Here is a 144,179-nt window from a genome sequence, read left to right on the forward strand (position 1 = left end):
ATATATTGTGTTACAATATAGAAGAGGAAAAAACACAATATTTGAGATTACCGAGGAATGCAAATAAAGGGCGAAACCACAGTACTTGTCGAATGAAAATATTTCCATGGGACAAGTGCCAGACGACGACGATGTGTCTTGTTAAGTTTTGTAAAGGCCAATTCACAATATGGGTATGGAATAAAAAAGGTGAGAAACAAGAGTGGGTTCAGATTTTGAGGAAGACACTCTCGGATATTGGAATACTAGAGCATGTTGATGTTGTCGGTTTTACAGTAATGGATGGAAAGACGTTGGTTATTGTAATGGAAAACAAAAAGGTTTACTCTTACAATCTGGTGAGCGATGGTGCCGATCACAAAGTGAAAAAACAAAAGACGGCGACTCTTATAAGCAATAACCATGGATGCAATGGATGGAATTTTATAATGTATTCCTACTCTAACACCTTGGCTCAAATTCCAAATGCTGTGCCCATTTTCTACCAAGCCTAAGTTAAGTTAAGTTAGATATTTTTTTATTTATTGAATTATTAGATGAAAATTGTTTTGTTGAACCCAGAGAGAGACAGATACAGCAAGTTGATACTATGTTATTTGTTTTTCTGGAAGAGAGATAGAGAGAGGGGTATGTTTGACATTTGGTATTTTTCTTTTTCTGAAATCTAATTATTAGTTTATTTATTTATTTTCTTTTATTATTAAAAAAATATATTTTATTTAATTTTTTTAATTAATTTTTATTCCAGATAGATAAAAAGAAATTAAGAATATTTTGATGTTTAATCAAAAACAAAAAAAAAAACTAATTTTTTAAAAACTCTTATCAAACAGGTTTTTTAGGGAAAAAAACTTAAAAAATAACAGCTCTTTGATTATTATCGATTTCATTTATTTGGAAGGTTTGTTTGATACGGTCATTTGAGTTATTTTATAAAGTATGTTTTATCTCTCAAAATTTGTTTACTCAATGTTTAAGTATATTTTTCAACGAAACTTAAAGAGGGAAAAAAGTAATGATTTGTAATGATTTTGTGGAAGTGATGATTATTTTTGATAAAAAAGATTTAAGGATATTGATATATATGAATAAAGTAAAAAAATAATAATTTAAAATAGAAGGTATTTTAATATTTTGGTTAATGAAATGAGTGACGTGATTGTTAAGAAATGATTGATTGGAAAATTAATTGTGTGAGTTTTTTAAAAAATCCAATGAAAAAAAGGCCTTAATCTCTTAATAACCTGAAAATTAATTTATCATTTATTTATATTTAGATTATTATTATAGATTTCAATTTTCAGAACTTCAATAACCATTAAAAATAAACCAATTTTTGTCTTCCTAACATACTTGTAAGAGGAAGGTTAGAGCCTTCTCAGATGTCCGCAACATGTGGATACAGTCTGAAATAATATTATCACCGACGGAAACTCCTAACCACTGATTTCATTGCACTTTAATTCTTAATTTTCATTTGTCATCTTTTATCTCTTTTTTTATTTTATTCAGTTTATTTTTACTCTGATTTCCTTTTAACTCATGTAACTCCTTTGTCTTTTTATGCCTTTTATTATATTAACGCTAAGTCATCTTAAAAAAAAAAAAAATACTTGTAGACCTTCCAGGGCCGGCCCTGGGGTAAGGCAACATGAATACACTTGCATAGGGCCCCAATTTTTTTATATTTAATAATATTATATTATTAATATTATTTTTTTCTCTTTTTTCTCCTTTAATATTAAATATATATTATAAAAATAACTTTTTTATCTTCTTTTTATTATCATGATATAGTTATTATTTATATTTTATTTTATTAATTAAAATTTAAAAAAAATTACTATTTTAGGGGCCCCAAAATTTAAATTTGCATAGGGCCCCCAAATTTTAGGTCTTCGACCTTCTACCTGCATCCTTCGTAATGTAGGCTCATTCTCGTAACTGCCTTCGTTTCCTGAGAAGGCTGATGAGAAATTGATTAATTGTCGTTAGAATTGATATGATATGACTGAAGATTTGAAGAGAAGAAAAAAGAAGGAAGTCCGAACCTCTTTCGATTTCTTATCATCATCTTGCTTTTTCTATGTTAGAATTGATATGATATTTATGACTAGGTCGACTTTATTCTTTGTCTTGTGCTCGAGAAACTTCTTGTCAATGTCATGTTGTTCGAGTCCAAATCGGCTTTTACATATTCAATGCCTTCAACAATAGTTTTGCATAAATAAATCATCATCTCAGCATAGAACGTACGAATCATTGCGGTAAAGGAAGATTATAAATCGAACAGATTAAATTACATTGGAATTATAATTTTAATTCTAATTTTTAATATTACCTGATAAATATAAACTAACAGATTTAATGTGACCAAATCCAAGATCATAATGCATCTATAAACCTTAATTTCAAAACTCCATGAGAAAAATGAAAAAATGTATCAAATTAAAAACATCAATAGATCACTTTTGGGATAGTTGATATTTATGATTATATTAATATATAATTTAAAAATTATGTTAATACAATTTTGAAATTATATAGTAATATGATGTTTTGTATTATTAAAAATTAGTATGGTGTAGTTGGTTAAAAATGAGTGCAGTGTAGTTTGATAAATGATTGATTAATATTGTTTAACTAACATATTAAGCAATTTATTAACCTTAATGCGAAAACCGACATTAATTATTATAATTATATATAAATATATTCGAGTTGAAATAAGTGTCATTTATATTTGTAAAAATTATAATTTTTATTATATTATTTTTATAATGAGTAACAATATATTTTAAAATTTGTTTTTACAAGAAAAGATAATGTGTCATTTGATGAGAAGATTGAATGTAATAGTTTTTATTCCATAATTGGAATAACATAAAATCAAAATTCACATGTATGATTACTCTTATAATAAATAAAAATCTAAATATATTTGTTAAATCCTTATATATGTAATACATGTTATAAATTAAATTAGATTTTATGAATATATGTCTAATTCATGTTTATAAGGAAAATAACAAACATTAAAAGATATATATATATATATATTATATATTCATAAAATCTATTTTTTTATTATTAAAATATTACATATCCAAAAACAAATCTTACATAATTGTTAACTTATTAATTAAATTTGATTGAACTTCCCAACCAAAATATTGATAAAATCCGAACAAGAAAAATATAGTATTTTATTTAATGAGACTATATATTATGACAATTAATTATAATAATATTTTTACAATATACCAACTTAATTTTTGTTATGTTTAATAAAGAAATTTTTTAAATTTTTATTATGTTGACATTTTTTGTAATTGATATTATTTGATTAATTATTATTAAATTAGTTAACAAACACATTAAAATATGAATTATTAAAATTATGATGTAAAAACAATGGAATTTGATTTAAAATAATTAACATAAATTATATCAGTACAAATTATAATTTTATTATAATAAATAATAATAGTTTTTCAAATCTCTTTGAAGATTTGCTCAATCATTACGCATTAATAATAGTCAATAAAAAAATAAATTTTAGATTTTATGAATCATCCCCATTTCATGTCTATAAAATATTAAAATATTTCTTACAAAGTATAAAATCAAAACAAAATTGTATACTTATGTGTATCATGAGAAAGGGAACGATGAAGAAGAGTTATCTAGATTTAACTTTTATTCTTTACCTATTTCTATCAGGTTAATTTTTTATCCAACAAATATATTTCTTATATTTTATCGTGATTTTTATTTATATTTTTTTTTTGCTAGTGAATTTGAATATTTTGTTCTTAATATTTTTTTAGGTATGACTATACTGTCAATGGCAGAATCTAAAAAATCGACGACAAATTCACTGCATTTCTGGTGTATGGTAAAATGTTCCATAATGTGCGTAACTAATAAACCAGATTGTACTAACAACGTGTGTAGTTGCAAACCTGGATGGGGGTATGGGGATGTTGCAGGCTCACCTTTGTTGGATCTCCCTCATAATTTCCATTGATTACAAAGTAAAGATTGTGAAAGTAATTGAAAATTATTGTGGTATATAAATAAAAATCAATAAAATATTTAATTTTGTACCATTATTTAATTTTCTACTTATTATAATTCATCCATCAACATTAAAAAAAAATCAATCTTTTCTATACTAAAAGTGTTTTAGATCAAAGAAAGTGAACACAATTCCGATTTGTACTCTTTTTTCTAGGGGTGAGCAAACGGGTAAACTCAACCCGTATTATCCAATCCATATTCAATCCAAATTAAATTTACTCAACCCATAACCCAACCCATATTATTTACTAATATGGGTTGGGTAAGGATTAGGTTGGGTAACCCAATTTTTTTTTCATTTAATATGTATTTGACTCATTTAACACATTTTAATCTATTTAACACGTTTTCCAAACTTTTCACGTTTTTGGAATATTTAACACGTTTTTGACACGTTTAACACGTTTTTTTACGGTTTTGATACTTTTAACATGTTTTTGGCACGTTTAACACATTTTTGACACGTTTAACACGTTTTTCATGTTTTTGGTATGTTTAACACGATTAACACGTTTTGACACGTTTTTCACGATGGTAACACAATTAACATATTTTGACATGTTTTTCACGTTTTTAGCACGTTTAACGCGTTTTAACACGTTTAACATGTTTTTCACATTCTTGACACGTTTAACACGTTTTTAACATTTTTATCACATTTTCACACGTTTTTTTACGTTTTGTCACGTTTAACATGTTTTGACACGTTTAACACATTTTTAGCACGTTTTGACACATTTAACACGTTTTTGACACGTTTAACATGTTTTTCACATTTTTAACACATTTAATACATTTTTTACACATTTAATGTGCTAAACGTGAAAAACGCGTTAAACGTGCCAAAAATGTGAAAACTTGTCAAATGTGCCAAATACGTGTTAAAACTTGTCAAAACGTGTTAACGTGCAAAAACCATGTTAAACATGTCAAAAATATGTTTAATGTGCAAACACGTGTTAAACGTGTTAACATGTCAAAAACGTGTTAAACGTGCCAAAAACGTATTAAACATGCAAAAAAAAACGTGAAAACGTGCAAAAACGTGTTAAATGTAACAAAACATGTTAAATGTGCTAAAAATATGTTTTTTTTGGGGGGGGAAATGGGACAACGGATTAAGTATGTAGCCCGCAAACACACTTAATCATTTAACCAAGCGTAGAACTTGCCGCCCGACGGGCTCGAACCCAGGAACTTAGGGTTGGTATCCACCTCTTTTTTCCGCTAGACTAGAAGAGGGGATGAAATGGGACAAGGATTAAGTATGTAGCCCGCAAACACACTTAATCAATTTACCAGGCGCAGAACTTGCCGCCCGACGGGCTCGACCCCAGGAACTTAGGGTTGGTATCTACCTCTTTAAATGAGCCAAAAACGTGTTAAACGTGTTCAACATGTCAAAAACGTGTTAAACATGCCAAAAATGGGTAAAACGTGTTAACATGTGAAAAACATGTCAAATATGTCAAAATCGTGTTAATAATGTCAAAAACGTGAAAAACATGTTAAACGTGTGAAAAACGTGTTAAACATGTGAGAAACATGTTAAACGTGTGAAAAACGTGTTAAACATATCAAAAACGTGTTAAACGTGTTAAACGTGCCAAAAACGTGAAAATCGTGTTAACATGCCAAAAATGTGAAAATCATGTTAAACTTATCAAAAACGTGTTAACGTGTTAAATATGTCAAAAACGTGTTAAATGTGCCAAAACGTGAAAAACGTGTTAAACTTGTCAAAAACGTGTTAAACGTATTAAACATGTCAAAAACACGTTAAACGTGACAAAAACGTTAAAAACGTGTTGTTAGTGTGAAAACGTGTTAAACATGTCAAAAATGTGTTAAATGTGTCAAAAACGTGTTAAACATGTCAAAAACGTGTTAAACGTGCCAAAACGTGAAAACGTGCCAAAAACGTGAAACGTGTTAAACAAGTGAAAAACGTGTTATGAGTGTGAAAACGTGTTAAAAATATTAAAAACGTGTGAAAAACGTGTTAAACGTGTTCGACTTAAAGTTGTAAGATGATTAATTTATATTGGATTAATAAATGAGAATTAAATTAAATTTATATAATTTAGGTAACCCTAACCCAACCCAAATTAAATCTAACCCATACTCAATCCAACCCAAATTAACAAACCCTAAATAATATTTTAGGTTTTGGTTGGTTGAGTTTGGATAACCCCAAATTATGCTCACCTAGTTTTTAGTTTTTTCTATGAAAATATATATACAAAATGATGTCGACTTCTTAACTATGTATGTTTTCTAAATTAAAAAATAAAAATGAAGTGTTTTAGATTTTATATAGTCAAACTTAAAATGGTGTTCCATTTTGTTTGGGTGCATAATATATAGGCATTGACCTATCATTTGTTTGTTTAATTCAAGTCTTTCCATATTATTAAATACAAATATTTGATTTTGATTTTATAACTTTTTTAAATGTCACAATTGTATTAAATACTAAGCTGAAAAATCTGGATAACTCTTAAAAGAATTGACAGATTATGATTTTTCACTTTCTCATATTCCAAAATAAATATGTCAAACCCTAATAACAATTAGATATAAACAATAACTCAAATTGTTTATAAATGATATCATCATCCAAAAATTGTTTTTCTTAATTTTAAAAAAATATATCAAAGTATTTGAAATTTTAAATAATATATATGTAATAATTAAATTATTAATAACATCATTTCAAATATACCTTTTTTTACTCAAGTTAGGATAAAAAGTTTTATTATAATTTTTTCTTTTTTTTTGTATTTTTTTTAAATAAATTTGTAATGAATAATAAAATTCTTTATTGTTTAGCTCTTTAATTATTTAACATCGAAGGATGTCTTATTTATCTTTAAATCACGAAATAATGTAGTCAATACTATTTTAGTTGATTTATTCTATTTTAAGAATTTGTTTTACTACTATCTCCGTCTTGTTTGATTTTATAAAATTTTCGTGAAACACCATTTATACTATATTTATTGTAAGTAAAAATTTGTACTGTAAAATAATATATTGATGATGTTATATATTTAATTATATTTATTAGCGTTTATGACAAAATGGGATTATAACATGTTAACTTTATAGATTTAAAAATAAAAGATTGATTTGACATTTTAACTTACTAAATTTAAAAATAAAATATCGGTTAAACATATTAATTTCTTAAATTAAAAAATATATATATATCAGTTCAAAATGTTGACTTACTAAATTAAAAAAGAAAAAAGTCATAAAAACAATTATCGATTGAAACTTTATTCGTGTTTTAAATAATAAATAATAAGTTATTTTATTTAAAAAAACATTAAAAAAATGGAATTGAAAAATATAAAATTACACTCAATTAAATTACATTGAAATTCTAATTTTAATTCTAAAACCAGATAAACATAAAATTCAATTGACTAAATCCAAGATAATAATGCATCTATAAACAGGGGCGGAGCCACACATGGGCTAGGGCGAGGGCGGGCTCCAGCCCCACCTAAATTAAAATATTAAAATAAAACATTATATATATTTAATAAATGGCTCTTAGCCCAGTTGGTCATATGACTAAACTATGAAGATGAGGTCAAGATCAAACCCTGTCCTCACCTTCAATTTTTAAATATTATTTTTTTATCTAAAAATTAATTCATAATTATTTTATTTTATACCAACAATATTTTCTAATATACATAAAATTTAATTAATATATAAATAAGATTTATTTATATAAATAACTTTAATTTATTATATTTTAAAATATAATTTTTATCTATAAATTAATTCATAATTATTTTATTTTATACTAACAATATTTTCTAATATATAAATATATATAATAATTCATAAATTTTAATTAATATATAAATAAAATTTATTTATATAAATAAAGTATAAAAAAATGTATTTAAATAAAGAATTTGATATCCCTACTCAAAAACCTAACAAATCTTCTAGAATTGATGTTGATGTAAGTTCTTTTAAACTTGATCCAGCATTACGTATTTCGATATGGAAATATCCTTTTAATAAAATGGATGAAATTAGACGAGCTTATATAAGAACGGTTCCAAAGTCATTGGTTTAAGAAATTTACTTGGTTAGAATACTCTCCTTTGAAAGATGTTACTTTTTGTTTCTCATGTTTCTTATTTGAACATAAGCAACCCCAAAAACCTACATTTACAATAGATAAATTCAAATATCGAAAACGAGTTAATGATGGGGATATATGCTCTTTTGTTATGCATATAGGATGTAATATTTCACCACATAATAGGGCAGTTGAATATCTTGATAATCTAATGAATATCCTTGTCATATTGATAAAGTACTGAATGCATAGTATTCAGATGAAAACAAAATAACAGATTACGGCTTACAGCAACTATTGAAAGCACTCGGTGGCTCACTTTGCAAGCGTGTGCATTGAGAGGGCATGACGAGTCTCCATCTTTGAATAATCGTGAAAATTTTATTGAAAAAAAGCGGAGTATAGAAAGTTAAATCTGAGATGTAAGTTGGAGTCAGCCCCAGGTAATTTTTTATCCTGGCTCCGCCCCTGTCTATAAGTTTAATAACTTATTGTTAAAAACCTTAATTTCAAAACTCCATAAGAAAAATGAAATACTAGAAGAAATATCACCAAAATTGTATCAAATTAAAAACATAATAGATCACTTTGGGATAGTTAGAAGTATAATTTGATATTTATGGTTATATTAATATATAATTTAAAAATTATGTTAATATAATTTTGAAATTATATAGTAATATAATGTTTAATATTATTAAAAATTAGTATGGTGTAGTTGGTTAAGAATGAGTGTAATGTAGTTTGATATATGATTAATTAACATTGTTTGACTAACATATTAAGCGATTTATTAACAGTAATGCGAAAACCCGACATTACTTATAATTAATTATTATAAGTATATATATACTCGAGTGGAAATAAGTGTCATTTATATTTGTAAAAATTATAATTTTTATTATATTATTTTTATAATGAGTAATGATATATTTTGAAATTTGTTTTTACAAGACAAAATAATATGTCATCTGATGAGAAGATTGAATGTAATAGTTTTTATTCAATAATTGAATAACATAAAGGGTAGTAGCGGAATAATTGGAATAACATAAAGGGTAGTAGCGGGAGAGGAGGAAAGAAAATTAAATGGACTGCTCTCTGTATGCCAAAAGAGGAGGGAGGTATTGGCCTGAAGAACTGCATCGAGTGGAACAAGGTTCTAACCTTCAAGCATCTGTGGGCATTGGAACGCAACAAGTAATCATTATGGATCAAATGGGTACACACGCGATTAATGAAACTGGAAACCAGTATTTGGACGTGTAAAATCAATTAAGGTATGAGCTGGTTACTAAAGAAATGGAAAGAAATCAAAGAAGCAACACTACTCAAAGCCGAAGGAAACAGATTCACAACAAACGTATTCAATTGCGGCTTTGGAGCAGTAGTTTACAACATTTGGCAGGAATGTAATGCGAGAGTTTATGGCAGAACTCGTATAAGTGTTGAAGAATTATGTAGAAACATAGTCCCAGATTGTGGTGCACTTGCGGGAACGTGGAAAAAAGTTTCAAGTACGGAGTAAAATTGTCAGCAGAAATTTAAATTTACCGTTTACTAAAATTATTAGAATCGAAAACATTGTAATCAGATAGTTATGTTTTTGCTTTTATTCAGAATGATACGACTTCAAAATCATTCTAGGTCTGTCTAGAATGATTTCTTAAACTCGTTGTTTTTTTCTGTTTTGAAAATTTTTTAATGAAATGACGCTAGGTCGTTTATCAAAAAAAAAAAAAAAAAAATATATATATATATATATATATATATATATATATATATATATATATATATATATATATATATAATAGATCTATCTTTTTTTTTTTAATTCACATGCTTTCTGTTTGAGGAATTATGTCTCCTGTTTTTAAGGTTTATTATAATAATAATAATAATTAATAATATATATAATATATTGAGAAATAAAAATTGAAATTCAATTTCAAGAATAGGATGCATAACTCTTGGACGGTAAGAGGCCACATAAAACCTTTTTTTAAAATAAAAAATATGTTTCTCTTGCTTTGAATACTCATCATCTTACTAATTTATAGAACAAATAACTAATCAATAATCTATTCTTTTTATTAACTAAATGTAAAAAATATTATTAAATCTATATATTGTTTAAAAAATATATTAAAAAAAATAAAAAAGTGTATATGTTGTAACCATATGACGTTCACATTATTTATTACATTTTAAAACATAACCCACCTTACGAAATTAAATTTGATAGTCTTCAATGAATCGTTAAAGTATCTTTTAAGTGGAATTGAATGAAATGGTTTTCAATAGCTCATAAATACATCTCTAGATCTCCTCGTAACATTTGCCTATAATATTGTCGCAAAGAAAACCAACTAGTAGAAGTAAGTTTATAAGTTCCTAGCTAAATCTATTAGTAAGCAGCCGAACTAAGTGCTTAAATATTCAATTAATTATTATTTGTTTATAATATTTTGATGTAATATAAATAACCTAGTTATTCATGTTTAAAGGGAACGACGAAGAAGACTTGTCTAGATTTTACATTATTTCTTTATATAATTCTATCAGGTTAAATTGTTATATCACAAAAACAAAATATATATATATATATATACATATATATTCTATCATGATTGTTATTTTAATTTATTTTAGTTTATTTTATGAATATTTTGTTCTTAATATTTTGTAGGTATGGTTATATTGTCAACGGCAGCATATATCGAAATAATCGACGACAAATTCAAGCAAACATTTCTGGTGTATGGTAAAATGTACAATAATTTGGACCTAAAACTCCATATTGTTATAACTACAAATGTAGTTGTCATTCTAGAATTGGATATTGCATTACCTTTGTTTTACCGACAAATTTGATCAAGACATAAAGTCTCCATCATAATTTCCATTTGATTTCAAAATAAAGATATCGTGTTTATTTGTGGAAGTAATTGAAAATTATTGTGATCTCTAAAATAAGAATTAAAAAAAATATTTAATTTTGTAACAATATTTAATTTTTAGTTATTATTATTCATCTGTCAACATTAAAAAAATATTTTCTATATGAAAAGTGTTGAGATCAAAGAAAGTGAAACAAAATTTGGATTTGTACTTTTTTTTTTCTATGAAAAAACATATGCATAATGATGTCAACTATACTACTTAACCATTATGTTTTCTAAATTCAAAAAAACAAATTAAGTGTTTTAGATTTAATATAGTTTGTTTGGGTGCATAATATATAGGCATTGACCTATCATTTGTTAGTTTAATTCAAGGCTTTCCATATTATTAAATACAAATATTTGATATGTTTTATAAATTTATTTTTTAAAATGTCACAATTTTAATAAATACTATGCTGAAAATATTTCAATAGCTCTTAAAAGAATTGACACATCATGATTCTTCACTTTCTCATATTCCAAAAGAAATTAAATATGTCAAATCCTTATAACATTTAGATATAAAAAAAACTCTCAAATTGTTTACAAATGGTATCATTATCCTACAATTGTTTTTCTTAATTTAAAAATATATATATATACCAAAGTATTTGTAATTTTAAATAATATATATATGTAATAATTAAATTATTAATAACATCATTTCAAATATACCTTTTTTTTTTACTTAAGCTAGCACCAAAAAGAGTTTAATTTACAATTTTTGTTTCTTTTTGACTTTTTTTAAGAAAAATCTCTAATGAATAATAAAATGCATTATTGTTTAGCTCTTTAATTCTTTAACATCAAAGGAAAGTAGGACTTATTTATCTTTTCACCACTAAATAATGTAGTCAATACTATTTTAATTGATTTGTTTTATTTTGAGAATTTGTTTTACTACCATCTCCGTCTTGTTTGATTTCAGAAAATTTTCGTGGAACACCATTTATACAATATTTTTTAAAATAAATTTGTACATTAAAATGATATATTGGTGATGTTATATATTAAATTGTGTTTATTAGCATTTATGGCAAAATGAGATGATATCGGAATTGATGACACAAATATCATCTCGATCAAATAACGATCAAACCGGTTAAAAATATACATAAACTAGAAATTCAGATAAAAACTGCTGGTCAAATTATAATTCTCATCCTTAAACACACTAGCATCATGACTTAAAAGGGTTCCAAGTTAGAATTGAAGTTATACATTATTGTCCTAATTTGAATAAATAATTAAACTAGCTATAAAAAAGATGAGGAGGGATAAAGAGAAGGAAATTTCATGTTCTACCCACATTTCAAACAAAACTTTCTCAAACTAAACAAGTGTTTGGACAAGCAAAGTGAAAGTAGGTATGGGCGGGTCTCTAAAGAAGATTCTAAAACTAAAGACAACATCACATCGCTATTTGACATAAAACTGGGAAATGACCGAGGCACATTGTTTTGGCACGACTCATGGTTTGAAAACCGACCACTTATTCTTAAGGGAGATTTCTGAAATATACGTATTAGAAGGGATTGGTTGGTTGCCACGGTAAGAGACGTAAGAGATGGGGGAATGAGGTTCACTACTTAGGCGGGTTCCAGAAGGGAAGCAAGTTCATGAACATATCAAAAACATTCATTTTCAACAGAGACACGATATACATTCATGGGAAGTCGAGGAAAGCGGGAAGCTTATTTCCAGTAAGGTTTGGAACATTATTCGAGAGAGAGGGCAAGTTGTTGATGGGCTCCACTTGTTTGGTCTTCGAAGGTCATCCCATGCATGATTTCGTTCTTTGGTTAAATTTTAATGGGAGGCTTAATACATGGGACCATATTCGAAGATACATGGATATACCGGATGCTAACTGCCTATTATGCGAGGAGAACGAGGCGTCCATTGCTCACTTACTCGGGGGTTGCCCGTTTACTAAGCTAGTGTGGAGTAAATTTGTCTCAGCTATGGGTTTATTGAGTTTTCTGGGAGCGTGGAAGGATATCAAAGTTGTTGGTCTAACCAAAGCGAAAGGTAATAAATTTCCAGAAAGTGTACTTAAGTACGGATTTGCTTAAATAGTCTACCATCTATGGGTTGATAGAAACACGCGAATATTTGTAAGAGTCCGTAGAAGTGTAATCGATGTTCGGAGTGATAGCATGTTTGATTGTGGAGCGCTTATGAATACTTGGAGGAGAATTCCCGAGGGTGAGCAAGAATGGAGCCTATGTCTTCATGGAGAATTCCGTATGAAGAAGTCACTAGTTTCGAAAAAGTGAAAGTGAGATAAAAGATCAAGTGTTTGATTGTTTGTAATTAATTAGACTTGTTTCTTTGTACGTTTTTTTTATGTTTCTTTGATATTCCGAACATTTGTTTATTCTAGAATGTTAGAATAAAAGCACGGAACTATGTCCGTTTCTTCCCTTTGGGGATTTTTAATAAAATAGCAAATAAGTCGTTTTAAAAAAAAAAAAAAAAAGCCACATTTATAATCTTTTTTTCAAATTATTCATTTTCCCTCTCTAAATTATTAATTAACTCATTAATTAACCTCTTCTCTATCTTAACCCATTAATTAATCTCTTTCTTAATTATTAATTAATCTCCTCTCTCTCTTTAAACTATTAATTAACTCATTAATTAACCTCTCCCTCAATTAATTAAAATATATTATATAAATATAAAATCAAATAACATGGGACAATGTAAAATAAAATAACATGTGTAAAATAATTTGTGTAAATATTAAAATAAAATAACATGTGTAAAATAACATCTTTAGATCTTCTCCTCACATTTACCTATATATATATTGTCACAAAGGAAACCAATTAGTAGAAGTTTATAGGTTCCTGGCTAAATCTATTTGTAAGCGGCAGAACTGAGGGCTTAAATATTCAATTAATTATTATTTATTTATAATGTTTTGATCGAATATAATTAACCTAGCTATTCATGTTTAAATTGCACTTTTTTATTTTAAGAAAGAATCACAGTTTCAAATTCAAACACAATCCTTCAACATATGTTGTGAGAATGAAACACAATATTTTTTCTCTTTAATCTAGCATTAATTAGTAGAGTTTTATGTTTAAATCACTTTTAAAATTCAAATACATTTTTGGTTATTTTTATTTAACTCTTAACTATTTTTTCTATTATAATTAAAATTTTGTGACTTTTTTATGTCTTTGTTAGAGACCATCAATTTATTTGTAAATTAGTATTTTGTAACTATTACTATCACAATTATTTTTAAAATTGTCAAAACAAAAGTGAAAGTGATTTTGTATAAAAATTTGTGTTTAAATTATATACAACTTTTTCAAATAAAAAGTAGAGGAAAATAAATAAATTTTTGATAAATTTAAGATCAAGTTAAAACAAACAAAATTTAGTCAATTGTTTCTACCAAACATCATTGGTTTAGAGTGTTGTGGTAAGGTTTATTAAGCAATATATAAAAAACATATATTACAATATTTTTCAATTTGTTTTGAAATATGTAAAATTGTATTTTAAAGCCATATTATCTAATATGGAGAGAGTCCACGAAAAACATTATACATTCTATAAGGACTCATAATTTACTATTGTATAGGCTTATGAATTCACTACATTAAATTGTATTATAAATTTGATTCATATTTTCATTATATATTTTTCAGTCAAAATGTCTACAAACTCAATCCCAGTTAGAGATATTGTGATTCTTCTAAGTTTATGGGTTACAATTGTCATAAGTGACAATTTTAACGTAAACTTCGAACCTGGATGGGGATCTAATCATTTGACTGTGCTCGATCAAGGAAATACAGTAGAGCTTCTTATGGATCAATCATCTGGTATGAATATTATCTCTAGTATATGGTATATTATTAAAGTTGAATATAAAGACTAATGGTACATGATTCTAATATTTTTTGAATATATATATATATATATATATATATATATATATAAATAAATGATTAGGTGAGGGAATTTGGTAAGGGAATTTGGTGAGGGAATAACTTGGCATAATCTTATTCGCTGAAAAAATCAAATAATTTCTCTCTTTTATCTCTTTCCTCCCACTTTTACATTTTTCAACCAATGAAGGTGATGTCAAGTCATTCCCTCACCAAATTCTCTCACCAAATTCCCTCACTAAATTCCCTTTCTCTATCACTCCTCATATATATATATATATATATATATATATATATATATATATATATATATATATTAGAGAAATTAATATTTTATTTCAAAAATGTTTACGTATAGATAAAAAAAAAAAACTTATTATAAATTTAATTTCAACTAAGAACATTCTGATTTAAATGGGTAAATGAATGTAAATAATTTTGGAATGAAAATATATCAACCATGAAGTTACCTTAAAAAAATGTAATTAGATTACTAATTTTGTATTTAACAGATTTTGGGGGTAACATTAATATCATTCCACAAAAAAAATATTATAGACACCTTGTTGATTTTAATTTGTACTAATCTTTAAATTTATTTTAAGATGAGAAATTATGTATAAGTTTTTTTTTTATCAAATTTCAAGGACTTTATTGATTTTTGTTTTGGTTTGTAGGTGCTGGGTTTAGATCCAAACATGAGTATTACAATGGTGTATTTAGAATGAGAATGAAGCTACCACAATACAAAACCGGTGGAATTATTATCTCCTTTTATGTAAATATTTTTATATTAAACTTCATTTTATCCATTTTTTTGTTAAAATATTTATTAATAGAGTTTTGTGAAATATTCTAATTATTATAATATATATATGTTCACCTTGGTGTTAACTAATGATTTTTTAATTGTTTCATTGGATGAATATAATGAAATGGTTATACATTTTTAGAAAGTATAATCAATATATAATGTATAAAATTGTGAACATTTTACTTAATTCTGGTTCATTATTACTAAACAAATAATCTAAAAGGTGTCAATGAAGGAATTAATCAATCAATCATGTCAACTCATTGAATTGATTTAATTTGATTTTCTCTAAGTTAATTACATTTTTTTTGTTTCTTATGTTTAACAGTTGATATCAAAACAAGGTACTGGAAATCATGATGAACTTGACTTTGAGTTTATTGGCATAAGTGGATTATTACAAACAAATATCTTCACCAATGATGGAGGACATAGGGAAGAGAAAATTAAACTTTGGTTTGATCCCACTCAGGAATTTCACACTTATGAAATTGATTTGAATTGGAATAGAATTTTGTAAGTTTTCTTCTTTCCTATTAATGTTTAAAATACTAACTGGTAGAGGTTAATTTGTTTGAATTAAATTACTTATTTATCTTATGATAAGGATTGATCATATGTTGATGCCACTAAACTTATAAAGTGTTAAAATTAACTAAAAAGCTGCATAAAATCTCATACCGATATCTAGCTCTAAGAGTCGGACTGAGTTTAATCGATTTTGATTGGCATTGATAGGTTTATCGTAGACGGTAGACAAATAAGGGAGTTCAAGAACAGTGGAGGGAACTACATAACAAAACCATTGCATGTGGAGGCAAGCATTTGGAATGCAGCTTGGGCTGGGAATGTGGATTGGTCAAAAGGACCTTATAAAACCTATTATCAAGACTTCTATATTCAAGGCACTATAGCTAATTCAGGAAACATTCAAATGGATAGTAATTCTTCCAACATTCATAATAACTCCAAAGACAGTAATAATTCCAAAGGGATAATCAATTAACCCATATCATATGGAATAGGGAAGGAAGTTAATTTGTTGATTAGAGAAAAATAATATAAAGTTATTGAGAATAAGTATTTTACACGTAATCAAATATGGCAATCAAATAAGATTATTTATTTTATTTTATTTTTTTGACATTTTTCTCATTTATTCAGTCAAGTAGATAAGTTTGATCTAAATGGTTATATCTTCATGGTAGATTAATATTTGTGACCATATAATTTATAAAATTGAATGTTCCATGAGAATATTGAATATGAATTGTATCACATGCATAATTGAGAATAATTAAATTATTTTTTTAATTGATTAAAATATCTATCATTATTTCTCTAGTATAAAGGAGGACAAAATTCATTAGACATATTATTCATTTAATTTTTGAATTCATGTCTTAAGATTCTTAGTGATTTGGTGTTAGGGATGACTCTCCCTAGTAGATCTTCTTAAATATTGTTCAACTGGCATTGGTGTAGTTTTTTTTTTCAATTTGTTTAACCGATAGTTAACATCATCACCATCTCCTTCTTGAGTGTCAACTCCATACTCAAAACTCATGGCAGGTGGAGTTGCATCCAAACTAATAGGAATTTCGGTAAAGGAACTTGCTTCTTCAACATTATCACTATCACCTGTAACTTGGTCTACACAAACACATCTCTAATTCTCACGATTTTTTTCGTCATCAAATCGATTTCATAACCTATACCCGAACTGTTCATGATCGTACGTACCCATGAAGTTTTGACTTATCTTCAAGCTTTGACCTTTCATCGTTTGGGATATGAACGAACGCCCTATAACCAAACTCTCAAATGCTTGTAAGAGACATATCTTTCTGTTTAAACCTTAATCAGAACTTTATAGTTCAATGTTGTTGTAGGAGAAAGGTTTATCAAGTCAACTACGGTTTCTGTCGCCTCCCTTATAAAAACATGGGTAACTTCAAATGAGACAACATACACCTCAATCATTACAAGAATATTTTTCAATGTTTTTTCGAGATTTTCAGAGTTTAATTCCAGTTCTCTTTTTGGCATTTTAAATTTTTTGGTTTTTCTTACCAATAATGAGTTTCAAACCTCTCTTCCTTTAACAAAGGTAGCGACGAGGTTTCATTTCCCAATTTGGGGCCCTAGGCCTCGCTTTTATGGGATTTATTTTGGTTCTTTTTCTTCAAAAACATTCGATGGGGCTGCTCTCAGGATAATCATTTACAAACGAAAAATAGCTTGTGACCGATATCTTTTGAATTGTGTTTATTGTGAAATCGTCATTTTGTTTTTGAGAATATCACTCGAAAGGAAGCGATGCTCTTGGCTTTTGCCTCTACTTGTTTCCTAAATCCAAAATATCTGTTCTAGGATGGGATCGAGGTTTTCTTCCTTTCTCAAAAGATTTTCTTTTTCTTTTGAGGAAGGGACTGGGAGTTTTATTTATATATTTGAGACTGGGCCTACAAATATGCGGGTTGCCTACATATCTTCTCGATTTATTTTGTATAAGAGAAGAATCATGTCTCCGTAGTTTGGACATTGAGTCATTTGTCCATGTTGCAAGTTTTTTTTTAAATGACTTAACGTTATTTCATTAAAAAATCTCAAAAAGAGGAAAAAAACCAACAACATTGTTTGTATCATTCCAGATAGGCCTAGAAATGATTTTTAAAGGAAAAGAGGTCTACTGAATTATTACAAACACACAAACAGTTTTAAAGTTTTATCACACCTTAAAATTTTCAAGTTGAGTGACTTAATTGTATGAAATTTTCCAGATAAACTTCTTTTGAGATTAGATTATGTTATACAAAACTTCTTTTGAGGTCGAACTTTAAACCATTTTGTTAATGCTTGATACAAAATTATCTTTTAAGCGCAACGAGATTGCTTGACGCAGTGAACTCTCCTCCTTCATTCTTTGAGTTAAGTGTTTACTTTTTTAAACTGTTTTTAAAAGTTGGTTGGTTATCTGACTAACAGATTAATGGATTTGTTAACTTAACTTATTTATCTCAGGTAGGTAATGTTAGTTGATTGTGTTTAGAGGACCCCATTCTATAATAATCATTATATATATATATATATATATATATATATGTTTGATTTAAAATAAGTACCATATATTTGTAAAAATTATAATTTTTATCATATTACTTTTATAATGAGTAATGATACATGTATGTCTGACAATTATAAAAGAAAATATCTCTCATTCAAATAGTTGATTGAAAATCAAATTTCTTTCCCATTATGAAATAACACATCATCTCCTACAAACAAATTAATCATTATAATTATATATATATATATATATATATATATATATATATATATATATATATATGATTTTAAATAAATACCATTTATATTTGTAGAAATTATAATTTTTATCATATTACTTTTATAATGAGTAATGATACATGTCCGAGAATTATAAAAAAGTGATATCTCATTATAATAGTTGATTGAAAATTTCCAATTATGGAATAACACATCAACAAACAAATTCCCAACAGTTATCATTACTCTTTTATAATAAATAAAAATCTATATATATTTGATAAAACCTTATCTAATACAGGTTATAAATTAAATTAGATTTTGTGAATGTATCTCTAATTCATGTTTATCTTAAAAGGAAAACAATAAACATTAATAGAGATATATTTAAAAAATTAACAAATCTAAAATTTGATTTTTTTTAATCTGAATTATTAAATTATTACATATCCAAAAACAATCTTAAACAATTTTTTCCAATTATGGAATAACACATCAACAAACAAATTCCCAACAATTATCATTACTCTTTTATAATAAATAAAAATCTATATATATTTGATAAAACCTTATCTAATGCAGGTTATAAATTAAATTAGATTTTGTGAATGTATCTCTAATTCATGTTTATCTTAAAAGGAAAACAATAAACATTAATAGAGATATATTAAAAAAATTAACAAATCTAAAATTTGTTTTTTTAATCTGAATTATTAAATTATTACATATCCAAAAACAATCTTAAACAATTTTAAATTTATTAATAAAAATTGATTTAAAGTGTCCAACCAAAATATTGATCAAATCCTAATAAAAAAATATAATCTTATTTAATAATAGACTATATATATAATCAAATTAATCTAGTCCACAGTAAAAATATATTAATTAAAGTTATAATATACTGAATATTGTTATAGATCGACATATTACCTTAACTTTTTATGTTTAATAATGAAATTATTTGAATTTTTTATTATTTTATATTTTTGTAATTGATATTATTTGATTAATTATTATGAAATTAGTTTATAAAAATGTTAGAATATAATTTATTTTTTAAAGTTTAATATCAGATATCTACCCAATTATTATACTAACTTAATTTTTAATAGATACAGGATTGGAAGTAAGATAAAAAATAATTAATTTATTATCACTCATTAGTATAGACAGTCACTTTATTTTAATCAAAACATAATAAAACAATGTCATTAACTATATTAGTTGTATATGGAGGGATAGACAAATAAAATCCAAAAATGCTGAATTTTTAAATATAAATATTAATTTTTAATTCATCATATGACATTAATTTGGATTAAAATAATTAACATAAATTATAATTTTATCATATAATATGATAAATACTTTTTAAAAAAATCTCTTTGAAGATTTGCTCAATTCTTATACAGATATATTTTAGATTTTGTGAATCATCCCCATTTCATCTTTATAAAATATTGAATTATTTCTTAAAGTATAAAATCAAAACAAAATTGTAGGATATTGAATTTATGTGCATCATGAGAATGGGAAAGATGAAGAAGGGTTGTCTAGATTTGATTTTCGTTCTTTATATAATTCTATCAGGTTAACTATTTAACCCACAAATATTTCTATATTCTACCTTTTTCATCACTGATTTTGAATATTTTTGTTCTTAATAATTTTTTAGGTATAGCTATATTGTCAACTGCGGAATCTAAAGAATCGACAACATATTCAAGCAAAAATGTCTGGTGTTCAGCAAAATGTGCATTTATTTGCGGTACTTTATCTTCACATTGCTTTAATGGAGGAGAATGTAGTTGTGATGGTCCAGGCAGGCCCTTTGTTGAATCGGCCCGATTTGATCAAGAGATAAAGTCCCCCTCATAATTGCATTGATTCTAAAATAAAGAACTTGTGATGATGAAAATTATTGTGATCTATAAAATAAGAATCGTTAAAATATTTTATTTTGTAGCAATGTTTTATTTTCTAGTTATTATTATTCATCCGCCAACATTAAAAAATGTCGATCTTTTTTAAGAAAGTGAAACAGAATTTCGGTTTAAGCTTTGTTTTTTCTATGAAGAAATATATACCAAATGATGTCGACTTCTTATACATAACTACAACTTAAACTATACATGTTTAAAAAAAATATGTGTTGTGTTCTAGATTTTAAATAGTCAATCTTAATTGGGGCTCCATCTTGTTTGTGTGTATAATATACAGGGATTGACCTATCATTTGTTTGTTTCATTCAAGGCTTGCCATATTTTAAAATTAAATACAAATATTTAATATGTTTTATAAATTTTAATTTTTTAAATGTGAGATTTTCATTAAATACTATGCTGAAAAGAGCTGGATAACTCTAAAAATAATTGGCACTATAAAGACCATCAATCTCAAATAGTGTAATTATTATAAATAAAAAAATTAATATTTTAGTATTTTTTAATATTAATTTTTTTAGTGTATAATTATTATTTAAAATAATATATACATAAATTAATTAATTGATTAATGAATGACATCATTTGAAATGTACTTTTATATATGACTTAATTATTGCTAGAGTATATTTCACTCCACTAACAAATATTTACACCTAATTTTTCATGTAAAAATCAAGTTAACTTCTCTTAAATAATAAGCTCTTATTTTAAAAAAAATTGAATATCAATGACGTAAAATTTATTGCATCGAATACCAAACAAATTAACATGAGCTTGATAATTTTTTTAAAACTTAAAGATAGACTAACTCAAGCATATCTTGTGACCTTATGGTCAAATGATATATTTAAATATTATATTGTGTCTGCGATTTAAAATTAAAATGTGTTAATGTTTAACTCATTTAATAAAAATATGATGTAAAGTTAACAACATAACAAAATTGCTAGGATTAGGGCATTTATAGCAGAATCCTTAAAATGTGTTCTATCTCTATTATAAAGATACATAACATAAAAGTTATAAAAAAAATGCTTTATCAAATTCTCTATCCTTATAATTTTTTAGGGATGATGAACAGTGAATCCTTATATTTAGGGATTACTGTAGCATCCCTAAATAATAAAATAATATATTTTCTCTTTCATGGCTAACAATAAATATTTAAATATATATGAATAAGTAATTAAGTGGTTGAGGTAGTTGAAAAGTTAGTTGTTTTAATGAATATTTAAATGATATATGGATAAGGATAAGGAAGTTGATGTAGAATAAATATTTATATTTTGATTCTCTAAAATAAGGATATTATTATTTTATTTTAATTTTAGGGATACAAAATAGAGAAGCTGGTACAAATGCCCTTAGACACAACTTTTTTTTTCAAAAGTCACAAGTTTTTTAATATAAAAAGTTATGGTCATTTTAAGTGAGGATTTATTGTTCTAGGTATTAGATTCTCTTTAATGATTGTATTTCAATTTCATTAGTTCATACACAAATTATAACATCATTCTTAGCTTAGGAATTACATATTAAAGATTGATAAACTAAAAAGTATTGAATTTTAAAGTATAACTCTGGGTGAAAAGCGCTCTTCATTTCCGTTTAATAATAATTATATTAAATGATCATTTACTTAATAATATTTATATAAATAAATTTATTTTAAAAAAAATTATAAATAAATAACATTAAACATAAATAATATTATATACTAAATATATTTTATTTTGATACAATTAACATAATATAATATTATTTGTTTAAATTTTAAAAAAAATATGAAACAAATTTAACCAAATTATTATAATGAAATCATTATTTTAATACATTGTTTAATTTATAATTCATAAGTGAAAGATTCACTTCTGTTTACCCGGAAATCTTTTTTATTTTATTTTTAACCCCCGAATATAATTTAATAATAAAATATTAATGATGCCCTATCTAATGGGAAATGTCTTCAAAGACGAGGTTATTTGACTTGGTGGTAAATTATAAATTTAATTGCGTTCGTGGTCTTTTTATTTTTTTTTTACGAAATTATCCTTGTAGCGAAACGCTAAGTGAATTAGGTTTAGTATAAATACTCTAATTTTTTCATTTCTTTCATTTTCTTTCTCTCTCTTCTCTTGTTCTCTCTTTCACGGTGGCGGTGACGGAGGCAGAGGCGGCGAGGCGGCGGTCTAACCTAAATCGATTTGCACGGTCTTCATTTCTTTCAAACCCTAAACCAATTTACACGATCTTCATTTCTTTCAAACCCTAACCCTAAACCTATTTTGCATGCAGGTCAAGTGAAGGATGATTCTAAAGTGTCGAAGAAGATGTTCATTTCAAACATAATTCGATTTATATTCATGTTTCCATGATATTCTCAAACCCTTCTGTTCTTATTTGGTTCATATTATTTCATATTTGTTATTTGGTTCGTTCATATCATATTGGTTCATATTTCTGGTTCATATTTATGTCGTTGATGATATTTGCAGATAATCTCGGATCATATGTGTTCTGTTTCAGGAAAGTTTCGCTAAGTGCTTAACGTTTCGTTAAGTACTTAGCGTTTCGTTAAGTGCTTAGCGTTTCGCTAAGTGCTTATTTATGAGAATGGGTCAAAATATAATGTTACAATTGGGGAAATTTCTAACTCATTGAATGAGAATTCAAGGAAAACCCGTGCATCAAATACAACAACTTTTGACTCGAAACTAAGCAACTTTCGACTCGAAAAGAGGAAGACGACTTCTTTGATCAAATACAGGTATTCAAGTTTCAATCCTAACTGCATATTGTTCCCAACAATCAGATAATTTCTCAAGCCATGCATGTTTCATTCATAACCGCATGTATTTCTAATAAAAATATGTATTAATGCGGTATTGTTTGTTTAATTTTGGCAGAATCTAATGAAACTAGAAGAAGTGAAAACTAGACTCCACACACAGTTCGGCCGCGAACCAACACTTGTTGAATGGGCAGAGGCCACATCTAGGGAATTGAAGTCGCGGCTTAATTTCTATAACAGAAGTAGGGAGAGGCTAAAATTTGTCAATCTACGGATGGTGGTTCACATCGCTAAACAGTATCAGAATCATGGTCTCAAACTTCATGATTTGTTACAGTTACAAGCAAAACTTGAATAAATTATTTAGCTTATTTGAAAATTATTATTTTGTCTCCATCACGATCTAATTGAAAAATTGGAAAATCTTAAAATTGGAAGTGATTTTTTATTTTTTTGTTATAAGATATTCTTTGGAATCTAATACAAATTATAATGTAATTTTTTGCTTCAGTTTACTAAGATTATTTCAGGATCATAATCCAAATTTTTGTGATTTTGGGAAACATAACAAATGTAAACTTTAGACAAAAGTATACCAAAATTTCACAGACCCACACCACACACTCACATACATATGTGCATACATCTCAATAAGAAAAAAGAAGTTTGAAAGACATTTTTGCGTGGTCATTTTTGCCAATTTAAACTGAGTCTTTTGTTGCAGGAATGGAGCATGGGTCTTCTGAAAAGTGTTCAGAAATTCAAGCCTCAAGCTGGTTGCAGGTTTGCTACTTATGCATACTGGTGGATAAGGCAATCCATTAGGAAGGCGATTTTCCAGCACTCTAGAATGATCCGCCTTCTAATAAAATATTATTCCTTTCAAGAAGCTAAAGCAAAATGGGAGCAGCCAAGGACTTGATGCCTATGCTAACTTGGTCATATAGGAAAGGATTCTAGACTAATTGGAGAGACTATTTTTTACTTATTCCCATTTCAGTTACTGGGAAAAAATATAGTAATCTCTTCAAAAGTTTGTTTTTTAATTGGTAATAAATTTTGTATATATGAAAACATATAATATGTAGTTCACAGATGTAATTGTAATTTTTTAGTTCATGTGGTAAAAAAGAATAATATGTTTGATAAGACTATTTGTTCTTGGTACAATTTCATTTATGTAGAGCTCTTTTATTCATTGATAGAAGTGAAGTTCTAGTTCTTTATACTGTTAAGATAAAAACAAGATCTAAAGAGGCATTTCAAGATTCAAATTTATGTAAGTGAACGGTGTATTTTTTTTCAGATTTTGATTATACTCCATCACGTCTTAAATATGAATGTCTTAAATATGAAATCGAATCCAAGCCATCACGGACTTAAACCAAAGGATCAAAAGTTCAATTCAGATTGGATAGTTAGATAGCTCGGATCGGTTTGTATTCTTACCCAACCAAGGTCCATTCATCATAATTCATAAGATGTGTTACCAATATTTTGTTATAAAAATTGATTGAAAGTTTAAGATTTGGTTCTCTACAATAGTTGAAAGATTAAACAACACAAATAAGAAGAACCTCTCTATTCTATTCAACTAAGAAACTAATAATGAACAACATCATTAGCATGAAGATTCAACCATTCAAATAAAAATTTAATCACCCCCATGAAGACTTCCCACAAGTGAAGAATGCACTTAGCGAAATGCATTTAGCGAAATGCACTTAGCGAAATGCACTTAGAGAAATGCACTTAGCGAAACTTCCCTGAAACAGAACCGAGATTATCTGCAAATATCATCAATGACATAAATATGAACAAGAAATATGAACCAATATGATATGAACGAACCAAATAACAAATATGAAACAATATGAATCAAATAACAACAGAAGGGTTTGAGAATATAATGGAAACATGAACATAAATTGAATTAGGTTTGAAATGAACATCTTCTTCGACACCTTAGAATCATCCTTCACCTGACCTGCATGCAAAATAGGTTAGGGTTAGGGTTTGAAAGAAATGAAGATCGTGTAAATCGATTTAGGTTTAGGGTTTGAAAGAAATGAAGATCGTGCAAATCGATTTAGGTTAGACCACCGCCTCGCCGCCTCTGCCTTTGTCGCCGCCGCCGTGAAAAAGAGAATAAGAGAAGAGAGAGAAAGAAAAATGAAAGAAATGAAAAAATTAGAGTATTTATACTAAACCTAATTCACTTAGCGAAACGTTAAGTCCCTTAGCGTTTCGCTACAATGGTAATTTCGTCAAAAAAAAATAAAAAGACCACGAACGCAATTAAATTTATAATTTACCACCAGGTCAAATAACCTCATCTTTGAGGTCATTTCCTCAAATTTCCCCCTCTAATTGGTTCGGAATAGAGGCATGGAATAGATAAAAAAAATCTCAGGAAATATTTTATCATTATATTTAAACTTTTCTTATAATTCTCTAATATATATATAATATTTTCAAAAAAATATATATAATTATTAAATATTATATTGTGTCTTTACCATTCAAGTTAAAACAAGGTTAAGAGGACTTATTTTGAATAAAAGATAAGATAGAGTCAATACTATTCGATTTGTTTTACTTCTAGTTTGATTTCATTTTCGTGAAATATCATTTATACTATATTTTTTTTTTGAGTAAAAAATTGTACTGTAAAATAATTTTTTATATAATATATTAAAAATTCATATTCTTATAAAAAAAATAAAGTTAAAATTATAATAAAATATAAATAAATATATTTGTGATGTTATATATTTAATTGTGTATATTAGCGTTTATGACAAAATAAGGTGATATCGGGACGGATGACACAAATATCATCTCGATCAACTAACAATCAAATCGGTTGACAATTCAAATACGAAATTGCGGGTCAAATTATAATTGTCATCCTTAAACACACTACCATCACTTCGACTTAAAGTGTTCTAAGTAAGAATTGAACTCACTCTACCAAAGTAGTCCAGTGGTAAAAGTTGACTTAAGAAACCGAAAAGTCACGAATTTAATTTCATTTAGAGCACTTTAAGTTTAAGCGGGGCTCATGGATATGGGGTGTCACGCTAGTTATTCTTTTAATTCCAAAAAAAAAAATGGAAGTCGTGATCTTTGTTCTTTTAGACCCACCCTTACGCATTTCATTAATTCATTTAATTCCATTGTCACAACTAAATGGTAAAATTCGTTAGAAAAAAACAATTCAGTTCAAGTTATACATTATTGTCATAATTAGTGAATAAATAACTAAACTAGCTATAAAACAGATCATCAACCTTTCTATTAGAAAAACCTCAAAATCATAAAAATATATATATATCACAACACAAGAGGGGATTAGAAGACCAGTGATAAGGGGAGTCTCATCTTCCAAAAGAGGTGGATGATATAAAAAGAAATCTTCTCGGCCTAGTTTTAAGAATTATAGAGAAATCGCATTTCCAAAACACTTAAGTCAAGTACATTAACCAGATTGCCAACTTCGACATAGACAGTGAACCTTGGCAAGCGAAACCATATAATCGTCAGACCTGCAATGGCCATTGAATAATTGACTTGTATTTTGTTCACACTTGTTTTCCAACCCTTAAAAAAATCACAATCAAATGCTCAATTATTCAGTTTGTAATCCACAAGCCTAAGATTCAACTCTACACTTTTTTTACCAAAGGAATCGGGCTACAACCACAGCTTTCTAAAAAAAAATGTTTAGCAATGAGCATACCTTAAACCATATGGGCACTGGCAAGCAGCTAAAATAGATAGCTTAGCCAAGTCTGCATTGCCCTGCACAAATGGAATATTTTACAGAAGGGGTTCATGCACATTTCTAACTAACCTAAAACAAAAGGTTAATCAAATTCAAGTATATGGTAAAGAATAAAAGACTTATTGTGCCAAAGTGCAACTCAGAAATGACAGGAGTTAAAACAGACACATAGATTCTTGAAGGAAGTTGAATATTTGCTAAATGATAACCATTTAAGACTTGTAAACCAGTAAAATGTTTGCAGAAGCAATAGAAAGGGTGAATTCCCACAAGGGGAATTTTTGTGGGTACCAAAAAATAGCTGTACCTGAGTTAAGTAAACAAACCTGAGATTCATAGTATAGCCCTGCATATAAAGATGCATAAAAGTACTCACTTTCCTTGCCACTTGTAAATGCCGCAATAAGCTACACAGAGATACCAATTGCTTTAATCAACTGAAATAAAACAATCATCATTTTTGTCGGTCATAGCCCCCAACTTCAATTTAAGACATTTTTAGTAAAAATCGAACCTAAGACATTTGTTCTCTTGAACTACCTTATTGGGTTAAACTACCTAATTTTGATGTCTAAAATAAAATAAAAAAACCAGAATATCCTTTTTATTTATAGTATCATTAAACTAAATATTGATTCCTTTAAGATTTTATGTGACATACAGAGCTTGTGTGATGTAAGGTTTCTTCTTTGGAAAAAAAAACTTGTTTGATGAAAAAGTGGATTATTTAAGGTTATTTGGGTAAGATGACTAAAATATCCTTTGTATTTAGTATTATAAAATGTTAGAAACATAAAGGATATTTTAGTTTATGATTTGAATGATGAAGTGATTGATGATGGGATAAGGGGTTAATTGTATTAAAAGCCAAATAACCCTTCTTCAAACAAGGCCTGAATGTATTTATCACACTCAGAAGCTAAGTGTTCATGTCAAATACTCCACATTTCTTTAAACAATGTTATGAGAAGACAATCAAAAGAACCTTCTCTGGGTCACCACCATCTTTAAACATGTTATAGGCTTCTCGCATGACTGGACGAGGATCTATACCAACCTGCATTACTTTAAAAAACCATAAGAGTTCCAATTTATTATTTAATGCACAACAAAATGGATTCTTGTCCACAATCTTCTTCTTTTTTGCTAAGATGGGTCAAAATGATTGATTTTAAAATAAGTATTTCCACAGAGGATATCAAGAACCTATCTTATTGTTGCAAAAGAATATCGCAAAGTCTAACTTGACAAGAAAAATCAGAGATTCCGTGCAGGCGTTAACTATGATGGAAGAAAATCAAAAGAACCCAAGCACGAACATGATTGTCAGGAAGGACTCATGTATTTGCCTTTTCAAAAGACAAAAGAAAACATTCAACTTCCAATAAAAAGAACATGAAGAGACTATCTTATTGTTGTCTTAGCTAAAGTACTGAATTATTTAGCTCAATGGAAAATATGGAAGATTTAACAAATTCTCCCTTCAACAATTTACCTCAAGAAATCTTCTTCTTGCCTCATCAACCCCATATATCTGAGCTTCACACAGAAAACACCATATAGATTCTTCGGTATCATTTGGATTTTGAGCAACATCTATCCTAAACTGTTCAGCCCCTTCTTCATACCTAAAAGAATATCCCTGCACATTGAATCTCCTCCCATGGTTTTGTAGAATGAAAATCAACAGATCCTCATCCACTTACTAATATGAATAATGAATGAATTATACCTGTTAAGATAATACAATGACAACCCTCTCTGCCATAAATCTGCTCATTCAATTACAACAAAGTATGAAGAGTAAAGAAAACCAATGCATCATCATAGAAACTCATTCCAACAAGAAAATGATGAAGCAAATGTAAAGTTACATGCTTTTTGCCGAGGATCAAGTTCAATTGCTTTATCGAACTCTGCTAATGAATTCTTAACATCACCCTTTCAAATAAAAATGATTCATTTAATATAATCAGAATTACAATTAGTCTAAAGAGAAGTTTCATCTGCTAAACAATATAATGAACATGTCACCTGTCTGAAGAATGACATTCCCCGTCTAACAACGATTATAGCTTCGCGGGGAGAATTTCCTCCTGTTAGGGCATCCCAAATACTTGAAACAGATGGCGGATGGGTTTTTCGGGAGAGTGGAAGACGGAGATTCTCGCGGAGGGAAGTCCTTGAGAAAGCGTTTGAAGAAGTGAAGAAGTGAAAGTTGTTATTGTTGGATGATTTAAACGAAAATGGCGGCGTAGAAGAAGCGCATGAGATTGAGATTGTATATCCATGGAAGGAATTGAGATAAGTGGAAATGGTGGGATGGAAGGTTCGGATTGACGCCATTGATTTGAAGGAGAGAATTATAGAGTCTTACAGAGAGAGAAAAAAATTTAAGTTTTGGATCAGAAGTCTCTAACAAAGCGACTTGTTCAGTCACGTTTGGTTTAAATTTAACATATTTTTACAAGTTTCTATTATTTTTAAATATAAAAAAAAATTGTTAAAATTATAATTATGAAATTATGATTTTAGTTAAGATTATAATTATGGATCTCAAATATGGTCAAGTCAATTGGAATTTTTGACTTTTTCTCTTTACAATTTGGGAATTTGAGAAGAAGCCCTAAATGATAGGATTGGACAAAATTTGGAAAATAAAAAATCTCAAATTGTAAGGCTTGAAAGAAAAAGTTATGAAGAAATTTTGATTTTAATAAGGGCATGTTCAAGTTTAACCAATAAACACTTAATTTGAATTTTTTTTTTAGACATTGTAGATACTTAATTTTTATACTTTGAAATTAAAATAGGTTGTCCGGTTCAGTATGATTTTCATACTTGTTATTGAATCGGGAGAACAAAATTAAAAAATCACTTTGAGAAATTGGCTCGGAGGGACCTTTGAGTAGCGGTCCAAACGCCAATTTCCAAAAATACTCGAGCTTCATACGTTCAGAATGACCGTTTTGAAAAATAATGAACTTTTAGTGTAATATTGTTATTGGACAAAATGTGTCGAACAACCAGTTTGGGGCTCATTTGTGTGCCTAAACGTCAATTTTCAAAAGTCAGAAATCGGTAAACCTGAAAGGTTCAGATTGACCAATTCGAAAGATCTTGAATTTTAAGTATAATATTGCTGTTAGAAATTTTGTGTAGAAGACATTTAAAAAGGCAAAAATGTCAAAACCGAGTCAAAACGGGAGAGTCGGGATCAACGGAGGTCAACGCGCCAGACTTCGCGCCTAAAAGGATTCAAGAACGTGCTTTCTGACTTCATGCTGACACCAGGCGCGATTCATTTGAAAATCGGCCAAAACCATGGGTTTTGAGTTGTTTTTTCGCTGAAGAAAATATGGAGGCTCCTTCAAGTCGTTGTACTCAATAGATTTAGTTTTTGTTGGATGTTTTGGAAATTTTTAAAGAGTGCTCTACAAGTTCGTTTGTATCCAGAATAACGTCGACACTCTTAACCCTTTCAAATCGGCGGTTTAAGACGATGCGACCAAAATAGGATTGAACAAGACATGTCCTTGATGTTTAATTCATAACTAATGCTACATGGCTTCATTTTTGGATTGCGGCTTATGGTTGGAAAGAAATACATATCTCATTCGAATGGAACTGGTCTCGTGTCTCCATTCAATGGCTAAGGTAGTCAATTTAGTCCGACAACCTGATGCAAGTTCACTCACTTCGTTCCGAAGCAAATTAGAGCATGAGTGACTTTGAAAATTCATTTCTTTTGTTTGTCTCAACTAGTTTGAGCAACGAGATACCATTAGAAAGATGTTAGCTTTCATTTGATACCAAGTATCGCTTATGGTTCGACCTACAGCCCACGTGAGGTCGCCCATAAGCCAAGCTTTCCACTTCAAGACTCATGGTGTTCCATCAAGAATTGCATGAACATGCGGCCAATCTTGAAGATTTCTTCCAACACCAAAGTGGAAGCTAACCAAGCTCACCTTTTAAACGCATATTGGCTCAGTCTATATGGTGGCTTGAGTCAATAGTTATGACTGTCTGAAAATTCGGTTGATCCAGAATGGCATGAAATCGAAACCGGAAAAGGCATAACTTCAAAATTTCGTAATTCGGTCTACACTTGAGCAAGGGCTTGAAATGTAGATTGACCGGTTACCTACACACAAAAATAAGTCCAGGCGCGGCTGTGAAGGAGTTAAAGTCGGTTGAACTCAAAGAAGCAGTCGGTGGTTTTGCTAAATTCATAATTTCTAATTAGTTACCTTTGCCTAAGGAGTATATAAAGGATTTACCTCATTTAATTGAGGGATGATTATTCATTTGCTAAATTTGATACTTGAGAGAAAGAGATAGAGCCTTAGAGAGAAAGCAACCAATTGAAGAACAACTAGAAGTTGTTTCCGGCGAGTTCTTGAGGATTCCAGTGAAATCTTTAAACTGCGGTTCTTCTTTGATTCTTGTCTTCTTCATGTAGTTTTCTTTGCTCTCATGTTGTTGTAATCACATAGGAAGTCAGTTTTGTACACTGACGTCGGCGATTGTTGAACAACAGTTTGATTAATTATGTTTGATTTTAGTTAATTGAATGTTTGTCTGAATTCTGTCTGGATATTTGGTTCACCCTAGCTGATAGAGTCTTAGGGAGATTGAGTCTAGACTTAGGAAAAGGTTATGTCAAGGCTAGCCTTGTTTTTAAATTTTGTTAGTCGTCGGAATCTTCATGTTTTGGCCGCCGGAGGAAGAACTGTTGATTAGTTCTTCAGCGATGTTCCAGACGGTTTTTTCGGCGCAGCGAAGGTGCGTTTGTTTGAAGCTCTGAAGGACAAGGAAGGCTTATCAGCTTATGTGATGATTATGAAGTCATCGCAATGAAGTCATCGCGTAGTCGGATAAGAAGTCACCGACGGTAATTGTTGTCCATTTTGTTTTTCTAGATTTGTAGAGAACCTCTCTTCGTGTGTCGCATCTGCTTTGGCGAGCCTTTATCGTGTTGAGTCCCGGTCTTCCAGTGCGTTGGTGAAGTCTGGGCGGAGCTCACCGGAGAAGACAACGTTCCAAATTGGAAGAACATAGTGTCTTTTGTTCTTTGACTCAGGAATTCGTCAGGTCTCTCAAACAAACGACAAGGCAACAAACGGAGAGCTCGATTCCTAGGTGATTTTTGTGCTCGTTCTTTATCGGAGATTCCCTACATGGCCTCGGGAAACAGCGATGTAGATAGAGGCGGAAGACGACGAAGGTCGCTTGGCCTTAAAATGACTTTTTTTGGAATTTCTGAATTCCTGAAGTTCCAGGGCGCATTCAATTTGGCCTTTAAACTTCTCAAATGTTTAGTTTAAATCCGGAATTAATTCTTAAAATAGAATTAATTAGGCCCCTGAACTTTCCACCTTATTCAATTTCGACCTCAAACTTCTAAATTCGAATCATTTTCAAAGGATTCGAATTCATTAGGCCTCTGGACTTTTTTCAACATCCAATTCGACCCCTCGATTTTATAATTATCCAATTTTGGATATAAAGTTTTAATTTCCAACTTTTGGGAAATTTCTTAGGGCTCGTTTGGATTCCTTTTATGCCTAACAACCTTATTCTTCCAATTTGACATTTCAAACGATTTTATAAAAATTCCAAATTTCATGGATGGTCTAAAATATTATTTTCAACAAAAATAATATTTTCCATAATTTTTAGGGTCCGTTTGAAAAATGTCTTATTTTAGAATGCTCATTTCGGAAGCTCCATATCCCCAAAAATTATGACATTTTCGCAGTAGGTTCATAAATATATTGTTGACCTCCCTGGAAATTTTCAGAATTTTTGGAACACTTTCAGAAGAAAAATAGCTTGTTTTATTGGAGTCATATTTGGTGTCTCGTAACCCCGAAAAGTTCCGTAATCAAGAGTAAAGTGTTCCTAAACATATATTTGACATGCACAAGAACTCTCGTGATTTTCCAACTCTTTTGGGCAAATTCTCAATTTCAGTTGTTGCATACTTCGGGACTCCAATTCCTCTTCTTCGTTTCTTAATCCATATTCCCATAAACGGGTGAAGTCCTTCTTGTGCAAGGATTCATAGTCTTTCGACATAAAAACATTTAAGAAAATCAGCAAATGCGAAAGTTCACATTGTGGTTCATATGTGTGCTCAAGGAGCGCATTCGATGATCAATTTCATCGTCTTTAAGTCTAAGAATACATAACGAGAGTCCAGAATCAACTTTGGACTAAGCATAGGATATCCTGTTAAATAAACATAAAATATGATAAATGGACATTCAAAAATTCTAATGGCTTGGTGGCAACCTTCATTGAAATTTAATCAAGAGCTAGGATTACTCCTTTTAGATTAATGACAAGGTTATGGCACTCACAAGCAAAATAATTATGAACTCAAAATACAAATGTGTAACGTACCTTCACAAATAATGGCCAACTACATAGGAGTAGAGATTATCCCACAGGATAGGAGCATAGGTCATAGTTGTTGCAACCATTCCCTCATGTGTAACCAAGCACTAGACCCTTAATTAGTGAATATTATGTTTTCTTTCTTTAGTTTCTTTGTGAAGTAAACTAAAGTAACGACTCTTAAAGTCAACTGAATTATTACGTTTTTGAATACGTACTAATCTGAAACATGTACTGGCTAAGAATAGAAAGATCTATGATATAGAACTCCACTTTGGTTCCTCATCTAAAACATATAGGACAATATCCTATATGGATAGTTCTCTTATCTACTTTTGTGAGATTCGAGAGAAAGGTAAGTCACGGGGTTCTATAACATAGCTTTCATAGAACAATTTTTTTCTAAAAGTGCACAGGTCGTGTTAACATTTAAGTATTTCGATGCGTCCCCTTCATGGGCGGAGCACTCGAAAGGATAGATAAGGCATGAAACCGACCAACTTCAGATCGCACAACTCTTAAAGACTAAGCATTCAAATGAACAAATTAATCTTAGGATTAGATCCTTCATGCCCTAAAAATACAAGACGTTAGGTGTACTCCTAAAATTGGTAGACGCTTAGGATGAGAAATGGAGAGAATATTCTTGCGTAACGAAGAAAAGCATTTCTTTAGGTATGTGGCCGGAGGTAGCGAGCGAATTTAAACATGTACAAACATCGTTAACTTATTATATACGTGACATTTATAAATAAATAAATAAATAAATAAATAAAAGATTCATGTCACTAATTTAACTATCGAATTTTAACAAAATAAAAATTTTAACTATCGAATTTCAAAGAATCGATAGTCAAAATCTCAATTCACTAAAATTCGATAATTAAATTAGTGACATGAATTTTTTATTTATTTATTTATTTATTTATAAATGTCACGTATATAATAAGTTAAGGGCGTTTAAAATTGTTAAGTCGTGTTTTTACAACTTTAATGACAAGAAGCCCAAAATTATGACGGTTTGGCCAAATTTTTTTATTATTTTATTTTCTAAAGTTCTAAAGATTGGTCATTTTGGATAGAATATATTTGTTACATTTGAATTACATTATTTATTATATTGAAAATAGTTAATAACCATCCAATTTTATTTGAGTGCTTAATTTTAAAGTTATTATCATTAAAAATAGTTATTGTTTAATCATTAAGATAGTTAAAATGATAAAAATTATATATAAGAGATAATTTCTACTTAAGAAATATAATTTAAGATCCTGCTTGGAAACGTCCAGTTGGGTTTGGGCGATTTTTTTTTAATTTAATTAAAATTTATTTTTTAAAATATTTTATTATGTGTTAATTTAGATGAAATAATATTATAGATTTTAATTGTGAATATATTAACGAATTTACTAATATTTATGAGTTCAAATTTAGCTTTACTCCACTTAATGTGTTTCTAAATTGAATGACTTCTTTTCAATTGTATGTACTATTTTTATTTAATTTATTTTCAAAAATTTGAAATTCTTAAGATTTTTTATCATTTAATAAATTAATTATTGGTTAAACTTAAGATCCAATATTTTAAAAGTGACTATTAAAATAATATTGCACTTTTTTAATTAATTATAATATAAGGTTTTCTAAAATATTATGAAAATGTAGAATAATTTTCATTAACTCAATATTGTGAAATGAAACAATATTGTGATAATGATTATCATCTTAAAAAGTAATTGACTCATTTAAAACAATATCAACAATAACAAAATCATAACAGCTCAAAAAATTAAGAGAATTAGGATCCTTATATATTTTGATTCTTTTACAAGGGTCATAATTTATATTACTCAGTATCTTAAATATTTCTATTCAAAATTGAGATTTCGTTGTTGTCTGGTATTTTTTCTCAACTCTTCTACGATGTACTCGTAGTTTTCATAATCCTCGAAAACAATATTAATGTAATACTTAATATAGTGTTTTTTCATGACTAATTCTAGTTTAACATGTTTCATTATCATCCATTTATTCTCAAATAGTAATATTCTATCAACTCACTCTACTCTAAAATAGAACTTTCATAGACAATAGCAAAAAAAATTACAGATGATTAGTTTTCTTTTGAAAAACTAAATAATTTTTTACCATTAACAAAATAGCACAACAACTAGGTATGATAGTAAGCCGGATCAAAAGGGGAGTGCATTTATTCTACTAATTTGATGATATTTTTTTATTACCATCAGTGTCTAGTTCAGTTTCAAAAAATATATATTTAGTAGAGCATCATTTATACCCTATTTATTTTAAAATAAATTTTTTTATTATAAAATGAATTTTTAATATAATATATTAAAAATTCATTTTATTATAAAAAAATAAACTTAAAAACACTTATAAAATATGAATAGTAAATAAATAAATATATTAGTGATATTGTATATTTAATTGTATTTATTTGATTTTCATTCTATGCTAGCAATTCGATTCGGCAATTCATTTTAATTAATATCTTAAACATTTCTATTCAAAATTGAGGCTTCCTAGCTAATTTTTTTCCGACTACATACTCGTAGTCTTCATCATCCTCCAAATCAATATTGGAATAGTACTTGATATAGCATTGTTTTCATGACTAATTATAGTTTTTTAACATGTTACATTGCCATCAATTTATTCTCAAGAGTAACATTCTATCAACTCATTCTAACTCTAAAATAGAACCTTCATGGACAATAGCAAAACATACTTGTACATTTGTGCAAGCTTTCCGACAAACCTAATTTTATTATAACTCCTTCCTTTTAACTCGGATCGTGACAATTTCAATGATTTTTTTTTGGAGCTCTTTAAAATGAACTGTCTTAAAATAATAATAAAAGAAGTCAAATCTTCCTCTCAATAAAAGAAGAATCACATTTCTTACATAGAATTGAACTTAATGAATTTTCTAGAGTCAATATTTCTTAAACTCATAATTTCAATTATTGGGTATGTCAAAAATGAGTTTATAAAATTCCATTGTTTTATAATTGTAGGGTAATTAATTTTGTTAGGTTAGGAATAAAGCATGGATAGTCCCTTAAATCTCTCTTTTTCTCTATTTGTTGAACCTCAAATTTGTTGAACCTCAAATTTGTTTAACTGTCATAACTAACATATGCATGATCATATATGGTTCAGCTACCATTCCTCTCCTGCAGCCAATCTTCCCATCTGTCAGGCCACTCTGTGCAGGGGCTTCAAGAGCTTCTTCAAGCAGATGGCCTTTTGGTTTATATCTTTAATTAATTTATCTTCTTTCTCTTTCCCTTTTTCTCTCTAACCCTAAAACCAAAAAATAAATAAAAATTTATCCTCCACCAATAATTTAGTTTAAAAAATAAGTCATGGAAAGCAATGACAATAGTGGGAAGAAAAGAATCATCATCCTCACCGTCTCTTCCTTGCTCCTAGTAGCTATGGTGATCGCGGTCACCGTCGGTATAAGTCAAACCGACGATGACGCCAGCAAGAGATACGATCACCAAGAACTAACCGCCCATGCAAAGGCTGTCCAAAGTATATGTCAACCAACCGATTATAAAGAGGCATGCATGCAAAGTTTGGCACACGCGAATTCGACCGACCCGAAGGAATTGATTCGCGCCGCATTCGATTCCACGAAGAAAAATATTAGAGAGGCAGCCAATAACTCTACATTGCTCAAGGAGCTGGCGAAGGATCCTAGGACGAAAGATGCCCTAGCCGGTTGTAAAGAGATGGCGGATATAGCGGTTAAGGATCTCGAGAGATCGTTGGATCAAATAGCAAATATGGATGTTATACATTTCGATTCTGTCTTAGCTAACTTGAAGGTATGGCTAAGCGGAGCCCTAACTTACCAAGGGACGTGCCTTGAGGGGTTTGATAACACGACGGGAGAAGCGGGGGAGAAAATGCAAGAGTATTTGAAACTCGGCATGCAATTGACTAGCAATGGTCTTGCCATGGTTAATGAGATAGCGCACGCTCTTTCGTCCCTCAATCTCGACGAGCTTCAAGGGATGAACCGTCGGTTGTTATTCGATCAGGATCTAACGGTCGGTCACGACGAAATACCTTTTTGGGTCGATGGCGGTAAGAGGAGACTCCTTAGCTCAAAACTTATCGACAATCTTAAACCTAATATGGTTGTGGCCAAAGATGGGAGCGGAAAGTACACCAACATAACCGCCGCGCTACTCGATATTCCTCGTAATAGCGACGACACGTTTGTTTTATACATAAAAGAGGGTATCTACGACGAGAAAATTCAAGTCGATCGGAACTTGACTCATTTGGTCATGTATGGAGACGGTCCGACCAAGACTAGGGTCCGAGGTCGATTAAATTGGATCGACGGGGTGTCAACTTTCCATACCGCGACGGTCGGTATGTACAAATCCATTTAATTTTATTTAGACAAGTCATTCTTTAAATATACTATATATTATTAGGTTAAAAAAATCAAAACAAACCTTTAATTCACATTGATGCATGATGCAGTTATTTTGGGTGATCATTTCATTGGGAAGGACATTGGATTCGATAACTACGCGGGTCCCGAGAAACATCAAGCGGTCGCACTACGAGTCGGTTCCGACATGTCGATTTTCTACAATTGCCAAATAGACGGTTACCAAGATACCTTATACGCCCATACATACCGACAATACTATCGTAATTGCGTAATCTCGGGGACAATCGATTTCATCTTCGGCGATAGCGCCGCGCTCTTCCAAAACTGCACGATGTTGGTGAGGAGGCCATTGGATAACCAAGCCAACATCATCACAGCCCACGGTCGAAAGGAGCCTCGTCAGCCCACGGGCCTCGTCTTGCAGAACTGCAACCTAGTAGCCGATCCGGCTTACTACCCCGATAGATTCACAATCAAGACTTATATGGCTAGGCCATGGAAGGAATTTTCTAGGACGATTATTATGGAAAGTTTTATCGACGATTTAATATCTCCCGACGGTTTCATGCCATGGGAAGGTGAATTCGGGCTAGATACTTGCTACTATACCGAGTACAACAATAGGGGTCCCGGATCTATTAAGTTTAACCGAACTACTTGGCGGGGGATTAAGGAGGTAAGCAAAAGCCTAATCAAAGAGCATTTCACTGCGAACAAGTTCTTGGATGCAAAATCTTGGTTATCGAAAACCGGGGTGCCCTATTATCCCGGTCTCATATACCCAACACCTCTCGATAGACCAAATGCTGCAAAAGATGACGACTTGTTGGACTTGGAACGAGATAACTCAAATAAGCACAACTTTGATAACGCCACCAACAGTGTTCTTGCAGCCGGTAACATTACTGATAACTCCACCGCCGTTGCTAACGCGACTGCATTCGTCGCGAGTATACTTGCCCCAACTCCATCCTCAAGCCCGGTCCCTGGCCAAGCTAACGAGACCAAGTCCGATAAGGAAGAGGAGAAGGAGAAGAAAAAAGATGAAAAAGACAAGAAAAAAGAAAAGAAAAAGGAGGAGAAGGCAAAGGATAAGGAAGAAAAGAAGGAGAAAAAGGATAAGGAAGAGGATGAAGACAAGGCAAAGGAAGAAAAAGATAAACAAAAGGATAAGAAGGAAGACGAAGACAAGGCAAAGGAAAAGAAAAAATCAGAAGATGCGTCGGCACCAAGTAGCAATCAAAAAAAGCCGCTTACTAGTCTTACCTACGGTATTAATAACTAAAGAGGTTTAGTTACCATTTTCGTCGCTTTAATTTACTTATGTATTTATGTGTTATTTTATTTTTGTTTTGTTTTGATTGATTTGAAGAATGGGGTTTCACAATCTTGTGATTCTCTAGTTATTGTCATTTGTATCGTTACCGCATGTAGGTGCAATCAGACAATTGTCGATCAACAAGGCACATTCTCTTTTCGACACAACAAACATTTATGTGTCTTGAGAAAAAAAACAGCTGAAAAGAAGGGTTGAATGTCTAATAATTTAGCCATCATTATAAAATATTTTGTATAAGATTGTGACCCAAATAGTTTTGCCAAATTGGGATTTTTTTTTTTAAAAGAAGTCTCTTCTCACATTTATGTACTGTGTTTTGTAAGTTTGTATTGTATATTATAACATGTAACATCTTTATATTATAAGAATCAATTTTAAATCTTGAAGCCCGAAGACTTATTTGTTGATTAAAACAATAAACACCCTGATTAGCAATTCAATTCGTTGCTAAATTTGCATTTCGTAATCTACAAAAGTGATCATGTTCATTTGTATGAAGATTTTCACAAATATCATTCAAATTTGGACAAGAACCTTTTGCTATTTTTCATATATTTCCTTATGGAATAGCCTCAACTTTAATCAGTCATATATCATTGATTCATCAAGAAACACCAAATCACTAAATGTTTTGTTAGGAAGAGCATTAACCTAACCATTCACATTCATTTTGAGAGGAACTCCCATTTTTTTTTGTCAACATTAAGTTTCGCGTATAGAAGGTGGATACCCCAGGTTTCGAGCATCTCTGAGGTCCTGGGTTAGAGTCCGTAAGACGGCAAGGTCCGCTCGTCTGGTTAAATTGGTTGAGTAAATTTACGGGTTATGTGTTTAACCCACGAGGAAAAAAAATCGCGTATAAAAATCTGATTTTAAGTTTAATTGTTTGATCTTAATTATTTAATAATTGAATATATAAAATTTATCTAAATTATAAAAATTTTGTATGTTTCTATTTAATATATTTATAGGGTTTTAAATTGTTAATATTTGTATATTAATAATAAAATAAATGTTAATTGTAAAGTCAAACGTCGGTAAATGGTAACACCGTCGCAATTAGTGAACTTGTTTCTGGCGCAAAATCTCTTTTACCGACGTATTCCATAATGCGACGCAATATTTACCGACACATATTTCAACTTAGCTTATAAGCGCCGGTAAAAATATTTTCCGAAGTATACTACTTATTTGAATATTTTTACTAATAAATATGTTTTATACAACGTTTTTAAGGTTACTTAGCTCAGATATGAAAAACAATTATTATTTTGAATAAGGCTTAAAATCAAAACTATAAATTTATGGATTGGGATTTTTCATGACATTTTTAAAAACTAAAAATTTAATAATAAGTATTTTTAAAATAATGAATATATTATTGCATAATAACTTATAATAATCACATAAGCAACATTTATCTATTTTACATATAAATTTATATTTTTTAATAATTATTACAATATAAAAAATTAAGAAATAGTGTGTAAAAATATGTATACAAGCTTTTCCAACTAATGTATATATATTATTATAAAATCTTTTATAAACTAGTTTTAATTTATTTTAAATAACTTATAACTTATTTGAATTTTACCTACATAATTTTATTTTTGTAAAACTAAAAAAAAAAGTGTAAACAAGTCCAATAATAATATGATAAATTTTAAAGTCACACAAAATTAATTAATTAATATTACTTAAGAAATTTAAATCGTATAATTGTAAAACTGACCATGTTTAATAAAAAAAATATAGGGGGAGCGATGTTGGGAGCAACGATGTTGGGAGCAACGATGTTGGGAGCAACGATGTTGGGGAAAGCGACTCCACCTAATAGTCATAGTGGGAAAAAAATTATCATGTAAAAAGTTAAGGAGATAAAGACATTTTGGGAAGGAATTGTCCTGAACATTGTCATATTCGAGACAGAATGATCCCGAACATTGCCATGTTTGGAACGGAATGGTTTCGAACATGGTTTTCTTTCTCTAACTTTTTAGATTTATATTTTCTCTATCTAATTTTTTATATGATAATTACTTTTTTATTATTCTACTATGACTTATTTTTTCTACGTGATGAGAATCGCTATATGGAGTTGTCTAGCGTCATTCTCTTTATCATGACTCATACTAAAATTAATATTTACAAGAATTTGAAATATTTAATAATAAAAAAATTAAATTAATAAATAAAAATATCTAAATTTAAAGGACTCAATATTTAAATTAATTTAATAATATTTAAAACTAATACCACAACAAATATATCACTATTATAACCTTATATATTAATAATTATATTTATTAATAAACTTAATATATTAAATATAAATATTAAAAATATATATAAATATTTTTTAATTTATATATTTAATTATAATTTATTCAAATAGTATATTATTTTATTAAATAAATTTATATTAAATAAGTAAATAATATATAATAAATCAAATTATACAAATATTAATTTATTTTTAATAAATATAAACCGGGTTGGGCCGGAGTGACCCGACCCGGAAATACTCGATGGATGGATCTAAACCGGGTAGCATCTTTCTGGCTGGCTTTTCTGCTACGCGATCCATTTGTACTGAAAATCAAACCCTAAAAAAGTTGTAGGAAGAAGACGAAGAAAATGTTTAAGAAGTAAGTTCTCTCTTTAGATAATCTCGTATTAATCTACTTTCCAGTTTATTTGCACGTCATTTGCCTATTCTTTGTCTCTAAAAGTGAGATTTTTTGAAATATCGATGGTCTTCGATTTCCTTAAGACGAAGAAAGTGATCATTTCTTCTATTTTTCTCCGCCATCATCGCTGTATGTGTTTTGTTGTATTGATAACTCTTATATTTTACACTGATAAAAGAAGTTAATGAATGAGATCAATGTCTAATAGCCTTATTGCAAGCTTAATAATGGTGTCTGCTATTAAATTATGCATGTTAATTGGGAAAAAGAAAATCTAGCTCTTTTGTCTTTTAGTTTGTTGGTAGAAATTTTATTCATGGCCATTGTTTATGAACCATTTACTCATTCAGTCTTGATTACTTAGAACATAGTAATTAGGGTAAATCATTAATGTATGTCTTATATAGTTGTCAATGAACCCATTAGGCTAGCCACCAAGTCTCTTGCTCCTATTAAGTCCAGCCTTAGTAGAAGTGGGTAGTGGCACTGGGTGGACAGTCTACCCGCCCTTAAGCCTAAGCATCCGCTTCTTTTCTGGATGGGGTGGTGCTTGCCACACATGCTCCGCTCGCTTAACCAAAACTGGAAAAGCAGCTCTTTTTATCCTCATTGGATTGGACTTCTCAAAAGAGGAGCTAACCCTACTCCCGGCGCGGGAGACAGGGAAAAAGAGAAGGGTCGGGTCAGTCTTATTAGTACCCTTCAGAAGTAGAACAGACCAAACGTTTCAGGTTCGATTCCACTTAGAATACCTTAAGTTGAAGTGGGGCCATGACGGTGGGAGGTTGTGTTAACTTCTTTTAGATAATAAACTCTGGTTTTAATAGGTGTCAATGAAAATGTTTCAGGTTTGATTCTCATTAAGAACGTCTTAAGTTGAAGTGGGGAAGTCTGGTTCTTTTAGATAATAAACTCTGCTTTCAATAGGTTTCAATGAAAAGTTAGCTGATTGATTTGTGTTGCATTCATATTATATAGGTTTGTTTTGTCTGTCCTCTTTTGTTATATTTTCTCATTTGTTTCTCTTTTTATTTTATTTTCTGTGGTGGCATTTTTTTCGAAAGTTAGGTTTTCTTGAAATTTAAGCAGTAACTGAAAATTAAGCAAAATAGTAGTAGAAGATTTGAACGCAACTATTGGAAACCTATTCTGATAACTTTGACCTGTGTTTGGCGTATGCAACAAAAGAATAGAATGATAAAATAAACCTTACCAACCTCAATTGTCTTTCCTTTAAATATGCATATTTTGTCCTTTTTATAGTTTTGATATCTGATTAATTAGTTTAGTGAATATTTTGTAGATTCTCCACTGAAGAAGTTTCTGGACAAAATCAAGTTAAGGCATCTGTTCAACGCAGGATCCGACAAAGTATTGCTGAAGAGGTTTGTGTCTCTTTAACTTATAGATTTTGTTTTTAGCTTAACTTAACTGTTCTTTCGCTTTCAATGCAGTATCCAGGCCTTGAACCCGTATTGGAGGACTTGCTTCCCAAAAAGTCCCCTCTTATTGTTACTAAATGGTAAGCTTCAATTTTTTTCCTTTCCTTTAGATGATCACATCCATCCATTTCCACATGTTATCTTTTATAATTTATTACTTTGATATTTGTTCTATTTCCTCCCAGCCAAAATCATCTGAATCTGGTCGTTGTCAATAATGTGCCACTGTTTTTCAACATACGCGATGGACCCTATATGCCTACTCTGCGACTTCTCCATCAATGTAAAATATCCACTCTCTTTAGATCTATCTGGTTTGCTTAATCGTTATTTTAAGCGCAAGCCACGTGTAACTGCTCTATAATTGAGATCTAAACATGAACTTAATTAGATTCCTCTTAAAAGGGTAGAAAGAGATATGTTTGATTGGAATTATATCAATTGAAATCTTAAATACTATGTTTTCTATGTTATGTGGGCAGTGGGCTTTATTGTGTGACATGCACCAAATTTTTATCTTCTCTTTTGTCGGTTTTGATTACTGGAATAAGACATGTAGCTTTTGTTGTTAGGGTTATACTGTAGAAGTGCATTTTGAAGCTTCTAATAGGTGTTGTGTCCACGCGGAAATTTTTTTTGCATATGGATTGAGTTATAAACAAGGAAAGAAGCTCATTTTGCTTCCTAAACTTTTACAAATGGCTAAAAATACTTGTTGTCGTCTATCTCTTGTGTAACAACTCCACGTTAAGTTCTTGCTATGCACTTTAGAAAGAGAATAATTACCCATTTGGAAACACTTTTGAAATCTGTTTCAGATACAAAAAATATGGAATCTGTACTAAGTTTAGTTTCCAAACATGTTTGTACGAAAAGAGAAAAAAAAATGTTTTCAAATTGGGCAAATATCTCAGTTTATGATTGGAATAAGGAACTGCAACATTTGTATAAAGATTATTTAAGAACATAACGAAGTTTGTCAAGATATAATGCACATAAGTAAATTGAGGAATTCCGTAAGCAAAACAAGTCCGACTCAAGTTGAGGAAGTAAAACGTGTCTTTGATGCAAATTTTTGAAGCAAGATGAGCTTCTTTCTTATTATAATCAACTCCAAAACGTTCTCACATTATGGGGCAAGACCATTTTAGAATCTGTCTACTAATTGAAATTATGATGTATTGCTCTACATATTCTTCCTACAGATCCAGACATAATGAAGAAGCTACAGGTTGATAGGGGTGCTATTAGATTTGTCCTTTCAGGAGCCAATATTATGTGTCCAGGACTTACATCTCCTGGTGGCGCTTTGGATGACAATGTCGAGGCAGAGACTCCTGTTGTAAGTAGCTTCGTCCTGTATTGATTTAAAATATATCCATCTCCGTGATCCAGAAAAATCGACGTCTGTAATGTTTTTTCCAAAATTCACAATGATCTAAAATAAAAAAATCATCATCGAGAACAAAATCTCTATATCAAACAAAGCAAAAAAAAATATCACTATAACTTGGATCATTTCTAGACAATGATTTATAGTTGATCTTTGTTTTGTATTCATTTTATCAGGCCATTATGGCTGAAGGAAAGCAGCATGCTCTTGCTATTGGATTTACAAAGCTATCGGCAAAAGATATGTAAGTTATGCAATATATCGTCATTTGCCAATTAGTTATTTCAGTACATTATGGTTTCAAAGATATTTCAGAATTAAAGTTTTTCTCTTTTTATGTTCATGGGAGAAAATACTGCTATTAAATGATGCACTAGAAAATTTGTTTCTTACCCACCTAGAGTAACTAAACCCCTTTCCATATCTGCTATTTTATTTTGTACTTCTTTCAGTTCAGATTTCATAAAACAATTGCAGGAGCATATGAATATGAAGATTCACTTAATACTACTGTTTTGCTTAGGCTTTTGTGTTCATATAGACTTATGAAAAGCTTTCTAATCACTGCAGAAGAAAAATCAACAAGGGAATTGGTGTGGACAACATGCATTATCTTAATGATGGTCTTTGGAAGGTAAGTTTTTAAGATTTTAAAGCTTTTCAGCTCTTAAAAGAGAAAAGGAAAATAAGAATTTTGTATAAATATGAACAATTTGTTGTTTAATGTTTATGCAGATGGAGCGAATGGATTGAGTTCGCGCAGTAACCGCAGATGGGTCGCTTTCCTTGGATTTATTTTATTTTGTTTTTGTGGCTAAAGCATCCTTCAGTTTAGTAGTCTGTAGGATAATTTTTTTAAGCTTTGCCTGCTGCATTAAAATGGGTTTATAATGAATTTTTTGTTTCTTCATACATAGAGGATGTGTTTCAATAACTTCAATTTTGTTCATGATATAGATTATAAAGAATGTCAGGTTTTGCTTAATTACCATTTTGGTCATTAGACATAAGTTTTATTATCAATGATTTAAAAAACGAGAAATAGTTGAAGAGCGAATTTTAAAGGGTATAATGTGGCGCAATCTGATTGGTCGTAAAAATAACAAAATTTTTCTTTATCTTCTTTCTCTACTTATTTTTTTTTACTAGTGACATATTATTCATTTTTTCATTCTCTCTCCTAAATTCTCTCTTTCGATTATAATTTACTATTTTACATTGACAAAATAAATTTATATTTATAAATTAAAAAACATTATTATTTAATCAAATAAATAAATATAATTTTATAAATATAATTTTTTATAATGTTATTGATTTATTATTATTTTTAATTAATTTTATAATTAAAATATATAATATAATATTTGATTAATGTATAAAATACTTAATTATATATATTATAAAGAGGAGTGATAGTGAGAGGGAATGACTTGACATCACTTTCACCGAATTAATTGATTTTTTCAGCGAATAAAGATTATGCCAGTTATTTCCTCACCTAATCATTTCTCATATATAAATAATAACATTTTTCTAAATAAAATTTTACAATTTTAAATAAACTCTCAAATTTATAAGTTACAAAATAATGATTTTAAAGTAAAACAAGTTACAAAATAATGATTTTAAAGTAAAACTCTCCCGATGATAGCTTGCTTTATGTAAGAAAAAACATCACCATCTAAAATGTTTACACCAATCTTGTTGACTACTAATTTGTTGATTTTTTATAGATTGAATGAAAAGATGGAATTTATGGTAATATGCCTAAACCTTGTATTGGTGTGGGATGAATTTGAACCACAAATAATTAATGATTTTCTCAATGACAGGGAAAAATCAGAGGATAGTAAAAAAATCACAGCATATACATATATATAAATCAAAAGAAATCCATGAAACATGAGAAATGAAATGAACATCAACACTTTGTTCAAAAGTAGTTTGTCTAAAGAGAACACATCCACCCAGTCTTGATAGAGTTAAATCAAGAATAGAACCAAAATGCCTCTTAAAACCGGCAAATCTGTTGTTCAATCCTCTCGTCTTCATTAACCGCGCCCACGTCCACCACCTACCAACAAATCCATCTCGAATCAAATTTCTATATTGCACAAGAAACCCATTTTATAGCTGCTAAATGGATTCTATAAAAAAAAGGATTTTACTAAAATACCTCTGCCACCAACACCACCACCAGGCTTGCTGCCGCCAGGACCTCCCCTGCCACGGCCACCACCTCGGCCACCATCATCCATGCCACGACCACCACCTCTGCCGCCAGGTCCTCCCCTACCACCACCACCAACAACACTATCCTCCCTACCTCTTCCCCTTCCACGTCCAACACCAGGTGGTTTTCTATCTGAAATCAAAAAAGTTCACACAATTATAGTAGTACTCATATATAATTGTATCTAGCCAAATTATACTTTATTATATTAACCATTACAAAATAGGATCAATAATAGCATGGCCATTCATTTGTTTTCAATTTTGGCAAAAATGGAGCAATTCTCTTTAATCACAACAGTTATAAATAGTAAAAAAGGTACAAATGTGTATAGATTGAGATTTCCACTTGATACACATTAGCCAGATCAAAACCCCATTTTTAATTGGACACTTTCCAGTAAAATGGATTTTAACAGGAATGTGTGTATCTTTCAGAGTTATTGTATCAGTATATAGAATTATATTTCAGTCATTTGGACAAAAGAACCATAGAAGTCAATAATAGAATTTGATGGCATATTATACCTGATCGACTTTTAGTTTCTTCTTGAACTTTGTCAATCACCTGAAAAAACAAATAAAGAGATGCATAGATTACTTTCAGAAGCAAGCACATAAAGTAGGAAATACAATAAGTTTTGACACCAAAAGACATATAGGTCTTCTAATATATAAACCAAAGCAACTGAGAAAATTTCAGTCTACTTCCCAAAAGAAACACAAAAACAATATCCAAATATGTGCCAGCAAACATAGAAGCAATTGAATAGATGTGTTAGAAAAATAGGAGGGGTAAGAGACATATTTCACTTGTAAATTCGGATCACATGAAATTTTGTGATAAATCTCAGATGAATGGATATCTCACATATTTGAACAAGTTATCAAATCATGTTGAGAATAAAATAAAGAAGCCAACAGCCTGGTCAGCAAAAACCCTCTCGTTTGATTCATCAGTGCAATGCGCTTCTCCAAAATAAATTATCCATTCAAAGTTTGACTAGCTACATAGAAGCAATCAGATCATGCCTCCAAATGTAGCAATAACTTAAACAGGGTGCTTCATTTTGCGAGCATATCATGTCTGATTTGGCTAAATTACATCATTCCAGGGAGATGATAGAGAGGCTTACATGATGAACGTTTGTAATGCAATACAGGAATCTTGATATATTATTATAAATAAAAACCATGTTAAATTGATAAATAAAAACTAATTGTGCTGAGTAAATCGAAAATTAAAATGAGGGTCTTCATCACACCTTTATTTATACAAACTTCAACATTTAAAAAAACAATAATAATCTTAATAGGTTTTGAAAGGTAAGTGTCTTCTAACAGATCATATATATACTAAGATGAATTATTGTTTCACATATTTGAGCCTGGTCAGCAAGAAACCCTCTCGATTTGATTCATCAATGCAATGCGCTTCACCAAAAAGAATATCCCTTTAAAGTTTGATTAGCAACATAGAAGCAATCAGATTATGCCTCCAAATGTAGCAATACATTAAACAGGATACTTCTGGGAGCACATCATGTCTGATTTGGCTAAATTACATCATTCCAGGGAGAACAAGAAATCTAGAGTTAAAATAACTAATAGTTTTTTTTGTGACCCGGGTTTATTCCCGGGAGTGGATAGCAAGACCCCCTCTACTCTGGTGGGTTAACTCGGTTTAAAGCAACAGATCAATTCAGAAAGAAAAAGAAAAAAAAAAGAGTAAAGTAAGCATGTTGAAACTCAGCCATTATAGCTTAACAAGTTAGTTGATCAGTTGAGGATAAAACCAGCAACAAAATAGTAATATAAAAACTAGCCCCTTCAATGTAAAACATAATACCAGCATGAATTGGTTAAAAACTTGCAACCAATGAAAAACAGCAACAAATCAGAAAAAGAGATAAACATAACCAAGTACCTCATCTGGAACTCGAAGATATTTTATTGTATTCCCTCGAATATAGCATTCAGGCATTCTCCAAAACTTATCTCCATCCTAAGAAAATCAACATTTTTAGTTTCACTAAATCACATCCATTAAACAAAAATGATGGAATGAATCAATCAATACCTTAGATGTACAAATAACTTCACGAAGATGAATATTCATCCAAGTATCACAGTTCACCAAATGCCCATTGTAAGTTTCCCCATTCTTCAGCTCAACCAACTATAATCAAAACAAAATCTAAACCATCAGAAACCCTAAACCCCATTCAGAAACATAAACAAGACAAACTAACTCTCACCATAGGATGCCCCTGAGCAGTCTTTAGTAGAGAAAGAGGAAGCTGAAAGAAGAAATAACAGAATAAGTATAAGATATCAAATGGGTTTTCACATAACAAAAGAATAAAGACCATATAACCCTAAACACAAGCTTTAATGTAATCTGTAACTCACCATCTTGTAAATACCCAACTAGTAGAATAGCAAGAATCAAGTATATGACCGATCTACTGGATGTGTAAACAGGATCTCTATTAGTTTTTCTTTTGACCTAGTGAAACCCTAAAAAAACGCGGAGTACAAACCGTCAACGCGAAGGATCGCGATCAACCGTGAGCGCGATGAAGAATGGTTTTGCGCAGAAAAGAAGCGAGCTTTTGCAGGAGAATGCGGCGCTCCGCTTGGCTCGATCGAAGAAGGTAAAACCCTTGGTTTTCAGGTTATTATAGGAAGAGGAGATGGTGTATAATAACCAGATGCAACTTCAAAACACTTTTTTGGGGGTTAAATAGAGATCTTAATATTTTATTATTGTATTTTAAATTTTTAATCACTCTTTTTTTTTATTAAAATTATTACTTAACATTTTATCTTTTAAATGTTTTAAAATATTGAATATTAAAAATATTTTTTATTAAAAAAAATAATAGTATGATTAAGGATTTTTCGTGTTATTTAAATAATTTAAGTTAATTAAATATTATTTAATTCACTTTTTTATCTATCACTTTTATTAGTTTAATTTATTAATTAAAATATTAATATAATTTTTATTTTATTATTATTATATATTAATAATTTTTAAATATTTTACTTAAATAAAATAAAATATAAAATAAAATCCTCAAAATTATGATGATTATTATTTATTAAATAGGTCAATTTATTTGAAAATTTTGAATCTGAAAAACCCTAAATTCTAGGACAAGTGGGAAAATTTTTAATTATTAAAAAAATGTTAAAGTTTGAGTTTCAGAATATAGAATATACCCAAATTGAAATATTAATTAGACAATTATATGAATATATATATTATCTATTTTTTACATTAAGATTTTGTAATTATATATTTGAATTAATTAATTAATTTTTATGTTTTTAACAGTAATAATGGGAATTAATAAATCGATAAATATATAAATTACATTTAATAAAAAAATATATATATAAGAGAAAATAAGAAGTTAAATATCAAAATTATTAATTATTTTTTAATTTAATTAATTATTATTTTCATATTATTAACCTTTTACAGTTAATAGTTAATTAATTTATTATGTGTTTTTAAAATTAGTAATAATAAGAAGAATTAATAAATTAAATTAATAAAATATATAAATGTATATTTGTAAAACATATATATTAAATTATAAATATATATATATATATATATTATAAATTATATATATATTTATTATTAAAATGTTATTTCTCTTTTTTTTTAAACAATCTTATTTTTCGTAAAAAAATCTCATATGTTTTTTTTATAAAATGTATTAAAAATTCAATTTTAATTAACACATAATATTATAATTTCTCTTTTATAATTGTTTTCTTTTATGAATTCTATTTATTTTGAATATTAGTTGTTTATAGTTTGAGTTGAATCTTTTTAATAATTATTTATCTTAAATGAATAATTTTATAAAAGAAATTAAAGAAAAAAATTTATTGAATAATAGAAAAATGAAAAGAAATTATTAAATGTTTTAGTGAGTGTAAATTTAAAATTATAGAAAGAAATTTATGCGAAGAAATAGTTAGAAATTGGATCAGTGGACAGGGACGAATCTATGTAAGGGCTCGGGTGAATTGAAGTCCACCCCGAAAAAGAAAAAAAAATTATTATTATTATTTTTTTACGATAAAAATATAAAATTATCCTTAATTTCTTGAAAAAATTTACGTTATTATTTTAAGCATACTCTAAATTTTTTTGAAACTCACCCTAATTCGAAATTTTGGGTCTTTCCTGTCAGTGATTTCCTTTGGTTTTGATGTATTATAAAAAATTGGGTATGCCTAATGTTATTGGAGGCTGATATCACATTTTCTAGATTTTGAGATTAAATGAATTGATAACTTTCGGTGGTTCAATCGATTTTGACATTTATTTAAAATTGTGTTAACTTTTTAAATTAAAATAAAACAAAATCGAAAAAACAAGTAAAATATATATTATTTAAAAGTATCTAGCTAACAATTGTATGCATAATCTACTTATTGGAATTGGAAGCTAATATCCCATTTTCTAAAATTATTTTCCCTATATTTCACCAACATGAATAATTAAATATCCTAAAAAATCTAATGCATTTTAGTTAGAAAATATTGATAATAAATACTATTAATATTTACTAAAAATCTTTTACTATAATATTTTTATAAAACACATAGCTTACATAGTTGGCTGATAAAGAACAAAAATGCTATAAGCTAACAAAAATTAAGTAACATTATTAATATATATATATATATATATGTTCGTCAAGAAACATAGTATAAATTGTAATGTTATAACTTAAAACAAGTAAAAAAAATAATATTCAATATTTTAAATTCTAAACAAATTTATTAGTTATAATCAAAATATTTTAATTGTATCTTCTTTCATGTTGCAATCAAATATCTTAATTTTTTAAGTAACAGATGCTTTATGTATTTGAAATGTGCATAATGGAAAGCAATAACAATATATTACTAAGAACATTAATCCTAAAAACATTAAAATTAAATTGCATAAATATTGAGGGTTATGTAAAAATTAATATTACTTTTAGAGAAATGTTTTTGTACAATAACGAATATCACGAATCTGACGTGGTCTGCCAGACTATTATATTTTTTTTTTCTAAAAAATGGCCAATATTCAGGAGGAGAAAGTATTTTTTTATTTGTCTATGGAAAAATTGTCATGTTGGAGAGTTCTTTTTTTTGTTGCGAATATGGTCAAATTTGGGAGTCCTTTGTCCTGAACATGGGAGAGAGAAAAATTTTAATATCTTTTTGAGAAAATGAACAATGTTCGAGAGATTTTTGTTAAATGTTCGGGAGAATTTTGTTCTAAATATGGCTGCCATGTGCAGGAGAAATATTTTTTATTTTTATTTATCTCTCCTGCAAAAGTGACATACCCACGTTAACATTGCTTTCGTTTTCAAATTCGTTCACCCTATCACAGCTCTTATTTTATTACTAAAATATAGCATCAAAACTCTATAAATTTTGTTATTTTTAATCATTCAACTTAAATTGTTATAAATGCAATGTGAACTTTATTATTTTAAAAATCAATCTTGAATTACATCATATTTATATTAATTGATAATTAATAAAGTTTACATTCACTTTACCTTTCATATATCTAAGATGTTTTACAAGTGAATTATAAAATTAACATTTACAAACTTCTTGTGCAGTTGAAGGATGTTCATCTCATCAACTTGAAGAGTCATAACTTCCACAATGTAATGGAAGATGTCATTTAGATGATAGTTCCTATGAATAAAACAAAAACAAAAAAACCAGAAAAACCAGAATTATCAATAATTATTATCTTACAAAGTCCAAAGAATAAAATAAAAGCAAGGTCCAATACTTTAACTAACCTTATGGATCTGAGAAAATTTTAAAAGAATTCAACAATCAGCAAATCACATAATATAACCAAATGTAAGATAACCTGAAAACATATCAATGGTTCATTTTGCACTAAGATAATCCAAATTACACCATAATTATTATTTAATGATGAAAAGATAAAGTACATGTATATATAAACATGTGTGAAAGTTACTCCATTTATATCATTTAGAATGATATAAATGGAGTAACTTTCATACAAGTTTATATATGTACATTTGTCTTTTCATCACTAAATGAAATTTTGATATAATTCGGATTATTACTAAAGCAGAAAATTCTTGTCTGAATGATTTAGATCTTCTTTACTCAATGCCTCCATTGATGTAGTAACGGCCTTTAAAATTGATATAGGTAGCGATTGTTCCACTTTTGATAAGTCGAAGCAATCTACAATGAACAAATCATATGAATGGAAACAATTGAGGATACACCATAGAGAAATAATAAATATCCTCATAAACTAGAATCAAGATTAATAGTTCGAATGTAAACTTAACGTGACAAATCATGGGAAATAACACATAATCTTACTTAAGTGACAAAAGATCACGGCGGCGTCTTCTGCTCCATTGCGCCTATCTCGAAATCACAACTTCTCATATTTACAAAGTTGTTGGATGCGGCGTCTCAGTATTTATAGGCCATTTATTTTAGGGTTTCGTTTATTTCTTTATTAAGAAATGGGTACATAATTGATATTAGATGATGTCGAGAATAAAACAATCTAGTAAATAACATTTTGGCCCATATGATATGGGCCATCTCATTTTTGAAGGTCTAGTAGATCAAATTAGCCCACACTAAATTTGTGGGTGCATTTTCGATATAACTATATTATCGAACATCCAAAAGTTTACAATTTCAATCCAACAATTGTCGCTCTATAGACATACCATGACATCAAACTACAAAATCGACTATTTATTCAATAATTATTCTTTTTAGGTTGAAATTTACTGTCAAGCTTGAACTTGGATGTGAAATTGAAAGTATCAATCTACGCCTATCTTATCTAAGGCACATTTTTACATTGTCTCGTCATTCATTCAAGTGATTGGAAATTGTTATATATTATCATACAAATTTAAAAAAGAAAAACTTGGAATAAAATGAGAAGACCTTGTTACTCCTTTTTCATACTGGCCAACAAAAAGATAGCAATTAATCTATTCAATACCAAGTGGTTCATCTTATCTCCTCTTTTATAAAAGATAAGGAAACATGAGAAAGAAATGAACAATGTATTAAAACAAAAAAATGGAATAAGAACAAGAATATATATACATTATATAAAGTGACAAGAATTTCATGAGGGCCTAAGGAATAGAAACCCATAATCATAAAGAAGGAGCTTTCTAGATATAAGATTGATTCTCAAGGGGAAAAAGTATATATTATATGCTTCTTATCTTTTCTAGTGTTTTTCCAATAACATCCAATGAAAGTCAAATTGGCATAACCCAATGAATTCAGACATCAATCCAAAACCTATCTAATCAAATTTTCATTTGGATTGATTGTAGAAAAGCTACATTGGTGAACCACAATGAAACTCGAACATCCTGATCATAAATAAGGAAAAAAAGGGAAGTGATGATGCATAATCATTTGCAAATCAACCTTACTAGAAACTTGTTAAATGTGGAATGCCCAATTACATAATTGTGCACCCATTGGGATCTTCATCGCTTAATAACTCAAATGAATACAATGATGATTTCGAGGGCGTCTCTAGGTCGGATGCCAATGACTCTTCTGCCCCTGAATTTTCGTACATGAAACCCTGATGCATATACATGTAAGATTGCGACGGTTGAGAGGCATAATGTGACGTCATCATTGTGATAGTGGGATGGGCTGTGCTACTAGCAACATACACTTGTGGTTGTGCATCAAAATAATTCATAGGCGGTAGGAATTGATGCCCTTGAAAATGTGGAGGGATCTGATTCATCTGAGGTGGGCCTAGGTTCAATGGCGGTGGCCCCGGGTTCGAAGGAGGTGGGCCCATTGAACCGGGTGGGGGCGCACCTAATAATTCTCCTTGTCCTCCGACCTTGTGACTCTTGCGTTTTTTCTTTTTCTTTTTTTTAGCTCCAGTGCCTTGTGGTGGCGGTTGGGTTGATCCATTCTCTGGGGGCTTCTTGGCTTCAAAACTTGGATCTTTAACTTCGAGAATATTATTATTAGCAGATTCTAGAACCGGGGGCTTTTCGTCTCGATCGGGTTCTTCGTCACTGCTTTCTGTTTCACTTTGTTTATCTGGGTTCTTTTCTTTCGGGGGTTTCTTCCCTTTTATCGGCCATAATTCAGCGTGTTTGCCTGCTTTCACTAACTTCTTGATCAAAGTGTCTGCATCTATGTTGCCTGTTACCACTACTTTTTGCTGCTTGGTGTCTACATCAACCTTATAGACACCTTTACAAAAAAGAAGTTCAATTGATAATAGCAGAAATGGAGATGTTTTAAGTATAAATATTTTTTTCCTCTGTTTGTACCTTCAATGCTGTTGAGTATTCTCTTGACCTTCCTTTTGCAGCCTTCACAGTGGATGGAGACTTTCAAGAACCATGTCTAGGTGAGAGATAGATAGAGAGGTTAAAAATATCACTGAGAAAAATAAAGAAATGCAAAGTTTAGAAGTTTAGTCACCTTGTATTGGAGGGGCTCCCCGATTGCTTCTACTACTTCTTCTGGACCTGGTGCTGTTATTGCCATATGAAAATTTCTTAGAGTTAACGGCAACAATCAAGAGAGAAGAAAAGACGTAAGAAGAGGCTCAAAGGAGCATCTTTAAGAAAGGATGATGTGAGGGAGCTCTTTTAAAGTTGCAAAACTGGGAAAAGAAATCTTTCTATTGGAAGATGATGGCCTACCAATATCATTGAGATTCTCTAGTAAAAGGGTTGGGTTACTTTCAGGATTTTATTTCTCAAGATAAAGGCCCAAAATACCAGATTCATGACTTATTGGACACAACCTAAATTTAATGCATAGCCAAATGGTTGTTTATCTCGTTTTGTTCGAGACGGAGGAGGTATAATATGACTTCATTTGTAAATTTAATTAGATGTAGTATAGGGGTAGTATGGTAATTAGTAGTATAGGGGGTAATATAGTAATTAGTAAAGTAAGTTAGTGGTTGTTAACTTATAAATTTTAAGATTAGGTATTATTTGGAGGAATGAATGGCATAGTATGAAACTGGATTGTCTCCTCTAAAGGCTTAGTCCACACTAGTCACATCTACAATTCTTCTATAAATCCTAGATCTCTAGGCTGGTATGTAAAAATAATCTGAAATATTTTTCTAATAAAATTTCAAATGGAATGATAAAGGAAAAAAAATGGGGGAAATGTACAATCTGGCTATCGATTTTGGAAATATAATCAACTCAGTGAATAATCCAAGTAGATTTAGTCATTTTTTTTGTTTACATTAGTTTGAAAACAAAACTAAATAAACACATAGTGCTGGAAATTTAAGCATAAATTTACTTGATATTCAGTGCTTAGACCTTTGAGCAAGTCCTGCACTGAAGAGTAACACTAACATCTCAAAATACAAAATATTCAATACTATTAAGTTTTATCACATGTTCAGATTCTGATTTCACTAGTTAGAAGGATTTACAGTCTTTATTTCCCCCCCCCTCCCCCCAAAAAAAAAAATGCTCAAGCTCAAAATTAGCCTGTTCTGATTTCGGAAAAAGTTTCACAAGCTGTTTTTGTTACAGAAGTTGGAGTTTGATGCATGCTTATTATTCCGCTTTCAAACAAGCTAATACAAATTAAACAAAATAATGTCACAGCCCCATTTTGCATTGATGTCTTCATGCTCAAACAAATCCAGAAGGAGATTTTCTCAAAAAAAATCCAGAAGAAGAGATAAAGGGGAAGAAGTACCTTGGGATGCAACTTTATCTGTTGACCCGTATAATTTGTCCCTTTGTGTATGGAAATTACAAATCTAGAAGATTGCCTACTACCATATAAAACCGACAAAGGTGGATGATCTTTAGCTGAAAGAAAACATGATTGCCTTAGGTGTGAATGAACAAATCTACTATAGTAAGCATGAAACTCTATATTAGATTAAGATAAAAAAAACACAGAAAAAGAGAGGCCAATTCTTTAGTTCTGCTTCCAATGTATTGGCCGGCCCCATTTGAAAACACTTTTTTTTTGTATCTAGGTCTGGATTAAAAAACGTTTGGAAACTAAACTTAGTCAGACATATTCAAAAAGTACAATAATGTAACACCACCATCTGAAAACCCAAAAAGAGGAAAACTTTTTTTGACCGGGGTTTATTCCCTTGGGAAGCTAACACGACCCCCACAACCTAAAGAGAAGGATTTTAAAATAGCAACACGTTGAGTTTTCTAAGAACATTTTGTATTTTCAACAAACAGAGGTGATGAAAAAGCACTAATTAAGGAGAGAAAAATCAAACCAGAAGAGAGTTTCTTAAGCATAGATACTGTCACTCAGTCAAAATTTTAACCAGGGTATAAATTACAAAAGATATATGGAAGTGATAAATGTTTACCTCTAATCTCATCCAATACCCAAAGGTAAAGAAGGGTGGTAATATAATTGAACACCCAATAACCGAGATTGTTTCCCTAAACAGTAGAAAAATTCCTTTAACTATTCTTTCCCTTTGTATAGCTTATCCAATAACCTCCTAACATCAACTTTTTTTCCAGGTTTAGCAAGTGCAGAACTAATACAATCAAGTGTAGTTTCACAAGGGACAAAGCCTTTCTCATGCATCTCCTTGATTAAGTTTTTTGCCTCAACTCTATACATTTTTCTCAATTTCTTCTCTAGCTCCACGTGTTTCGATAGCCTGCACCAACCGCTAATCAATATGTCATAAGTCGAAGAACTAATCAACACTCCTCTAGATTTCATCTCATTCATAAGCTCTCTAGCTTGTTTCATTTTTCCATCCGAAGCAAAATCATTGATTAAAGCATTATAAGTGCTAGTCCTGGGAAGAAAGCCATTGCTTATCATTTCACAGTAGTACTTAATAGATTCCTTCTTGTTTCCTAGTTTTGCATGTCCAGAAATCAAAATATCATACGTGTTAGCAGTAGGCAGAAACCCTTTTCCTTTCATTTCATCAATCAGTTTCAAAACCTCATCCTCCATACCAGAATTCAGTAGGGCACCAAGAAGAGAGTTATAGGTAGTAATATTAGGAGAAATTCCTTTAACTAACATATGAGAATAAGTTGCGAAAGCCCTCTTTATATGAGCGCTTTTACAATATCCACGTATAAGGGCATTGTAGGTATTGGTATCAACCTCCATACCTTCTCTTATCATCTTATCTAACATTAAAGTGGCCTTTCTTGTCATTCCTAGTTTACATAAGATTGACATTAGATTATTGTAAGTCATCTGACTCTGTTTAAGTCCCATACCCACAAGCTGCTCGTGAATCGACACAATTGTGTCCGCCCTTACCCTCTGTTCTACAGAGACTGCATTAAGGACAAGCCTATGAGTGGTTGGAGTTGGTTGAAAGCCCATTTTTGACATTTCACTCAACAAATCCATTGCTTTTTTGACATTACCTCCTACACAGAGCCCGCCGATCATAGAGTTACAAGTAATCGAATTAGGAATTAGCCCGTCATTCTTCATTCCATCCCAAAGATTGATAGCATCTTGCAGATTCCCTTCTCTACAATAAGCCCCGATCAAAGTGTTGTAAGTAGCCAAATCAGGAACCAAACCAGACTGTTTAATTCCATCGTAAAGAGTCTCGGTTCTATAGTTTCCCAGCTTTGATAAACCGTTTATAAGGACATTGTATGCAATAGTGTCGAGTCCTATATTTCTCGTAGACATTTCTTGAGCCATACTAAGTGCAGCTGACTCATTTCCTGCTTTGAAGAATACATCCATCATCGAAGTGTAGTTAGCACAATCGGGTGTTAATCCTTTTGATACTAAATCCCTGAACAATTCCTCAGCCTGTTCAAACTTCCCTTCTCGTTTTAAACAATTGATAAAAGAATCGAGAACAAAATGATTCTCATCTACCCCTTTTGACTTCATCTCTTCGTATAAGCTAAAGGCAACATCACGTTTTCCCAACTTGAAACAGCCGTCAATCAACGAAGCATAAGTGTAAGTATTTGGGAGGATATTTAGGGATGATGTCATCTTCGTAAGGATATTAACTGCAGAATCGAGCATTCCTTTCTTGATATGACCATTTATCACAGAGGAATATGTAATAACATCTGGATAAACATTATTTGCCTCCATTTCGTTCAGTAAGCTGTCTACACGTTTCATTTCTCCTAATTTACTGAAACCATCAATCATAACAGAATAAGTAATACAATCTGGAATCAAACTGAATTTCCAAAGAGTCTTGTACATTTCCTCAGCTTCTGCAGGTTTTCCTGCCTTAAACAACCCATCCATCAAAATGGTGCAAATGACAGCATCAAATGCATATCCTCGAACTACCATTTGTGCTTGAAGTGAAAAAGCACTCATTAGATCCCTTTTTTTGAAGGAGGAATCAATGAGTGTAGAGAAGGAAACATGATTAGGATCCACGCCCATTTTCCTCATCTCATCTAAAAGCCGTTTGGCTTCCTCTAACCTCCTGTTCTTGCAGAAAGCATTTATCATTGAGCTATAAGTTACAACATCAGGTACAAGACCACCCTCCAATATTTCCTCATAGATAGACAGCGCTTGCTCAAGCCCCGTCCACTTGCAGTACCCATTAATAAGCGATGTATACATGAACAAATTCTGGGTTGAATTTGATCCTTTTACATCCACTGATTCATTTATGAAGTAACTGGCACGGTTAAAATCTCCTGTTTTGCATAACCTATCGATTATAGTATTGTAAGTGACAATGTCAGGTAACAGCCCCTCTTTTGGCATACTCTCTATCAAGTCTTCAGCAGTATTAACCTCACCAGTTTTGCAGTACCCATCAATCAATGTATTCAATGTCACTGTATCAGGATAAGGCTCTGCTAAATCTACAATACTAATCATAAACAAGTGGGCATATTCTAACTGCCCGATGTCGCAAAAACCTTTAATCAAAATGTTGCAAGTGTAAGAATCAACAGGAACACCTTTCTTGACCATATCCGAAACCAATCCAAGACTCTGATGGACGAATCCCAGTCTGCAAAACCCCCAAATGATTGTATTATAAGTAACAGTATCAATTTCGGGGTAATGGGTTGTGTTTATCCTGAGCAAATCAAGTGCCAAGTTCAAGTTCCCAACTTTGCACAAAGAATGAATCACAATATTGCGTGTAGCTACATTTGGCACAAACCCACATGAAAGCATATCGCAATACACGAGCCATACCTGAGAGACCAAACCAGCGGAATTGAAATCGCGGAGAAAGCAATTCCAGTAGTATAAGTCAGGCGGAACGAAGTTGAAAATGAACCTCATTGCAGAGAATGCCTCACAGGCTCTTGAGAGTCTATTGCAGGTTAAGAACAGTTGAATGAGAGTGGAGAAAAGGAAAGCGTGAGACCTACAGTTCTTCCTGTCATTTGTTGGAGAAGAATTGGAGAAACCCATATTCGAGGATGGTGGGAGAATGATAGGATGAAGTGAAACCAGTGACCGTTGAGTGAGACGGAGAACGGAGAACAAGGAGCTCCATCGCGAGCGTATTATATAATGCTTCATCGGCGGCTGTGTGAGTGATTCCGGCGGCCGGCGGCGGTCGCCTTATTCCACGGTAGAGAAGGGCTAATTATACCAGTAGTCTCCCAAAATCCCCACCGACCGCCGACGGCACTTATATATAATGTTTTTTCTTTTCTTAAAATATTAACAGTTTATTTATATATATATATATATATATATATATATATATATATATATATATATATATATATATATAATATTTACTCATTTTTAGATAATTTGTTTTTAATATTTAATAAAAAAATAATTAAATTGTCAAATTAGCATTTATTGGTAGGTAGAGTTTGACTTTTTTTTAAATATTATCATTTAGAACTCTTTATTGTTAAAGTTATATAAAATAATATTTTATTTTAATGATTTTGAAGGTAGGTTAATTCACTAATTTAATTATTCAATTTTAACGAATTAAGAATAATTAAATTAGTTATGAATTTATGTAATTAAAACCCTCTATTGTTTGAGTAATTAAATTAGTGACATAAATTTTGCTAGTTAAATTTAAATTTTGTGGCTCCAAAATTAAAATAAATATAATAGTTGTACATTTTATTAATAACATATTAAATATATAACTAAATTTCAAAAATGAAAAAAATACATGTGGTCATGACTCGTAAGGATGACAATTTGAAACAGCCCCGCGAAAACCGAATTGAATTGTCCCGTTTGGGACGGTTTTTCCCCGAAACCGAACGAGGATGGCGCGGGGATGGTATTTGTGTCCCCCGCCCTGATTTCACCCCGTTTTCACACCGCCCCGAATATCATAAACATACTTAAATATATTAAATCACTAATATATTTATTTATTTACTATATTTTATAAGAGTATTAAAATTATTTCTTTATAATAATATAAAAATTTAATATATTACAATATATATTATATTAAAAAATTGTTTTATATAATTTTATTGTATAATATTTATTTATTTTTTAAAATAAAAATTATTAACGGTGTACCGCGGGATTCCCCGAAACTGAAAAAAATCGAACGGGACGGGGATGGTATTAAAAAAATTCCCGAAATTAAAACGGGGCGGGGATGGTAATTGCATTCCCCGCCCCAAACTGCTTCATTGCCATCCCTATGTGGTCGTATTGATATGTTTTTGGTCATTTTGAAGTCTCCTTTGATAATGTTTGTGATATATGTTGTATGATGTTTCTATAATAATAAAAAATATGATAGATAAGTTAAAATGAGTAGAGATTATAAAGATAAATATAAAAATAAGAATAAATAATTTTTTTTTAAAAGAATTAAAATGTAATCTCAAAGATCATTTTTACAATTAGATTATAGTTTGATTTATAATATATTTTTTTTTTAAATATTAAAGATGGAAAGACGACTACAATATAAATAATATAATTAGAGTTAGTAATATAAATGAGCTACAATAAGAAAGGATAAAAAATTAGCTTAATATTAATATTAAGGATAAAAAAGTGCTATAAAAAATAATAAAACAGGGTTTATGAATTATATTGAGAGAAAAAAATTAATATATTATATATAATAGAGAAAAAAAATTATTAATAATATAAAGAGAAAAAAATATATTATATATAATATAAAAAGAAAAAATTAACGTATTTTAAGGAAATAATAAAAGGATTATAATTTTTTTTATATTTTTAACCATAGAACCACTCTAAATTTTGATTTTTTAAAAAAAATTTAAAATAAAAGTTCCTTAAAAACCTAATTTCACCTTATTTTAAGATGAATTTTATCCTTCTATAATAAATTAATATAATTTACATTAAAAAAAACTAAAATATTTTATATGTATTTTCAAACATTATATTTTTATTATATACTTAATATATTTTATTTCAATAACTTAAAATAAAAAAAAAAACAATATTAAAAACAACCCTAGTTATTAAGCATTGATATAATAGGGTTCTCTCAAATAATTCAACCGATAAATTTCATTTTTTTTTGTATTTCAATAAACCCTCATCCCTGCAGCTTTCTTCTCCAAAAAACCCAAAACCATGGACCCTGAACTCGTGCTTGCTTCGTCGCCGTCAGACGCCGGAATAGTTTGCTGGGACGTACTTTCCGGCGCAGAGCTTCACCGCTTCCGTACTTGCGCTTCTCCTTCTCATGGCCTCAACTTTGTAGGATGCCGTTTCATAGCCTGTTCTCAAGTTCGCGATTCTTCTTCTTCCTCAGGCTCTGTCTTCTATTGGTCCTCAAATAAGGTTAGTTAGCCTCTCTCCATTCACATATTGTGTTATTTAACAGACCCATGTTCGATAATATGCATCTGAGAACTATCAATGTTGATGCCTAGGAAAAAAGCGATATTGATTGTTTTTTTTGTAATTTTCGTGCAGCCTCAAGTAGAAGTTAAGAGCTTTCCTTCTGAACCGATTAAACCCATAATTTCTCATAGGGAAGGGACTTATATTGTTGGAGGTGGTGTATCTGGTTACATATATTTTTGGGAGGTGAGTATACTAATTGCAATGTTTTCTTATAAGATAGTTATGATTGGTATTTGTTGATGATATTTTCTTTTTCTTGTTAGGTTGCCACTGGTATTCTGTTAAAGAAATGGCAAGGTCATTACAGGGCGGTTTCTCGACTAGTATTCTCTGATGATCAATCACTCTTGATTTCAGGGGCAGAAGATGGATCTATTCGAGTTTGGTCCCTTTTAGCGTAAGAAACGTAGATTTTCTTTGTTTCAATTGTTAGTGGTTTGAGTATTAATTGTTTTATATTTGATCAGGATGTTTGATGATACACAAAAGGAGCAAGGAAAGAACTTATATGAATATAGTTTCTATGATCACTCATTGGCCATCACTGATATTGTTGTGGGTCATGGAGGATGCAACTCAATCATTGTTTCAGCTTCTGAGGATAAAACGTGCAAGGTATGGTTCTCTCATTTGGATTTTAGAAAATAAGTTTGAAGAATAATTTGTTAAATGCAAATCTAGGCTATAAGACTTCAATGCTGAGACAGAGTAAATGGAGTATACACATTGTTCTTAGAGTACATTCTTTTATACCAACACAAAAGGAACCAGAGATGTATTATACTGGATATTGTAGTTTCTTGGTGTTATTTGGCTGATGTATCTATTAGGGTTTTCTGCATCATTTTCAATTTGAAATTTATGCAATGGTTCTATTAGGGTGGTAGTAGTTATAATTGTTCAGTCCATTTATATGCATCCATTCATTATCACCCTAATTTCTATCCAGATTCATTTAACTGCATGACATTTTAGGTCTGGAGCTTATTTAATGGCAAGCTATTAAGGGATATCATCTTCCCATCAGTAATTAATGCTGTTGTGATGGATCCTTGGGAACATGTTTTTTATGCTGGAAGTAAAGATGGGATGATATACATTGCTGCACTCAACGCTCCTGATACCAACAGCAGCCATGGGAAAAATATAATTGACTCAACATTTTTTCACAGGTTTGTTGACTGTTCTCAATGGTTACCTTAAAATTTCAATAATACAATTTCCATCCTTCCCTTTTGTAGTGTATTATCTTGGTAGTTATTCAATAGGAATTGCCAAAAAAAAAGTTTTGTAATTTGAAGATTATGATTTATTTTTTCATGAATATATGTTCATGTATTGTATTTATTTTCTCAATTTCCAATCTCTCTAAACTACGTTATCTATTAATCAGCGAGGCTGTCACCTGCTTAAAATTGGCATCAAATGGAAACCTATTGGTTTCTGGATCAATGGACGGCATGGTTCGTATATGGGATACTAAAACTCGTATGATAGTTCGAACTCTAAAGCTTTGTAAAGGTACTATCTTAATCTGCCAAATATTTTTCCTGTGTTAAAACAAGTGAACAGTTTTGGGCAAAAGCTTCCATAAAAGTTGTCTTATTTTGGAATAAAATCTCTTTTCATCTATATTTCCTTTCTTGATCTATGCAGGCAGTCCTGTCAACAATATACTTGTTGTTCGTCAATCGCAATTTCTACGACCTCATGGCTTGTCTTATTCTCAATCTTCATCCATAGTAAAGCATAAATCATCACTACCACCTCCTTTGGAAAAGTATTCAAATTCATCAAATGAGGTTGGAGAAGTTATAACATATTTAACTGGTAATGAACCTCAACCTAGGAGGTTCCCTTACATCAGTGGTCGAATCTTGACCAAGTATATGAAGGAGCTTCAGGTTCGTATCTTCTTCATTAACGTTATGTTCTTCCTTTTTCTGTTTTGAAAGTAAGCATATCAGTTAAATTGAGGCAATTGAAAATCTTAAAAATGAAATAGAGAAAGGATACCAGCTTATATAGATTAAGATTTGTAGAAGAAATGTAGATGAGAAGAGGTGTAAGCCTTTACATGAGAAAAACCCAAAATTCATCATTCATATAGCACATAGATATGGAAACACTTTTGTCTCTGGATCTGAATGAAAAACTGTTGGCCTTGTTTGGATTGGGGTTATTGAAGTTAAGATTGAAGTACCAAAATAAGGATTATTTGGGTAGAAAGACTTAAGGGTATTAATATATGAAATATTTTTAAAAAATGAAATAGAAGATATTTTGGTATTGTGGTTGATAATTTGATTGATGAGGGGATGGTGAGTTATATGAGATTATTCAAATAACCCAATCCAACGAAGCCTTGCTAAATTTCTGGTTAAACTTTCCTTAGATACACAAAGTTTTCAAATATGATCCCATCCAGATCAATCACAGATTGTTTTGGAGGCACAGATAACAACATTAACTTTATATTTATTTTTTACAATCAGCAACAAGGTTCGGCTGCAGCTTCTGAAATGGAGGTGGAAGGATTGAAGCTTGACTATGAAAAGTCCAAGCAGATGGTCCAGAAACAAAAGAAGATGTATGAAGATTTATACGAGTTTTGCGCAAATGAAGTTTTGAATAGAGACCAAGCTGGGAACTGTAATGGTAGTACTTAATGGGGGATTTGTTCTTTCTTACTTTACTAGCCTCATGATATTGTGTTGATTCATTCTATTTACAGCTAATTTATAATTGTATTCTATTAGAATCATCTTTTTTTTAATGTATTTTATGTCATTTTAATTTTTGACAAACACTCATTGGAATATCTTTTCTTATGATAAAGTTAAAGTATTTTGGTAGTTATTAATGTATATTCTTAATGCTTGTTGGCCATTTGTGATTGAAAATTTTGCAATCCTTCTGGCTTTTATTTCATTTGTGTGGTATATTAATTAACACAACATTGCTTTATAATACATCCACTTGAAAACTGCAATTTAATAATAATAATAATAAAAGTTTGCCCTTGGGTGATACCCATTTTCTTACCAAGGGTTAACACTGTTAAGAATCGAGGTTAAACTTCAAGAGCTACTTATTATATGCACCATTTCCATCACAAATTGGTATTATAATACCGATTAGTGTTTTAACCGATCAGTACTATGACCGATTGGTGTTCCCTAGGGCACATAAATAATAAGCTACCGGTTTCCGGCAGATAGCTTGAAGACTGTGCTAGCTAAAATTCAGATCCATGTAAGGTCTCTAAAGCTCATGTAATTTGATCCATAGATTAGAGTTTGTTTCTAAAGTTCCTGTAATTCCAATTTCAATCATGCTATGAATAAATGTTGAATATATGAAGCTCCAATTGTTCGTTTCTGAAATTCGTTTCAGATGTTTCATTAGGTAAATATGACCTGATGATGCATTGAATTAGAACTCCAAATGATAACTTGTTGAAATCGTCGCTCAATTCCGAATCTGCGGTCATATTGCTTCTTTCGAATTTCAGAAAATCAAAATACTGCTGGTGATGTTTCATATTATAGCTTCTTAGGTTTGAAAATTTAGAATTGCTTCAGTTGGATTAGGCTTGAAAACTCTTTTGAATGATCATTTTGACATGTAATGCTACAAAGTAATGTGATTGAAAAACATTTGGTGCAAAATTGTTGAGCAAAATGATTTCTATTCTCAAAACCAATCTGGTTCACTATTGGAATATCTAGTTTGATTAGGCTAGTTTTGACATAACTTCCGGAAGCCATAACTTGGCGACAAATGATTAATAAGTTTTAGCTGATGAATTTGCTGCCTTCTATTAATCTTCAATGTTGAAAACTGCATTCACATTGATCTTTGTTACTCATATATCTGGTGTTATCCATTTGCAGTCATATGAATTTCTTTTCATGTCGGTTTATTCTTCGTCTTCCCTGCAATTTTTTAGTGTTGAAACTAGCTCTGTTAATAAGGGTGGTTCATTGATTTATTACTTACAACTTTAAATTGAGGGGAAAAAAACTAGCTATTCAGGTTTATGTGCCATATTCAAGAACATGAATGAGGATTACGAGTTTCTCATCTTGTCTTCTTCCTTTTCTTCGTATTATTCCATCAAGGTAAGATTTACGATTATTCTGTAGCTGATGCAGTTGAACGAACTTAGATTTACACACTGTTATTAAGTGAATCATCCTGATCTTTCTTCTTTTGAGGCTTTAGTTGTTGGTCATTATTACTTAGGCTAGTTTGATCTGCATGATGACCAGTAAGATTAGTGGAAAGTTCATCAGGTGCATTCATGATCATCTGCAAATCAAAATAATGTTGTTGGTCAGATCATTAGTGATGAAATATGTGTGTAATATAATGATGAGCTTATAGATTCACGTGTAACTGAAGCAAAGCAGCAGCAGCTTTAGTTTAATTATAAGTTGCTACTTTTTTTATTTCTTTGCGAATAATTGTGCTTCTATTACTGATTACCAGCGTTACCAGAACCTGTTACATTCCCATTACTAATTGTGCGTCTATCACTAAATCAATCTAGTTAATGTGTGACAATTGTTTTCAGGCAATTTGAGTGAAACCATCTTTCAGGCAATTTGAGTGAAACCATCGGCAAATAGCTGTTTTATCCTTTCATCAGTTCCCATGTAAGTGTTATTTAGATTGATGTTCATTCTCGTTGCGTTTACAATAATATTGTTTCGATCCTAAGTATGCTGTGTCCCTTTCATGGTTCTTTCTCTTTGTTGCACTTTTTTCTTTGTATTTTAGTGCCTTTTATCGATGATTCTCCCAGAGTTATTTGAGTTCGGAGAATTTGATTTGAATTTTTGTCTGTTTATTCGTACTGCTTGCGTATTGGATTTTCTTAAGAAATTGTGGTTTTTGCGACAACTTATAAAAAAGATTAACGAAGTCTGAAGGGTCTTACAAAGGTTCGAGATTGTTTTTCATCTTGTCTTGAAACTAGTTAGGAAAAGGCAGAAAAATCAAATTTTAGTCCAACTTTTGGTGAAAACACAAGAATGACATAACTTTACATGAGATTATTCATGATTTCGACAAACAAGGAAAGATCTAGTAATTGAATTTGTGACTCCGGGCTCCCAATGCCAATTTAATGGAGTCTCAAGCATTTTATCAAATAATCCAATTTCTATTGAATTATAGAATAATTTGACTTTGATCTAATTTCAAATGTTTATTTGATGACTTCTTCCTATACCATTTTTTGGGTTTAATAAAATGCCATAAACTAGTTTTAGAAAAACAAAGAAGTAAATTAGTCCCATAATTATTATTGTTCATTTCAAAAACCAAACTTTAGTATTTAGAAGTGACCAACACGATTCATACCATCGTATACTCACATTTAAGTCTTACTATTTAAAGGAATCTTAAGATTGTAAATAATGTTTGAATAGTGTAAAATGAAACATATCGATCAAACTAAATGATCGTCGTCTTATAAAACTGTTAAATCAAACTCAAACTCAGTTTGTGGATTTTAGTGGCGATCGAACCGTCAAACCTACCAATAAATGGTTATAATTTAAAAATTATAAATAATTTGGTTAAAACTTATTGTAGAAGATTTTAGGGTCAAATACAAAATTAAATTTTGGATCCCAAAAATTTAGTAAATATATTTTTTAATAATATAAAATGAGATATAAATATTAATATATTATAATAGGAAAATAAGAGATTGAAAGGAGATAAAAAAAGTTATATATATTATATAATATATATTTAATATTAAATAAAACAAAAATAATATAATATATAATTAATAACAGTATTAAATATTAAAATGTGGGCCCACTCCGACATTGATTGATACATATGAATTCCTCTTAATAATTAAGTTTACAAATATTCAATTACAAATATACATAGTTGTGTATATTATTTGTTTTTCAATGCAAATATACATTGTTGGTTGATATAAAAATTTTAAAATAAATTTCAGGTATACTATTATTGTTTGATAACAATTTTTTTTGAAACAAATAAAATCAATTGAATCAATTTTTAATCGACCAATAAACCAAAACTTGACAATTTTTTTAACTGACTTCAACGATTTAGATTTAGTTATGCATTTCGGTGTACAGACTGACTAAATCGAACCGCGTACGTATTTTTACGGGCTCAGTTTTTTCACTGACGATTCGTGCGGCATTAGTTACGATTTTTGCAAGAACGAGTAACTAGTCAGCCTTACTCGACGCAACACTCGACGCTTAATAGAATTGACACAAAAATTTTAGAGAGAGAGTAAACTCTTACAAAGAATAATATTATATCACTTGAATATTTGGTGATTTACAATGTAATACCTCACGGGTATTTATAAGACTAATTCTAGCTATTACATTAATGACACACTAATTTAGGGCATTCCTTATAAGTCAATTAGTGATGCACTAATTTAGGGATTCCTTCTAATTGTCAATTAGTGATGCACTAATTAAGGACATTCCTTTTAACTATCAATTAGTGATGCACTAAAACATGCCTTTTAACTGTCAATTAGAGATGCGCTAATCAAGCACCTGTCTTCCAGCTAGAATATTCCTTGGGTTGAGTTTAAGCGGGCTTAAACCTCCTCCTCTTCTTGTGCCAGGAAGATTGGGCCGTAACATTCTCCTTAAGCCTCCTCCTCTTTTTAGGCCAGAAAGATTGGGCCGTGACAGTATGCATGTATACATTTTTATGTGACAATGACTATTGACTACAAATGAAATTATTTAATATTTTTCAAAAAAGAAAACAGGATATTGTTCAATTAATCAAACATCTATTTTGTCCATGTCTTCATGAATAATTGGAAGGTAACTTATTTTCTTACATTTTTGCGGTTAATTCGTTTAATTCGATATAGTTTTGTATTGTAATTAGTTATTTATTCTAACGAAGTTACCAAGCTCCTTTCTCTAGTGAATAACAATGTACACTTAACATCCAAACTTTTCTTTCGGAATTACATGATTAATAAAATGGTTTCACATTTTCAAAATCTTAGAGAATACTTCACAAATTATGCACAAAATTCTCTACGTGCAGAGTATTGAACAAACACATCAAAGGAATGCTTAAAAGTCCAAATGGAGACTTTCCTTATAATAGTCGAACTTAACTTCCAAAACAAAAAAAAAAGAAATGATTTCTGATCATAAATCTCTCTTCTCATAATAATAAGTGAAAAACTACTTTATTATTATTATTATTTTTTTTATTATTGGTCTTTTTAAGATCTTGAAAGTTCCCTTCTCTTCGGTTTCGATTTTGCCCTTTTTTAGTAAGACTATTTTCTAAGCACAAAACCAAAATACATTCTTGCCGACGGAAAATGGTCTCTCCAAACTTAACAAAGCGTCGCAAACTTGTACCGGCATTTATTTATGTGCTGAAAATATTGTCTATTTAAGATATTTTAATTTATTTTTTCGGCGCATGTGCGAGGGAAAGGTTTTTACCAGCGTATGTTAGCAAATTTTTAGTAATTATTATTTAACCTATCAGTAATATTAAAATTAAAAAGTAATTTGAAATTAATGAAAATTATAATTTTATTTACAAAATATAACTTTACAGCTTATTTTTATTCCTCAAAATCACTTCTGAATTGTGTATACGCAAGAGTTAAAATCCAAACAAAATTCACAAATATCTATGATTACTAACTATTAAGGCACTAGGGCTGGTAATCATAGAAAGGATCGAAAAACATTCAATATATAGAAAGCTAAAACATGTATTGATTATATTTCTATCTTTGTTTCATTTTCTTTAAGTTTCATTCTATGTTGAATTTGAAACCAATATGTCACCACTTAGTTTGTATTGATGAATATCTCCACCCCCCATTCTTGTGATATTCACGAGGCCGGAGATCAATGCAAAAATATCTTATGTTTTAGATCTCGAAAGTATATACAACAAATGTGTATATAAGCCCTATTAAAGGGTATTGTAATCTACGTCGAGTTCATACCACATTTTGTTGAAAGTGGTTTTTGAGTTGTGTTGTTTTGAAATGTTATGTCGCAAACCTATGATAATCCACGTCTTAAGTTAAAATTATTGTATTTATAATTTTTCACCACTTATTTTAAAAGAAATTAATGAAAATTGTTTTATATGTTTGAAACAAATATTATATCCATATTACAAATAATTGAGTCTGACCTCACACACAAATATTGACAAAATTAAAAGGTTAAGAGCTAATGATAGCGACACCACACCATTTTCAAAGTTTATCCTTCAACATCAATTTCTTTATTATCATATATACTTAATCTTACTATACATGTTCATCTCTATTCAACAAGTCTTGTTTTTGATAATTGATTATCATTCTCGGCTAACTTAGGTAAAACTCGCTAATAATTAAGATCAAGCCCTTGTCTATTCTAATTTCACTAATCTTGAAATAAAGTTTTGTTTTGATGATCGGTAATGTCAATATCATACAATATGTTTTCATCCAATGAATGATTAGTATAGCTAGCATAGAAACAAATCCAGCCATTTATTATGCAATATATTTTCATCCAAGGCATGATTAATATAGCATAAAATCAAATTCAAACATTTCAAAGGTAATCATAAGGTTGTCTATTTGTGTGTATTTAATTTGTATAATTAGTGAGTGTATTAAAGTAAATTTTTAGAACATACATGCTTGACACTAAAATGGTTCAAAAACAAGTCTATAAGCATAAAAAAAATAGTAATTAAACAACCTGCAACCAAGCATTAGAAGCAAAAGAAACAGAAATAAATAAATAGCAAGAAATACCGAGAGAAGATAGAAATTAAGTTACAACAATTGTCTTCACGTTCATTTATTATTCGTTTTTACAACTTTTCATTACTCATTTGTCAAGAAGGTCTCGACTTTGTGGATAAAGAGAGAACATAATGCAAACCCCAAATACGAGCAAGTTTGTGGGGAAAAGAAAAAAGAGAAACACCTACAACTACACAGATTTGAGATACTCTTCCCAAAATAAAACAATCTTTCGAAAAGAAAATCAAGCCACCCAAAAATCATAAAAGACAATCGCTTCCTTCGCTTCCTTGTTTAAATCTCACCCTTAACTTTAATTAGTCTATGTTATCCTAAAGTGCTGCTAAATGGATTCTTCAGATCCAAAATAGATCTTGTAGAATTTTCATTTTTTTTAATCAATTTTTTTTTTTTAATTTTGTGCTCTTTAATGACTAAAAAAATAAATATTTTCTAAATTTTAATTTATTTTTTCATTTCATAGATTTAGATTTCGGACCTATTAATTGGGATATTCTCCAAACTACGAAAAAAAGGAAGTGAGCAAAAAGAAAAGCAACTTGGACAAAAAGAATTAACCCTAGGTGCAAACTCGACTAAGTCATTTTGTAAGTACTTTGAGCCAATGCTCTTTTGTCATTCTTATAATGATGACAATTGTTTTTATTGAGAACTTTAAGCCTATGCCCAATATTTCCGCCTATTCCTCGTGCAAAATAGATGAAAAGAAATTTCTTTTTTTCTTTTTTTTTTCCGTATCCGATGACATAAAAGAAGTAGATGAGAGTTAATGTAAAACTGGTTAGTAAAAATATTCTTGGAGGCCAACAGGCCAATAGCGAACAAAGTAAAATGGGTTATATTTTGTTTTATCGATTTTATATTTATCACGTATATTGGGAATTGTATACTAAGTTATGCAAAGACTCGAGACTTAATAAGATATAGTTTACCAACAAATACATTCAGCTCATTGAATAATTACTTCAATATTTATAACATGAACAAAAAAATAAGAAAGAAAACACCATATATGTTTGTCATAGTAGATATAGTGGAGAAATGAATACTATATAACAATCTTTATTTGTACTTTCATATTCTGTTGTAGCTATATATATAATAAACTACAAAAGAGATTTGATTTGATATGATATTTTAGCATGCCTATTAATAGTATCTTAGATGATTGTTTGTGGGATATTTTATTTTTGCTAATTAGTTTGTTTGTGGGTTCACTTAATAATTTATCTTTTGATAATAACAAACCAAGATAGTTTGAGTAGTAGGTCAAATCAATAGAACTTCAATTAAATTTCAAACACTTCATTGGCTCAACTATGAGTGAGTTACTAATTAAGAGCTTGTAAGAGGTTAAATTATTTGGATTAATAGTCTAATCACATCATTTAATTTTTTTCAGCAATTAGATTTCTCAACTAAAAAACTGAATTACCCATTTATTTATTTTTTATAAAAAAAGTTAAATAATTGTTTTTAATACTTTAACACAAATAATCTATTTTTCTTTTATTAAACAAGATTTTAGATTTGTAACCCAAAACATTGTTTTCCAAATAACTCAACATCAAACAAGCTCTATTATATATATTCAATATATAGCAATAAATACTCTATATACATGAGGTTGGCAGATCCTAATTTTTTTATTTTGAGAATTTCAAAAACTAACTGATGATCAAACCTTGAAATAAAAAAAATGGATTTTAACACTAAGAAAGCTAAGATCAATATCGATTTTAGCTCTTATGACATTTATTTAATTATGAAGGTGGATTCCATGTTAGTTCTTTTTAATTCAAACAAAAAATAAAAATAAAAGACATTATTGATTTTTTCTTCTTTTGTTGTGAACTCAAATGTTTGTTTGATTATTTTATTTCACTGTAGTTTCATTTTATTGAACTTAATTTGTATTGGTGGATAATTGTCCTTGATTTTTGTGACCTTTGCTAGGTCAATGATCAATGAAAATCGTATTACTTAAAAAAAAAAAACTCATACTCTTGCACAAAACGTATTTCTTTAAATGTTATGTTTGTGACATTGTTCTTAAAGTCTCTAATATTGTAGATAGTCATAAAAAGAAATATTCGAAAATAATATTACAATTCTGACAATTCTCTCCTACTAAGTTTTTAATCCAACTATAAAAATGACACATCATTCCGTTAACTTTCTGGTAAATATTATTCACGTCCCTATCAATTTTCGTTCATAAATTACCAAACATATCACTTAGCAATTGTCACGGTCCCAACCAGGGTATTAATGTCAAGAGTACTACCAGTGAACTGATCAGTATAAATAATGGAGATGAGAGGAGAGGCTTATAATTTCAATCATCAGTTTGGTGTGTGATCAAGAGTAACAAGCTAGATACATGGCATCTGCAGCTAATTTCTTCGTTTGTTTATCATCATTTATGCTTCTTCTTATTCTGGTGGGTATTAATATTTCATATACATGTTTAAGATTGATATAAATATGATGAACTAATTAAGGAAAATATATGCAGCTTTCAAGGGGAAGCAATGGAGCAAGAATGGAGGCTGGAGGAGAAGAATACTGGAGAGATATGACTACCAAAGATGGACCATTTCCTCAAGCCCTTACAGGAAAAATTAGAAAGACCATGTTCACCAATGACTTTGAGCCGAGGCCTGACCTATCAACTTATCCCGAAAAATTGCAGATTGTTAAGGACTTTGAGCCGAGGCCAGACCTATCAGCTTATCCTGAAAAAAAGCAGTTTGTTAAGGAGTTTGAGCCGAGGCCAGACCTATCAACTTATCCCCAAAAAATGAAATTTGTTACAGACTTTGAGTCTAGGCCAGACCTATCAGGTTGTCCAGAAAAAATGCAGTTTGTTAAGGACTTTGAGCCAAGGCCAGACCTATCAGCCTATCCCGAAAAACTGCAGTTTGTTAAGGACTTTGAGCCGAGGACAGACCTATTAGCCTACCCTGAAAAAATGGAGTTTGTTAAGGAATTTGAGCCGAGGCCAGACCTATCAACTTATCCCTCTGCATCGGAGGTGTGAGAATGTTCTATAATTTCTCTCGATCACTCTATTTCTCTTCATCGTGTCCGTGTTCGTGTTTGTGTTGGTTGTTTTGTGTTTATTTATGTGTTTGTTCCCAAAATGAGTGAATGTTGTAATGTTTGCATGTGTGAGTTTGTTAACTTGTAAGTATATATATTTGATCATGCATGTCATGTCTTAAATAAAAAAGTACTCAAACATATATATATTTTATATTTTAGAAGTGTTACCTTTTAAAACCTTTCAATGCATTATATATCAAATAATGAAAAAAATAGATTCACAATCATATCACAAATAAAGTAGTTACAAGGTCTCAATTTTATAAAACAAAAATTAGAAGGAATTTATTTGGTTCCACGTACTACTATACTGATGAACAAAATCCAGCTAACAAACTGTTAGTCTACAATTTACTTAAGTTATAAAATCTTTTTTTTAAAATATATATAATATTATATATTAATTATTTTGTAATAAAAGTAATAAAATAATTTGAAATTATGATTTTTTAAAATAAGATTAGTAATTTTAATTTGTATATATTATTTATAATTATTAAAATTAATAATAATTTCAAATCAAATATATTTAAATAATGATTTTATTTTAACTTGTAATTTATACCAAATTTGTTTATAATATATTTTATTTTGAATAATTATTAAAAGATTTACTAAATAAATATACAATTTACTAAATTTACTTAGTAAATGATAATACAGATTTTTAGTTTTTATTCAGAATGTTACGACTTCAAAATTATTCTACTTCAAAATCATTCTAGGTTTAGAATGATCTCTTAAACTCGTGATTTTTCTTCTTCTCATTTTTAAGATTTTTTAATGAAATAACGCTTAGTCGTTTTTCCAAAAAAAATATATAATAATTTAGAATCAAATATTTTGACATAATAATTTTAATTATTTTAATAAGATTAATTATTTTAATAAATATTTATTTATAATACATTACTAAAATATATAATAAATAACAAAAAAAAATTATATTTTAAATAAAAATACATTATATATTAAAATAGTTAATCATATTATGAATTTCAAATTAAATTTTTATTCATAATATATTATTAAAATTATTAATGACTATTTTTTAATATTATGAAAATCATTTTTTTAAATTAATTTGTTTTAAAAATTAGAATAAGTTCATAATATTAAAAACAATGATTATATTTTTTAATGGGAAGAATGTCAATTTTACACACCAAGTTGTAGGAAGGTGTCAAATTTACTTATTAAGTATCAAAATTCTATTTATATGTATGAACTTGTCAAAAAGTGTCAAATACATTTAAAATAACAGATGTTAAACGGTGTTAAAATTTTTGCCACATGTAATATCCACATATTTTTTATTTTTTTAAATTGACATTATTTTAATTATTTTTCCATTTAAACAAAACTTATTTTTACTTTCTCTCTCATCCTTCCACAACTCTCCATTTTTTTTAAATTTTTCTCTCTTTGATTAACTAAAGTTCTTTTGGATTTTTACTTTCTTCTAACCTCCAAATGCTCCCTAACTAAACTTTAAATAATCATCATCGTTGGTGGAAGTTTTTGTTGGCCGATTCCTAAATCATAGACGTTATGGCCAAAATCTTCATTAGTCGAACCCTAAATCATTGTCGCCATTAGCGGACAATGTCGAATCAAGGTAATAAAATTAATAATAAAATTACTCATAGATGAAGAAATAAAGAGAGAAATATTTAAAGAAAATGGTAAGTTGTGAAGGTAAAGAAAGATAAAATAAATAAGAAAAGATTTTAATGTTTTGTTTGAATAAAAAATAATTAAAGTAATGTCAATTTAAAAAAATAAAAAATATGTGGATATTACATGTGACAAAAATTTTAACACCGTTTAACATTTCTGTTATTTTAAATATATTTGACATTGACAAGTTCATACATATAAATGGAATTTTGATAATTAATAAGTAAATTTGACACATTCTTACGTCTTGGTGTGTAAAAATTGGCATTCTTCCCATTTTTTAATAATATTATATATATATATATATATTAAAATTATTAATCTTTTTAACAAAATTTAAAATAAAATTATTATCTAAAATTATATAATTAAATTGTTATTATTTACTTTAGGTATTTATTTAGATATGGAAAATCGAAAAATAATTTTAACAAATAAATAATTTTTAATTTAGAGAAAATAAAGAAACTACAAGACTAAATAACCAGTCAGTCTCACAGACCTCATTCATGCCTTAGCGAGTAGTCCCAAGAAAAAAGTTTTGTTATTTGAAGATTATGATTTATTTTTCATGAATCTATGTTTATGTATTTGATTTATTTTCTCAATTTTCAATGTCTCTAAACTACTTTATCTATTAATCAGTGAGGCTGTCACCTGCTTAAAATTGGCATCAAATGGAAACCTATCAATGAAGTACTGCATGGTTAGTATATGGGATACTAGAACTCGTATGATAGTTCGAACTCTTAAGCTTTGTAAAGGTACTATCTTAATCTGCCAAATATTTTTCCTGTATTAAAACAAGTGGGGGACAGTTTTGGGCAAAAGCTTCCATAAAAGTTTGTTTTATTTGAAATAAAATCTCTTTTCATCTATATTTCCTTTCTTGATCTATGCAGGCAGTCCTGTCAACAATATACTTGTTGTTCGTCAATCGCAATTTCTACGACCTCATGGCTTGTCTTATTCTCAATCTTCATCCATAGTAAAGCATAAATCCTCACTACCACGCCTCCTTTGGAAAAGTATATATTCAAATTCATCAAATGAGGTTGGAGAAGTTATAACATATTTAACTGGAAAAGAACCTCAACCTAGGAGGTTCCCTTACGTCAGTGGGTCGAATCTTGACCAAGTATATGAAGGAGCTTCAGGTTTGTATCTTCAACATTAATGATGATTCTTCCTTTCTCCCTTTTTTATGTTCTCAATTTAAGCATTTCAGTTTGTCTTGAAAGACGACATAGCGTCAATATAATAAAAGGCATAAAAACACAAATGAGTTATATGAGTTCAAAGGAAATCAGAGTAAAAACAAACTGAATGATATACAAAAAAAAAAGAGATAAAAGATGACAAATGAGAATTAAAATGCAATGAAACCAGTGGTTATGGTAGCTTTCTCGTAAGCGATGTTCCAGTTTTTACAAATTAACCAATTCTTCTCGTTTGTGGGAATACGTCTCCATGTTCGGATGAGGGAGTTGCCTTCGGTGATAATATTGTTTCAGACTGTATACGCATTGTTGCGGACACCTGAGAAGGCTCTAACGTTCCTCTCCATCCAAATGTGATAAACAATGTTGGCAAAAAAATACTTGAAGGTATTGGAGCTGAAGTCGTTACCTTGGTCTTTATGATGGCGAGGTCCTTGATGTCGGTCCATTCGTTTGGAAAGTTGAGGAGGCTCATTGATGCGGAGAATCTGCGCCAAAGCAAGGAGACAAAATGGTAGTTCCCAAGGAGGTGTTGATCAATACTCCTCATTTCCCAAGCAAAAAAGGCAATTAGGACCCGGGATGCTCATGTACTTCTTTATCCGATCACGGGTATTGAGTCTCTCACGAAAGACGGGCCATAAAATGAATTGGTGTATGGGGATCACTTTGGTAGACCACACTAAGTGGGACCATGGGATAACGTCCCCATGGTCATAAACATAATCCCAGGCAGACCTTGAGTTGAACCTACCATTGTTCTCGACATTCTAAACACGAGAATCCTCATGGTTATTCAGATGTTAGGATGAAAGTGCATCAATGATTCTTACACTTTCTGGAATAGTCCTTAGAAAATTGTTTCAATCGCCATTTTTGACTTGTTGAACTGTGGCCAATTGACATTCTCTCCTGATTTGAGTGATGAAGAAGACACTGTTATGAAGGATGAGTCTGTTTTTGAACCAGGGGTCATGCCTGAACAGAATGTCATTACCGTTTCCAATTTGAATGTTAATCATCTTGCCCGTGCTGTCTCTAAGCTTCAAATTTTTTTTAAAGGATCACGCCATATCTATTCTAATCTTGCATGTCCAGATGCTGTCAGTTAAATTGAGACAATTTGAAATTTTCAAAAAAAAGAATAAAAGAAAGAGTACCAGCTTATATAGATTAAGATTTATAGAAGAAATGTAGATGAGGAGAGAATATGTAAGCCTTTACATGAGAAATTGAAACACTTCGGGAAAAACCTAAAATTCATGAGAGAAGTCCAAAATTCATCGTTCATAATTCATATCACATATAGCTTATATGGAAACACTTCTGGCTCTGGCTCTGAATTAAAAATTGTTAGGCCTTGTTTGGAATAGGGTTATTGAAGTTCGTATTGAAGTTTCTAAAAAAACATTATTTGGGTAGAAAGACTTAAGGGTAATTTTATTGATGAGGGGATGGATGGAGAGATGGTGAGTTGAGATTATTCAAATAACCCAATCTGTACAAGGCCTTACTGAATTTTTGGTTAAACTAAGTTTAGATACACCAAGTTTTCAAATATGATCCCATCCAGACCAAACCCCGGATGAGAAATTGGGCTGAAATAGTCTTCCCAATGATTCAAACACACATTCTACTATTTATATAAGCGTCTAACACACATAAGAGTTATTGTACTAGTTACAATATTACCCTTAAACATTTTCATAGCATCTTTACCAATGCTGTAAGAAAAAAAGTATCTTATTTAACTGTTGTACCTAAACAAGTAATTATGCAATCACATTAAGGTTTTGGAAGCACAAATAACAACATTAACTTAATATTTATTTTTGACAATCAGCAACAAGGTTCGGCTGCAGCTTCTGAAATGGAGGTTGAAGGATTGAAGCTTTTCTATGAAAAGTCCAAGCAGATGGTCCAGAAACAAAAGAAGATGTATGCAGATTTATATGAGTTCTGTGCAAATGAAGTTTTGAATAGAGACCAAGCTGGGAACTGTAATGGTAGTACTTAATGGGGGATTTGTTCTTTCTTACTTTAAAAGTTAAGTATTTTGGTAGTTGTTAATGTATATTCTTAATGTTTGTTGGCCATTTGTGATTGAAAGTTTTGCAATTCTTCTCTGGCTTTTATTTGATTTGTGTGGTACATTAAAATAACACAACATTGTTCACTTAGTACATACCACTTTATATATTAAACAACCAAGATTACGTTATTACATTATTATTATGATGATGATATAGATGGTATGAGACTTAATATGAGAGATTACAAGCAACATCATATTAATCAAATCAAAGCTGGTACTGTAGATGGAATCCAAACAAGATGATCATCAGGGAAGAAATGACACACCGATGAAGAACCAGGCTCGGTTCCTAACACCTGAAATGCCACATGGCTTTGGCTCCATTTGGAAGTGTCCAAGTGGCAAACCGCAACAGCCTCCACTCTATCTCCATTTTCACCCTTCAACAAGACCTTAAACACCCTATTTTCGCCCTCTTGATAATGACAATAGAACACCGCAAAAGGGTAAGGCATGGAATGACAAGGCACAATTTTTGAAGCAGCGTAGTACTCAGTGAAATCCATGATAGTGAAGTTTTGGAAAAGGATGTTTGATTTCGTTAGATGAATGGTGGATATGGATTGGATGTCCGAGACATCCATTCCTAGGACACCACTTGCGAATTCAAGCATGGACTCCAAAGAGGTGACACATAACTTGGTCTCACCCATGGCGGGGTTTCTTTCGCAGTCTTTAAGGGTTTCTTCCATGGCTACGGCTTGTGGAGATTGTTGAGAGAAAGAGAAGTATCTAAGGAGGGAAGGAAGTTCTTGAGACGAGAAAGGGAGAGATTCGGCCTCATTTCTTGGCAAGAAATGAGGAGAGGAAGAAGGGTCCCTTTTAGGAAAGTGGATTGGAATTGTGTTCCCAACCATAAGATCATCAAAAGTGAAAAACACTACTACCAATGGATCATCCATCATGTAATGATGATGATTCATATGAGTCATTGGATGGCCGTGTTGATTGTGGTGGTGATCGCGATGTACTACCATTTCAATATTAACGGGATTGTCCGATTGATCTATGGTCAAAACCCTTGGATCCAGCTTGTTGGATTGGCAACTTCCATGGGAGAACTACATAAATTGATAAAAATATAATTAATATTGTTCATGCAAATAGTATATTAATGAAGTTAGATTGATGAATAAAAAGAGTTACCATGAAAAGAAGTAGATGAAGGAAAACAATCCAAGAAGCAAGTCGATAAACCATTTCGAAGATTTGTCTAGACGAAAAATAATATTGTTGATCAGCTTTGGAGCAAAAGGCTAATGGGTGATGGTTCCTTAAAAGTCTAACAAATAATTTAATTTAATGAATTCATGATAATGATGTTGATCATACTATTGTTAATCATGCGGAGACCCTAACATTTTTGTCCATTTCTTTATTTTGTTTTAACCCATATCATCATAATAAGCAATCCACGTCATAGCTGAGCTGGATTTCATGTGAATTAAGAAAAAATAACATTTTTTGATAAAATTAAAAATAATAATATTTTGAATTAAAGATGGCGAAAGTGGAGAAAGAAGATTGATAAGAAAAAAAAATGAATTCAAGAGTTAAATGAAATATTATAAATTTAATTGCAAGATTGATTTAACTGAAAAACTAACCAAATGGTATGTAAACCTAATAAAGGGTATGTATTGAGATATACATTGAGATCGATAAATTTTGGTTGATATGTATTGAGAATGAGATCATTCACGTTTTAACTTAATTTATTGCGCATACCGATGTTGATATCATTCAAACTATTAAAGATGCCCTTAACTTCTTTTCTAATGTTACAGGTCTATTGATTAATGAGGAAAAAGTGCAGTTTTCTATGGTAGTGTAGATGATGATACTAAGGCGCGGATTCAGGACATTATGGGTATTGGCGAAGGGTCTTTTCCGGTTCATTACTTGGGGATTCCGCTCACGACAAGGCAAATTCAAGTTAAACATGAATTGATTATGGGCGCTTCAAACAAAACATGATTATTTGTGGGTGAAGTGGGTGCACTCGTGAATTGAGTATTTGGACATGTAGAATAAAGGATGATATGACTTGGTACTTGAAAAAAATTCTGAAACTTAAAAATAGCCTTGCATCTATTTTTGATATTCGTTTTGGAGATGGGCGTGGCACTCTCTTTTGGCACGACCCTTGGTTTGAAAACCGGCCTTTGATCATTAGGGAGGAGTTCCGAAGCTTGAGGATAAGAAAGGACTGCACGGCTTATACAATCTATGACATTCTTGGAGGGCTTTGGAATTCTACCATTACACGGGTTTTGGAGGGAAAAAGAGCATTGGATTACTTGAGCGGAATTAATTTTTGTGATAGACCCGACGCTCATTTGTGGAGAGCAGAGGAGGATGGGAATCTTAAGTCGAGGATAATTTGGAATAGTATTAGAGATAGGGGCCAAACCGTAAGTTGAGCTTCTCTTGTGTGGTCTTCAAAAGTTATTCCAAGACACCGATTTATTCTTTGACTGGCTTTCCGAGGCAGACTTAGCACCCGTGACCGTATTCTTGATTACATGGATATTCCGGATGCCAATTGTGTACTTTGTAATGGGATCGCGGAGTCCATTGATCATCTTCTTGGGGGCTGTTTTTTTCCTAAGTCCATTTGGAAACTTTTCACTTCAGCCATGGGGATTGTGCGATTATCGGAGTATTGGGAAGAGATTAAAGTTGCTGCCCAAGCCTTTTCTAAAGGTTATAAATTTCATGCTAACTCTTTAAGTGTGGATTTGCTGCCATCGTTTATCATGTGTGGATCGAAAGAAATGCAAGGGTTTTTGGTAGAGTTCGTCGAAACATTGATCATGTATGGAGTGACGTCGTATTTGATTGTGGTGCGCTTATTAGGACGTGGAGGCGAATTCCCAAAGGCGAGCGGGAGTGGAACTTATGTCATTATGGAAGGTTGATTATGGAGAAATCACATCTTTGAAATGTTTTATTGTGTTTTGTTTGTAATTCATGTATGTTGTTATATTTGGATTGTGTACTTGTTTGATTCCTTGAACTATGATTTAACTTTCTAGGTTTGTTAGAAAAGTTAAATGAAAATATGTCCGATTTTTCCCGTTTTAGGGATTTTTAATAAAATGACAATAAGTCGTTTTCCCCCCTAAAAAAACTTAACTTATTGTATTTTTATCTTATTATATTCGAATTAATGGAAATAATTTTATTTATTTTTAAATAATATCAATTTCTCACAAATATAGATACATATCACAAATAATTGAATACTCAGACAAATCAAATAATCATTCAGATAAATAAACTCAATGCTCCAAATTAATAAAGGTTGTGTAAGAGGGATTCCCCTAGAAATGATTGTGACATGAGACCATTTTCAAAGTTTGTACATATGCACATTAATTTCATACTTAATCATATTAAGCATGTTCATGTCTATTCCACAAGTTTTGATTTGATAAATTTGTATAATTAATCTCAGCCCCACTTTGGGAAAATATTTGAGCAATTATCTACTCTTTAGCTAATTTCCAAATAAAGTTTTGTTTTGATGCAAGGTTCATGTCAATATCTTTTCAACCAAGGCATGCTTAATATGACATGCAAACAAATCCAATTATTACAAAGGTAATAATCTATTTGTGTGTATTTATTTTGTAATATAATGACATGCACTAAAGTGGTACAAAAATATGTCTAAAAGTATACCAAAATAGTAAAACAATCTCTTTGCTTAAAAGACTTGATAAGATTGAATATAAAAAAAAAACTGAAAAACCATTTTTTCCAAGAAAATAAAACACATGAACATCTTAAGAAGAGGGAACAATTTTATTCTTACACCTATTGGAGTTGATGGATTTTTCTTTTCATTTGCTCATGTTTCCATTTTTACTGAACTTTCATTTACATATGCGGATTAATTCATGTTTATTTTTGTAACAATAATACATTATTTATACAAGTGATTATTGTAAAAAACAAAGGTTCTAAGTAGAATTTGAATTAACATGATTTTGAAATATCATAAACGTGTATTAATTAATGCATAAAATATGAAAAATCTTAAAATATTTTTTTAACAAATAACTGAGAAATGATTGATGGAGAGAATGGAAGAGAGAATGAAGTGACACAAACTGAAAAAAATAAAATAATTTATATTTTATCTTTTTTTTTTCACACTTTTTTTTTCCAACCAATGAGGTACATATCACGTCATTTTTTCTCTCATTCTCTCCCTTAGTCCCCTGTTACCTCACAATTATTTTATAGAGATCAATAAGAAAACAATAAAAGCAAAAGGAAAAGAAGAAATCAATTGCCAAAAAATCCGGAAAAGATCGAAACTTACATATTATTATGCACAGAAAGAAACAAGTTCATTTTCTAGAGAAAATGTGACCAGCAAAAGAAACAGTTCAAGGCTCGAAGATTGAATGTCCAACATTTGTCAAGTTTATTTTATTTTTGTTTTTCTTTCCTAAGTGAGGATCTATGTACAAGTCCGAGTAGTCCAAAATATTTTGTATGTAAATGATAATAACGACGATACAATACCGTCGTTATTGATAATTTCCCGTCACTAAAGAATATTTACGACATTAAACTAGGTATACTTTGTTTATTTTCTTGATCGCGAACTCCGTTCACTGGAATAGAAAGTCCAGCTTTTACACGGGAACGTTCCGAGCCAATCCCTAAGCCCGCTACAAACCAGTGGAAACAAAAGATATATGCTTTGCATAGTCCAATTCTAGCAGACAATGTCCTTTATTTACCTTCGTGACTCTTAGTGGATTAGGGCCAAAAAAAGCCGTATCCTCATTTCTGATAACACTTTTTTTTTGCTTGCTTCTTTCCTTCAATAGAGATTCCGGTAGTACGCATGCTAAGAGTTGTAATGTCTCGAAATGATGATATCCGAATGATTCATTTATTAAGACAATCTTTATCGCCTCCCACTATAACTAATATAGAAAGAGACTACACTTTCAACCTTGAGTTTACAGGTATGAAGTAGCTAGTAGTCGAATTAGTTGTCTGATTGGATAGAACCAACCAGGCTAAAAAAAAAATGTTCTATTCCGAATAAATTTTATGAAAATAATTTGACCAAGATAGATTTTAAATTCTATCTCCGCCCTTAATTTTTACTTTTCCCTTCTCTCTTAGTAATGGGATATGAAAAAAAATTAAAATTAATTTTATTTGCCTCTTTGTAATGATACATATTAAATTTCTTTTACAGGAGTATATATTTATCACCTTGGCATGCATTAATTGTATAAATTTATCATCTTGGAATGCATGACTTTGGATTATGACTAGACTTAAGACAGAGCAAAATAGGATAATTTTTTAAAACAAATTATTACGGTAAAAAATTAGCATGAATTACATGCAATAAAATTATATATACAAAATATTATTTATTTATAAATATTTTAGATAAAATTAATATTATTCAAATCTAATTAATTTAAAATTGATTTTAATTTGTTAAAATTAAGTTTAATCTTAAACTTAATGTAACATATATTTTATCTCTCGGTACCCTACTTAACCTCTCAATTGACCATCATCTTGTGACTCACACTTTTTTATGTGTCTCTTTATCCCCTCGGTAAACCACCCACCAATCTTAGTCGACCTCAATTGATGACACATCTCTTATCTCTCGTCAAACTCAACCACTAACCTCCAATTGACCCTCATCTTGTGACTCACACTTTTTCATATGTCTCTTTATCCCCTTGACAAACCACTCACTAACCCTAATCTTGTGACTCACTTTTTCATATGTCTCTTTATCTCTCGATAAACCACTCACCAATCTTTGTCGACCTCTCTTTTACTATCACTTCAACAAATCAACAACATATCCCAATTGATCACAAACCTCTTATCCAACGTCAAACCAACCACTAACCACCATCCGACCTTCATCTCGTGACTTCACACTTTCAAATGCTTGTCAAACAAACCACTAATTCCAACCTCACACTTGACAAACCACCCAGCACCCGACCTCCATCTCGTGACTTCACACTTTCAAATACTCGTCAAACCAACCACTAATTCCGACATCACACTCGACAAACCACCCACCACCCAACCTTCATCTCGTAACCTCACACTTTCAAATGCTCTCTAAACCAACCACTAATTCCGACCTCACACTCAACAAACCACCCAAAACCCGACATCTATCTCATGACCTCACACTTTCAAATACTCGCCAAACCAACAACTAATTCCGACATCACACTCGACAAACCACCCACCACCCGACCTCCATCTCCTGACCTTACACTTTTAAATGTTTTCCATACCAACCACTAATTTCGATCTCACACTTTCAGATGTCTCGTATCTTTTATTTAAAAGTTGCGCCACCATATATTATATTTAGTCAAGAATACATTCTTGAAAATCTAAATTTGCATGTTTTGGGATTCGAACCCTGGTCTTAAACATGAAATGTGAACACTTTAATAGCTAGACCACTTGAGATTGTTAAAATAATTTTATTATTTTGTGTATGTATATATATTTTGTATTTAATATTAATTACCAATTAGTTAATTTTTATATTAACAAAAAAAAAATATATAATTAATGAGAGAAAAATGTAATAAAAGATAAAATATATTTATATAAAATTAATTATGAAAAATAATATATATATATATATATATATATATATATATATAAATTATTGATAAAAAAAATATTTTATATGATTAGTGAAAATATATATATATATATATATATATATATATATATATATATATATATATATATAATTAATGAAAGAAAAAAATAAAAGATAAAATATATTTATAATTAAGAATGCATTTTTTAAAATCTAAATTTGTATGCTTTGAGATTTAAACCATGGTCTTAATCATGAAATTTGAACACTTCAACCGTTATATCACTTAAAATTGTTAAAAATAATTTTATTATTTTGTATATATATATATATATATTAGGAGAGAGAAAATAATTATTATGAAAGACAATTAATGACGTGAATTATTGTGGTGCCTTGTTGACTTTAAGCATCATATTATATATATATATATATTAATTAATATTAGGATTATTTAATCACAACAAAATTAATTATGATATCAGAAAAAAAAAGTCAAAATTAAAATTCATAAAACCAAGAAATTAACGAGTAATGAAGCACACAAAAAGAGCAAAGAACTCACTAAAAAATGATTTTTTTTTATAAAGAGTGATGAACTCTCAAACTAATTCCACAATATTTTCAAAACGAATCTAAAAAATGGCCATAATAATAATGGATGATATGCATCGGTAAGATTATTGAAAATATGTTAATTTGATAATTCACCAAACAATAATAGAGATAGTGAACCAGTGATTTACACATGTCATATCTATCACCTCAATCCAAATCTCCCAACAACTATCAAGAAATTCGGACATCAACTATTGAATCCCACATACTCTAAAGGAAATTTCAAATACCCGTCACCTCATGACAATGCAGAGGAAGGTAAGATGTCGATCTAATAACGACTAATCATAATAAATCATTTTTCATTCATCTTTCATCCAAAAATTCTACTATAAATAACATATATCCGAAAAACATTTTTTTTGAAAAAAATCTTAGACTCCCAACTTTCACTTAACAAAAAAGCGTACAAAGACCACTCAACAAACAAGTTATAACAATGCCAACATAAAAATAATCAAATATAATATTTTGTTAGACGGTGTCACCTTATTACGCCCCACAATAATCAATACCATAACATTATTATTGCTCTTTCTCGCACTATTCCTATGATCGAATATACCCTTAACCGTGATATTCCTGCATATGACAATGGAAGTGAGTTCAGGAAATTCCACAATGACATTTAACTCCGTATCAAACATCATCTTAGGAGCTGATCGAGACCACATCCCATAATGAATCTAGATTACTCGTAAAAACTTTCATATAAGGAATATATTCCACTACAAATGATACAGCTCGCATGGCGATTAATTTTGTTTTAGTGAACATCTAAACCATTTCAGACGATATTTACATCTGATTATCGAAGCCCAAAGACTATCAAGCTTTTATTCAAATCTATGAAACAATTTTGAGAGAAAAATTTTGTTAAAAAAATAATATCTCGAATACCTAAACCCTTAATCCTTGTATCGTTTGACCTTTGTTCCAACTGATCAAATAACCATACTAGAAATTAGACCATCTTCAAAGGAATTTACATAATATTCTCTCCTACTTCCTTGCCACACTCTCAATGATAATCAAATAATCCCCTTTTAAAATTAGTTAAAATTTTCAAACAGATAACTTAAGTGAAATAGGATAAAAGAATAATTTTCAATTAATTATTTTGAATATTTTGTGGAATTGAAAAAAAATTCAGATAGGAACAATATATATGTTTGCCTACTAGATATAGGGAACTTAATTAAAAAAATTATTAATTATTAATTAGTTAAATTAATATATTTTTTACCTACTTAATACATTTTTAAGTTTATCTCGTTTTAACTAGTTTAATACTGTTGGGATGGACTAAACCTATATATTAATATTCTATAATATATTAATATATTATTATATATTCTATAATATATTATTCTATACTATATAATATTATTAGGAAACATGAAAATAAGAGAAAAAAACATAGACAAAAGGTAATGGTTAAATATTCTGAGTTTAGGCAAGAAAATCGGTCATTTGATGTGTATCGGTTTTGGCTCGAATCATATACGGTGAATTTTCGTAAAATCTTCTATAATCTAATTTATTTAGATATTTGTTTATACTTCTCTTAGATACTCGTTTGAGTATTCAAGTTCGATGAGATCTTTTCTTGTTATTGTCTTATTTGCTGTAATTCACCATTAACGATGAAGACTTTATAATAGTTGAAAACTAGAGTGTTAGAAAAGACTTTAATGTAGCTCATTTTAATATAGTGAAAGTGTTTTAAGAAGCGTACGAGTCTCGTGGTTTTTATCCTTGTTGAATTTTTCACGCTAAAATTCTTGTGTTTATGTGTGCTTGATTTATTGCTTGCTATTCAAATTCGTTTCCTTGATTATCTCATTGTGACATATAAAGAGAGAAAGAACAACTATTTTGTTAGGATTTGTATCTCCCAATTCCGACCAGTTTGAAACAATCTGTAAAAATGCAAGAAAGAAGAACACAAGAAGACACAGATTTATAGTGGTTCACTCAAATTGAGCTACATCCATTTCAGCCACCACCAGATTTCACTATGAAGAAGAAGAATGAATACAGAGTTTTTGCCTCACAGTTTATCTCTCTAGAATTTTGTCTTTCCAATGTAAACCCTTAATAATCACCTATTTATAGGGTAAACATTCATGTAATAAACTTAAATAATTTTGGTCAGGCCCAAGCCCAAAACCAAAAAAAGAAAACTCAATCAACTCTAATTAACAATGTAGAGTTTATTATAAGTGTAGGCTCCATAACTCAACAATCTCCCACTTGGAGATTAACTTCATCATCTCTCGACCGGTAGTGGCTTTCCATTCGGTGTCTTAACGAAAAAGACCAACTGAAGTTGTACACAACTTTAGTTTCTCATTTGTCACAGCTTTCGTCAACATATCAGTTGGATTCTCACTCCCGAGAATCTTCTCAAGAGCTAATACTCCATCTTCTAAAGCTGGCCAGATGAAATGATAACGAACTTGTATATGCTTCGTCCTGCCATGATAAACAAGATTCTTTGCCAAATGAATGGCACTCTGACTGTCGCATCTCAACACACTTCCCTCGTAGTCTTGACCCAATTCTAGCAAAAAGGGTTGTAACCATATAATCTCCTTAACAGCCTCTGTCACAGCTACATACTCTACCTCACAACTAGAAAGAGCAATAATCTTCTGTAATTTTGAAACCCAACTTATTGAAGTACCTCCCAGAGTATAAATCTACCATGTTGTGCTTTTCCTACTATCAACATCACCACCATTTTCAGCATCAACATATCCTTCCAAACCCATATTAGACTTTCGAAAACACAAAGCAAGACCCGTACTTCCTCTTAAGTATCGTAGTATCCACTTTACTGTTTCCCAATGTTTTCTACCCGGGTTGCTCATGAACCTGCTAACAACTCTCACTGCATGTGCTATGTCTAGTCTTGTGCAAACCATCGCATACATAATACAACCAATGACAGAGGCATACGAAACAGTGGCCATGTAATTTTTCTCCTCCTCTGTTGAAGGCGATGACTAATCTTTAGATAGTCTGAAGTGACTAGCTAAGGGGGTAGTAACTAGTTTTGCATCATACAAGTTAAACTTGCTTAGAGCTTTCTTCACATATTCTTCTTGTGAAAGCTTGAGAACTTTTTCATCCCTGAAAATTTTCATCCCAAGGATTTGTTTAGCAGCACCCAAGTCCTTCATTGCAAACTTTTCAGACAACTCTTTCTTGAGCTTGTTAATCTCATACAAACTTGCTCCAACAATCAACATGTCATCAACATAGAGGAGCAGAATAATGTACGATTTATCAAATCTCTTGATATAGCAGCAATGATCAGCTTCACACCTTAGAAAATTGTTACTTTTCATGAAGCTAACGAACTTCTTGTACCATTGCCTTGAAGCCTATTTCAAACCATACAAACTCTTCTGAAGCTTACACACAAGCTCATCTTTTCTTTTGATTTCAAATCCTTCTGGTTGTCGCATATAAATCTCTTCATCTAAATCACCATGAAGAAAAGTAGTTTTGACATTCATTTGTTGAAGATGAAGGTCTTCTTTCACAACTAAAATCAAAATAGTTCTGATTGTCATCAATTTAACTACTGGAGAGAAGATTTCATTGTAGTCAATACCTTCTTTCTATTGAAATCCTTTCACAACCAACCTTGCCTTGTACCTCATGGTTTTATCATGTTCTTCTTTAATCCCGAAGATCCATTTGTTATGAAGTGCTTTCTTTCCCTTTGGTAGCTCAGTGAGCTCCCAAGTCTAATTCAACGTCAAAAAGTCCATCTCATCTTTCATCGCAAACTCCCACTTAACCGATTTATCTGATTGTATTGCTTCCTCATAGCATTCATGTTCACCTCTATCTGTCAACAGTATATAGTTTAGAGATGGAGACCACCTCTCGATTGGTTTTCGATTCCTTGACGATATTCTCAACTGTATAACCGGTGTTTGCTGATTTACCTATACGGTCACGTTCTCAACAATTTCATCTTCAACAACACATTGTTCTTCTTCGACAGTCGGTATATATTTAGCTGAAAATTCTCTCAAATCGACGGTACCAATCTCTTCCAACTTGGATTCACCATCTGATGTCTTCCCAACACAATCTTTGTAGAGAACATGTTCATTGAAGATAATATTTCTTCTACGAATGATCTTCTGATTTTGATTATCCCAAAAACGATAACCAAACTCGATATCACCATAACCAATGAAAAACATTTATTAGACTTTGGATCAAATTTGCTCATATCACATTCATTAATATGAACATATGATAAACAACCAAACACTTTCAAATAAGAAATGTTTACCTTTTTATTGCTCCAGTTTCTTCAGGAATTCTAAATTCAAGAGGAATAAAGGGTCCCCTGTTTATCAAGTAGACAGCAATATTTATAGCTTCTGCCCAGAAGGTTTTTGGCAGCCCTGCATGCAATCTCATGCTTCTAGCACGCTCGTTCAATGTTTGATTCATTTGTTCAGCTACTCCATTCTCTTGTGGAGTTCGGGGAACAGTCTTCACCATACTGATCCCATTCACAACACAATACTCTTTGAAATCTAAATTGATATATTCACCTCTGTTGTCGGATCTCAAGCACTTAACTTTCTGATTTGTTTCATTTTCAACCAAAGCCTTCCATTTCTTGAAAATAACAAATACTTCAGACTTGTGCTTCATAAAATATACCCATACCTTTCTTGTCGAATCATCTATAAACGTCATGTAGTATTGTGATTTGCAATAGAAGAAACAGGTGCAGGTCCCCACACATCAGTGTGTACCAACTCTAGCCTTTCTTTCTTGAGCTCCTTCCCAAACCTTAAGAAACTCACCCGTTTTTGTTTTCCAAGAATGTAGTTTTCACATAATTGACGTTAAACAGACTTCAGTTCTGGAATCTGTCCATTCTTCAAAAGAATTTTCATCCATTTTTCGCTCATATGGCCCAACCTGCAATGCCACAGCTCACTGTTCTTCGAGTCATCAACTACAGCAACAACTGTTTCTCTACAAGTTGAAGTCGTGTATAACGTTCCAGTTTTGTGACCTTGAACAACAACAATTGCTCCTTTAGTCACATTCCATACCCCATTTCCACAACTGAAATTGTGACCTTCTTCATCAAGTTGTGTAACAGAGATCAGATTTCGCATTAAACCTGGAATGTGTTTCACCTTATTAATCTTCCAAATAGAACCATTTGCAATCTTCAATTTGATGTCCCCATGCCAACAATATCTAGTGGCTCACCATCTGCGAGATAAAATTTCCCACAGTTTCCTGCCACATAATTCTTCATTAATTCTTTGTGGGAAGTGGTGTGGAAAGACGCTCCCGAGTCCAAAACCCATGAATCTATTGGACTATCAACAGAAAGAAGTAACGCATCAGTGACAGTTTCTGTAACAACGTTGACTGCATCATTTTTATCATCATTGTTTCTCTTCAGTGCTTTGCAGTTCCTCTTCAAATGACCCTATTTACCACAATTCCAACACTCAAATGTCCGCCCAGACTTGGACTGACTCCTCTTGCTCCTCAACATAGATCTACTCTTACCTTAGTTGAAATTTTTATCATTACCTTTGCCCCTGTTTTCCACATTCAGAGCAGAACTTTTGAACGTTTCACCAGAATCAACTTTAGGAACCTCTTCAACAAGAATACGATCTCTAACTTCAACAAATTTCAGTTTAGCATTTCCAACTAAATTACTAATTGCTGCCCTCATAGGTTCCCAACTATTTGGTAGAGATGCTAACAAAATCAGGGCACTAAATTCATCCTCAAAATCAATCTCAACAGATAGAAATTGATTCACAATTGTATTGAATCCATTCAAATGAGCAGTGACAGAAGTACCATCAACCATTCTTAAGTAAAAGAGTTTTTTCATTAAGTGTACATTGTTGTTAGCAGATGGTTTCTCATAAATATCAGAAAGAGCTTTCATCAGACCCATGGTGGTCTTCTCCTTTTCTACATTGTAAGCAACCGTCTTGGCTAGCGTCAATCGGACAACTCCCAAAACCTATCTATCAAGGAGTTTCCATTCAGCTTCATCCATCTTCTCTGGTTTCTCACTCAAAGTAAAATGAAGCTTCTTTCCATAGAGATAATCTTTAATCTGCATTCTCCAGAAGGCATAATCTGTCCCATCGAATCTTCCAATCACATGTCCTATACTGTCCTTACTTGCCATTGTTTCCAATGCTCAGATCTAGCCTAGATGCTCTAATACCAGTTGTTAGGATTTGTATCTCTCAAATCCGACCAACTTGAAACAATCTGTAAAAATGTAAGAAAGAAAAACACAAGAAGACACAGATTTATAGTGGTTCACTCAAATTGAGCTACATCCACTTCAGCCACCACTAGATTTACTATAAAGAAGAAGAAATACAAAGTTTTTGCCTCACACTTTATCTCTCTAGAATTTTGTTTTTCCAATGTAAACCCTTAATAATCACCTATTTATAGGGTAAACATTCAGGTAATAAACCTAAATAACTTTGGTCAGGCTCAAGCCCAAAACCAAAAAAAAAGAAAACTCAATAAACTCTAATTAACAATGTAGAGTTTATTATAAGTGTAGGCTCCATAACTCAACATATTTCGCAATTGTTATAAAATGAGTTTTTCCACAACAAATACATATTTACTCGTTTAAACCATCTTTAACCACGTTTGTGACCAGTAAGCCGTTCAATATTTTTGATAAATTTAACATGTTTTATACCTTTAACTCATTTTTAAATGAATATTGAATACAAATCGAAATAACTTACATAAATTAGTAATTAATTGTTAGTTTAGATTTCAAATTAGTACATATGAGTTAAATAATGAATTCTAAAATTTTATTAATATAATTACAAAAATTACTTTATAAATATTTAACAATACTGTATAAAATTTAATTATAAATTAGTTATAATATTAGAATAAAAATATAAAGGTTGTCTAAAAGAGATTACCCTACAAATGATAGGCACACCAGACCAAATTTTCAAAGTTTGTCCCTTCCACATTAATTCCATTCTTATCATCCTTATTAGTCATACTGAGCATGTTCATATCTTTTTGACAAGTTTTGTTTTGATAATTTTGTATCATTCTCGGCCCCATTTATCTCCAATAAGAGCAATTATCTACCATTCTTTAGCTAATTTCCAAATAAAGTTTTGTTTTGATGTAGGGGTCATGTCAATTAATATTATACAATATATTTTTATCCAATGAATGAGTAATATATATATATAGCATAAAAACAAATCCAAACATATCAAAGGTAGTCTATTTGTGTGTATTTAATTTGTAAATTTAGAACATACATAACATGCACTAAAGTGGTAACAAAAATAAGTACCAAAATAGTAAAATAATCTATCTTTGCTTTTTTCCAAAAATATTTATGATTCATTAATGGTTCCAGAAAATCTGTCTTTGTTTAAAAGACTAGGTAAAGATTGAATATACAGACAAAAAACTGAAAACCCATTTTTTCAACAAATTTAAAGACATGAACAATAAGTTAGCTAGCTAGAGGGGCCAATTTTATTCTTACACCTTTTGGGGTGATGATTTAAATTATCTTTTTTAGCAAGCTTTCATTTACCTTATTCGAATTAATGATAATACATGGTTTATATTCCACAAATGTATCTCAGTGGTAAGAGTCGACTTAAGAGATCAAAATGTCACATTTTCAATTCCAACTAAAAACGTTTTAAGTTGAAACGGGGTCATGACTATGAGGTGTCATGCTTCAATTCTAAAAATAAAAGATAATACATGGTTTATACAAGTTGTTTGATTCAAAATAGAAGTTATAAATAGAATTTGAATTAATAAAATTTTGAAATATCATCAATTTATATTAATGAATAAGATATGAAAATCATGACATATTTTTTCTAATAAATATTTGGGTCTGCTATCATTATCATCTTTTCGTGGACTATCTTATTAAAAATAATCGTCGTACTTTTAGTTATTGGTTTGATCGATAAAGCCAATATTATGAAGTCATCCGAAATTTGTTCTAAAAAATCCATAGAATCAGTCAGGAATCTCATCGCCCTTTTTGAATATCTCTGTGCAAGTTAATCTCTTATTACCCGGTGTTAGTTAGGATGTCTACAAAATAAGAAAGAGAACTCTATAATATGTTATGATAGAGATTTATTATGTTATTTTATTAAAACTAAAAAAACAAAATAAAATGCAGCTTTCTAGATCTAAACTCTAGCCATAATGCAGATTCTACTATATATTTTTTAGCTAAAAATAAGAAATTAAAGTGATTACACATTGAAAAGTGAAAAACAAGATGAAGTGACTGAAATTGGGAGATCAATAACGTTCAGAGAGCCCACTAATGGTTGATTTCTTGTCTATGCACAGAGAATATTAGCGGGCTGGACAAGTTCACGGTGCACAACTTGGCCTTGGAAACACTCAGAATTAGTGAAAATGGCATTTTGTGCCAATTTTGTAGGATCTAGTGTACTTCTTAGACTAGATTTTCATTGTCGTGATCATTTATGAATTTGATCCTTAAAGGGTTGGTAAAATTTAGAAAGTCATTAATATAATAAATAATTGTGTAAATGTCATATTTAATATAAGCCATTATATAATATGAAATTAAGTTTATGGTTTATAAGTGTATTTACGATGAATATAAAGTAAGAATACGTAAGTGACATTTTTAATTTTATGAAGGCTAAATTAGAACTGACAAAACCATAATAACTAACCTAATGTTAGTTATTTTGTAACGGTAATGATCCCTATTCGAGGTACGATCAATTTCCTCTTTGCGTCCCTATCAACATAGAGAAACTAATTATTTGATGCACTCATCAAATTGGAAGAACTATTCTATCTAAGGAAAGTAAAAAAAGATTAAAGATATTTTAAATTATAAGGAGGAGAATATTTAGAATATTAATTAAGGTACTCTTATGTAATATTCAAATTTAATAAGATCTCCACATGAATTCAAAAGTTTTTCAGATTAAATCTCCGACATCGTCATGATAATGACATTGTGAATAATCCTTAACAGCCTAATTTGGTTGTTAAAAGTTTTTCGATTTCTTTTCAACTAGATAGTCCACTAGAAAATTATATGGATAGAGACTCATCTTTTAAGTCTCACATTTTTAATATTTTTATAATATATATTTAATATTAGAATTTATTTATAAAATAATTTTAAATTAGTTAAATTACTTTATTTTTTTTAATGAGATTAATACTTTAAATTATATATATATATATATATTATTTATAATTGTTAAAACTTAAAATAATTTCAAATATACCCTAATATGGTAACTCAAATAGGAATAATTAGGTGTGTAAGCGGTTCAATTCTATCGATTTTTTCACCGACTAATTCATCCTAACCGTTGGTGTTAGTTTTTCTAAATCTCCATCCGTCGATTGATGGTTAAATGTCAATTCGGTTTGGTCGGTTATAAAATCGGTTTAGTTGATTTATCAGTTTAATCGTTAAAAACATAAAATATATATTTAATATAATAAAGTAGAAAATGAAAAAAACAATAAATATATATAATATAATAAACTAAAAGAATGAAAAATTGATGAAGAAAATTTTTATAAATAAAATTTTAACAAATTAGTAACAAAACACATCATTAAAAGAAAATGTATTAAAATATGAATTAAATCAAAATGAGTTTAAAAAATAGAAAAACATCAAGTATAAATGAGTGATAGGGGAGGGAATTTGAGGGAGTGAATGATGTGTCACTAAATGGTGGAAAAAGGATAAAAGGTGAAGAGAGAAAAGAGATAAATTTTGTTATTTTTTTGGCTAATCAAATTGCATCACGTCATTCCCTCACTCAAATTCCCTCTCCTAATTATTTATATATATAAAAAATATGTGTATATCAATATTTGAACCTTAACTTTAATAATAATTAATAACTTTATCTTTTATTACTAGACTAAAAAAAACATATACTTCCAAAAATATCCAAACACGTATATATACGAGTTGATCGGTTTATCCGTCTGTTTTTCAATATCTAAACCGCTAACTAAACCTATAGAAAATTATAAATCGATCAAAAAACTCAGTTCGATTTTAATAATATATTACAAATAAAATTATGTACATAAATTTAGAATTATTAATCTTTTTAAAAGATTTCAAACTAAAATAATTGTCTCAAAGATTTTTTATTATCTTATTATTGAAGTGAGTTGATTGATATTTATATAGAAAAGTAAAATGTTAGATTAATAATAAGTGTACTAGTTAATAACAAACAGGATACAATTTTCAAGAGTACTACTATTGATCTGATGAATATAAATAATGGAGAGGAGAGGCTTATTTCAATCATCATCAGTTTCGTTCAAGAGAGAAAACAAGATACATGGCATCAGCTGCTACTTTCCTCGTTTGTTTATCATCACTTATGCTTCTTCTTCTTCTGGTGAGTATTACTATTTCATTTATGTGTTTATACTTATTATAATTTGATTGATTAACTTAACTAATTAAGGCAAAATATGTAGCTTCCGAGCAGCAGTAATGGAGCAAGAATGGAGGCTGGAGGAGAAGAATACTGGAGAGATATAATTAAGAACGACAGCCCCATTCCTCAAGCACTCAAAGGCCTTCTCCCCCGTGGCCGTCATCATGATCAGGCCCAGACCAATACCGGCTCGGAAAGACTAACCGACAATTGCCATACAGAAAAAGCAAAGAACCCATTTACCAATCTGTTTGAACCGAGGCCAGACGGCTCATCCTATCCGGCTGCTGATAAAGAGGAGAAGCTGCAGTTCGTACGGAGCTTTGAGCCGAGACCAGACGGCACATCCTATCCGGCGGCTGATAAAGAGGAGAAGCTGCAGTTCGTACGGAGCTTTGAGCCGAGGCCAGACGGCACATCCTATCCGGCTGCTGATAAAGAGGAAAAGCTGCAGTTCGTACGGAGCTTCGAGCCGAGGCCAGACGGCACATCCTATCCGGCTGCTGATAAAGAGGAGAAGCTGCAGTTCGTACGGAGCTTCGAGCCGAGGCCAGACGGCACATCTTATCCGGCGGCTGATAAAGAGGAGAAGCTGCAGTTCGTACGGAGCTTTGAGCCGAGGCCAGACGGCACATCCTATCCGGCTGCTGATAAGGAGGAGAAGCTGCAGTTCGTACGGAGCTTTGAGCCGAGGCCAGACGGCACATCCTATCCGGCTGCTGATAAGGAGGAGAAGCTGCAGTTCGTACGGAGCTTTGAGCCGAGGCCAGACGGCACATCCTATCCGGCTGCTGATAAAGAGGAGAAGCTGGAGTTCGTACGGAGCTTTGAGCCGAGGCCAGACGGCACATCCTATCCGGCTGATAAAGACGAGAAGCTGCAGTTCGTACGAAGTTTTGAGCCGAGGCCAGACGGCACATCCTATCCGGCTGATAAAGACGAGAAACTGCAGCTGGTAAGGAGCTTTGAGATGAGTCTAGACACTTAAGCCTATCCCGCTGCATAGAAGGAGTTTGAATGGTAATGCAAACCTACATTCTACTATCTATTTTTTTTTATGTGTTTGTGTTGTACTATATTTATGTGTTCTCTTATATGAGTGGTGAGAAATAAATAAATAGTGTAGGGTTGCAAGTGTGAGAGTTGGTTGTAACTTGTAAGCATATTGATAATTTCTATGTATTGTATGTGTTAATAAAACTATATATTTTTTTTAAATGACTTTTAGCGCTATTTCATTAAAAATTTCCAAAAATGGAAAAAAACCACGAGTTTAAGAGATCATTCTAGACATGCCTAAAATAATTTTGAAGTCGTAACATTCTGAGTAAAAGCTAAAAAGCTAAAAACGTAAATGAATTATCTAATTACAATGCATTCCGTTCTTGCCAAATGTTATACACCTCTGCTCCATAGCTGCACTTGAACACACTTGTTGCAAATCTATTTCCCTTGGCTTTGAGTAGTGCTGCATATTTGATTTCATTCCATTCGCTCGGGAAACTGATCAGCTCTAGGCTTTTATAGAATTTGTCCCAAAGCTCTGAAGCAATACAACAGCTCCCGAATAGGTGATCTATGGTTTCTTCATTTCCTCTACATAGAAGATAGCTCGTGTCCGAGATGCTCATATACTTGCTGATACGATCACGAGTGTTGAGTCTTTCCCAGAAGGCGATCCATAGGATGAATTGGTGTCTAGGGATAATCTTCGTTGACCATACAAGAGGAGCCCATTCTACTTTCTGTGCTTTTTCCCGGGTTACCTCCCATATTTTTTTCGATACCAGCTTCCCATTGTCCTCAGCTTTTCATTCATGAATATCCGGTTTGTCGTGTAGTTGTATGTTACTTATATGATCAAGTATCCTCAGTCTTTCTGGATTTCTTCTTAGGAGTGAGTCCCAATTCACGTCTTTAATGTCTCTGATTTTCGCTTTTGTGCAGTCCCTTTTGATGCAGGTATTTTGAAACTCCTCCTTGTGGATGATAGGCTGGTTTTCGAACCAGGGATCGTGCCAGAATAGAATGCCTTTCCCGTCCCCTAGCCGGATGTCATAAAGATCTGCAATATCGCTACTTAGTTTAAAAATCTTTTTTAGAGACCAGCTCATACCTTCATGAACTTTGCAGGTCCAGATGCTGGTTTCGTATTTCATAAACCTCGTATGCACCCATTTGATCCATAGTGACTCCTGATTGCGTTTAAAGCCCACAAATGCTTGAAGGTGAGAGCCTTGTTCCACTCGATATGGTATCAGTATTAGAATTCAAGAGAATTAGAAGATATAGAAAAATAAACTTATAATGAATCTTTGATATCTTCTTTGGCTTCTTAAGCAAATTCTTGAGTGAATAAGGTGTTCAACACAGCGAAACAGTGGTCGACAAGAAATAGTACGATAATATTCAATGGAGCGAATTATATCAATTGGAGTAGTTGTAATCGTTTAGACCTAGAAGCAAAATTAAAATTAGGGTTTGTAGATGAGTCATGTATTTCTCCAATAGAAGCTACTGAGTTTGATCGATGGAATATGTGAACTGTTTAGTTCGGTCATGGATCTTGAATACAGTTTCAAAAGAGATAAATGTCAACCACTCACAAACTACTACAACACTTAATTTGTGGGTTGATATCAAAGAACTATATCAAGAAAATAATGGTCCGCTAGCATTCCAACTCCAAGAGGTGTAGACACCCCATTTTTACACCTTTGATATCTAATAAAAATTTAGGTCTAAAAATATACTCATGTTTGTTATGGGACCGGGAAAACAAAAAAATGTCTTTTGAAAACTCACTCAGAAAAGCCTAAACTCTCAAATCGCATTTTCTCATCGATAGGTAGGCGATGATCTAAAGGACAAATTTCAAGAATGCTCAAGTCTCAAGTCCCCTCGTACTTTTAGAATAGCCGGCATGAGAAATCATGAATTTTGAGTATAATATTGCTGTTGGAGAAAATGTACTAAAGATTCATTTCGAAGCCCATTTAGGAGTCAAATCGTTGTTTTTCACAACAACTCGATTTCCAAAACCTGTTACATGTTCATATTGTACGTTTTGAAAAATCTTAATTTTTGAGTACAATATTACTGTTGACAAATATGTGCAGAAGACGCTCAAAAGAGGAGAAAATGAAAGATTGGATCAAACTCGAGTCAACTCGCCAACCGACGAGTCAACCTGGTTCAAAGAAGGGTCAAACACAAGTCAAATGGAGGTGGGAAGCATTTGACCGGTCTTCTGAAGTTGAAAAGAGGATTATTTAAAAATGAGATTATTTGAAAACGGGTTTATTTGAAAAAAGGGAAGAATTTACACCTTTAGAACCCTTTCAAGCTAACAAAGATAACATTTGAACATCTTCTAATAACAAACATAGTCATTCGTACATGCTTATCATTTAAACATAGTCATTCGTATATGTTTATCTTTTTTTTGTAAAGTTGCGTAACTTTATCTTTTGTAGAGAACATATTTCTCTAAAATAAATTATCTTTTTTTGTGAGGTAGAGGAGGTAACCCATTTATGTTTTGCTGATGATTTATTCATGCTAGTGCATGCAGACGTTGATTTCATTAAAACTATTAGGGCTGCACTAACATTTTTTTTGAGGTTATAGATCTTACTATTAATGAAAGCAAAAGTGTCACATTTTATGGAGGAGTGAAGGACGAAACAAAGTAGGACATATTCAACATCATGGGAATTGCAGATGATAGCTTTCCCGTAAGGTACTTGGGGATTCCTTCAACTACGAAATAGATCGAGATCTCACACTGCAAGCCGCTGATTGAAGAGGTAAAAAACACGATATCTGGCTGGGCGGCGAAGAAACTTTCTTATGTAGGGAGTATCAAACTTATCAAAACTGTAGTCATTGGCATAATTGGATACTGGGCGCAGCAGATGGCCATTCCAAAGAAGTTAATGAAGGAGCTAGACACGCTAATGAGGAACTTCATCTGGGGCAGTAGCGGGATAGGAGAAAAAAAATCAATTGGACTGCTCTCTGTAAGTCGAAAGAGGAGGGAGACATTAACCTAAAGAATTGCGTCGAGTGGAACAAGGCTCTAACCTTCAAGCATCTGTGGGCATTGGAACACAACCAAGAATCATTATGGATCAAATGGGTACACACGCGATTTATGAAACAGGAAACCAATATCTGGACGTGTAAAATCAATGAAGGTACGAGCTGGTCACTAAAGAAAAATCTTAAACTGAGAAGTGATATTGCAGACCTTTACGACATTCAGCTAGGGGACGGGAAATACACTATGTTCTGGCACGATCCCTGGTTCGAAAACCAGTCAATCATTCATAAAGAGGAGTTCAAAATACACGTATCAGAAGGGACTGTACAGTGACAAAAATCAGAGACATAAAAGACGTGGATTAAAACTCGCTTTTGAGAAGAAATCGAGAAGGATAGAGGATACTAGATCACATCAGTAACATACAACTCCGAGAAAGACCCGACATTCATGAATGAAATACAGAAGACAATGGGAAGCTGGTCTCAAAGAGAATATGGGAGGTAATTCGAGAAAAAGCGTAGAAAGTAGAATGAGCTCCTCTCATATGGTTAACCAAGATCATTCCTCGACACCAGTTCATCCTATGACTTGCCTTCTGGGAAAGACTCAGCACTCGTGACCATATCAACAAGTATATGAGCATCCCGAATGTGAGTTATCTTCTATGCAATAAAAGTGAAGAAACCATTAATCACCTGTTTGGGAGTTGTAGTATAGCATTGGAAATTTGGGACAAATTTTCTAAAAGCCTGGAGCTGATCAGTTTCCCGAAGGAATGGAAAAAATCAAAGAAACAGCACTACTTAAAGGCAAAGGAAACAGATTTGCAACAAACGTATTCAAGTGTGGCTTTGGAGTAGTAGTTTACAACATTTGGCAAGAACGTAATGCGATAGTCTATGGAAAAACCCGCAGAAGTGTTGAAGAATTATGGAGAGATATAGTCTCGGATTGTGGGGCACTTGCGGGAACATGGATAAAAGTTTCAAGTACGGAGCATAATTCGAATATCAGCAGGAATTGGAATTTACCGTTTACTGAAATCATTAGAAACGAAAACATTGTAATTAGATAGTTCATTTACGTTTTTGCTTTTATTTAGAATAATATAATTTCAAAATGATTCTAGGTCTGTCTAGAATGATCTCTTAAGCTCGTGGTTTTTTTCCCGTTCTTGGGAATTTTTAATGAAATGACGCTAAATCGTTTTTTTTTCCCGAAAAAAAATTATTTTTTTATTTATCATAATACACACAATTATTTTTGTGTTATTATTAACAAAAATATTTGCACCCACATTCGTGTTGATAACCTTTTTTAAATCACACACATTTATATGATTTATAAATCAATAATTTTCTAATCAAGAAATTGTCACACAATTCTTATACAATTTTTTTTGTTATACTTATCATAGAATGAATAAGATAACTATATCATAAATATTTAATTGAATAAAATATAATTTCTATATAGAAATTAAAATATTTATTCATATATAAATCATTCTTCACATAATCTTTATATAAAAAATTAAAATATTTAATCAATAAAAATATTTATTTCAACACTTAATTTCTATAAAAAACTAGAATATTTAATCAAATAAATATTCACCGTATCACATAATTTCTACAAAAGAAATTATAATATTTCAAGCATTTTTGATCGAAGTCGTTTAAACATTTATTTTCAGCTGCAAGTTTGCATCCCGTAGTATCGATACGTTTGCCACATTATTCTCAAATCAAACACGATTTTTCTTGTAATTCTTTGATTTTAAAATATTAAATCAAGTAATAAATCTGTATTATACAATTGAATAATGTATATCAAATATATTATATTAAACTAAAATTAATATATCCTATATATAATATTATATATTATTACTTCTTTAATAGTAAGTCACCATAATATGAGAAAAACAAATATATATAATAATATATATATATATATAATAACTTAGAAACATAATCAAATAAATAATATATTATATATTATTAAACAAATATATATACAATTTCTTATATATATAAAAATAACTTTATAAATACATAATAATTAATTAAATTATTAATTATTATAATTAATTAGAATGTTACTCACTTATTTTTAACTAACTAATTATATAAATAAATATTTATATTATCAATAAAAAACACATAATTTTGTGATAAAATTCAAAATTATCTATTAAAATAAAATAGATAAAAGAATAAATACTTATTTATATATGCATGGACGGATACATTAAAGGGCTAGGCTGGAGCCAGCCCTACCTGGCCTGTAATTTTTTTTAGTATATAACAGTAAGATAAAAATATATTTGTGTTTAGTCTTTGATGCTGCTTTGTAATTTAATTTTTTAATATATAAAAAAGTTATATGTTGTTTGAATATTGATTATTTTGGAAAAACAAGGAGGTTATGACCCGTCTAAATAGTTATTTTTTAAAATTTGTTTGATACGATTATTTGAGTGTTTTTTTTATGAGGTTGTCTGAATATTGATTATTTGGGAAAAAGAAAGAGGTTGTGATGAGTCTAAATAATTATTTTTTAAAGTTTGTTTGATACGATTATTTGAGTGTTTTTTTATAAGGTTATTTGAATATTGATTATTTTGAAAAAATAGTTGTGATTGAGTCTAAATAATTATTTTTTAAAGTTTGTTTGATAGGGTTATTTGAGTTTTTTTTTTTATTTTTTTTATAATTTTTGGGTATTTTTTTATTTTAAAATTTTTTATTTTGTTTAGATTCAAAAAATATTTTTTAACGAATAATTATTATTTTTAAATATTTAACCAGGGACTGATCTAATATATATATATATATATATATATATATATATATATATATATATATATATATATATATATATATATATATATATATTAGGCCATAATTTCTTATTTTTTTCAATTTAATTTATTTTTTAATTTTTTAATTCATAGAAAAATCGACAAATTTTACAATTATCAATAATTTTTATGTTACTTTTTAAGTTTATCCTATTTTTTATTTTTATGCTACCCTAACTCAATTTTCTAGTTTTGTTCCTTTATATATGTATATAAATTTTTAGATAATCATACTTATTATGAATGAACATTAATCATTATATTATTAGCTAATATGCATGATATATATAAATAATTATTTTAGAACATAATCAAATAAAACATAACTATAAATGTATTTCATGTCTTCATAGAAACACTTACATTGTCACTTTTGAACAATAATCGACGTGAAACGACTATGCATGCTCAAAATAAACCTGGGTAGATTGTTCTCACCGAGATAATTCTTGTGAAGACAATTTCGACTTCGCGTCTCTTTAAATGCATGGTTAGAATGAGTTATAACACAAAAAACTTATTTAATATCATTATACAAATGACATTCATTTTCTGTCATGACTAATCATACAAGTTCTATAAAAAAAAATTAAAATGCTTCAAAATATAAATGACAAAGTCATTTTAGCAAATTAAATTTCCACATAAGAAATCGTTAAATGCCCCAATTCATTTCATAATTTTACACAATAAATTAGAATGATTCTAACATTCATGGTTAAAATCATTTTGACAAATTAAATTTCTAGATAAGAAACTATTATGAGCACTCACTCATTCCTCTCATAATTTATACATAAGAAATTGAAATGGTTTCAACATCAACGACTATAATAATTTTAAGTAGTCTGATTTCTTATAGAAATCATTGAATATAGTCATTTTAATTAGTCTGTTTTCTGTAAAGAAAATCATTGACTATCCCATTCATTTCATAATTTTTACACAAAAAATTGAAATGTTTTCAACATCAATATGACTAAAGTAATTTTAATTAGACTGATTTTTACCAAAAAAAATACTATCCATTCATCTCATAATTTTTACATAAGAAATTTGAATGACATGAATAACTAAGGTCATTTTTATCACACATCAAATTTCTACAAAAGAAATCATGGACTGAATTGAGATTCAAACAAGGAACCTTTCTTTCACCTCGCATCCATGCATCTGAACTTTGAACCGCACTACGCCAATGCGCCTTTTTGTCGTTCTACTGTTGTTTACGACCTTCTATCTTTTATTTTCCGGAGAAATTTATTATTCTCTTACTTTGTCGTAACTCTGTCAACAAAAATAATAACTTAATATCATCATCAAAAGGTGAATATATGAGACTATATATATATATATATATATATATATATATATATAAATAAATAAATAAATAGACTGTATTTCCTTAGATAGCCTATTCTTATTTATTATCACGTTTAATTATTTTAAAAATGCATATATTTATAAATAATTATTTTAAAATTGAAATAATATATTTCAATTATAATTAATTTTAAATAACATCATTAATTAGTTTTATTAATTAAAACTATTTTTTTTGTCCATTTTATTTTCCAATATATATAATTATCTTAGAATTATATATATATAAAATAAAAGAGATGATACTGCCTTTTAAAGTAATGATTCTCTTAGGATATAACGAATCTAGTAGTGATTCTGCACTGAAATCACTATGCATCGAACTTGATCAATGTACATGAACTATCACCGAATTTCAACGGAAAATATCGAGTGAAGAACTCGAAGAACACTCACAAAAAAAAATAAGAGGGCTTTTGGATTCTAGAGTGAAAAAATAAAGAATGAAGTGATGTAAAATAAATAAAGAATAGGTATATATTGTTTAGAATTAAACATTCAAATAAAATCATCCAAACCTTTATTAGCATTGGATATTGCTCGTTCATTTGTTGCCTATACTTGATTTGCATAAATACAATGTTAGACATTCAATGCTAACTAAATGAAAAGTCAATACATTAGCTAATTAATTGGTCAATTAAAGTTAAATGTTTATCATAACATTATACTTTAATTTTCTAATTAGACATTAAATATTAATTAAATCTTAATATTTAATTATAATTTAAATTAAATTCACCATTATTCACATTTGTATTTAGTAGGAATTTTATTTACTCACACCCTTATGGACACCCTTATAGCTTAATTCCTATAATATAATGCAAACCTACCTCCTATCATTGTTAACTTAATTGTAAGCATATTAATCATGTCATTTCATCTGTTAAAATAAAAAAAAGTAATGAAACAAATATATTTCAGTAGTCTTACCTTTTAAAAGTAATTTTCTATTTAAATAAGTCAATGTTTTTATTAAATAATTTATTTAAAGAAATTATCAAATGAATAGTCGTGTAAGTATAACGACAAAAACATACCGAACGTAAATATAAATTAAACAAACAAATTAAAATAATTAAAATTAATTTGTGCGAAGATTCTCCAAAAGAGAGATGAGTCACTAACCAAATCCTTAGGTTTTTGAGATCGAATCTCATATAATGTTAAGATAATAATTACATTTTATAAAATTTATATGAGATAATTGAGAATATTGAAAATTTAAAGTTTTTTTCCTAACCAAATTATCAACACGTATTATAAATAACAAATAAAAAATAAAAGATTCATATTAATTCATTGAGTCAGGTTGAGGTTCGGGAGGCCCTGTGAGGACGAGATTGACGAGGGGTATGATAGCTCTCTGCGTGTTTCCGAGAGCACACAAAATGAGTAAATTGTTCGATAAACTAGTTTTGAGAAAATATCAATTCAAGAAACACTATGTGAACGAGATACAAATAATTGATAAATTTATTAAAAATTCCGAAAGAAATGGTAAGAAGATGAAAGAACAGAAACACAAATCAAAAGCTCAATGTGGTGTAATCTATAAATCTGTTAAGAAAGAAAAGAGAGATCTTACCACTAAAAGTACTAATCAATTTCAGTTCTTATGACATGTTTTGTTTTGATTCTTTGATGTTTCATTATTTTGAGGTAAACCTGATCTTGTATTCATTTTTTTGGTAGTTCTATTTTTGTTGAACTTGTCCCCAATCTTAGTTTGTATAGATGGATATATGTCAATGTTAGATGTGATTTTCACAGAATCCGAGTGCAATAATGAAATGTCTTTTTTTTCCTTCCAAATATTTCAATGATTTTCATGACTTTAAAGATAGTGTACGTGAACATGAATTATTATATTTAATGTTGAATTAACGAGTCTTCACAAGTTTTTAGAAAGTTGGAATTAAATAGGAGAGACGCAAATCACATTAATTAACACAACATTTTTTTTCTTAGTATATGCCACTTTATATATTAAACAACCATGTTACATTATTACTATGACACGTTAACAATATAAAAGCATCATTATTATGGTGGTGATAATACATGGTTGGAGGACTCAATATCACATTAATGAAATCAACTCCGGTGAAGATGGAATCCAAACAAGATGATCGGCCGGGAAGAAGTGGCACACCGATGAAGAACCAGGCTTGGTTCCTAACACCTGAAACGCCACGTGGGTTTGGCTCCAATTTGAAGTGTCCAAGTGGCAAACCGCAACAGCCTCCACTCTATCTCCATTCTCACCCTTCAACAATACCTTAAACACCTTGTTTTCGCTCTCTTGATAATGGCAATAGAATATCGCATAAGGGTAAGGCATGGAATGACAAGGCACTATTTTTGAAGCCGCATTGTATTCAGAGAAATCCATGATCGTGAAGTTTTGGAAAAGAATGTCTGATTTTGTAAGATGAATGGTGGATACGGATTGGATGTTCAAGACATGATCAAATCCAAGGACACCACGTGCAAAGTCGAGCATGGACTCCAAAGAAGTAGCACATAACTTGGTCTCGCCTATGGCTGGATTTCTCTCACAATCTTTAAGGGTTTCTTCCATGGCTATGGATTGTGGGGATTGTGGACAAAAAGAGAATAATCTAAGGAGGGAAGGAAGTTCTTGAGATGAGAAAGGGAGAGATTCAGCCTCCTTTCTTGGCAAGAAATGAGGAGAGGAAGAAGGGTCCGTTTTAGGAAAATGGATAGGAATAGTGTTCCCAACCTTAAGATCATCAAAAGTGAAAAACACAATCACCGATGGATCATCCATCATCATGTGATGGCCTTGACGATGGTGGTGATCGTGATGAACTACCATTTCAATATGAGCATCCTAAACAATTTGATTATTATGATCATCCTCTCCCCCGACAGATAATTGGATGGATTAACAACTTCCATGAAGAAACGGGTGGTAATCTTATCTCGTAACAATTACACGTAAATAATATATGAAAATAATACAATGATAATAAAACAGATACAACATATTATTTAAGAGATGAAGAAAAATCTTCTCGTTTGCTCCGAGTCCTGTGGAATCACAGTTCCCTTAAAATAGTTTCACCGTCTCCCGTTTGTGCAGGAGAGTTTCGTCGGTGGCTGTTTCCCAGAGTACAACGGAACCTGCAATGATTTAGCACATAAAAACCACTACAACAACGAACTAGACAAAAGTACCTGAATCATAATCACCGGATTTCGCACAGAAATGATCGAGTCAAGAAACTCGAAGAATACTCACAAGAACACTCACAAGAACAATGAAAGACTTTAGAATTCTAGAGTGAGAAGTGATAAGATAATGTGTGGAGAGGAATCAAGGTGAGGGGATATTTATAGTTGAAAGTTAATCTCATAATCAAATATTTAATCCAACGGTCACTAATCCATCATCCATTCATCCAACGGTTATCCTTGCTTGCCTTTTCATTATCTTTGCAAGTTGCATCCAATAATAAGTATTTTGTAGTTACAGTAACAATTAACACCATTTGTTAATTGCCTCATTCAAGACATTAATATTAATTGTAACAATTAACAAATTTAATTCACAATTATTTTTTGATATAAATTTCATTTGAATGAAATTTCACCTTAATTCACATTTGAATTTCATGTGAATTTTATTTGGATTAATTTCACTTTAATTCACATTTGAATTTCATGTGAATTTCATTCCTTTGAATTAATTTCACACTTAATTCACATTTGAATTTAGTGTGAATTTCATTATCCAAAATATCATTTTTATTTAATTAATGGAATTTGTTTAATTCCAACCTAAACTACATAGATGAATAAAAAAAATTACTTAGTTGTACATGAATATGGTATATTAAAAAAGTTAGATTATTGAATAAAAGTATTTACCATGAAAATAATAAGATTGAGGAAAACATTCCAAGAATCATGTCTACAAACCATATTTCTTTTATTTTCCAAGATATGGCAAGAAGAATGAAAATTATTGATCATCTTCTGAGCATAAGGCTAATGGGTGATGTATCTTCAAAAGTTAGCCAATAATTTAATTGAATGATTATGATGATATTGATATTGATATTGTTGTTAATAATTAAGGAGTCCCTACTATTTTTGTCCATTTCTTTATTTTGTTTTGCCCCGTACTATCATATAATATGAATCCACTCATTGTTGAGCTGGCTTTATGTTATTTAAGATGAAAAGGAATTAAACGTACCTATATAAGAGTTTATATGAAAACCTTCATTTATTCAATAAAAAAAATGTTTGTCAACAAAATTTATCAATTTTTTGTTTTGTTAACTCGATCTAAAAGTTTATCGAATTATTATTATTATTTTTATTCACTCTTCATCTAAATTTTTATTTATTTAATTCAATCATACTTTTCATATCAAATATATATAAAAAAATCTTTTACTTTCACATTTTAAATAAAATTTTATTTATTTAATTTAATCACACTTTTGTATCAAATATATATAAACAAAATAATGTTTTATACTTTGATATTTTAAATAATATTGTGATTGTGATAAAATATTAGTTTTCAAATAATCTCAAAATTTTAAATATTTTTACAATAATATTGATATCTAGCCATTATACATATTGATGAATAACAATTATATCTCGACATTTTTTAGTCTTCATTAATGGTACCTCGATCAAATGAAATTAATGTATATTTATTGAAAAATATTGAATTCACAATAATAAAGTTTTGAGAGCAAATCTGTATAAATATCATAATAGATAACAAAATAACAAAGATATGTTACATGAAATATATACCTCTCTACAATCAAACAAATTGGTAAGCTTTTTGACATAGCACAAAAATCTCATTAAGCAAACTGTACATGACATAGATCGTATAACAACTGGCTGTGACCAAATATAATGACAATTTATTTCCTCAAATATCAAAATAGATTATCTTACTAGAAGAAAACTTGCAAAAAAGTATCTTCAGTTGGAAGAATGATTATTGTAGCTGCTCAGCCAAGTTATGGCATGCCCGATCGGAGGACATCAATAGGTCGCTCCTCTTTTTTGTAAACCTTCTCCTGATTTAGATCGAGTCTGGGAGGGCATTACCCGGGGTTTACACCTGCTGGAGTTGTTCTGGTAGGCGTTTTGGGTAGTAAGCTTTTTGTTGATCCCAATTTTTGTTTTAAAATTTTTTTTATGTAGCTTTAAATCGGAGGAAACCATTTCTTTCTGATTTTGATCTTATGATGTTATATTTGTGAGTTGGTTGCTTGGGATCACTACAACAAAAAATAAATACTTTTGGCGACACATAAAATGGCTGTAATCGATGCTTAAAAGCGTCGCAGAAAATATTGCCGACGCTTAATTTAGTTTCGCCGGAATATGTCGTAGTGACACTTATTTATACGCCGGTAATTTAAATATTGTAAGCGCCGCCAATGTATTTTATTTTGATTAATTTTTAATCGATTCTCTTTAGTAAATTTTTAGCATTTTTGGCCTTGCTAATTTTTACATTTTTGGATGAAAAGCTAGATCATATTCATTTTACTAGTTTTCTTGACAATATTTCATTCATTTCAAACGAAGACAATATTTCATTCATTTCATTTGTTTCAATATTTATGTAGTTTCCCACCTCCTCTAATATACATGTATCATTATTGTATTATAATAACTACCTCAATTATATATATGAAAATTACATAATGAAGATAAATCACCTTAATATTCTAACTTATAAGATTTAGATGCTAGATTCACCATAATAAACAAAACTAACCAAATCAATCTCAGATTATGACTAGTTTGTTTTGTATCCTCTTCTCATTAATATAATCACTAATTAAGAATAATCGATCACAATTTATAAAACAGTGTTATTTTTTCAATAAAGTTCATCTCATTGCAAAAATGTCCATCACAAAAAGAAAAAAAAAAAAAAAGACAAATGAAAGGAGCAAAGCAACTAGCAAAACATTAAAATAATGTTATTTTAAAGTAAATCTAATATGAAATTGATAGATTAACAGTACTTAATATTCCCTATACTAAATTAGATTTAATATTTATAAATATTATTTAATATAAAAATATTTTATAAAAAATAACTCTAGCTAAATAAGATGTTAGACCTAGGGTTGAGCAAACGGGTAAATCCAAACCGTATTACCCAACCCATATTCAACCCAAATTAAATTTACTCAATCCATAATTCAACCCATATTATTTATTAATATGGATTGGGTATGGGTTGGGTTGAGTATGAGTTGAGTTGAGTATGGGTTGGGTAACCCAAATTATTTTATTTTTAATTTTTCATCTAACATGTATTTGACTCATTTAACACGTTTTTGACATGTTTAACACGTTTTTGACATGTTTAATACGTTTTTCACATGTTTTTGACACGTTTAACACGTTTTTGTCACGTTTAACGCATTTTGATAAGTTGAACACGTTTTTCATGTTTTTGGCATGTTTAACACGTTTTTAACACGTTTAACACATTTTGACACATTCTTCACGATTATGACACATTTTTCACGATTATGACACATTTAACACATTTTAACACGTTTTCACGTTTTTGGCACGTTTAACAAGTTTTGACACATTTAACATGTTTTTCACATTTTTAACACGTTTTTCACATTTTTGGCACGTTTAACACGTTTTGGCACATTTTCCACGTTTTAGGCACATTTAACACATTTTGACATGATGGACACTATTTTCATGTTTTGACATGTTTAACACGTTTAACACATTTTAAAAATGTTTGACACATTTTTCTGATTATGACACATTTAACATATTTTGACACGTTTTTTACATTTTTGGCACGTTTAACACGTTTTGACACGTTTAACAAATTTACACATTTAATACGTTTTTCACGTTTTTGGCACGTTTGAAACGTTTTTCATGATTGTGACACATTTAATACATTTTGACATATTTTTCACGTTTTGGCACGTTTAACACGTTTTGACACGTTTAACATGTTTTTCACATTTTTAACACGTTTAACACATTTTTCACATGTTTTCACGTTTTTGGCACATTTTGACACGTTTTCTATGTTTACCACGTTTTGGCACATTTTTGACACTTTTAACACGTTTTTAACACATTTAACATGTTTTTCACATTTTTAACACGATTGACACATTTTTTACATGTTTTTACGTTTTTGGCACATTTTGACATGTTTTCCATGTTTACCACGTTTTGGCACATTTTGACACTTTTAACACGTTTTTGACACGTTTAACATGTTTCAAATATTTCTGACAAGTTAAATACATTTTTCACACGTTTGACGTGCAAAATGTGAAAAACGTGTTAAACGTGCCAAAACGTGAAAAACGTGTTAAACTTGTCAAAAACACGTTAAACGTATTAAACATGTCAAAAACGTGTTAAACGTATTTGATATGTTAAAAACGTGTTAAACATGCCAAAAACGTAAAAAACGTGTTAAACTTGTCAAAAACACGTTAAACGTATTAAACATGTCAAAATGTGTTAAACGTGACAAAAACGTGAAAAATGTGTTATTAGTGTGAAAACGTGTTAAACATGTCAGAAACGTGTTAAACGTGCCAAAAACGTGAAAATGTGTTAAACGTGTTATAAGTGTGAAAATGTGTTAAAGTTATTAAAAACGTGTTAAACGTGCCAAAAACGTGAAAAACATGTTAAACGTGTGAAAACGTGTTAAACGTGTGAAAAACGTGTTCAACGAGTGAAAAATGTGTTAAGCATATCAAAAATGTATTAAAATGTCAAAATCGTGTTAAACGTGTCAAAAACGTGAAAACCGTGTTAAACTTATCATAAACGTGTTATCGTATTACATATGTTAAAAACGTGTTAAACGTGCCAAAAACGTAAAAAACGTGTTAAACTTGTCAAAAACACATTAAACGTATTAAACATGTCAAAAACGTGTTAAACGTGACAAAAACGTAAAAAACATGTTATTAGTGTGAAAAAGTGTTAAACATGTCAAAAACGTGTTAAACGTGCAAAAAACGTGAAAACGTGTTAAACGTGTTATAAGTGTGAAAATGTGTTATTAATATTAAAAATGTGTTAAACGTGCCAAAGTCGTGAAAAACATGTTAAACGTGTGAAAACGTGTTATATGTGTGAATAACGTGTTAAACAAGTGAAAAACGTGTTAAACATATCAAAAATGTATTAAAATGTCAAAATCGTGTTAAACGTGCCAAAAACGTGAAAACCGTGTTAAACATATCAAAAATGTGTTAACGTATTATTTATGTTAAAAACGTGTTAAACGTGCCAAAAACGTGTTAAACTTGTCAAAAATACGTTAAACGTATTAAACATGTCAAAAGCATGTTAAACGTAAAAAACATGTTATTAGTGTGAAAACGTGCTAAACATATCAAAAACGTGTTAAACGTGCCAAAAACGTGAAAACGTGTTAAACGTGTTATAAGTGTGAAAATGTGTTAGTAATATTAAAAACGTGTTAAACGTGCCAAAAACGTGAAAAACATGTTAAACGTGTTAAACAAGTGAAAAACGTGTTAAACATATCAAAAATCTATTAAAATGTCAAAATCGTGTTAAACGTGCCAAAAACGTAAAAACTGCGTTAAACTTATCAAAAACGTGTTAACGTATTAAATATGTTAAAAACGTGTTAAACGTGCCAAAAATGTAAAAAACGTGCTAAACTTGTCAAAAACACGTTAAACGTATTAAACATGTCAAAACGTGTTAAACGTGACAAAAACCTGAAAAACGTGTTATTATTGTGAAAACGTGTTAAACATGTCAAAAACGTGTTAAACGTGCAAAAAACGTGAAACGTGTTAAACGTGTTATAAGTGTGAAAATGTGTTAAGAATATTAAAAACGCGTTAAACGTGTGAAAAATGTGTTAAACGTGTTATAAGTGTGAAAACGTGTTAAACGTGTGAAAACGTGTTAAACATGTCAAAAACGTGTTCAACTTAAAGTTGAAGATAATTAGTTTATAGAGAATTAAATTAAATTTATATAATTTGGGTAATATGGGTAACCATAACCAACCCAAATTAAACCCAACTCATACTCAACTCAACTCATACTCAACCCAGGGCCGACCCTGGGATAAGGCAACCTATGCAGTTTGTCATGACCCACTTGTCTTCCTAACCCAAGAGGCTTAATCATTCATGGAGGCCCAACCAAGGAACCTTCTAGAAGCCTTGTAAGAAAAATGTCATTCTCTACATTAATGGGCCATTTAATGTAGTGGTTGATTAGTAAACTATTAAGGTGGTAGTTGGGTAGTAAGCCATCAATGTAGTAGTTAAATAGCACACAATTAATGGGGTAGTTGGGTGTTATGTAATTAATATAGTAGTTGGGGATAGCCCTATAAATACCTTTGAGGTATTCCTTTGTAAAACACCAAGTATTCAAGTGAGATAATATTAATATTCTTTGTAAGAGTTTACTCTCTCTCTAGAATTCTTGTGTCAATTCTATTAAACGTCGAGTGTTGCGTCGAGAAAGGCTGACTAGTTACTCATTCTTGCGAAGATCATAACTAGTGCCGCACGGATCGTCAGTGGAAAGACTGAGCCCGTGACAATTGGTATCAGAGCTGAAATGACGAAGAAATTGGATGAAAGTTCAAAGGTCGTGGATGAAGTAGAGAATCTTCCCCACGGGACCGGAGAAGATGGTAGGATCTCCCGCAAATTTCAAACGGGAGGATCCAAAGCTACCAAAGAAAGAGAGAGATCAAGGGACGCTATCGTTGACATTATCGCCATGCTGGAGAAGGTAGAACTCACAATGGCGTACGGACAAGATAATGTTGGGGACCTAGAGGATCGCATTGCCGAGTTTGAGAAAGAGAGAGACGAGCTCCGGGAAGGAATGCAAGGTGCCTTAAACGAGGGCTTGTCAAAATGTCAAGAGCAGGCTCAGATCGTGGAGCTAACCCTCATTGGTGAAATCAATACCTTGACCGAGAAACTCGAGGTAATGTCATCTAAACTACAAGCCACCGAAGAGGATGTGGTGTTACTCAAGAAGGCGGTTGCGCAAGAGTGCGAACGTGCGCCTGTTGGAGTCCCCAATCCGACAAGGATAGATGTTCCAAGGCCTAAAACGTATTTAGGCGAGAGGAATGCGAAGGAGATTGATAACTTCTTATGGGGTCTGGAGTAGTACTTCAAAGCACTCGGCTTGGTAGAAGAGGCGAGGAGGATAGATACTGCCACGACATACCTGGAAGACACCGCAATGTTGTGGTGGAGGCGAAGGAGTAACGACATAGAAAGAGGTACGTGTTCTATTAATACTTGGGGAGAATTTAAGGAGAAACTCAAGAGGCAGTTCTATCCTAAAAATGTCATTCGAGAAGCAAGAGCTAAGTTGCGGCGACTCTCACAAAGGGGGAGTATTAAGGAGTATGTCAAGGAGTTCATCGCTACTCTCCTTGAGATCCCTAACTACTCAGACGACGAAGCCTTGTTTGCCTTCACAGATGGTCTACAAATGTGGGCAAAGCTGGAGTTGGAACGACGTGGTGTCCAAGATCTAAACACCGCGATAGCTGTTGCTGAATCTCTTGTCGAAATAAGAAGGCAAGAGAAACCAAAGTCGACTTATGAGAGGAATGACCAGGGGGAAAATGGTGGAGACCATTTTTATAGCAATGAAGACCCAGCTATGAGTACAAAGCCCAATGGTAGAGGAGATCGGGACGAGAAACGTGGAGAGAGACATCGGATAAAATGTTTCTTTTGTGAAGGGCCGCATAAAGCAAGAGAGTGCCCTATGAAGAACAAACTATTCGCTTTAATGGAGGAGCAAGAACGCCTTCATGATGAAGCTCGATTGGGGTCGTTAAATCTCCTTAGTGCCGTTAAAACAAAGTTTGAAGGGCCAAAGACCGCGAAGAAAGGAAGACTATTCGTGGAAACAAAAGTAAAAAGCCATGTGGTTAAAGCTTTGTTGGATACGGGAGCCAACAACAACTTTCTAGAGGTAAAAGAGGCGGGAAGACTAGGAATTAGGTACACCAAAAAAAAGGGGTGGCTTAAAGCAGTCAACTCGGCACCAAGTGCAACTTATGGAGTTGCTCGTAATGTAAAGGTCAACTTGGGGGAGTGGACCGGCCTTCTGGATTTCTCCATTATTGACATGGACGACTACAACATGTTTCTTGGAATAGAGTTCCTAGACAAGGTAAATGCATTTATGCTCCCTTCTGCTAATGCTATGTACATTCTAGAGCAAGGCAATACTTGCACAATACAGTTAACACGAGAAGGCAAGAGAGAAACAAGACACCTCTCTGCCATGCAACTCTCAAAAGGTGTAAAGGAGGCCTACCCATCATCTTTTGTTACTTTGAAAGAAGATGAGAAAACTGTGGTCCAAGAGAAGACACCTCCGAAAGTTACAACTGTCCTAGAGAAAGTTCAGGATGTAATGCCCGCTGAATTTCCAAAGAAACTCCACCATGAGAGAGAGGTGGACCATATAGAAGAGTTAGTCAATGGTACTAAACCATCGGCGACAATCCTTTATCGCATTGAATCTCCCAAATTGGAGGGATTGAAGAGACAATCGGAGGAGTTTCTCTTCAAGAAAGGGAAGTGCGAAATTGACAAGACCGCCAAGTGAATGAAGAAATGAGAGGACAAGAAGAGAAGACACTTGGAGTTCGGAGGAAACCGAGTGGTAGTAAAACTTCTCCTCTATCAAGAGAGACGATTTTCCAAAGTTCATAAGGGGTCTGTGAGGCGATACGAAGACCTTTTCTTAGAGAAGAAACGGGTTGGAAAGCTAACATATCGCTCAAAACTTTTGTCGCATTTGGAGACATCATTGAAACCTACAAAGAGGATGCGACGAGGACGTCGCCGGAATGAGTGGGGGAGAATGTCACGACCCACTTGTCTTCCTAACCCAAGAGGCTTAATCATTCATGGAGGCCCAACCAAGGAACCTTCTAGAAGCCTTGTAAGAAAAATGTCATTCTCTACATTAATGGGCCATTTAATGTAGTGGTTGGTTAGTAAACTATTAAGGTGGTAGTTGGGTAGTAAGCCATCAATGTAGTAGTTAGATAGCACACAATTAATGGGGTAGTTGAGTGTTATGTAATTAATATAGTAGTTGGGGATAGCCCTATAAAAATACCTTTAAGGTATTCCTTTGTAAAGCACCAAGTATTCAAGTGAGATAATATTAATATTCTTTGTAAAAGTTTACTCTCTCTCTAGAATTCTTGTGTCAATTCTATTAAACGTCGAGTGTTGCGTCGAGAAAGACTGACTAGTTACTCGTTCTTGCGAAGATCATAACTAGTGCCGCACGGATCGTCAGTGGAAAGACTGAGCCCGTGACAAGTTGCATAGGCCCCCCACCTTTATAAGGCCCATTTTTTAAATATTTAATAGTATTATATTATTAATCTTATTTTTTTCTTTTTTCTCTTTTAATATTAAATATATATTATACCATATAAATATAACTTTTTTATCTCTTATTTTCTTATTATAATATATTAACAATTTATATCTCAGTTAATATTATTTAAATTTTCAAAAAAAATTATTATTTTAGGGGTCAAAATTTAAATTTGAATAGAGTCCCAAATTGTCAGGACCGGCCCGGACTCAACCCAACCCATATTAACCAACCCAAATTAATATTTTGGGTTTTGGTTAGGATTCGATTTGGATAAACTCAAATTATGCCCACCTCTAGGTAGACCCATGCATGTTATGACCATAATATCATTGTTGTCGATTTATTGCTTTCTTGGTACGATGTACATAATCTCTATAATACATCCACGTGAAAAAAAACTATAGCAATTTAATAATAATAATAATAATAATAATAATAATAATACATGGGATGTCATTATATTTTCTTTTTGCTAGAAGGTTGTCATTATCTAACTACTATTTGTTTTAGTCAAATATAATAAGAGGACTGGGGTTGATGTCGACCTCGGTTTATTTGTCCATCTTTTTAACATAAAAATAGTCTAATTATATGACATTATTTTTCAGAATTAATAGATATTCACAGACATTAATTAATATTTAAGAATATATTCAAATAACAATAATTCTGCTCTTTGCTGTGTAGTGTAGCCGACTGAATTATATATGGAATAGAATAACCTATAATATCAAAGACATCATGATCAATGCACAGATATATCTTGGCAAAGCCATATGATCAATAATTGAGATTGGGTGTAACCCTTGTCAAAAATATCAAATTAAAATTTGCTCTTTGGTGATGCCCCCATTTTCTTAGCAAGGATTAACGGTTAAGAATCAAGTATGTCAATGGTTTTTTGTACTAGTTTGACCGGGATGAGACGATGACTGTATTTATGTATATGTAATTGTCCCGATTCCGTTCCGAACACTAGTAACATAACTAAATATATAATATTAGTAAAATATTTATGTATTCAGTTTTAAGTTTATTTATTTATATTAATATGAATTTTCAATATTATTATATATATTATATAAAATTAACATTTTATATAATTTTATCATAGACAATTTTTCTGAAATCGTACAGGCCGGAGATGGTATTAAAAACATTATCGAAATAAGTGGTTGGTCTTGGTAGGCTTCCAGGTATACTTATTATATGCCCTTTGTTAATTTAAAAACAAACTAGAGAAATATTATGTGAGCAAAAGCTTCCCATTCAGTGATCGGAGTGTGAAGACTCAACTCATAAAGCTATGAATCCCCACAAAACTTATAGTTATAACTAATTATTACTCTTAATAATTATTAAGTTTTCAACAATTTAACTATAATATTCATAATTGATATTTGTTTTTTATAGCGATGGATTGAGTTATGGACCTTTGATTTTCTACTTTAAAAGAAAAATAAATAACATTTACTAAAGAAAAAGTTATTTTCTGTGAGTTCAATAATTAATTCAATATTTATGATTTGGACAAAAAAAAAAAGGAACTCTATATATGTTAGTTAGATAGGATATAGCTTTTTTAATTGATTAGCCAACCACTTTACAACAATCTTAATTTATTTATACTTTCAAAATCTAATTAAATCATTATTTATGTCTAGAAATGATTTTTTGCAAAATTAAATATTTTAGATACTCAATCATTGTAATTTTTTTTTCATTATGATAAACAACAATAAAAAAAAAGTCATTTTTCTCCTAAATTAGAGATTTTTTATCAGCTAAATTTATTTTCTTATCATTAAAAATTTGTTCAAATTATTTTTTTCCTTTTAATTATTTATCCGTTTTTCTCCTTTGTCTTTTCATGTTTGTGGAAATATTTTTTTGGTTATATAGTTTGTTTGTACTAGGGAGCATGCCATCAACTATTTCTATATTTATGATAGAAGAGATAAATCATGGAAACTTTAAGATTAAAGAATGAAACATATTAATCTTATTTCAGCTAATTAGGTTTTTCAATCTTATTTATTTTTAATATTTTAAACAGTACATACAATAATATTATGAAATTAATAATTATTTAAGTACACGATAACGAAAAAAACCATTAAAACGGTGTAAAGAAATCAAACAAATAAAATCTTATTTATTTTTATTTCAATGTAAGTGCTCTTAATTGAATTTGCTTGGTCGAAATCTTTACCATCAATTTACTATTTTTCTAAGTAGTATGTAGATTAATAATAAGTGAACTAGTTAATACCAAACATGACCTTAATCTCAAGAGAGGTACTTTAGTGATCTGATGAGTATAAATAATGGAGAGGATTATAATTTGAATCATCAGTTTCGTTCAAGATACATATATGGCATCTTCTGCTAATTTCCTAGTTTGTTTATCATCATTTATGCTTCTTCTTCTTCTGGTAGGTATTAATATTTCATTTATGTGTTTATTATTATAATTTGATTGATGAACTTAACTAATTAATAAGGAGCAAATATATATAGCTTTCAAGCAGGAGTAATGGAGCAAGAATGGAGGCTGGAGGAGAAGAATACAGGAGGGAAAGACTAACCAAGTTCAATAATGTGTTTGAGCCGAGGCCAGACATCACCTCTTATCCGGCTGCTGATAAGAATGACCAGCGGCTCTTTCTAAAGGACTTTGAGCCGAGGCCGGACGTGACCTCTTATCCGGCTGCTGATAAGAGTGGTCGACTCTTTGTAAAGGACTTTGAGCCGAGGCCAGACGTCACCTCTTACCCGGCTGCTGATAAGAGTGGTCGACTCTTTGTAAAGAACTTTGAGCCGAGGCCTGACGTGACCTCTTATCCGACTGCTGATAAGAGTGGAAGGCTCTTTCTAAAGAATTTTGAGCCAAGACCGGACGTCACCTCTTATCCGGCTGTTGTTGATAAGAGTGACCGACTCTTTTTAAAGGACTTTGAGCCGAGATCGGTCACTTCTTATCCGGCTGCTGTTAAGAGTGACCGACTCTTTTTAAAGGGCTTTGAGCCGAGATCGGTCACTTCTTATCCGGCTGCTGATAAGAGTGACCGACTCTTTCTAAAGGATTTTGAGCCGAGGCCGGACGTGACCTCTTATCCAGCTGCTGATAAGAGTCACCGGCTCTTTCTAAAGGACTTTGAGCCGAGACCAGACGTGATCTCTTATCCGGCTGCAGATAAGAGTGACCGGCTCTTTGTAAAGGTCTTTGAGCCAAGGCCGGAGGTGACCTCTTATCCGCCTGCAGATAAGAGTGACCGGCTCTTTGTAAAGGTCTTTGAGCCAAGGCCGGACGTGACCTCTTATCCGGCTGTTGATAAGAGTGGCCGGGTCTTTCTAAATGACTTTGAGCCGAGGCCGGATGTGACCGCTTATCCCTCTGCATAGGGAGGTGTAAGAAGATAATACAAACCTACTTCTATCATTGTCTTTGTGTGATTAGTCCCAAATGAATAAATGTTCTAGTGTTAAGTTGTAAGCGTATTGATCATGTTCATGTTCATGTGTTCAAATAAAAAAAAAGTAATGAAACATATATTTTTCAGAACTATTTCAATAGTGTTACCTTTTAAAAATACTATTTCAATATATAATTTCTGTTATTGCTTGGATTCAATAGTACTTTTTCTATTTAAATAAGTCGATGTCTCCCTCGTCCTTCGGTTTGCAGAGAGCGGTCCATTTGACTTTTTTCCTCCTCTTCTTCCGCTACTGTCCCAGATAAAGTTCCTCATCAGTGTATCGATCTCGTTCATTACCTTCTTCGAGGGAGGTGGTTAAGGAGACACATTTTGGGGATGATAATTTGTTAGTCGTGGATTTTGATTTGGAAATGAAAAAATAGAGATCATACCCAAAGGTTATCTCAAGATGGAGGCTCTTAGAGAAGCAGACATAATTCATTCATTGAGTCGGGTTGAGGCTAAGGAGGCCCGTCTTCAGAACCTTCTGTACATAAGTGAGTGAGGACGAGATTGATGAGATGTACAACAGCTCTCTATGCGTTTTTTAGAGGTGAAGACGAGATTGATGAGATGTACAACAGCTCTCTATGCGTTTCTTAGAGGTGAGGACAAGATTGATGAGATGTACAACAGCTCTCTATGCGTTTCTTAGAACATGGAAAATGAATGGATTGATTGCATGATTAGAGAAGATTAGATAATTTAAAGAAGGAACAACTCAAGAAATTTGATGCGAAAAATTGATAAATCTATTAAAAATATCTTAGAGAAACAGCAAGAGGATGAAAGAAAAGACACAAAAATTTCAATGTGATGTAAACTATAAAGCTCTTAAGAAAGAAAAAACAGATCTTACCCCTAAAGTACTAAGATTAGTATCAATTTCAGTTGTTACGACATATTTTGATTCGTTTAGGTAAACCTATCTTGTATTCATTTTCTGTTAGTTTTATTTTGTTGAACTTGTCACCAATATTAGGTAAAATTGAATTAAAAGTCTTCACAATTTTTTAGAAAGTTGGAATTAAATAGGACATAGGCAAATAACATTAAAATAACATTGTTTTCTTATTACATAGCACTTTATATAGTAAACAACCATGTTACATTATTACTATGACACATTACCAATATAAAAGCATCAATAATTAATTACATTATTATTATGGTGGTGATAATACATGGTTGGAGGACTCAATATCACATTAATCAAATCAAAGCTGGTGTAGATGGAATCCAAACAAGATGATCAGCAGGGAAGAAATGACACACCGATGAAGAACCAGGCTCCGTTCCTAACACCTGAAATGCCACATGGGTTTGGCTCCAATTGGAAGTATCCAAGTGGCAAACCGCAACAGCCTCCACACTATCTCCATTCTCACCCTTTAAAAATACCTTAAACACTCTGTTTTCTCCCACTTGATAATGGCAATAGAACACCGCAAAAGGGTATGGCATGGAATGACAAGGCACGATTTTTGAAGCCGCGTTGTATTCAGAGAAATCCATGATCGTGAAGTTTTGGAAAAGAATGTCTGATTTCGTCAGATGAATGGTGGATACGGATTGGATGTTCGAGACATGATTGAATCCAAGGACACCACGTGCAAAGTCGAGCATGGATTCCAAAGAAGTAGCACATAACTTGGTCTCACCTATGGCTGGATTTCTCTCACAATCTTTAAGGGTTTCTTCCATGGCTATGGATTGTGGGGATTGTGGAGAGAAAGAGAAGAATCTAAGAAGGGAAGGAAGCTCTTGAGATGAGAAAGGGAGAGATTCAGCCTCCTTTCTTGGTAAGAAATGAGGAGAGGAAGAAGGGTCCCTTTTAGGAAAGTGGATAGGAATTGTGTTCCCAACCTTAAGATCATCAAAAGTAAAAAACACAATCACTGATGGATCATCCATCATCATGTGATGGCCTTGATGATGGTGGTGATCGTGATGAACTACCATTTCAATATGAGCGTCCGAGACCATTTGATTGTGATGATCATCCTCTCCCCCGGAAGATAATTTGATGGATTGACAACTTCCATGAAGAAACTACATAATTGAATAAAAAAATTACTTAGTTGTACATGAATATGGTATAATAAAAAAGTTATATTGTTGAATAAAATATTTACCATGAAAAGAAGAAGATTGAGGAAAACATTCCAAGAACCATGTCTAAAACCCATCTTTCTTTTCTTTTCTTTTCCAAGATATGGCAATTAGAAGAATGTAAATTATTGATCATCTTCTGAGCATAAGGCTAATGGGGTGATGTATCTTCAAAAGATAGCCAATAATTTAATTGAATGATTATGGTGATATTGATATTGTTGTTAATAATTAAGGAGACCCTACTATTTTTGTCCATTTCTTTATTTTATTTTGCCCCCATACCATCATGTAATAGGAATCCACTCATTGTTGAGCTGGCTTTATGTTATTTAAGATGAAAAGGAATTAACATAAAAGGTTAAATCAAAACTTAAAAATGTTCAATTAGTCAGACAAAATAATGTGTCAACAAAATTTATCAATTTTGTTTTGTTAACTTGATCTAAAAGTTTATAAAATATTATTATTTTTATTCACTCTTCACCTAAATTTTTATTTATTTAATTCAGTCACACTTTTGGTATCAAATAAATATAAACAAAATCACTTGGATATATTTTTTTACTTTAATGATTTAAAAAATAATTGTGATTCTGACAAAATATTAGTTTTCAAATAATCTTAAATAGTTTAATATTTTGACAATAATATCTATATCTAGCCATTATAGATATAGGTGAATAAGAATTATATCTCAACATTTTTTCATCAACGATATCTCAAGTGAAATTAATATGTATATATAGAAAAAATTGATATATATATATTATATATATATATATATATAATTTTTTGAGATAATTATTTTTTGTAAGCTGAACTTGAATTCACAATAATAGTGACATAGATGGTATAACAACTGGATGTGACCAAATATAATGACAATTTATTTCCTCAAATACCAAAATAGATGATCTTACTAGAAAACTTGAAAAAAAGTATATCTTTAGTTGGAAGAATGATTACTTTAGATGCTCAGCCATGTTATGGGATGCCGGATTAGAGGACATTAATAGCCTGTCCTCTTTTTTGGAAATATCTCCCCTATTCAGATCATGTCAAGGTGGGCATTACCCGGGGTTTGCACCTACTAGAGTTGTTCTGGTTGGCGTATCGAGATTGACAACTAAATTGTTAAGCTTTTTTTGTTGATCCTAATGTTTGATTTTAAAAGATTTTTTTATGTTATTTTAAATTGAAGGAAGTCCCCCTTGTTGCCGACTTTGGCGACACAAAGCTTTTACTGATTTTGATCTCATCATGTTATATTTGTGAGTTGGTTCTTGGGTTCACACAACAAAAATACATTTTGTCGACACTTAAACGACTTTTACCGATGAAAAAGCGCCGCACAAAATATTACCGACGCTTAATTATGCGTCGCCAAAATTCGGTTTGGAGTTAGTCTAGCGACCCTTATGTATACGCCGGTAATATAATTATAAGCGCCGCCAAGGTGTTTTGATTCATTTTTAATCGATTCTTTTTAGTGAAACTCGGTTATAGGAACTTATACCATCTACGTGCTGTTTAGCGTTTTTAGCTTCCTATTTTTTTGGCTGAAAATCTAGATCAAGAGCCATTTTTTTAGTTCTTATCATTCATTTTAAGAGAAGACTTTTGTTTCAATTACTTTCCCACCTCCTTTAAATTACTCCTCTAAATTATGTGTATAATTATTGTATTATAATAACTAACTAGCTCACTTTAATATATGAAAATTACATATGAAGAAAGATCACTTTAATATTTTAATTATAAGATCTAGATGCTAGATTCACCATAATGAACCAAACTTTTAATAATGAAACCAAATCAATCTCAGATTTAAGACTAGATTGTTTTTTATCCTCTTCTCAAAAATATAATTATTTATCAACAATAATCACTATTTATAAAACAATGTTATTTTTTTTTGTTAATGAAATTCATTTCATTGCAAAAATGACGTAGATCACAAAAAGAAAGGAAAAAAAGGACAAATTAAAGGAATTAGCAACAAAATAAAATAATGTTATTTTAAAGTAAATCTAATATGAAATTGATAGATTAATAATACTTGGTTGTCCCAAAACAAAATTAGATTTAATATTTATAAATATTATTTAATATAAAAATATTTTTATAAAACAAAACTCTAGCCAAACAAAGAAATGACCCACCATGCAAGATATGCTGTCGTTAGATTTATTGTTTTCTTGGGACGATCTATATAATTTATAATAGATCCACGTGATAAAACTGCATGCAATTTAATAATAATAAAATAATTATAATAATAATACATGTGATGTCATTATCTTCTATTATTATTATTTATTTATTTTTTTTGCTAAAAGGATGTCATTATCTAACTACTACTAATTTTGTATGTGAAATATAATAAGAGGACTGCGGTCGATGACCACGGTTTATTTGTCTCTTTATTAAATAAAAATAGACTAATTATATGACATTATTTTTCAAAATTAATAGATATTCATTCACATGTATTAATATTTAAAAGTATATTCAGACAACAAATTTTCTGGTCTTTGTTGTGTAGCCATCAGAATTATATATATATGGAATAGAATAACCTATATAATCAAAAACATCATGATGAATTCACAGATATATCTTGGCGAAGCCAAATGAATAATTGAGACTGGGTGTAACCCTTGTCAAAAATATCAAACTAAAATTTGCCCTTCGGTGATGCCCATTTTTTTTAGCAAGGATTAACGGTCAACTATGACAATTATAATCCGCTCTACAGTTTCCATCTGAATCCTCTCTACAGTTTTTATCTTAATTATCTTATTTTGGATGTTTTTGTACTAGTTTGACCGGTAGTTGATCAGGGATGGGACGACGATGATATTTGTGTACTTGCCCCGAATACTGATAAACGTAATTAAATATATAACATCACTAATATATTTATATATTCGGTTTTAAGTTAATTTCTTTATATTAATATGAATTTTTAATATGTTAACATATATATTATATAAAACTATTATTTTATATAAAATTTTCATAAATAATTTTTATTTTTTAAAATTATTATAAACGGTGCCCGTGGAGATTTCATGAAACAGAACATGGTGGGAATGATATTAAAAAATTCCAGAAATAGAACTGGACAGAAATAATAAATGTACACTCTGCCCCGATCTGCTCCATCGTCATCCTGTTAAAATAGAGGTAAAACATTGTTAATGGAAAATAAGTGGTTGGTCTTGGTAGGCTTCAAGAGATACTTATTATATTCCCTATGTTAATTAAAAAACAAACTAGAGAAATATTATGTGAACAATATGTGAACAAAGACACTTGTCCCAACTTATAGTACACAGCTTCACTTTCAGTGATTTGAAGTGTGAAGATTCAAACTCATTACCATGGGGCTTATTAGTGAGATCTTAAAAATTGCGAGTAAATTTTTCATGTGCGACGGTTAAGTAACCAATTTTTAATTTGGAAACAGATTTAGGAATGTCATCATTAGTGTTGTACCAAACTAAAGGAACATAACATTGGCATGCATCCTGGCTCCAGAGACTCTTTCATAGAATTCAAACAATTTTTTCCGCTCTTCAAAATCCTGAGTTATTGTGCTCTACAATTGAGCTATGAATCTACACAAAACTTATAGTTATAATTAAGTTTTCAACCATTCAACTATAATAATATACATTGTTGATATTTGTTTTTTTCGTAAATTTTAGATATAATTTTATTATTTAGTAATTACTTTTTATAAACAAATGAAATCAATCTTCTAACCGATCAAACCAAATCAACCAATAAACTGAAATTTGAGAATTTTTCAAACTGACTTTAATGATTTAGTTGTGCATTATGTATACAAAACGAATGAATCAAACCACTCACACGCATATATACATTATCGGGGCCAATTACTACAAATGTAATTAATTAGTTAATATTAAAAAAACACACTCAATTATCTATTTTGTCCATGTCATCACCAATAATTGGAAGTAAAATTAACATTAAGAATCTTATGATTCATCATTTATTTTCTTAATTTGTACGTCCTTTTCACCAGATATATGAGTGAGTAATTGGACGTAAAATCATTAATAATCCTATGATTCATCATTTGCTTACATGGTCCTAACTAAAATTGTTTAATTATCGACTAGGTTTGACCTAACTTGATTAAGATATTTAAGTAAATTATATATATTAATAAATAGTCTTTGATTGGATGTTGGTTAGCCTTTCATTTAAATTATGACGTGAGGTTTTTTTCAAAGTAAAGTAAGCCATGAAGTTTTATACAAATTGGAAAAACCAATTTATATGAAAGTGCACATTCTGATGAAAAATGACTAGTTAATCACCTATAAATGTAAACAACTAAGTGGAAAGCGTTTTGACGTAAAATTTTGAGATCTCTATATATTTTGACTGATAGAAACTTAATTAAGCGATCTAAACTTCGACCCTTATCTCTTTCTTAATATTGTAAAGGGAGCAAAGAAATGAGAATGTGTTACGACTTGTTTCGTAAGGTGTGTTTATGGGTTCTTGATCTCAAGAATCAAGTTCTTGATCTCTAGGACCGAGTGGAAATTCTATAATCAAAGGGCAGCAGAAGGTTTTTGATAGAGAATTTGGGATGATGGGATAGAAGAACCTACGGTGAGAAAAGAAATACTGTTGGTCTATACCAAATAGTCCATAATAAATAATAATAGACAAATGGGGCGAAATTCATATCTTCATTATTCCATTAATGGGTCATTAGGGAAAAAAGATCAGTCTTATATAGGTGATGTCTTGCCCCAGAATATTCAGTTATAACAACTACTAGAAAATAACAGAATTCGGTTTATAAAATAGAAAACACAAGCAAAACAAAATATTAAAACAACAAATAGAAATCTGGCCCATGTGCACAATAGGACCGAGAAAGGGTGCCGAGAAAGTTTGCTGGAATTATTCTAGGACCGAGGCCTTAATTTGGGGACCCTAACATTATCTCCCCCTTCAAAATTCGTCGCCCTCGACGAAAAAGACTGTGGCCTGGCGAGCCTCTAATGCGCATGCTCAAAATTTCAAAGAATTCGGTCGGACTTCAGCAAGTCCAGCAAGTGTTGGAGTCTAGGACCACATTTCTTAAAAGCCTTCGGTCTTCCCGCTCCTCAATTGTCCTTCCTACGGCCCAACACGCCAGGTGCAGAAAAATGACCATTTTTCTTCCGGGCATACTCTAGAGTGTCTTCAAACAACCAAGCCCAGTCATTTTTCCGACCAGCAACACATGTGCAACAACATAGCCATGTCTTTTAGTAACCTTCCTGGCTGGTGGTCGATTGTTGGGTTGTTGGGTTGCTGGTTGAGCCCTTTGATTATGTGCTGGAAATTTTCAATAGTGTCTTCCAAAACAAGTGAAACAATTTGGCATTCGTTCTTACTCTTTATTTGTACCGGGGCAGCAACATTATAATTTTCCAAGGTCTTGTCAAGCTGATCGTCTTGCATTATGTTGACCTGTGCCCGATGCATATTCTTCAAGACCATGACTGTGTCTTTCTTCTCATAAGAAAGGGTCCATGCTTGTAAAGAAATGGCAGGTTCGCTGCCCGCCTCAAGCAGCAAAGGTGGATCATCTAAAACAGGTTCTTGAGCGGGTTCTTGAATGGGTTCTTAATGATTACCTGAGTCCATGAATAATCTGGATTTGCTGCTTGGCCAGGCCGTGTTAACATGGCATGGTTTGGGCAGTAGCAGCCGTTCAGCGCTGTACAAGGGTCGGCGATCAAATCGCAACAAGAGATCTCTTTTGAATACACCCCACGTCAAGGCTTCCATATGGTTGCGATTATACAAATATGAGTCATGCCACGTTCTTGCCTCTTTTGAAAAGTGAGTGCGGACAATGTCTAGTTTTGTAGCATCATTCGTCTTGCCCACCTTAAAGACTTGCTCGGAAAATATGAGCCAGCCCTCCAAATCAGTCCCATCAAATTCAGGAATATTAACATTTGTGAGCCGGGTTGGAGTAGGTAGCAAGAAGCATTAACATAGGGTCGAGTGCGGGGATCTTGGCCATTATTAAACACACCACTTTCAATGGCTGTTAAGCTTTTTCCAGCAGCATACCTTCTGTTCATATTTTGCTGAAAGGCATTGTGCAAAGCAGCTTGTTCGGTCATGTGTTGTTGCAGGGAATCTTGCATGGAGGCATATTGTTGGGACAGGCCTTCGAGTAGGGTCTTAAGAGCGTCAATATCTTGTTTGCTGGCGGGTTTCTATCATTTGAGAATCGTCTTGCTCTGATACCAAGAATGTTACGACTTGTTTCGTAAGGTGTGTTATGGGTTCTTGATCTCAAGAATCAAGTTCTTGATCTCTAGGACCGGATAGAAATTCTATAATCAAAGGGCAGCGGAAAATTTTTGATAGAGAATTTGGGATGAGGGGATAGAAGAACCTAGGGTGAGAAGAGAAATACTGTTGGTTTTATACCAAATAGTCCATAATAAATAATAATAGACAAATGAGGCGAAGTTCATATCTTCATTATTCCATTCATGGGTCCTTGGGGAAGAAAGATCAGCCTTATATAGGTGATGTCTTGCCCAAGAATATTCGGTTACAACAACTACTAGAAAATAACAGAATTCGGTTTGTAAAATAGAAAAGGCAAGTAAAACAAAATATTAAAACAACAAATAGAAATCTGGCCCATGTGCACAATAGGACCGAGAAAAGGTGCCGAGAAAGGTTGATGGAATTATTCTAGGACCGATGCCTTAATTTGGGGACCCTAACAGAATGATAAATCAATGTTATAATATCCCCTCAGAAAAATAAATTAGGATATAAAATAACAAATACTGAAAGTTCTTTTCCTTTTCTTTTCCTTTTCTTTTTAATATATATATATATATATATATAATACAATGATATTATAAAATGGATAGTCGTGTTAGTACAACGACAAAAACATAACACTCGTGTAGGCAAATCAATCAAAAATATTAACTTTAAATGTTTTCGGAAATCTTTCAAAAGTGTAATGAGATCTCCGACCGATTTGTCCACTTCTTAGATTGAACCTCATATAATGTCAATGTGAGCAATATGAAGGATTTACAACGGTCGTTTGAGATTGTTGAAAGTTCTGCGATTTCTCTCCAATAAAATATGCACCAGAAAATAATAGGGATATAACCCAATTGTCTCTGACCCACAAGTCTAGCCGCCTCAATTCAAGTTTCTCAACATGCAACAATAGTTCTCGATCGGTATAACCCAATGGATACCAGTAATGCTCTAAAGAAGACTTAAAATATCCGCGACCCCCTCACAATTTAAGGGAATATCAGTGGTCGTCTACACCTACTTAAGACACAAACTATATCGATTAACTAAGATAAGTAATTTGCACATACATCTATCATCAGTTAGAATCCACCGTGTATCGCACTCAACCCGAAAAAGAGATTAGTGGGAATCCTAAATTCCCACAATTTCTCCTAGCACTTCAGTTGGAGCAACTCTATCGAACAGAGATTAATAGTGTCTCACATTAAACTTATTCATATCCCTCCATCACATCATATCCTGGTTCATTGGAGACACCCCTTTTGTTGGCCACTAATGATAACAATCTACTCTGATACATATTTTATTCTAATGATAACTTCCTTCTATATCTGATACGATGAGCAAAATCTTAAGAGCGTTGGTTATACATATCCTTGACTATGGATTCTCAACAAATAACAATAGAGGCAAGCACGAGGAAGGCAATTACAAAGTACTTACCCAACACCATGCATCCTAAAAAAACGGATTGATGAATCATCGCCCACAGTAAACCGATAATGGTAATGATAACTTTTTCATATAATTGATATGTCACTCCATATGCTGCATACCACATGATTATTGGATAAGTTCTTGTTAACATTCCTATATTGAGCTTAAAGTCTACAATTTATTTATCTTTTTATTGCTACACTTATGATGACCGTATGTATAGCATGACTCCCACAATCTTGACATTTACTTCAACTTAAGGGGTTCTAAATGGTAATTAAACTCATGATTTTTGGTCTCCTTAAAATCACTCTTATCACCTACTTTAACCTTTTTACTTATTAATACATACAATTTATTTATCTTTTATTGGAATGGATTGAGCAAGAAAGTCTTGAAAGTTCCTTTCCGTTTTGGATGTTGCTCTTTTTGGTACGATTATTTTCTAAACCTCTCTAGCACAAACAAAATACAATTTTTCTGAAAGAAAAATGGTTTCTTCAGGTTTAAAAAGCATTGCAAATGTTTTTTTACTGATGTTTATTTATGTGCCAGAAATACGGGTCGGAAAAACATTAATTAACGACGCATAATTTAGCACCGGAATATTATGTGTCAAAAGTGTATTCTGTTTTAGATATTTACTTTACTTTATCGGCACAATAATATGCGACATAAATTATTTACCGACGTATTCTAGCAATTTTTGAGTATTTTTTTTTAAAATGACTTATAGTCATTTCATTAAAAAAAAATCCAAACGGAAAAACTACATAGTTTAGAATTAGGAAAAACAAGCATTTACCTTAATTCAATGAACAATCAAACCAAACAAAACAAACAAACATGCATCTAAACAATCCACAAATAAATTATATCATATTACCTTATAATAAGAGGTATTCTGACTTCTTCATACTTGATGCACCATTTTTGACAAAACTTCCGATTATCTATAGTTGTAGGAATTCTCCTCCACAAGTGAATAAGACCATGACCATCCACCACAATATCTCACCATGTAGGCTCTTCATCACGCTTTGTCCTAAAAAAAAACCCTTGAATTTCTTTCCATCCATAGTTGATAAACAATAACACCAAAATAATAACATTTAATGACATTACTGAAAAACGAATCACCCCTAGCCTTACCCAGCACCCATTCTGTAATATGAGTCCATTCCTTGGGAAAATTTCTCAACCCCATTGCCTCAGTATAATTCCTCCATATAGTAGCCGTGTAAGAGCAGTCACAAAGAATGTGGGCAATCGTTTCCTCACCATTAGAACATAGAACGCAGCCTGTACTCAGGATTGTCATATATTTCTTGATTCTGTCCCTTGTTGTGAGTCTATCCCGAAATGCCAGCCATAAGACAACCTGATGCCGGGGTATAACCATATCAAATAAGACCAGCCAGTGTCGTATCCACTTACTCGGATATTCTGCCGTGCAAGATTAGAGCTGAATTTTTAAGTATTTATCTTTTAGGCTCCGGATATGTTTTTTTTTTTTTTTGGAAAACGACTTAGTGTCATTTTATTAAAATCCCAAAACGGGAAAGAAAACGGACATAGTTTCCTCTAACTTTCTAACAAACCTAAAAAGTTAGAATAAAGTTCAAGAACCAAACAATTTTAACAAAGCAACATACATGACTTACAAACAAAACATAAAGAACTAGCTAGCCTTAAAACATTTAAAAGATGTGACTTCATCATAATTGACTTTCCATTCGTGACAAAGGACCCATTCCCGCTCGCCTTTAGGCACCCGTCTCCACGTTCTAATTAGCGCACCACAATCAAATACAATGTCGCTCCACACATGATCAACGTTTCGACGAACTCTACCAAAGACTCTAGCATTTCTCTCAGCCCACAAATGATAAACGATGGCAGCAAACCCACACTTAAAAACGTTAGCATGAAATTTACTACCTTTAGATAAGACTTGGGCAGCAACTTTTATATCCTCCCAGGACCCCGGCAAGCTCACAATTCCCATGGCTAAAGTAAAAAGATTCCAAATAGACCTAGCAAAAAAACAGCCACCCAAAAGATGATCAATGGACTCCGCAAACCCACTACAAAGAACACAATTGGCGTCCGGAATATCCATATAAGCAAGAATACGATCACGGGTACTAAGTCTACCACGAAAATCCAACCAAAGAATAAATCGGTGTCTCGGAATGATTTTCAAGGACCACACAAGTGAAGCCCAACTTACAATTTGACCTCTTTCCCTAATAACATTCTAAATCGCACTTGACTTAATTTTCCCATTTTCTTCCGTCTTCCACAAGTGCACATCAGCCATATTACAAATATTGAGACCGTTCAAATGATCAATAGCTCTTTTGCCTTCCAAGACTCTAGTAATAACCGAAACCCAAAGTCCGTTATGAATGTTATGGACCGTGGCAGCCGCACAATCCCTCCGGATCCTTAGGCCTCGGAATTCGTCTCTACTAATTAATGGATTGTTTTCGAACCATGGGTCGTGCCAAAACAGAGTGCCACGCCCATCACCAATTCGGATGTCAAATATCGAACCAATGTTGTTTTTGAGCTTCAATATCTTTTTTAATGACCAAGCCATGTCGTCGGTAATTTTGCACGTCCATATGCTCATTTCACGTTTCATAAACCGAGAGTGCATCCATTTGACCCATAAGGAATCCTGCTTAGATTGTAAGGCCCATAAATGCTTGTAAGTAACGGCACGATTCTATTCGACAGAATTCTTCAAACCCACACCTCCTTCGTCCTTGGGTTTACACACATCAGTCCACTTGACTTTTTCCCCCCACGACCATGAGTGCCCCAAATGAAGTCCCGTAATAATGTATCAAGCTCCTGCATCACCTTCTTAGGAAGAACAATTTGTTGAGACCAATACCCGATAAGCCCCATTACCACGCTGCCCGCTCCGGATATGTTGTTTCACAACATGTATAGTTGGCTGTATCACTCTCTCTCAACTTTAATCCCTATCTCTCTACTTGAAAAGAATTAAAAAAATATAGTTTTGAAGAATATTGAAGGTGGGTACAGCCGCAGATCCGAATGCTCTCTTTTAACCTATTAATAATTAAACTCTGAAATTTATAAAAGAATATAAGAACTTAAAACTATTAAATATTTTTTAATTGATAACTATAACTTAATTCTATCGATCGAATTCACTTCTGAATTGTATATATACCAATTTGTATGAGTCAAAATCCAAACAAATATCTATAGGTACTAACTATTAAGAATTAATTCATGTTTAAAATGAATTATTATAATAGATTAAGTGACAAGAGTCTCATCTAAAAGAAAATGTCACTCTTTCGATTCACATTAAGAATGTTTTCAGTTAAAGTTGAGGATCACAACTCTTAAAATAAAAAAAATTAACGTCACGTTGTAATATTCATTAGAAAATAAAAAACAAGTATAAAGAAGAAGGAACAAAATTCAGATTTGAATTCTATCGATCATGGTGATAAATTAACAATACTAATCCACTATCAACATAACTCTCTGTTTGTTTCTTCTTTCAGCTAAGCACCTCAACACCATCATTGTTATTTTTTATCAATCATCAAATTTCTAAGATTATTATTCACTTTAATGGAATATATCATCATGTTCACTTTAGCAAACACATCTTACATTATTGTTATTATTATTATATCTATTTGAAAATAATCCATGTATAATGAAAATAAGAGAATCGTTTAAACACAACTACACATTAATAAAATGGGAGAAAATAAAAAATAATAATAAAAACATCCAAAAAAAAGAACATCTCTTAACAAATGATCGATTTCGGAGATTTTCGAGAAAAAACGATTAACTTCACAATTGATATTTCATATATAATCTCAGAAATTGTCATATTAATTGTATTATGAATTGTACACACTAGACAACTACAATTATTATAGGTTCAACAATTTTTTTCCAGCAAAATATTCCCCCAGAAATTAATTAGAATGTTACTAAAAAATCTAGGTCTGTTATATCATTCATCCAAAGGTCACAAAGGTCACGGATTCTATCTACGCTTACGACATTTTAAGTTAATGCGGGGTTATGATTATAGGGATCGTGTTAACTTTCTAAATTAAAAATAATGTCATTTTTGTTCATAACTATGTTTGTAATTTAACTAAAGTTTGGTGTGTAAGTGTAGAAATGTATAATTTTATTAAATAAATTGTATAAATAAAATTGAATATAATATTTTTGTATTGACTAAGAATAGAAATAGTAATGAAATAAAAAATAAAGTTAAAATAAAATGAATATTAGCGACGGTATTTTATATTTGAATCCATTTTGGCGACAATTTTGAATACTATAATATTTACTTGTGAACAATGCTTGGTGCAGTCATTTCTATCTACTCTTTGTTACTGCAATTAGCCAAGATATAACGAACAAAAACATATGAGCTATCATTTTCATCTTAATATTCGACTCAAATGAAATTATTATGGAAGAGATAATTTTGATAGACAAGTTGTTTTCGAAGGAGTTAATCGGGTAAAACAACCACCTCAATAAATTAGATAACTATCTTGTTGAGTTATGGAGCCTACACTTATAATAAACTCTACATTGTTAATTAGAGTTTATTGAGTTTTCTTTTTGGTTTTGGGCTTGAACCTCACCAAAGTTATTTAGGTTTATTATCTGAATGTTTACCCTATAAATATGTGATTATTAAGGGTTTACATTGTTAAAACAAAATTCTAGAGAGATAAAGTGTGAGACAAAAACTATGTATTCCTCTTCTTCATAGTAAATCTGGTGATGGTTGAAGTGGACGTAGCTCAATTTGAGTGAACCACTATAAATCTGTGTCTTCTTGTGTTCTTCTTTTTTGTATTTTTACAGATTGTTTCAAATTATTCGGATTTGGAAGATACAAATCCTAACATATCTAAGGTGGAGAGACATGGATTCCTTCTTCAAGGTTCAACATTTTCCTTGGGTGGTCATATGTAACTATTAGATTCCTTTCAATATATCCTTTTTTTAGATGAGCGTCATTCTTTGTGGCATTATAACTATTTCATATTCAAGAATAAAGAGATAGATCAATGCTACTATTTATTCATTTACGTCTTTATAACCATCTTAAATTAGTCTATTTATTCATAATTGTGTTTTTCCTAGTGGAGGCTTGACGAAGTGTTAACTGAACCCATGACTTTGTGATAATGGATTTTGCTCTCTACCACTAATCAAAATAAGTTTTGGACTCTTTTTAAATTTTGGCTTCAGAAAATTTATATCTTGATGAAGTTTAGTTGCTTTCCCTATCCAATATTGATTAGGGGGTCTCCCTCTATCACATGTTTCTATGTTTTGGATGGGGACTGACATTTTCGCGTGGAACAATTCTATCATTAGAAATCTGAGTACCCATGGGACAAGATATGGATCTTATTCCATAAAAAATATCTTCTTTCGGATGGAGCGATGCAAAAGAAAATGAATTCCAACGCGAGTAGATTTCTCTTTGTATGAACAATGGAGAGATGACATATAATATCCTTTTACATTGCTCCTCTTTTGCGTCAATTTGGGGAATTTTTGGAGTTACATATATGGGAATGGAATGAGTTATGCGCATCAAAAATAGGTCGTGATCAGCCATAACGATAGGTGGGTGATATGGATTGAACATAACAAAAGAACTTTCTCAAATCGATATATCTTATCTCGTCTAATATTGAGTTTTATATTTATTACTTTAGTGAAACTTGATAAAGTATGATAGAGATTAATCCCCCGGTTATTATTGATAAACAATGTTACAATATATACTAGTCAAAAGACTCTTAATAAGGTAAACCACTAATCTAGGAATCTAAACAAGGTAACCCACTAATCGAGGAATCTAAACAAGGTAACAAGATATATACAATATACTAATACACCCCCGCAGTCGAAACGGGAGATTCTCGGACGCTGAGACTGTCTCTGAAATCTTCAAATAGTATGCGCGGAAGTCCTTTGGTGAATATGTCAGCGATTTGAAAACGAGAAGGCATATGAAGAATGCGAACTTTACCTCTATCTACTTTTTCCCTTACAAAGTGTATGTCCATTTCGATGTGTTTGGTACGTTGATGTTGGACCGGATTTTGGGAGAGATAAATCGCACTTATGTTGTCGCAGTAGACCAGTGTGGCTTTGTCCAATGAGATACGAAGTTCTAACAATAAATTGCGAAGCCAACAGGATTCGGAGACAACATTGGCAACTCCTCTATATTCAGCTTCAGCACTAGAACGAGAAAGTGTGGATTGCCGTTTTGACGACCAAGACAGAAGATTATCGCCTAGGAAGACGCAATAGCCAGATGTAGAGCGACGGGTATCTGGACATCCTCCCCAGTCTGCATCAGTATATGAAACGAGTGTAGACAGTGAGGATTTGTAAAGATGAAGGCCATAGTGCTTTGTACCCTGTAAGTATCGAATGATTCTGTGTAAGGCAGCCAAGTGAGCCTCTTTCGGATCATGCATGTGGAGGCAAATTTGCTGGACTGCATATGAAATATCAGGACGTGTGAAAGTAAGATACTGTAGTGCTCCGGCTAAACTTCTGTAATGAGTGGGGTCAGAGACTGGTGGACTAGTTGATTTTCCAAGTTTGCCATTTGTATCGACCGGCGTTTGTGTTGATTTGCAAGTAGTCATTCCAGCACGATCAATAATTTCTTCAGCATATTTCTTCTGACTAAGACAAAGTCCATCCTTAGTATACGATACAGCAACTCCCAAGAAATAGCTTAATTTACCTAAATCCTTCATAGCAAATTCTGCGCCTAAGCTTTTCATGAGAGTCTGACGTAACTGATCAGACGAAGCCGTAATGATAATGTCATCAACATACAAGAGTAGATAGGCAATTTCGGACCCATGTTGATAGATAAAAAGCGAATGATCAGTCGTGCTGTGTGTAAAACCGATTGTAGAGACAAAATCTGCAAACCTTTGATACCAAGCACGAGGAGCTTGTTTTAAGCCGTATAAAGATTTGCGCAATAAACAAACATGGTCGGGAAAGATTTTGTCTCTAAAACCGAAAGGCTGATGCATGTAAACTGTTTCGTTGAGATTACCATGTAAAAATGCATTCTTGACGTCCATTTGGTGAATGGACCAAGACTTCGATAAAGCAATGCTCAGAACAGTTCGTATGGTGGCTGGTTTGACAACAGGACTAAAGGTTTCTTCACAATTGATTCCAATCTGCTGAGACCTGCCATCACCAACAAGACGGGCTTTATGCCTCTCAAAAGAGCCGTCAGAGTTAGTTTTATGCTTAAAAATCCACATGCATCGTATAATATCAACACCCTGAGGACGCGGAACCAAGTCCCAAGTCTTATTACTAATTAAAGCGTTAAACTCATCGTCCATGGCGGCTTTCCAATTCGGGTCTGATAAAGCTAACTTTGGGTTTTTGGGAATAGGCGATGGAGATGTGAGTGTGTTTAGATTGAAAATGCGTTTTGGACAGACAATCCCATCCATTGCGCGGGTTCGTATTGTCCGTGTTGGATTGATGATGGTTGGTGAATGATTTGGACGGTTTGGTCTTGTGGACGGGCTGGTCGTGTTTGGGTTTGGGCCTGGTGAAGTGGTGATGGGTGATGGTGGGTTTGGTGGAGTGTGTTGAGTTGATAATGGGCTCGGTAATGGAGTGTTGTTTGGTGGGGAAATGGACTCGGTGATGGGCGGGGTTTGGATGTGTATTGGGATGGTTATTGGTTCGGATTGAGATGGGTGAGTTGAGTTTGGGTTTTGGACAAGAGAAAAGGGAAATTTTGTTTCGTCAAAAATGACGTGACGAGAGATGATAAATCTTTTTGAGGCTGGGTCGTAGCATTTGTAGCCGCGATGATTAGAGGGGTATCCTAAAAAGACACAAGGGGTAGAGCGTTTATGAAGTTTGTGAATAGTGGTTGGAGGAAGAAGAGGATAGCAAAGACAACCGAAAATTTTTAGGTGAGAGTAAGAAGGAGTTCGGTTATATAGAAGTTGAGTGGGTGAGAAATTTCGAATTTGTTTATTTGGAAGAATATTTAGGAGATAAGTGGTCATTTCGAGGGCGTGATGCCAAAAATTTAACGGGAGAGAAGCATGAGTAAGCAATGTTCGAATCATGTTATTTATGGTGCGTATTTTTCTTTCTGCTTTACCATTTTGAGGAGAAGTATAGGGGCAAGAGAGGCGAAATTGTAGACCATTTTTGTCACAAAATGTACGAAATTGACTGTTGTTATATTCAGTTCCGTTGTCACATTGGATTGTTTTAATGGGCTTTTGAAATTGTGTTTGAATTTGATTTTGAAGTGTAGAGAAGACGGAGAATACTTGGGATTTGTTTCCAATTGGAAAAGTCCAAAGGAAATTTGTGTAATCATCAAGAAACAGAATATAGTATTTATGTCCATTTGTACTTAGCACAGGCGACGTCCACAAATCACTATGAATAATATCGAATGGGGAAGTAGTATAAGAGACAGAATTGGTAAATGGTAACTTAACTTGTTTACCAAAGATGCAAGACTCACAGAGTTTAGACCCTAAAACGGGCTTACAAGAAATAGAATTTGATTTATTGAGAGAATGCAAAATATCGACACCGGGGTGTCCTAATCTATTATGCCATAAATTTGACGAAATTGCAGTAAACGAAGAATTAGTTGGGGGTTTTTGGCTTTGGCTCGACAGAGAGAGTGGGTAGAGATCCCCCGAGCTATTGTTCCTCATGATAACCTTTCCCGTCTGGAAATCCTTTACAGAAAAACCAAGTGAGTCAAATTCTACAGAGACGTTGTTATCACGAGTAAACCGACGAATAGATATAAGATTTTTAATGAGTTTGGGAGCATGTAGAACATTGTTCAGAAGTAAGGGTGGTAAGGGTGGTTTTAAGTTAGTTTTACCAATACCGCGAATCGGGATTTCCTGTCCACTCCCAACAATGATATTTTTAACACAATTTAAATTAGAATAAGGCGAGAGACTACCTGAGTTGGGTGTCATGTGTGAAGTTGCTCCCGAATCCATGTACCAAGTATCGTCAGGCGGAGTAAGGGATAAAGTGTGCATCGCCTGATTGATATTGGTTGCAACGTAACTTTGGGGCTGCTGCTGGCTCGTCTCAGCCATGTAGGCCTGCTGTGGCCGAGAACCGAGTACGCCTGCTCCTGCTGTCCGAGTGTGTTGCTGCTGATAGCCAGAACCGCGCCAGGAGGCGCCTTGTTGCTGTTGACCAGATGCGTGCCAGGGGGCGCTTTGCTGCTGCGGCCAGATCTGTTGTGTCGGGTAGGGACAAGGGGGTGCTGTCCAGCCCGCAGGCGCCCACTGTGCCCATTGCTGTTGGCCAGGAGGTGCCCAGAATTGCTGCTGCTGGTGGTATGTGCGGCTGGTGTTGCGACCGCGTCCTCTGCCGCGCTGGCTGCGTCCTCGGCCCTGGCCGGCCTGTTCCTGCGCGCTAGAGGTGCCCTGCTGCTGCTGCTGGCCGGTAGCACGGGCTGATTGGCTAGAGTTGTTTCCGCGGCCTTGGCTACGATCGTCCGAGGCAATAAAAGAGGTGTTTGTGTGGACGAATTCATCCTTCCTTGTTTCAACAAGGAGCAAATCAGATCTAGCATCGTAGAAAGATGGGAGAGGCTTCTTTTGACCTATTATGGTGGCGATTGTTTCGTAGTTTTCATTCAAACCCCCAAGTAGACGCAACACCAGTCGATTTTCAGAAACGGGGCAATCAACATTAGCAAGTTGATCCGCAATCATCTTCAATTCAGTGCAATAAGCACTCATGTTTGGGAAATCATTGAGACGAATTTGAGAAAACCTATTTTCAAGATACATAGCGCGAGAACCTGTGTTATCTTGAAATATATTCGCTAAACGTTCCCAAGCCTGAGCAGCCGTCATACCAGGTTTTTGGATCGTGTTTAGTAGATCCTTGGATATTGTTCCAAATATCCATTGCTTGACAAGGGCGTCAAGGCGTTTCCACAGAAGAGAGTCGGTCTCGGAAGATGTTGAAGGTGTTTCGGAGGCGTTGGGAGTTTTTGGTTTGAGATGTTCGTAAACATTGTGAATCAAGCAGTGGTTTTCGAGAAGGTCTGCCCAAGAGAGATATTCCTCGCTACCCATCTCTAGGGTGATAGGAATTATGGAGCGGAGATTGTTAACAGAGAAAGCAGAGTGGTATTGAGAAACAGACATGGTGGTGGGCGTCTGACTTTGATTGGAGGAGGAGTCTGAATTAGTAGGTGGGACAGACATTAGAAGTTTGTGCGTGAGGCAGCAAGGTGGGAGGAAGAGAAAAAAAAAATTCGATTGATGATCTTGAGAGGATCTTTACTCTGATACCATGATAGAGATGGTTATTATTGATAAACAATGTTACAATATATACTAGTCAAAAGACTCTTAATAAGGTAAACCACTAATCTAGGAATCTAAACAAGGTAACCCACTAATCGAGGAATCTAAACAAGGTAACAAGATATATACAATATACTAATAAAGTACCTCTTGTACCTCGGTTGGGAGATTGAGGATATGTTAAAGGATATAAGAGGTCGATAATCTAGGGTTATGCTTTGTTATCACATCCGGATGGTCCTTGTTATGCTTCTTTTTGTGTTTGTATCTGTTTTGTAGATACATGTTGGCATGGTGGATCAAACTTGTTGTAGGTATTGAGTGACTGAATAATGAAAGAAAACAGTAGCTCAAACCTGTGTGCCGCAATGTCTAATTGTGCTGAGAATCAATAAAGATTAATGCAATGATGATGCATCATTTAGAAGAGAAAAACAGCTAATAAATCAACTATTCATGAGTGGTCAAATCAATGGTTTGGAGGAATGTCAAAATTGTGTATAAATAGCAAAGCACATTGTCACGGGCTCAATATTTTCACTGACGATCCGTGCGACACTAGTTACGATCTTCGCAAGAACGAGTAACTAGTCAGCCTTACTCGACGCAACACTCGCCGTTTAATAGAAATGACACAAAAATTTTAGAGAGAGAATAACTCTTACAAAGAATAGTATTATATTACTCGAATATTTAGTGATTTACAATGTAATACCTCACAGGTATTTATAGGACTAATTCTAGCTATTACATTAATGACACACTAATTTAGGGCATTCCTTATAAGTGTCAATCAGTGATGCACTAATTTAGGAATTCCTTCTAATTGTATATCAGTGATGGACTAATCAAGGACATTCCTTTTAAGTATCAATTAGTGATGCGCTAATCAAGGACATGTCTTTCAACTCTCAATTAGTGATGCGTTAATCAAGCATCTGCCTTCCAGCTAGAATAATCCTTGCGTTGGGCTTAAGCGGGCTTAATCCTCCTCCTCTTCTTGGGTCAGGAAGATTGAGTTGTGACATTCTCCTTAAGCCTCCTCTTCTTGGGCCAGGAAGATTGGGCCGTGACATTCTCCCCCACTCAATCTGGCGACGTCCTCGTCGCTTCCTCCTTGTAGGCCTGGATGGTGTCTCCACATAAGATAAAAGTTTTGAGCGACATGCTGGCTTTCCAACCCATTTTTTCTCTAAGAAAGGGCCTTCGTATTGCCTCATAAGTCCCTTGTGAACTTTGGAAAATCGTCTCTCTTGATGGAGGAGAAGTTTTATTATCACTCGGTTTCCTCCGAACTCAAAGTGTCTTCTTTTCTTGTCCTCCCATTTCTTCATTCTTTTGGC

The 144,179-nt window shown here is 31.4% G+C and overlaps 14 protein-coding genes and 1 non-coding gene across 16 annotated transcripts in view; 7 read left to right on the top strand and 8 right to left on the bottom strand.

Annotated features, from left to right (window-relative positions):
- Positions 1–494, top strand: part of LOC124935389 — a 1,224-nt gene extending 730 nt beyond the window's left edge. The window contains exon 1 of the mRNA XM_047475824.1: positions 1–494. This exon is cut by the window's left edge and continues 730 nt beyond it. Coding sequence (XP_047331780.1) covers positions 1–494 — 494 coding nt within the window.
- A 26,554-nt stretch (positions 495–27,048) lies between these two features.
- LOC124936186 lies at positions 27,049–30,071 on the bottom strand. 2 transcript variants are annotated; one of them, XM_047476662.1, is made up of 8 exons: positions 29,714–30,071; positions 29,554–29,620; positions 29,412–29,451; positions 29,175–29,307; positions 28,665–28,736; positions 28,006–28,086; positions 27,635–27,696; positions 27,049–27,440 (listed from the first exon to the last, which is right to left on the bottom strand). In XM_047476662.1, the coding sequence occupies exons 1-8, from the start codon at positions 30,023–30,025 to the stop codon at positions 27,374–27,376; spliced, it is 834 nt and encodes a 277-aa protein (XP_047332618.1). In that variant the 5' UTR covers positions 30,026–30,071; the 3' UTR covers positions 27,049–27,373. The 2 variants fall into 2 exon arrangements, with proteins under 2 accessions (XP_047332618.1, XP_047332619.1); XM_047476663.1 differs by lacking the exon at positions 28,665–28,736.
- A 7,408-nt stretch (positions 30,072–37,479) lies between these two features.
- On the top strand, positions 37,480–39,816 carry LOC124935390 (pectinesterase-like). Its single transcript, XM_047475825.1, has 3 exons — positions 37,480–38,503; positions 38,618–39,513; positions 39,607–39,816. The coding sequence occupies exons 1-3, from the start codon at positions 37,480–37,482 to the stop codon at positions 39,814–39,816; spliced, it is 2,130 nt and encodes a 709-aa protein (XP_047331781.1).
- Positions 39,817–42,446: 2,630 nt separating this feature from the next.
- LOC124936593 (malignant T-cell-amplified sequence 1-like) lies at positions 42,447–46,218 on the top strand. Its single transcript, XM_047477105.1, has 8 exons — positions 42,447–42,521; positions 43,867–43,948; positions 44,018–44,085; positions 44,191–44,288; positions 45,211–45,347; positions 45,575–45,642; positions 45,969–46,032; positions 46,134–46,218. The coding sequence occupies exons 1-8, from the start codon at positions 42,511–42,513 to the stop codon at positions 46,149–46,151; spliced, it is 546 nt and encodes a 181-aa protein (XP_047333061.1). The 5' UTR covers positions 42,447–42,510; the 3' UTR covers positions 46,152–46,218.
- Positions 46,219–47,250: 1,032 nt separating this feature from the next.
- Positions 47,251–50,339, bottom strand: LOC124935817 (sm-like protein LSM4). The gene is made up of 8 exons (XM_047476245.1): positions 50,153–50,339; positions 50,046–50,115; positions 49,892–49,933; positions 49,714–49,812; positions 49,561–49,638; positions 48,162–48,201; positions 47,578–47,766; positions 47,251–47,475 (listed from the first exon to the last, which is right to left on the bottom strand). Exons 2-8 carry the CDS (start codon positions 50,046–50,048, stop codon positions 47,453–47,455), a joined length of 474 nt encoding a protein of 157 aa, XP_047332201.1. The 5' UTR covers positions 50,049–50,115; positions 50,153–50,339; the 3' UTR covers positions 47,251–47,452.
- LOC124937186 lies at positions 49,163–49,208 on the bottom strand. Its single transcript, XR_007099296.1, has one exon. It is a non-coding gene; the product is annotated as a small nucleolar RNA snoR127 (small nucleolar RNA).
- A 4,544-nt stretch (positions 50,340–54,883) lies between the features above and the next one.
- LOC124935391 (heavy metal-associated isoprenylated plant protein 36-like) lies at positions 54,884–57,684 on the bottom strand. The gene is made up of 5 exons (XM_047475826.1): positions 57,628–57,684; positions 57,423–57,486; positions 56,169–56,221; positions 56,015–56,090; positions 54,884–55,934 (listed from the first exon to the last, which is right to left on the bottom strand). Exons 1-5 carry the CDS (start codon positions 57,682–57,684, stop codon positions 55,171–55,173), a joined length of 1,014 nt encoding a protein of 337 aa, XP_047331782.1. The 3' UTR covers positions 54,884–55,170.
- Positions 57,463–60,662, bottom strand: LOC124933597 (pentatricopeptide repeat-containing protein At5g14770, mitochondrial-like). Its single transcript, XM_047474020.1, has 2 exons — positions 58,069–60,662; positions 57,463–57,538 (listed from the first exon to the last, which is right to left on the bottom strand). The coding sequence occupies exon 1, from the start codon at positions 60,657–60,659 to the stop codon at positions 58,170–58,172; it is 2,490 nt and encodes an 829-aa protein (XP_047329976.1). The 5' UTR covers positions 60,660–60,662; the 3' UTR covers positions 57,463–57,538; positions 58,069–58,169.
- Positions 60,663–63,208: 2,546 nt separating this feature from the next.
- On the top strand, positions 63,209–66,441 carry LOC124933598 (protein ROOT INITIATION DEFECTIVE 3-like). The gene is made up of 8 exons (XM_047474022.1): positions 63,209–63,464; positions 63,600–63,713; positions 63,794–63,927; positions 63,998–64,145; positions 64,506–64,702; positions 64,924–65,051; positions 65,187–65,434; positions 66,026–66,441. Exons 1-8 carry the CDS (start codon positions 63,255–63,257, stop codon positions 66,197–66,199), a joined length of 1,353 nt encoding a protein of 450 aa, XP_047329978.1. The 5' UTR covers positions 63,209–63,254; the 3' UTR covers positions 66,200–66,441.
- Positions 66,442–74,749: 8,308 nt separating this feature from the next.
- Positions 74,750–75,409, top strand: LOC124935392 (organ-specific protein S2-like). Its single transcript, XM_047475828.1, has 2 exons — positions 74,750–74,809; positions 74,885–75,409. The coding sequence occupies exons 1-2, from the start codon at positions 74,750–74,752 to the stop codon at positions 75,407–75,409; spliced, it is 585 nt and encodes a 194-aa protein (XP_047331784.1).
- A 5,260-nt stretch (positions 75,410–80,669) lies between these two features.
- On the bottom strand, positions 80,670–81,669 carry LOC124935393 (BURP domain-containing protein BNM2A-like). The gene is made up of 2 exons (XM_047475829.1): positions 81,616–81,669; positions 80,670–81,530 (listed from the first exon to the last, which is right to left on the bottom strand). Exons 1-2 carry the CDS (start codon positions 81,667–81,669, stop codon positions 80,670–80,672), a joined length of 915 nt encoding a protein of 304 aa, XP_047331785.1.
- A 16,491-nt stretch (positions 81,670–98,160) lies between these two features.
- Positions 98,161–99,250, top strand: LOC124935394. Its single transcript, XM_047475830.1, has 2 exons — positions 98,161–98,220; positions 98,303–99,250. The coding sequence occupies exons 1-2, from the start codon at positions 98,161–98,163 to the stop codon at positions 99,248–99,250; spliced, it is 1,008 nt and encodes a 335-aa protein (XP_047331786.1).
- A 9,230-nt stretch (positions 99,251–108,480) lies between these two features.
- On the bottom strand, positions 108,481–109,415 carry LOC124936878 (BURP domain-containing protein 3-like). Its single transcript, XM_047477407.1, has one exon. It carries the CDS (start codon positions 109,402–109,404, stop codon positions 108,646–108,648), a length of 759 nt encoding a protein of 252 aa, XP_047333363.1. The 5' UTR covers positions 109,405–109,415; the 3' UTR covers positions 108,481–108,645.
- Positions 109,416–121,402: 11,987 nt separating this feature from the next.
- LOC124935395 (organ-specific protein S2-like) lies at positions 121,403–122,435 on the top strand. The gene is made up of 3 exons (XM_047475831.1): positions 121,403–121,465; positions 121,551–122,016; positions 122,074–122,435. The coding sequence occupies exons 1-3, from the start codon at positions 121,406–121,408 to the stop codon at positions 122,433–122,435; spliced, it is 888 nt and encodes a 295-aa protein (XP_047331787.1). The 5' UTR covers positions 121,403–121,405.
- A 1,208-nt stretch (positions 122,436–123,643) lies between these two features.
- LOC124936869 (BURP domain protein USPL1-like) lies at positions 123,644–124,472 on the bottom strand. The gene has a single exon (XM_047477400.1). The coding sequence runs from the start codon at positions 124,469–124,471 to the stop codon at positions 123,722–123,724; it is 750 nt and encodes a 249-aa protein (XP_047333356.1). The 5' UTR covers position 124,472; the 3' UTR covers positions 123,644–123,721.
- Positions 124,473–144,179: the final 19,707 nt, after the last annotated feature.

Source organism: Impatiens glandulifera, chromosome 4 (genome assembly GCF_907164915.1).
Source record: "Impatiens glandulifera chromosome 4, dImpGla2.1, whole genome shotgun sequence".
NCBI classification, from domain to species: domain Eukaryota; kingdom Viridiplantae; phylum Streptophyta; class Magnoliopsida; order Ericales; family Balsaminaceae; genus Impatiens; species Impatiens glandulifera.

What these genes read in the sequence shown, in the direction of transcription:
- LOC124935392 (XM_047475828.1), top strand. Translation starts at nt 74,750, where the DNA reads ATGGCATCTGCAGCTAATTTCTTCGTTTGTTTATCATCATTTATGCTT. An exon ending in TTATGCTTCTTCTTATTCTG is followed by an intron (nt 74,810 to 74,884) that starts GTGGGTATTAAT and finishes AAATATATGCAG; the next exon opens with CTTTCAAGGGGAAGCAATGG.
- LOC124936869 (XM_047477400.1), bottom strand. Translation starts at nt 124,471, where the DNA reads ATGGTAGTTCATCACGATCACCACCATCATCAAGGCCATCACATGATG.
- LOC124935393 (XM_047475829.1), bottom strand. Translation starts at nt 81,669, where the DNA reads ATGGTTTATCGACTTGCTTCTTGGATTGTTTTCCTTCATCTACTTCTT. An exon ending in TTCATCTACTTCTTTTCATG is followed by an intron (nt 81,531 to 81,615) that starts GTAACTCTTTTT and finishes CAATTTATGTAG; the next exon opens with TTCTCCCATGGAAGTTGCCA.
- LOC124935395 (XM_047475831.1), top strand. Translation starts at nt 121,406, where the DNA reads ATGGCATCTTCTGCTAATTTCCTAGTTTGTTTATCATCATTTATGCTT. An exon ending in TTATGCTTCTTCTTCTTCTG is followed by an intron (nt 121,466 to 121,550) that starts GTAGGTATTAAT and finishes AAATATATATAG; the next exon opens with CTTTCAAGCAGGAGTAATGG. An exon ending in ATCGGTCACTTCTTATCCGG is followed by an intron (nt 122,017 to 122,073) that starts CTGCTGTTAAGA and finishes GATCGGTCACTT; the next exon opens with CTTATCCGGCTGCTGATAAG.
- LOC124935391 (XM_047475826.1), bottom strand. Translation starts at nt 57,684, where the DNA reads ATGGGGCCGGCCAATACATTGGAAGCAGAACTAAAGAATTGGCCTCTC. An exon ending in AGATAAAGTTGCATCCCAAG is followed by an intron (nt 56,222 to 57,422) that starts GTACTTCTTCCC and finishes TGGCAATAACAG; the next exon opens with CACCAGGTCCAGAAGAAGTA. An exon ending in GGGAGCCCCTCCAATACAAG is followed by an intron (nt 56,091 to 56,168) that starts GTGACTAAACTT and finishes TCTCTCACCTAG; the next exon opens with ACATGGTTCTTGAAAGTCTC.
- LOC124936593 (XM_047477105.1), top strand. An exon ending in GACAAAGTATTGCTGAAGAG is followed by an intron (nt 43,949 to 44,017) that starts GTTTGTGTCTCT and finishes CTTTCAATGCAG; the next exon opens with TATCCAGGCCTTGAACCCGT. An exon ending in TCGAGGCAGAGACTCCTGTT is followed by an intron (nt 45,348 to 45,574) that starts GTAAGTAGCTTC and finishes TCATTTTATCAG; the next exon opens with GCCATTATGGCTGAAGGAAA.
- LOC124936186 (XM_047476662.1), bottom strand. Translation starts at nt 30,025, where the DNA reads ATGGCGTCAATCCGAACCTTCCATCCCACCATTTCCACTTATCTCAAT. An exon ending in ATGGTGGTGACCCAGAGAAG is followed by an intron (nt 28,087 to 28,664) that starts GTTCTTTTGATT and finishes ATCTCTGTGTAG; the next exon opens with CTTATTGCGGCATTTACAAG. An exon ending in GGCTATACTATGAATCTCAG is followed by an intron (nt 27,697 to 28,005) that starts GTTTGTTTACTT and finishes CCATTTGTGCAG; the next exon opens with GGCAATGCAGACTTGGCTAA.
- LOC124935390 (XM_047475825.1), top strand. Translation starts at nt 37,480, where the DNA reads ATGGAAAGCAATGACAATAGTGGGAAGAAAAGAATCATCATCCTCACC. An exon ending in TTTCCATACCGCGACGGTCG is followed by an intron (nt 38,504 to 38,617) that starts GTATGTACAAAT and finishes TGCATGATGCAG; the next exon opens with TTATTTTGGGTGATCATTTC. An exon ending in CAACTCCATCCTCAAGCCCG is followed by an intron (nt 39,514 to 39,606) that starts GTCCCTGGCCAA and finishes GAAAAGAAAAAG; the next exon opens with GAGGAGAAGGCAAAGGATAA.
- LOC124933598 (XM_047474022.1), top strand. Translation starts at nt 63,255, where the DNA reads ATGGACCCTGAACTCGTGCTTGCTTCGTCGCCGTCAGACGCCGGAATA. An exon ending in TCTATTGGTCCTCAAATAAG is followed by an intron (nt 63,465 to 63,599) that starts GTTAGTTAGCCT and finishes ATTTTCGTGCAG; the next exon opens with CCTCAAGTAGAAGTTAAGAG. An exon ending in CGAGTTTGGTCCCTTTTAGC is followed by an intron (nt 63,928 to 63,997) that starts GTAAGAAACGTA and finishes ATATTTGATCAG; the next exon opens with GATGTTTGATGATACACAAA.
- LOC124933597 (XM_047474020.1), bottom strand. Translation starts at nt 60,659, where the DNA reads ATGGTCAAGAAAGGTGTTCCTGTTGATTCTTACACTTGCAACATTTTG.
- LOC124935817 (XM_047476245.1), bottom strand. An exon ending in CTGCTCAGGGGCATCCTATG is followed by an intron (nt 49,813 to 49,891) that starts GTGAGAGTTAGT and finishes TTTTGATTATAG; the next exon opens with TTGGTTGAGCTGAAGAATGG. An exon ending in AAGTTATTTGTACATCTAAG is followed by an intron (nt 49,639 to 49,713) that starts GTATTGATTGAT and finishes TGATTTTCTTAG; the next exon opens with GATGGAGATAAGTTTTGGAG.
- LOC124936878 (XM_047477407.1), bottom strand. Translation starts at nt 109,404, where the DNA reads ATGGTAGTTCATCACGATCACCACCATCGTCAAGGCCATCACATGATG.
- LOC124935394 (XM_047475830.1), top strand. Translation starts at nt 98,161, where the DNA reads ATGGCATCAGCTGCTACTTTCCTCGTTTGTTTATCATCACTTATGCTT. An exon ending in TTATGCTTCTTCTTCTTCTG is followed by an intron (nt 98,221 to 98,302) that starts GTGAGTATTACT and finishes CAAAATATGTAG; the next exon opens with CTTCCGAGCAGCAGTAATGG.